Source organism: Gastrolobium bilobum, unplaced genomic scaffold (genome assembly GCF_033153095.1).
Source record: "Gastrolobium bilobum isolate Gb01-03AN ecotype WA unplaced genomic scaffold, APGP_CSIRO_Gbil_v1 utg4377, whole genome shotgun sequence".
Classification (NCBI taxonomy): Eukaryota; Viridiplantae; Streptophyta; class Magnoliopsida; order Fabales; family Fabaceae; genus Gastrolobium; species Gastrolobium bilobum.
The window spans coordinates 1,409,273-1,550,207 of record NW_026895684.1 but is presented as its reverse complement, the minus strand read 5'-3'; the positions used below and the strand labels follow the sequence as shown (position 1 = coordinate 1,550,207).

Below are 140,935 nucleotides of genomic sequence, written 5' to 3'. Positions count from 1 at the left end.
ACATGTCTCCATCATTGGTTATGCCACTGGTCTCCATCTCGTCTCCCTCAGAACCCGTCGAACTCGGGCTCTGATACCACTGTTGGGAAAAATCGGTTCCCTCAAGCTCGGCTAAGCAGCCTTTGTGCGAAAGTCAATCAACAAGATCCTAATCTCGGATCTCGGCAATACCTCGGCCTGAACTTCACCAGGTCAGGCAGCACAGCGAAAAAACAAAACGAAAAATCACAAAACAAGAGAGAGAAGAAGAACACAACTAGATTTAACGTGGGAAAACCTTCTTCAATGAAGAAGTAAAAATCCACAGGACCTAATCCAGATCAAAAATCCACTATGAAAATAATGGTTACAAAGAATCAAATACACCAATGTGGTGGTTAACTCAACATCTTTAACAATGGTGATAATCAAACTACCCTAGAGATGTTTAACTCAAACTCTCTATAGAGATCTCTCAAATGCAAAGCATAAAGTTTTGCTCAAACAATCAAATAATTTTTCTCTCAAATTTGTTCTCTCAATCTGACATAGCCTCCACCCACAACTAATTAGTATATATAGAGGAAGTGGAAATTAGGGTTAGGATTTTTTTTTTTTTTTGATAACATAGGGTTAGGATTTTTAGGAAACCCCTCAAATAAGTTTGGACTTAACATTGAAGGAGGAAGCCTAACACAATGGACACGGAGAAGCAATGGAAATTTGGTGAGCTGGTTGCCATTTTCCAGAGAAAAAGAATCGTCGCTGGGGTTGTTAGAGAAGAAGGAATCTCTAGAATTTTAATTCCTCCTTTTGAGGGTAAAAAGTGGTCGATCCAGATGCTTGGGAAGATTATTTAAAAATCCCTTCATCAATTATCCAAACGGATTATTTCATCAAATAGTATATTAAATGGAAAAAATGTGTGTCATTTTAAAGGAGGTAAAGTTATGTCATTATAAGAAAGAGAAAGAAATAGATAAGAGAGGAGAGAGTTGAAAAAAAAAATAAAGGTGTGGGTCCTACCTCTTTGTGAGAGTAAAAAAATATAAGTTGTGTCATTTAAAAGGATAAATACTTTTCCCATATTAAATAGCCTGAAAAATTAAATTCTCCTTTAAAATGTCTTATCGAAACACAACGGTCATGCGACTCTACATTTTCCAATATATATATCTATAAATGCTTGAAAAGGATGTAGCATATGCCATTATTGTAATATTGCACTTTTCGAAAACGGAATTTTTTTTAATTTTTAATTTTCGGATATTATCGTTAACTAAATGTTTTTATCATATTTATGAAAATCAAGATTTTTGAATAAATTTTTTTTTCCTCTACCAAACGCCTCATAACTCTTTTCAAATCTTATCCCACTTAATGGATCCTGTAATTTAAATCATAACATAAACCAAAACTTTTTGTTTCTATATCTTTTTTGAGATTTGCATTTGTCTTTAATATGACACAACAAATTTTTCTACACACACAACATTTTGTGGGGCCCACACTTTTTGAAGAAAAATAATAATTACGGTACGCAAACGAATCTCTATAACATTACACAATCACTTTTCCTACAACATAACTCTTATAAAACTCATCTTTTTTATAGATTAATGTTATTTTTTATATTATATTTTAAATAAAAAATAAACAAACAAAATATTATCCGACCACCAAATTTTTAAAAACTTTTAAATTCTATCAACTTTTTATTTATTTTAGGGAAAAATGTTTGTCTTTTCAAATGACACAACTTATGTCATTTCACTCTCACAAAGAGGTGAGACCTACACCTTTATATTTTTTTGTCCACGCTCTCTCCTCCTTTATCTATCTCTTTCTCTCACTTAAAATAATATAACTTTAACTTCTTTTAAAATGATACATACTTTACCCTTTATTTTATGCTTGAAATGCATTTATTTTGTAAAATTTATAATATATTATTGACGTGTGATTTCGATCTTCTATTTTTTTTTTGTTGAGTACGTATGAATGAAAACAAACTAGTAGCTTCTAACATACACTACACCCGTAGAGTCAGCAAGAAGAAGTAGACTCACCCCTGGTTGTGCACTCTCCCAAATCTAAAGGTTAATTACACAATTTGGATCCTATTAATTTTAAATTTTTCAAGGGTGTAATACAGTATTTATTTAATGAGTAGGGTTATATTTATAAATTTTTTGTTTACAAAATAATATATATTATCTGGAAATGGATCCTCTCGTGTGAAAAAAAATATGACATGATCATGCGAGAAGATCACAATCATACAAAGGTAAATCAACGGTTATGATTTTGTAACTATCTATTTTAATATTTTTTTCTCTCCTTCTTTATTACCATTGATCTACTTTTGTATGGTTATGATTTTCCACATGACATGATCATGTGATTTTTTACATTAGAGGATCCAGATCCATACTATTCATATTACATAAGCTAGTTCATAAACAAAAATTTTATAAATGGGTTCACTCTTTCTGCAGTTACTGCAGATAAGTTATCTGCAGTAAGTCCAATACGATGTCGTTTTGAGGCAGAAATCATGTTATTTTTATAATTTTAATTTATTTCAGGGTTATAATAGTCTTCATATTTATATTTTTTTAAGATTTCAATACCAAAACGACGTCGTTTTGGGAATAAATACAGATAACTTATCTGCATTAACTGCAGAAATATTTTTCCCTTTATAAATATAATCTATTCCTGTTTAATATCGATTTAAAAATGAAAAGTATTCAGGTTTAGGGTTTTTTATTGTTGCAAACACATGGGCGTTTATATAACAAATGGGACTCATCATGTGGCATGTGGGGATATGCCGCATCAAGATTCAAGATGCTTGACTGCTATATTAGCTAATTATGTAACTTTAGCATTTCCAAATTTCCAAATTAAGGTCTAGGTTAATATTATACCACCTTTGAAAAAGATTACATCTAATAAAAAAAAAATCGTGCAAATGAAATGAGGACCTAGATTACACAATTAAAACAATAAGAGAATTATAATTATAATTAGGCCAAAAGTAAATTAATTATTATTATTTTTTCTAAAATTTCATTTCTCACTTTCTTTTAGTCATCTTAACTCTTAAGTTGTAAATTTCAATTAAAGCACAATTTCTTAACAAATTAAGAACGTAAATGGCCCAAACAAGTTAATGAGATAATGTAATAGGAACATCTGATCTTAATTGTACATAATATGTAATTTGTATCTGGTAATTTTATTTTCCATAACTTACATAACTCACGAATAAAAAGGATAAAAATAATGAGAATAAAGTAATTTTATTAATTGATATAATTTTTTCATGACGGATACTTACAATCTTTTTTTCTTATAATCTTTTACAACCATTTTTATGGTTGATTTGATTTTGATCCAACAATTATAAAAATAATTGCAAGAGATTGTAAGAGAAAATAAGTTGTAAATATAACTTTTTCATATAAGAAAAAAGTGTATATTAAAGTAAAACACTGCTAAAACCATAAATGACCATCATTATCATCTTAATCTTCAAAATCAACCTCAAATCTTAATTTTATAAAAATATAAGATTAATTGGACAAGTCAATCATTGCGAAAAATTTACGGTACTCCAGTCGCATCACTGACTCGATGCGACGGACACAGACCAATCAAAGTAGGATATTTTATGTGATGCGTGTACAAAAAGGAAAATTATTTTAATCCAAGTTTTACTTTTTTAACGAAAGTTGTAGGTACATTAGGAATACCGAAAATGCTCTCCAATGATTGCTCGCAAAATAATTTTACTAAGGATTTATTATTTCTTCTGTCACATATTTTATCTCACGTATGTTTAGGATGAGAAATTTTTATTTGAGTAAATATCCTTTATAGTCCCTGACAAAAAATACGGTCCCACTTTAGTCCCTTACAAAAATAAATTAGTCACTTAGTCTCTAACAAATTCAAAGTGGACTAATTTAATTGAAATCGTGGTCCCTCACAAATTCAAAAAAGACCCCCATATTAGTCCCTCAAAAGAACTAAAATGGGTCCACCTTGAATTTGTTAGGACTAACTGACTAATTTATTTTTATAAGAAACTAAAGTGGGAACCGTGTTTTTTCTAGAGATAAAAAAAGATCTTTACTCTTATTTTTTTTATCATAGTAGAAATTTACTTAACGTTGTAATGCACTTTAACTGTATTTTTTTTAAGGATGAATCATTTTTGTAGTTGAGGCAGAATATTTTTTTTGTTGCCTCAGTCACAAAACTCACTCTGTCTCTCTCTTTCTCTTGTTTTCCTCTCTCTTTAAATTTTATGTCTAAGGCTCAGCTGTAAAAATAATTTACCCTTTTTTTAAAATGAAAATGGAAATAAACAACAATCCACATATAGTAAAGTGAAATGACTTTTTATTTTTTATATATATATTTATATTAAATACATGATTACATCCTCTTTTTTTAAAAAAAATCTTAAATAATTTTTAATTATTTGTATTAAGGTTTTTTTCTTCTCAAATATGGGTTTCTTATATTTTCAAAATTATGATTGTTTTAAATTTGATTTTTTACATTAATTTTTTGTTATTTAAAATTAAAAATTAATGTCTTTTTTCAATTTTTTATATTTAATTTTTTTATTATCTAATCTCAGTTGCTCCACTGTTATATATTAAATTAGAGTATATCATTTTAAGGGTATCGAAGTCTTTTAGTCCATTATCTTTTTAGAAAAGATATTTATCTAAAATTCAAATTTTGAATTAATTATGCATATATTTTTTATTTTTTTATTTTTGTTCTAAATTTTGCAGATTATACTTGAAATAATAATACATACGTCTCTTATAATTTAAAATGTTTGTTAAATATTTTCTCTTTTTTAATTTATGGTTTTAATATTTTTACATTAAATATTGATAAATTATCTACATTCTCTTCCAAAATAACGTCGTTTTGAGTTAAAAAATTAAATAAAAAATACCTTGAAATAATTTATAATCCAAATATAAAATAGTCACTTGTAGTGTAACTTGAAAAATTATTAACGACGCTTAAAAGTTGAAAGCATTAGCAGACAATTAAAACAAAAAACTATTAAAGATAAAGTAAGAAATATAAATATTTAAATTTTTTGAAATTATTATTTTTTTACTTTTTAACCAATAGATTTGAATACTAATAATTAGAACCCTTTTAATTTTAATGGTCGACAAAACTTTTGCCTCGCTATAAAAAAGCATATGATAGTTGAATGTTCAACTTTTTTTTTTTTTTTTTTGGGGTAGCCCTACTCAAATTTATTGAAATTCGTTGAATTGACATGCTTCGAATAAATTTGAAATTTATTTTGATGCTGTAATAATTTTTTGTGGGAAAAAAGAGTTACAGACAGATATAAAAACTTTATTTGTTTATTTATTTAATTTTCTGAATTTTCTTCAAAATTTCCGTCTGCATTCTCGTCTTGCTCCGTTCTCTCTCTTGAACGAAACCCTTGTTTCATTTCACTCCCTGCGATTATATCCATATAAAACAGAAACCATAGAAACTTCACTCTGCAACAAACCCTAACGATCCAAACGGTCATTGAGGATTTCATGGTTCGAGTCACTGAGTTGAATCGGATAGGAATCTGAGTTTTTCGGTGTTCGGTTGACGCGCTCATGGGTGCTGCGGGCTCCAAGCTCGAGAAGGCTCTTGGTGACCAATTCCCTGAAGGAGAACGTTACTTTGGCCTTGAGAATTTCGGCAACACTTGTTACTGTAACAGCGTTTTGCAGGTCTTCAATCGATACTCTAATCTTTTTCTTTTTTTATTTTATTTTCCGCATTCAATCCAATTTTTAGTTAAAGGTGTCCTCTATTAAAATTTAAAATTTATATTGCTATTTAATATTATCTTTGTTGCATACGTCAATTTATAACTAGTTATTTATGGCCCCTTGATAAGAAGATATGGTGCCTAAATCGAAAAAGTTCATATTTCAGTAGGATAATGATTGTATTATATAGTACGAACGCTTACCTTGTCCAAAATATAAATAAATGCAGTAGACATCTTTAGTGATGGTATTTGAAGATGGGTGTGTTTCTTATTTTTTGTGAAGTTTTTTAGGGTTCTTTACTAACAAGTTACTCATTTTGCCACCTTCTGCAGGCACTATACTTTTGCGTTCCATTTCGTGAACAATTACTAGAGTATTATGGAAATAACAAAACCATAGGGGACGTGGAAGAAAATCTTTTAACTTGCTTAGCTGACTTATTTTCGCAGGTAATCAGTCTTTAGTTTGGAAATTTCTTGGCATTATATGATTGATTCCAATTATTAAGTCAAGTCAAATGTCTATTGAATGGCGCTTACATGCCTATTTATTTCTTTCTTGGTTGAGAATGTAACATATATTTGTTTCTTTTGGTGTAGATAAGTTCCCAGAAGAAGAAAACTGGTGTGATTGCTCCCAAACGATTTGTACAGAGGTTGAAAAAACAGAATGAACTCTTCCGTAGCTATATGCACCAGGTATGTGCTTAAACTGTCAAGAATAAGCTTCCTGCACAAAAGGTGATTATTCTAGAAATCTGTAAATAGTATACTAATGGTGACTTGGCTTATTAGTTTTCTTTTCTTTTTGTGAGGAAATAATTGTGCAACTGATGTTTGAGTGTTCATCTAACAGAAATGATTCTAACTGAGTTTGTAAATTGACAATTTGTTGCTTTCAGATGAGGCTGTATTTCTCAATTGTTTACTATAAATGTTATAATACCAAATAAGTGTATTCATTGTCTATCATTGTTTGTTAGTTCTGTCCGTGAAACTCAATGTACCATTGGTTGCATAATGTCTCTTGTTTTGTCTAGGTCTTTCATTATAAACAACATTGTTATTGTGGATCTAATCTTTTTTGGTAGGATGCCCACGAATTCTTGAACTTTTTGCTGAATGAACTTGTTGACATTCTGGAGAAAGAGGCTCAGGCTGCAAAAACTGATCAAGAGACATCACCGCCTTTTGAAAAGGCTGCAAATGGGCCCAATAATGGTCTCGCTAATGGTTTTCACAAAGAGCCTTTAGTTACTTGGGTACATAAAAATTTTCAGGTGACCTTGCTTTGCCAATTAAATGTTTTCATTTTTGGATGTTGCTTGCAACAAAATTTGGAGGGACCATAAACTTTGATTTGTGAACTTTGTTTTAGACCCATTCAATTAGTGTTCTCTTTTTAAGTGTGCATGTCTTGCTACTTACCAGTTTAGGTTTCTGTCATTTTATGGATAATCTTAATATTGGCTTTTACCTGAATTATTATGTATTTTACTTATTTTATTCTTATTAATTTATTACAAATGAACTTTATTATCACACTTGATGAAAATAATAGGTTGGGGGGGGGGGGGGGGGGGGCTGTTGTTACTCTTATTCTCTTGTTGTCACAAAAATAAGATTTACTTCTATCTTGAGGAATCTCATTGTTGTAACTTGCTCCGATCAGGGAATACTGACCAATGAGACAAGGTGCTTGCAATGTGAAACAGTGACAGCTAGGGATGAAACATTTTTAGACTTGAGCCTTGATATTGAGCAAAACAGTTCAATTACGAGCTGTTTGAAAAATTTCAGTTCCACCGAGACGTTGAACGCTGAAGACAAATTTTTTTGTGACAAATGCTGCAGGTATATGGCTTTTAGGCACAAATTTATTTTCTGTAATTACCTGAATACAATTGTAGCATCAGCTGTTACTCGGTTTCTCAAGTGCTTTGGAAAAGGTAATTTTGAATCATGTGCTTAGCTGAACAATTCTGCCACATGTTTTTATAAAACAACAATAATGCCTTATCCAGCTAAGTGGAGCCAGCTACATGGATTAATTGATGTCATTAAACTTATAGGAAACCAAATCTTCAGAAAAGCATTTAGAGCAAGGTTATCTTTAAGAGGTAAGTTATACTTACAACTTTTTTTTTATAAACCATTTTTGTTATTATTAGATCAAAATCAAATCAACTGTTCTCAATTTTGTTACCGTTGATTTAATTTTGATCTAACAATAACAAAAATGGTTGTAAGGAAAAAAGAAGGTTCTAAGTATAACCTCCCTCCATTTTTAATAGTTTCTCTTAGTTTGGGTCTTCTTTTTTTTTCCTACTCCTTTAGGTGGAGTGAAATAAATTGTTTGTGATGAAGCACAGATGTCTAATATAGCTTGAATATCATGGATTAGTTTATTGAAATTTTTATATCTTTTTCATGTAAAAGTAGAATGCTATTGATGTTTATTGACTAATACTGCTATGTTACAAGAGGTAAACCATGATAGATTCAATATTTAATTGATGATTGACATCTTTTCCATCTGTTATTTGAATGGGATTTGATGGCCATGTCAGTTAGTGTGTAAAAATATATATGTACTCCCTTCTCTGTTTTTCATGTCCATTTATTAGTCTGAAACCAAGATGTGAACTTTCTTATGATATTAGTTTGCAAGAAGCTCAGAAGAGAATGAAGATAAAGAAACCACCTTACATCTTAGTCATCCATCTCAAGCGGTTTAAGTACATGGAACAGCTGGGCCGCTACAAGAAGCTGTCTTACCGGGTTGTTTTCCCCCTTGAGCTGAAATTGAGTAACACTGTTGAAGATGCAGATATAGAGTATTCTCTATTTGCAGTAGTTGTGCATGTTGGGAGTGGACCCAACCATGGGCATTATGTCAGCCTTGTGAAAAGCCATAACCACTGGTTGTTTTTTGACGACGAAAATGTTGAGATGATTGATGAGTCTGCTGTGCAGACGTTCTTTGGATCAGCACAGGAATATTCCGGTAATACAGACCACGGGTATATTTTGTTCTATGAGAGCCTTGGCCCCAGTAACAGGAACTAGACGGGAGGAGTTCTAGACTTTAGGTACTTAAATCATTTGGACTTCTCTTTTTCATCTGGTTTCTATATTTATTTCCCTTGCTACCGTTTCCCTTTATTCAATCTGTTGGAGTAGCTGTTAACATCCTTCCGAGGATACAGGTTGTGAAAATGTATACTTAGGTGGTTGGCATGTACAGTGGATGGTGGTAGCACTGTCCTTTTTCCTCCTTTCTCACAATAAGAGCAGTATATATATTGGGTGGAAATTTCACCTACAATGTGTATTCATGGTTGCAAATGTTCAACCAACATTAGAAACACAATGAAATGGAAATTGCTCCTAACTCATGGTTGATTATTTTACAGTTTGAAAAGAGCTCTAAAACTAGGTTTGTTATAGGTGGGCATTCTTTGGTGAACTAACAGCCCTGTCTTCGGGAGAGCAATAAACTCAGATCGTGTATACAAAGCAAAACAACTACCGGAGTCATCTATTTCGATTAGGCTGCTAGGGGGATGTACCGTATAGTACTGAAGACAATAGTACTGAAGCTTTAATCTAATTGTGAACCCAACCTTAGTTGCTCGTGACAGTGAAGTATGCATTGAAAAGTTTGCTTCACAATTTTATAGAAGCGTTTTGTATTGACATGAGATAAATCTGCACCGCCCATATCTGCATCTGACAGGGAAATGGGAAGCGTGTTTATTTTGCATTATAAGAATGGTAAATGATCCCTTAATTGTGACATAAGTATATATATCTGCATCTGACGTAAGTATTTTTCTGTAAGATGTTAGCAAATGATCCCTTAATTTCCTGTTAAACAAGAGAATGAGAATTATGATTACTATAACGATCAATATACGATATCTTTCTGTAAAATGTTAAAAAAGGACCCCTTAATATCCTGTTGTACAAGAGAATGAGAATTAGAGACTACAACCATCAATATGCGACAACTCTTCGCCTGACTACACTGTAAAATGCTTAAGCCGTTCGGTTAACGGAACAGATGGAATCTAACTTCTAAGTGGCTGAAGGCATGAAAGTATCTTCGTCCAATAATGCTTCAAGATCAGTGAGGTTATCGAATTCTCTTGTTTCTTCTAGATTGTCAAAACCCGTATCATGCTTTACCTGCAAAAGGCATATGCAGAAGACTAAGCTCTACTGCCCATCGGAAGAACAAAATGTATGATGTCAACTGCTGGCGTTCTGCCCATAGGCTCAGCAACTGATTCAGATGGTAGTAATTGTTTGAACAAGAGACACCTAAACACTTTGCATTCTTGATACCTTTATTTTTGTCCTATTACTGAGCATAGAAAGAGATCGACCCAAGTCTACATAGCAATGGGTGATTCTATATTCAAGAAAAATAAAATAATTTTCTAACAAGCTTAAAGGTAGGTCATCCAATACACACCGCTTCATTCAATAGAAGCAAATTGTTTTTACTAGACTTAAATACGGGGATCAAGCAGTATGTCAAATAGACTTGGTGCTACTTGGGTTAAGGCTCTTAGGATTTACTAGAAGCCAATTTCATTCAATGTAAATTTATAAGGGAAGCACAACTCTATTCAGAATTTCAGATATATATATATATATATATATATATATATAGGAATATGATCATTTTATATCAGTGTAAGTTACACTCTTAATCTTAATCGTTAATTTTATTTATATTTAATGATTTTGATTTATTAGATAGTTAAACTATTAGATATAAGCAAATCAACAATAAAAATTCGGTATAAAATTGTTCTTATATATATATGGGTTTAATATTTTTGCTTTTGCTTCATAATTCTTTTTTTTGTCACACTTACATAAAAGTGAATAGGTCTTCTCTTTATAATGGGACCTATTCACTTTTATGTGAGTGGCAGAATTTTTTTTTTCGCAGCAAAAATAAAAACAATTTTCCCCTTATATAAGAATAGGTTATATTTACAAACTTTTTTTGTTTACAAACTACACTATCTTCTCCTGTGAGAAGATTAATTACACTACCTTCTCCCAGGAGAAGATAGTATAATTTGTAAAAATTTATCAAAAAAGTTTGTGAACAGATCATTCCCCATATATATATAGGAAAAATACTTGTTGCAGAAAATATTTCTCTGCGAGCTGTATATATTTTTATACAACTTTACAGAATGAAAACTATTGCTCTGATATACTGTCCAGACAAAGAAAACACAATTTAAAGTGTAACAGCCCCAAAACTCTGTAGCATGATATTGTCCGCTTTGCCCCGCGCACAAGCACCGTCGAGCTCACGGTTTTGTTTCTTGGGACACCCCATAAAAGGCCTCACACTAGAAGAGGTATCCACACCCTTATAAGGCATGCTTCGTTCCCCTCTCCAACCGATGTGGGACATTACATCCTCCCCCACTGGGAATACAGCGTCCCCGCTGTACACACCGGTCCAGGGCCAGGCTCTGATACCAAATGTAACAGCCCCAAAACCCTGTAGCATGATATTGTCCGCTTTGCCCCGCGCACAAGCACCGTCGAGCTCACGGTTTTGTTTCTTGGGACACCCCATAAAAGGCCTCACACTAGAAGAGGTATCCACACCCTTATAAGGCATGCTTCGTTCCCCTCTCCAACCGATGTGGGACATTACATCAAGGCCTCACACTAGAAGAGGTATCCACACCCTTATAAGGCATGCTTCGTTCCCCTCTCCAACCGATGTGGGACATTACATCCTCCCCCACTGGGAATACAGCGTACCCGCTGTACACACCGGTCCAGGAGGCTCTTCTAGTGTGAGGCCTTTTGTGGGGTGTCCCAAGAAACAAAACCGTGAGCCCGTGGGCAAAGCGGACAATATCATGCTACAGGGTTTGGGGCTGTTACATTTGGTATCAGAGCCTGGCCCTGGACCGGTGTGTACAGCGGGGACGCTGTATTCCCAGTGGGGGAGGATGTAATGTCCCACATCAGTTGGAGAGGGGAACGAAGCATGCCTTATAAGGGTGTGGATACCTCTTCTAGTGTGAGGCCTTTTATGGGGTGTCCTAAGAAACAAAACCGTGAGCTCGACGGTGCTTGTGCGCGGGGCAAATCGGACAATATCATGCTACAGGGTTTTGGGGCTGTTACATTTGGTATCAGAGCCTGGCCCTGGACCGGTGTGTACAGCGGGGACGCTGTATTCCCAGTGGGGGAGGATGTAATGTCCTACATCGGTTGGAGAGGGGAACGAAGCATGCCTTATAAGGGTGTGGATACCTCTTCTAGTGTGAGGCCTTTTGTGGGGTGTCCCAAGAAACAAAACCGTGAGCTCGACAGTGCTTCTGAACGGGGCAAAGCGGACAATATCATGCTACAGGGTTTTGGGGCTGTTACATAAAGCAGAATAATTGTGAAACTAATTTTTTTAAATAAAACAAAAATGGGAAAATACCTGATTTTCTTGGATCTCAGTCACAACATTCAAGAGCCTATGGTATTGGTCTCTTGCCTCTGGATACTGAACCATTGACTTCACCCTAGCAAGGGCTTTTTGCAACCTTTTCTCAGTTTGCTTCCTTCCTTCTTTTAAGAAATCATAGTCATCCTCCTTGGAAGATACATCTTGTACCATAGTTCCCTCTGATATGGCCTCCGATTTAAATCCACGTAAACCACTACCTTTTCGACGCCAACGTAAAATAACCTTCTCCATAATTCCAACAGACCAAATTATCTTCCCATAGTTTTTCCTAACCTGGTGACCTCTAACGTGAGCCTATTACCATAAAAACTCTCAAGTTAGAATTAGATCAATTAAAAGGAGTCAGAAGTAGAATATGAACAAACATCAAACACAAACAATAATAGTAACCTCATTTGTATATTACGAACGTTAGACATAGATGTACCTGAATTTTTACTATTCGTTGTCTAATCATCAAAAACTCTTTTCTGCCCTTCCAACCTCGGAATTTGTTCTGGATTCGTATTGCAGCAGCATGGACAGGCTCGTCGCGTTGTCTAACCTTGTTTAGTTTTGCATTCACTGTTACAAGTGAAAGGGCATGTTCATCGGATATTCCAAATTTGTCATCTCCATATTTTGTCAGTTGTTTTCTCTGGAATGATCGCACTCTGAAAACTTCATGAATACGTGCAGCAGCTTGGGTGGCATTACACACTGCAGCCAGTGAATCTTTCAGTGACAGTTCATATGATAAGCCCTCATCATCATTAACTTGAGCAGTGTTATGTCCTAGTGCTCTTTGTACTACTACTTTTGCTCCAGAATTTTCTCCCACTTCCAAGTTCAAATCAAGAGATGAGAGGTGTGCACTTAGGAAAGATTCCGCAAGATACCCTGCAATTCCTTTGTGTCCATTGGCAGAAGCTAGATCAGCTGGTGTTCTACCTGAAGGATGTTCCGGGCATGGATCAGTCAGCGCTCCGGGTGCTGCACCCAGAGAGATGAGGGAAGCAACTGTGCGCTCCCTGATAAAGCAATATGCAAGAACTTAATGAAAGATGACAAGAATCTGCAAGAAAAATGAAAAGAAACCAGAAGAACTAAACTAACAATATAGATGCTTTCTAGTCAGTTTATCTTTCATAACAAAAAACACAAGTGCTTCCTACCATTGGCTCTCTTATTATATTTCTTTCTTCTAGTTTCTTCAGTAACGACATTTCATCCTTCAACCCTATAAGCATTTTAACTACTTATAGGCCCGTTTCACATATTTTCTCTTCCCACTATTCAATTATTTCTCACATACTTGCAGCACTCTTGCAAAGTTGCAATTAATATCATTGACCCGTCCTATTAAGTTAATGTAGTATCAGGTATATTATGGTAGATTAATATGATAAACTGTAAATTCAATTTTGATGACATGCATTCCATGCGAAAAGGATTGAAGTGCTCACCTGCCACAAAATGCTGCCCAATGAAGAGCAGTCCATCCATTTACATCACGAAAGTTCACATTCACACCTGCAACTATTGTGGGTTGTAGGGCCCAATCATAGCCAAGAGCAGCCGCAAAATGAAGCACACCTTGGCCACCCTCATCTAATACATTAGGGCCTTTCCCATCTTCAGTTATTTTCTGAAGGAGCCACGCCTCTAACTTATCTTTCAGAAGATTTTGAAGCAGCTGCTCCTGTAAATTTTCTGGAGAAAAATCTTTCTCTAGAGTAAGTTTCAGCAGCTTGTCCCAATCATCCTTTTCCTCCCTCAGCAAAGAACTGATTTTACTTCTCAGTTGAGATTTCTCAGTTACACTATTTGAATCTATATTCTGAGGGAAGGGATGCCCCAGAGACAACAGTTCTCCAAATCGAATATTAAAAGTATCAAAAGTGCTGCCTCCGTTCTCACCTGCAGTGTTGACTTCTTGATTATAGTTGACTTGGAAATCAAATTCTCGCACTTCACTACATGCTAACCTATTGGAACAAGTTACATAGAAAGGAACCCTCCCAGCCTTGTGTGGAGGAGTATGGCAACAAAGAACGCCATTCCCAATGATCTCTGCTGGCACTTCTACCCCGCCAAACATGCATGACCATTTACAGCTTTCTGCTTCATGTTGACTCCTTAAGAATCGTCCTGAAATGAGAACCTGCACATTTTTTTTTTTTGATAAATGAAGAAATAAATAATCGTAATAGAACTGACAGATAAGCAAAAAAGAAACAGTTATGACAACAATTCAGTGAACATATGTTCAAAACTGATAGCAAGTGGAAAATATCAAAGAGAATACCTTAACTTCTGAGCCTTCAAATGTCCAGCTTGGAGAATAGTCAATAATGCTAAAAAGCTGATCATGGGAAATAGATGGATCCAATACATAGGAGTCTAGGTGCACTTGGGAAGGAATTGTTGTGCTGCCAACCTCATTTTCGTTTTCAACTGTATCCCAATAAGTATCAGAAGTGGATTGTATATTTGATTCTTCCACATCTCCTAGTTCTTTACTCATCCATTGGTTGAAACTGTCAAGCTTCTTCAGACCCTCTTCTGCTGGAAATCCATCTAACAGAGTCTTCTTCAATGTGAAATAAGTGTCTTCTATTCCATCCAGGTTTTTATTGGCCTCCAGATCTGATTTTATCTTGTCTTTTGCATTTAAAACTTTTTCTTGAGGGTCATTTCGCATAAGAACCTTGTTTTGTTCGTGTGGATGTAGAAGACAAAGTTCCAAGGATTTTTGAAAATCAACTTTATTAACTTCCTGCTCACAGTTGTTAAAACCAACCTCACACGTTGAGCCTGAATACACACTATCTATGGGCCAACTGGATTTGCTTAAATAATTGAAACCAGAAGCCTGTTAACAAGGAAAATTAAGCTTTAAGCAATTAAATGAATTTGAAGGAAAGAATTAAAAATTAAGTAACGTGTGTAAATATTACTCATGCATAAAGCAAAAGTCCATTCCTTGATTATTCTTTTATTTTTAAAGAAACATGACACGTAATTAAGCAATCAGTAATGTTGACAGCATCAACCCAACATCACTTTGTAGTGACAAATTAGTTTTGACTTTTAACGTAGAGATATAATGCTCCTATGGAACAGACTGCGGAGCCTGGATATCTACTTTTAGAACTAAATATTATGACTATATAACATGAAATATTGCAACAAATAAATATCATATGCAGATGCAGTACCAATTTTAATTGTACACATAGTTGCTGTCTAAAGTAATTAAGCACACCAGTATTGGTATGACACAAATTTCTTTACCATATAACTCTCCCAATACCTGCCAATTTCCTTCAGCTTGTATAAAACTTCCATTCTCATGCTGTTTAGCAATGCTGGTGGTAAAAAGTGGCCGCATTATCTCATCTCCTTGAGAGGGATTGCTATTGATTCCCATGTTATCTCGTGTTTCAGGAAATGAAGGCTGAAAAAACACATGTTGACTTCCAACCTTATTTTCTAATATATCTTCCCCCGATGAAAAGCCGAAGAGTTTTTGGGATTCATATGCTAATCCAACATTATCAAAGTCTTTGATTTTATTGGCTTGACCGAGTGAGATATAATTCACCCCAGGAGTGTCAAACAACACCTCTTGATCATCTGTCACAGTTTCAATATTACAATTAGTACATATTAGATTGTAAGGTAAGAACTTGCCTGATCAAAGGCCAGTATTTATGGAAGATATAAACAAGAATTTAATTTTGATTCACTATTGGTATTAAAGTTTTTTACACTCATTCAATCATACATTGCCATATCATTTTAAAAAGTTTGATTTTTACAACAATTACCTCAGAACTCAAACTCTTTTAATGATATGGCAACACATGATTGAGTGATAGTGTAAACTTTTCCCTGACAATGAATCAAAATTAAAGTCACAAAACAATTTATAATTAAGAAACATACTTATGAGTGGCAGAGGACAATAAATATCAGCCAGTTGAGATTTAATCTTCTCAACAACAGGGCGTTGCAGCTCCAGGAAAGAGTAGAACTCAGAACTTGCATGGTTATCGAATGCTGTAAACATTGCATTAAGTTACAAAATTAGAAGAGACCCAAGAAAAAGTGATACTGAAAATAAAGACAGAAAAAAGATCACTCAAAATCTCTAGACATGAAAGTAAAACATTTTAAATCATTAATACAATGATATACACAAAAGAAATACCAGATTCAGCTTCTTCATAATCTGATGCTTGAGCCTCGTTCATGCTTGTTGTATCTATAGTTTGTGAAGAGACCTGGTAACTATGTGGATGAAAACTAGATGCTAAAGAAGTACCCATCTCTGTGTTGGGCATTATTTCGTCAGTTGGTTGAGCATAAGGAAGAGATTCTTCATTTTCTTTAGCACATCTAAAATTTGCCTTGGTTCCCTGATTATTTTGAGCAAGAGGAAAAAGAGATAGAAGATCAAGATTATAAATAATTAAAAAGTCGAAAAAAAAAGAAAAGAAAGAAAAAACACATGAGAGAAAAAGAGAATAGTGCACTGTTGTAATGTGCTACCAATTTATAGCATCTAACATTGTAGAAATACATTTTGTGGGGAAAAAGAGAGAACAAAAGAATAGTGCACTGTCATAATGTGCTACAAATTTATAGCATCTAACATTGGAGAAAAACATTTGGTGTTGAGACTTATCAGACTAATGGAAGCATGGAAAGTCTAGTTAGATAATTTGGGGGATTGTTCCCTAAATTGTACTGGGAATGTAAAAATAAGCAATTCTTCTTGAGCTTTCATCAAATAACACTAAAACAAAAAACAACTCCCCCTTAAACCCAACTAGCGAGTGTGGGGTGGAGGTAATCCTTGTACGCAGCCTTACTCTTGCATAATTGCAAAGAGGTTGTTTCCTGGATTCGAACCTATGACCTTTCAGTCATGAAAGAACAGCTTTACCACTGCTCCGATTCGCCCCCTTTTTCATCAAATAACACTATGATGACAAAATGAAAAATAAAATTATAACATTTTACCTGCACTTCGCGATAATGGACAAGAACAATGTGTGAGAGTTCCCTGCAACAATGTTGAATAAAAAGAGTGAGAAGAGAAACCCTTCCGCAATTAGGAACCATGAAAAACAAATTAGCAAGTTATTGAAGCAAGTATAATTAATTTTAACCACTAGAATGTGATCAACAGTTACCGGATCTATATCATTAGTAATAGCTTAAAGCATATCATCCTTAAGCAATAACAATCACATTGAAAAAATTAAGGTATAGGTTTCCTTCATTCCCACTGTCTGGAGATTCTCGTATGTGCGTGAGTGAGACAGAGAGTGAGGGAAGGCAGAAAGATAGGAGAAGAAGGAGGGAAGAAATCAAAGAGAAGAATCAGGAAAACGAACATAGAACATTAAAAAGGAGAATTTATATAGAGAGATTTGAAAATATTAAACAGAAAAACTTACTCTTCAAGCATCCAGTAAGTGCGTCTTTGAAAATATTCATTTTCTTGTCCATGGGCATAGTAGCAGTGTAACACGTCCACACTTCCAGCCTGAGAGTATCATCATTCGTTCAATGCAATAGTTTATAAAGAAGAAAGACGCTCTCAAGACATTTTACTTCCTAAACCAGAATTAATTTCAATGACAGTAAATAAAGCTGACAGCACCTATATTTTTCATTTTAGTTCCAAGCTAGGTGTGAGTTTCTAGCTAAGATTATGACCTTAGATGCAATATATTTACCTTAAGTCTCTCATGAGCTTCCCTCACCGTTTTTCCATCTTTTTTCTTCCTCCAGTTATGGCCATCCTTTCTGAAGTATCTCAGCACCTTCCGATCAAATAGGAAAAGGGAACCACCTAATGTCAAGCAAAAATATGATAAAACCTGAGGATGACCATCTTGCAATTAGACATTGGGCACAACAGTGTGAAAATTTCATGCAGGTCCCAATCCCCATAAGACTTAGATCTTGCAAATAGATTAAAAATCCCTTGTCTTTCCTTCACCCTCACCCTTTCAAAATAGAAGAAAAACACTAAAAGATAAAAATAATTTTTTCAAAAATTTTCCACAAATGAAGGAAAAGGAAGGTATTAAGAACTCAAGATAACTACCGTTATCTTTAGCAGAAGAGAATCATACTTGGTGGCATACATGCTGGTTCTGAAGCTATTCGGAACTTCTTATAATTACTGAGAATTTCACAAATTTCAGCTGGACGCAGCCATCGATGCTGTGCTTCTGAAATAATTTGATTAATATCTGTGTCCAACAAAGTATAACAATTAGATATTTAAACAGATAGGTTTAAATGATGCATATCAGACACCCACGAAGACAATTTAAGACAAAGTCAACAAAAATCAATAACAACGATATACATTGCTTCCCTAACCTAGGCTAATGAAGGAGGAGAAAAGAAAGGAAAAAGAAAATGAAAAACTTCAGTCTATATATAGCTATATGTTGAAGGAAATGCGAAACATAAATAGATTGCACTTCTCTCAAGCGAAGCATTACAAATATCTGTGGCCAACTTGAAACATAGCAATGTAAGTTTGTTGTCAATTGTCATCACAAACAAGAATGCTTCTCTATTTTGGTTGTTTATAAACTAAGTTACCCAAGCTTTATGAACAACAAAGGAAATTCCATGTGGGAAGAAACGATTGTTGAAGCTAAGCTCAAACATGCAGTGACCAGTAACTTCAGAACTCAACACAAGCCATACGCTATCTGAATTGTGAAATGAAAAATTAAATATGAAATGATGAAAATATATTATTTTTCAAATGAAAAAGCAAATATTTATAAATTTTTTTGGGATTGCAAAAAAAAAAAAAAAAAGATTCAAAGAGTTTGAATATTCTGAATGTCATATGATGTTATAACTATAAACCAATCATATATTTTTTTAAAAATAAAAAAATAAAAAATAAAAAAGAAAGAAAGAAATTAAGGTGAAGGAAAGCTAACCGAATTGATTGGGGAGAAGGAATTGCCTGGTCTCAGCCATGGAAGGGAACGTCAACTAAGAAACAAGTATTGTGTTTTGTGTTTTGTGTTTTGCGTTTTGTGTTTTGAGGGAAACAAGCATTCGGACAATTCTGTGTTTCTAAATCTAAACAAAAAGAAAAGAGAGGATGCAATGTAACGTAAGAAAGTTCAAGTGTTTGTTTAACGCGGAGAGAGAGTGTTGGCGTCCTTTGAAAGAAGTGGGAAGGAAAAGAGAAAGTTTTCAACGCGGGAAGTCGCCATCGAAACCCAAGTATATGTGTGTGTGTGACTGTGTGTGTGTGTGAGAGAGAGAGAGAGAGAGAGAGAGTATTATTCTATTGACAAAAACACAAACTTGGCATTGTGTGATTTCTACTTTGACTGATAGATTTTTGGCTCATGCTTTTTCGCTGCTGCTTCTCAATAGTATTCCAGCTATATCAGATCACGTCGCTCTCTGTTTCCTTTTTATGCCTTTTCCACTTGAAGTTATCATCAGCCGACATGTTCTCACGAGAAAGAACAAAAAAAAACAAAACTTTAATAATATATGAGAAAAACTTGTCTTATGTTATATGTGATAAATTTCTCTTACACATCTTTCGATAATTGTGCCATATTTTTTGTTCTTTTCATTTTTTAGATGATGAAGCCCACAAATTTATTTCTATTACATGAGATAACTTATCTCTTTTAATATAAGATTAATAAAACTCATAATATATATTATATATTTTCAAAATACATACTATATATTTTCATTTTGAAATAAAAACTGCTGAATTTTCTGTGGGACGGGAGCGCTGAAATTTTACTCTTATCATTCCCATCGATACGGATAAATATTTAGATGCATACCAAGTTAAAATTATAATGTATGATATTAATGTTTTTTTTCCCCATAAATTAGACAAGGCTCTCACAGGGATTAGAATTCAAAATTTTACTTAACCGGAATCAAATATGTACTACTTATTTTTAATTCAATTTAAAATATTCTATAGTCTTATTATAGTAAAACTTAAAAAATATACATTTTATCCACCATAATTTTTTTTTTTTTTTTTTCATTATAGTGTTCAATTCTGTTCGACTCTAATCTTTACGTTTCGCCTACCAAAAATAAATAAAAAATCTTTACGTTTCACTATTAAATAAAGGAAGAATATTTTCATGCTGTACATCAACCAAAAGTTTGAAATATGCTGTTTACAAAAAAAAAAAAAGTTTGAAATATGGTAAACAACAATATTGAAGAACTAGTAATACAAAAAAAATGTCATTGAATTCAAACAGATAATATGTTTGATGAAATTATGGTTAAATTATATTTGATCATGATTTAAGGTATCAAACCATACTTTGAGTGAAAGTTATTTTTATTTATTTATTTTTTTCGTTGGGTCAAACTATGAATTGTGAACATGCTATCAGAAGCTACCAGTTGAACAGGAGAGGGAAACATAATTAATTAACCAAACAATCAAAATATTGATCTTGCTTTTTCTTTCTTCATATTATTATTAAGTAAACCGTATAAAATCAGTAAAAGATCCTATTGTTTGTGCGAGACATCCCTGATTCCCTCCCATACATAACATAACAACATTCCAACTCCAAAATAACAGGGTAGACAAAGAGAAAGGATGAAAGGGGAAAATTCTCATCTTCAAAGATCAAACTCTATGTGGCGTTTAAATTGCTGGCATAATCATCTATGTTGATTCTACTTTGAGAACTACCTTCATGAACTCGTAAACAAGATAACTAATGGCGGCTGAAGGTAACACCTGAAAGTCACAAAATTGAAAACACCATATTAAAACATGAATAAAGGAATGCCAGTGCCTAAATGCTTGTCATAAATGGGATAAGATGAAAACTTATTCTCACAACTTGGTGAAACAAAAAAGAATACAAAAATTGTATACAAATCCATCCTATGGACTTTGGAATGTTTTGAAACAACTAATCCAATCCACACAAAAATGGACTTCTTTGGATGCCATGGATAGCTCTGAGAATTTCATAGGTATTGTTATCCTTCTTTTTAAACAATGAGAAAAACAGTTATTTCCTTAAAAATTGTTAGTAACTATTTTACAGTGCTGTTATTTGCACACCTACAGTTGTAAACCAGCTTCTACACATGACAGTATCAGAGTTTAACTAAAACAATCTCTGAAATTTACAGCTTCAACACATGATAGTTGCACACAGCTTCTTAAGAACTCTACGTTCAAGTTAGAAACTTCATTTTTTGAAAACAAACTATGAAGTGCCTGGCCTTTTTGCTTAACGTGTAGATTAAAAAACAAGATCTCATTGACTGGGGCATTGCTCAAATTTTATGAAATAAAAGTTAACTTTATCGCACACTCGTCATACCTGCAATAAGCTGGGAATTAATCCTGAATAGAGAGCAGGAACACCTCCTTGCTCAACAATTTTGACACAAGTTGCAAGTGCATTCAACCTTGTTGCCCGAACTTGCATTTGAAGCTGTCTCCTTACAACTTCAAAGGGATATGTAGCAGCTTCAGAACAACAACCAGCAATAGCACCATATAATAAAGTTCTGATGGGACCCAATTCCAGTTGTTCCAAAACATTCAACCCTTGAGCCTCTTCTTTCATATGTTGGATTCTTTTCATTCCTTCAGGTGAATGCAGATATGCTGACTTTAAAATATCATAAACACCATAGAAGACAGCACCTGAAGGTGCCATGCTAACAACGGAAGGTACTAAACCCTTGTAAAGAGAAAAGAAGCCCTCAGTTTTAATCATGTGACGGAAGGCACCAATTACACCTCCCAAGGCTTCACCACCAGGTGCTACCATTACCGTCCTGATCTGAAAGAAATTACTCTTAGAATGCAACTACAACAAAATTTAATTAAAAACTGTACTATATTGAAATAATTTGTTTGAGTAGGCAACATGAAATTCTTGAGAAGATCTTTTTGTGCTCCAAATCTTGAAAGACAAGATACAAGTGACATAAACCATGACCAGTGCCTTTGGTATTCAAATAAAATCGTAAGCAGGCACGATTCTTTAATATGATTCGAATTTTCACCGTTATTGTTATTTAACAATGACTACACTACAATCAGGGAGCATCATATGTATAGATCAAGCAAATGTTAGTTAGCAGATTAAGAGTGGGACTAAGCATCCAGTGAACTCATAGATACAGTTGTTTAGAGAGGTGGGTAGATAAAAGGAGCAACAAGTCCTCCTCTTTAGTTTTGCCAACAAAGTGAGCATAAAGTACCCTTGTTAAAAGAGATTGGGATAGAAATGTGGCTAGCAACAACATTTTGTAAATTAAAACTCATTGGGTAGGAACTATATGATTGCAGCAAATCCGTCAAAAAACACCACACTAGACAAGCCTGCCTTGATTCATACCCATCATATCATATTTCTCAGAGCATCACAATCCAATGAAAATGTATCTATACTTGAACATTAGCAATAAAGTTATACCCTTCATATCAGATTGCTCCTCAGAGCATCACAATTCAAAGAAAACTTAAACACACAGCAAAAAAGAAAGTTATCAAAGAGAACAGATACAACTAACAGGATCCTGAATTTCCACTCACAGTGTCCATGGGCAAGCAGAGCAAGGTAGCTGTAATCCCTGCAGCAGCACCGGCAACAAATCTCTCAAAATTTGTGGATTCTTCATTCCCCAACATCCTAGCCAGTTTATTTCTATATGTATCATACGCATAAAAATTTATAGCCTTAAAGGGTGCCGTCCGAAGAATATTTACAAAATTTCCTTTCCAAAAACCTTTAACCCCTTGAGAAACTGCAATTGCCTGAATGAGATCGAAAAGGTTCTTCTGCTCACCACGAACTATGTATTCCAGCTTAAGTCTCTCAAGAGGTGCAACAAAAGTTCTGACACAACAAAGAGAATAATACGCCAGATAATAAACTGTGTATGCTGTATTCAATAAAAGCATAGTGCACAAACAAGAAAACAACATGTTGCATTTTTTTTATTTCACTTGGTGAGAGATTAAGGTTTATGAAGACCTTGAAACCATGGCAGCCACAGCTCCAGCCCAGAGATGCTTGGTCATGTTCATAGCACCCGATCCACTCACCCGAACATTTTCCTTCTTCTCTTGACACATACCCTTTTCCTCATTTTGCCCCAGAATTTCCGTTGATTCGCGTGCATAACTATGATCCGCATCGCTACCGTTTATGGACAAGCTCAACGACAAGAACGCACCACCAACTATGCCAGAATCTCTCCCTTCTACGACCCTTCTTCTGGGACCCCAAGAAAAACACGAAACCGTCCTCAAATTAGAAGAAGATGGAATCAAGGAAATGAAGGACTTAGGAACCGTGTCAGCATGGAGGAACAGGCCACCTGGGAGGAATGAATCAGAGGCCTCGTGTTGTTTGATCAAGAGGGGCATTGTATTTGTTTCGTACGAGGTACGAGGAGTTGTGTGTGAAACAAGGTTTCTTAAGTTTGATGAATAATGAAAAGGATCTGGGTTTCGGTATTCACATTTTGCTTCAGCTTTTTTAAATTGAGGACAATAAATAAATATAATAATAGAGTTGAAAGAGGGGAGGGAATAATGGTATACGATTCAGGTATTTGATCGGTGACGCATAGCTTTTCCGCCGCCGCATCTACATTGCTATTGCTATGCTTCGTCTTCAGTGGGTGCCTTGGAGGTTGGTGGTATCGTGCTTCTTTATTTAAATAATTTAATTTGATCTGATTCTTTTCAAAAACGTTTTTCTTATTAGTTCGGACTTTCCGCTCTGTTTTTATAATTTTGGGAAAAGGGGTTTTCCAACTTTCCTTTTATTATTGTCATAGGCTCACACTTTAGCGCTAGCAATTAACAAATTTAACACGAATATTATACGATATTATAAATACATTCATCTCAACCTTTGACACCAATATAATTTGTTTATTTTTGAATAGATACGATATTATACGACTAATTCATCAATATCAAAATGTATTATTTATTATGCGCATTGGAATAATAAAATAGTAACCTACAAATCTTAAAGTGTATGATTTATTATGGGAGTTGATATAACACAAATAATCTATAAAAAGATTAAGGGGTTTGATTTTCTCATTTTGCATGAGAATTGAATTCTCATGTTGTGACTCACTAATGGTGGACCTCACATTTATTAAAAAGAGAAAAAGAAAAAAATAATTTTACTCGCAAATCGAAGGGTCACAACATGATAATTGAATTCTTATACAACATGAGAAAATATTTTCCCAAATATTAATATGAGTTAGTTTCCTCTTGCAAATTAATTTTTCATATAAATTTTTGCTAATACAAATATGACACAAATTTAAAAATAAATCAATCCAAAAACAAATTTTCATATTATATTTATATCGTGTCAACTTATCGTATAATATTGACAATTTTTTTTATTTTGGTTTAAATCCCAATTCAATTCAAAGCAAGTTGTCTTAAATTTATTTTAGTTTTATTCGAATGACACCCATATCTCTTTGCTTTATATACATAGACACACACATTAACCTTCGTGTCTATGAGACAAATGCCTCTTGTTGAAAAATTATCCCACACTTAAACTATGTACATAATATAGATAAAAAGTTAAAACATAATAGTAGTCCATATAAATTATGAAACAAAAGTTTACCAAAATAAATAAATAAATTATGAAACAAAATTGTTTTATCTTATTATAAACTACTTTAGAGTTCTTTGTAGGAATTTATCTTATTCTATCAAACAAATGTCGTGAATACCTAAGTCGCATGGACGTATATTTTGACAACTGTTATTTTTAGTGGGGTTTAAGCTGTATTATTCAATATTTTAAGTATTCTCGAGTGTTACAAAAAAATGACTACTCCATAAAAAAAAAAAAGGACTACTCGTCCCAAACATTCTCTTAGAAGTGTATTATATTATACAATCCGAAATGAAATACCTCGTATTTTTTCATTAATAAAAAACTTAATCATAGTTGGGTTACTTTAGTTCAGGTTACATGATTTGATTAAAATTTGAAAAATTATTTTTAACAAGGTCTATAAAAATGGCATCGTTTTATGTTATAATTTATTTAAAATAAGCACAATAATATTATATTTATATTAAAATATTTGTCTTAAAAAATTTACAATGATTGAATTATTTCAGGTTTAATCTGAGTTGAGAAAAACAAAATTCAATACCCAAAATGAGGGTAAGTTGGTTCATGTTAAACGACAATCAAACCGTTTACCCAAAAAAAAAAAAGCGACAATCAAACCGACTATCTAACCCAACCCAACCCATTTTGTAAATTGGTTCAGATTGAGTTAGTTAGGTTATTAGGTCAAATTAGATCCATGATCGCACCTACAAAACCTGGAAATTCTTCTTTAGATAACGCAAGGGTGCCCCATATTCCTAGAGAAAGGGGTCGGGTGGAGGGTTATATATTTCAGGCCTTGTACAAACAAATGCATTTCTTCAGAAGAACAACATACATCTAAGACACAATTAAGAGAGCTTGTTTATTACCTGTATTCTTACATGAAGGGACTAATTGTATAACAAATAAAAAAATAACTATCAATCTTTGTGTCGAACAACAAAACCATTACTGCAATCTTGTCCCCCTCATCTAGTAAACTGAAGGATCATTACATGAAAGCACGCTTCTTCCAACTTCATCTTTCCATTTAAGCTGCCATTCCAAAAATTATGCTCAATTAACAGACATCTATTGGCTCTTTTGAGAATAGTCTTCTCTAGCATGAGCAACCTCCTCCTTGCTGCTCTGTCTGGGATGAATTCACCGTGGGTTTTAAATTTACGTCGACCATGTCTTCCTGCTTTGTAGAAGAAAGAGTTTCCATCCCTGGCAAGGCAGCAGCAATCTTACGAAACAAAGGCTGCAATTTTGCATTGACAGAAAACATTAAGGACACAAGAACCAACAAAGGAAGATGATGAACTTGAGAAACAAAGATAGTTCATCATGAATTTGAAGTTTCTAGATGGAATACATAAAGAATCAGGGAAGGATTTTGTATATTGATATGATAGAACGCAGGCATCATAGTTCATAGCATGCTCTAATAATAATAAACCAAAAATTTGGGGTGACTAGGAGAATTCGTTTTCACCTTTATATTGAAGCCTGCTTTTGCACTAGTTTCTATAAACATGATTCCGAACTCACGGGACTTGGCATCTCCTTCCTCTATAGAAACTTGCCTGTTTAAGTATCAAAATGACCTTGTAAAAAAACTTCAGATAGTAACATCACGATACTTGAATAGCAAACACAAAGTGCAAGCTACCTGGTAAATGGATCAACTCTGATTTCTACTATTTGTAACTACTAACACATCCAAATTTCATGACCTAAAACGAATTTTTATTTAGGCTATCCTACAATTATATTTAATCAGCCAAACTTTTGTAGATCTAGGATGAAACTTGGCTAGACATGATAAATTAGTTTTGATATGGCTTTTGATATGATAATAACAATATACGATAATCTTGGTAAGATTCTCTGAATTTTGGCTGTTAGGTATTAAATGGCTAGACATCTTCTCTATCACATTAACCAGAAAAAACATGATAAATTAGCAATTGTTTGTATGCCAAAAATTTGGGCAACTAAACAATATGTATTGAAACATAATATGGAGACCCCATCATGATAATAGGCAAAAAATAAAGCATATGCGTTCAACAAAGATATAACTTTTTAAAAAAAAAGTAAAAGACATGCAGGCCAAATTTAGTAATATCACTCACCTTTTATCGACAAGATCAGTTTTGTTTCCAACCAAGACAATAATAACATCACTGCCACGCTCCTGACGTACCTCCTCAACCCACTTGTTAGTGTTCAGAAATGATTGCCTGTCTGAAATAATTTTAAATTGCTGTTAAATAGGTCGCTAGTTATCTGAAAAATGAACACTAAAGCACTTCCAGATCCAATTGCAAACACAGCTCTGAATCGCATAAAAGAGCGCACAATAGAACAGGCATGTGGTGCTAGCAATCACACACACATCCAGGAAGGGAGAGAGATTCTTTCGTAACAACATACTGTGTTTTAGAAAAAATAAGATCAGAGCAGTCACTCAAACACCTCAGTATTAAAGAATGCATTCATGTGCTACAAAACCTTTTTCTCTGAGTAACATGATCAAACAACTTGAAAAATTTAAGAATCAGCAAAGGTTCAGAAAGAACACTGTTAATTAGATAATAAAAGTCCTATTAAAAAATATGCATAAAACTCACTAGCTACATCATATACAATAACTGCAACAGAAGAATCTCTAATGTAGCTTGGAATGAGACTTCTGAATCTTTCTTGTCCTGCGGTATCCCTGTGAAGTTAAAATATACTAGGCTCAGAAAGAGTAAGAAAAACAGGTGAAATAAAAAATGTGTACACGGCTATACCACTAGTAATATGTACTCTAATATAACTTTTGAAAAATATAAATAGACTGAATTTGCATATATGACTTTAAAAAGAATTCAGCATACCAAAGCTGCAAACGAACTGTTCTATCTTCAAGATACATTGTTTTTGACAAAAAGTCAATACCAATAGTAGCCTGAAATGTAGATAATCAAAAAATTTGTCAGCAACCTAGCAGAAAGAATGAAAAAAAAAAGAAAGTGAAATGTTAAAAAAGAAAAAGAAAAAAGGGAAAAGTTCACCAATACCCTTGTGGTTTGCTTTAAAATCATCTATGTCCCTATGGTTTTTTTTTTATCACATATGCCCCCGTGGTTTGTAAAAAGTAAAAAATCACAAGGGCATATGTGATAAAAAACATATCCTTTTGCAAACCACGGGAGCATATGTGATAAAAAAAAAATCACAGGGATATAAGTGATTCTGGAATAAACCACTGGGGCATTGGTGAACTTTTCCTAAGAAAAAAAAAAAAGGCCCCCATTTAAAGTTATCTTGTAACTAACATAAACAAGAAACATTACAAGATGTCGGGAAATTTCATCAAAACAAGCCCCAGAAAAATCAACACAATTATAAAAAACGAGAACTTGAAAATGATTTCTCAATGACTAATACAAGTTCTTCTTCCCATTCTAGCATTTCACAAACACAAAATGTGCTGAATGGTTAATGTGACATTGAATTTGCAAACAACTGGCTTAATTCCTAGCTGCCACTTTCGCGTCCCCTTAAAACTGTGAGTGAAAAATTGAGGGATGAGTTTTAACCGAAAAGTTACAAGAAAAACTCATAAACCAATTTTTCACCCCCATTTTCAAGGGATATCAAACTCCAAAATTCAGAGCACATTGCAAAATATCAATCTCCTCCCGATCCTCCCAAAATCACATTTAATCACGTGTGATCATTGATCAAAATGTCTTAAAAATTTCAAATCACAGCAAAAATTATCGTGGTGCTATTATCTGAGATTGATCCACGTAAAATCACATACACATATAATAACGAATGTCGTAAATATCGTAAAATCACATACTCAGAGATAAAATAAAGAGATCAAGGGCAAAATCAAAATGAATGAATATATTCAAGTTTGATTTCATCTGATGAGCTGAATAAAACGAAAACGAAATTGAGATTGAGAATGAGTGAATGAAATGTAAAGGAGGATGGGACCTGACCTGATAGGTGGTGTCGAATTTGTCGTACATGAAGCGAGTGATGATACTGGTTTTGCCAACGGATTGATCGCCCAAGAAAACGAGCTTGTATTTGGCGAGAGGGGACACCGTCGCCATTTCTGAGAAATGTTATCTTCTCTCACAAGGAACTCTCAGAAACAAACGTAGATCTGAAGAATATCCCAACGCAACGCAAGAAGAGACGAATAGACCAAATGCAACAAGGATCGTAATTTCGAGTGTAACACGTTTATAAATATATTCGAGCTGAAACCGCCAACCAGGACGACGACCGCGTCCCCCAAACTTAATTTATCTATTTCGTCCCTCTCCTTTCTATAAATTCTCATTTGTATCCCCTCTTCTCTTTCCCAAAATAAGAATAGGACCAAATCACTCCAAAATTGATTAGTAACCTCCTAACCATCTCAATGTATGATATATTTTAAATTTAAATAAAATTTTAATAGTATAAGTTAAAAGAAAAAAAAAAGTATATTTAGAGTTATAATAATATATGCACAATTAATTTAAGTAGAATCTAAAAATATATATTGAAAGAGGAATAATTAAAATTATAAGGAAAATATGTGTTTGATTGACGGGAAATGTTATAATTAAAATTTAAGAATACCGATCATACTTAGTGTAATTTATAAAAAAAATTTGTAAACGGATCGTTTCTCTAAAGATCCCTAACCCTCAGCCAGGAGGAAGATAATTAATTTGTTATTATCAAAGTCATCAAACTGATTTTATTCGATGGCCAATACTTTTTTTTTTCAATAACTAATAAATTAATGTATTGAATTTTTAAGTACTAAATTGAGTGCTTACTGTAATCTCATTCTAAAGGCATAACTACACAAATATTTTAGTAAAATCTTTCCATGAACTACAAAGTATTAGGATTTTTACTTTTTTAGCACGGTTGTGAAAACTTAAGTCCTACAAGCAAATTGCTATAATCCTTACCATATGAAGCAATCCTCATTTTTCTGAAGCTTGTGCTTTCATTCTTAGGAAATAATTTTGCTGCCTATATATCATACGATTAACAAAATAAAATGCAAAAATGATTTATTTCATTTCCCCCCGTATAAGACGAGTATGAATTATTCCCTCTTTAAATATTTTTCCCTCAAAAAAATAAACTTTCCAAAGTATTATGACCCTAAAAATGGGTGAGGGTCACAAGAGAAAAGAAAACGATTTCCAAAAAACTGGACACAAAAAAAAGTATTTGAGAGGTTAATTTTCACTTATATGAAGAGGATGAAAAGGAATTGGGTAGAATAAATTGCCAACCTTTCTAGCCGAGGGTGTGTTTAAAGAAAAAGATTGATAAGAAGGCCATGATAATGAAAAAGGATGGAAAGTTTTTAATGCTATTAACATGAAGAAACAAGTATAAAACTTACAAGTTACAACAATACACATGGTAACAATACAGCGAATTCTAATCATTAAAACACAAAAATGATTAAGATTAAAGTTATTTAAAGGTCAGATGATAATTTTAAAAGGTCATACGACTTTATTTTCTGATGTTGATTATTCAAGATTTAATCTCCTTGCTCTCACAATAAATCATTCTTCTCGGTTGATCATTCCTAAAAGATTTGTTGTCGTTGTTCGTTCATATTTTTCGTGTTAACTTTTTATTTTAAATAATTGGCGTTTATTGAAAAAAGTAAAAAAAAAATGGAATAAATGAATTTTTTTTCTTTTGGTAATCGGAATAAATGCATTTAAATTAATACTACGTTTTCATGTTTCACAAATAATTGAATGTAAATATTGTTTTTTTTTGAGTAAATACCCTTTTGGGTCCCTAACAAAAAACACGGTCCCCAGTTTCTTACAAAAATAAATTAGTCAGTTAGTCCCTAACAAATTCAAAGTGAACCCATTTTAGTCCTTTTGAGGGACTAATATGGGTCTTTTTTGAATTTGTGAGGGACCACGATTTTAACTAAATAGGTCCACTTTGAATTTGTTAGGTACTAACTGAATAATTTATTTTTGTAAGAGACTAAAGTGAGAACCGTATTTTTTTGTTAGAGACAAAAAGGGTATTTATTCATGTTTTTTTTTAAGGTACTAGTTGTTGACTCAGCCGTTAAAATCCTTTGCCGTGAATGTTATGACCTGAAATGAAATTCTAACAATTATCGAAGGAAAAAAAAAGTAGCCTCTTTATTTATTTTTTTCCCATCTATTTTCGATAATCCAGGTATCTCATACTAAAGTTTCTTTTTCACATATCAAGAACAAAAAGGTTTTGGGATTCAAGAAGAATACTTTCGCAACTGTGCACAGAGCTTGCAGTACATATTCCCTTGTTAAAAATAAAAAATATGAGATACGGATGAAAATAATCAAAAAGGTAAAAATAGTATAAAAATATTATTTTTTATTATATTTAATAAAAGAAATATCCAATACTCAATACAATTGGAGCACCGAAAAAATATATACTCATTCAGGAGAAAAATCAAATCAAATAAATAAAGCCACTTAACTCACATAAAACCCATATATATACTTGGCCTCACTTAAACATTTAACAATTATAATTTCTATATAATAATAGAATGTTGTTGACGTTGATGATCTAGAAGGAAAGAAACAACCAACCAACTATCTTAACTATAGCCCTCCACAGACCACAGAAGCGACTCTCAGCATTAATTTAGACAACACCTCAGTGTCTCTTATATCATTTAGTCATCAAAATAGAATGATGTCTATCCTAAGCTTACTGCAGTTAGCTAAAGATTCACCATGAAGTCTCTTCAAGTGGCCCAAGTACAAGACCATGGGAGTCACACTGATAGAATTGATCAAGTTTCAGACAAAAGCATTGTAGTTCCTAACAAACTCGTCATAATAGCTGATAGCTTCAAAGGCGAACATTCATGGTACTTCTAGAACTAGCATCTTTTTTTTATAGATTAGACAGCTAAAAAATCAGTAGTAACAATATCTTGATATGTCTACATGAATTTAATTTTGCATGTCTAACCAAGTATAGTTCTCCCCCACCTCTCTTATTTTCTGTTCTTTTCTGGTTTGGGCTTATGCAGGTTCATTGCTCCTCAAATCCCAACAGATTTTTCAGTTCAAGTTCAGGAAACCACTTATGGTGTTCACAAGGTATAAGATAAAATACTAAGATAAATAAAGCCTAAAAATCATCAGCAGAGTATATAGAGGGTAAGAAAATCATAACATCATAACACTGTCTATTATTAATCTATTATCAGACTTTCATCTCAATGAGTGACACTGACTGGTGTGAAGCACAATTCTATCATAGGGAGCATAAGAACCACTCATTCCTTTTCTTCCTATTGTGTGTATTTGTGTCTGCAGGTGTCATTTTTTCTCTCCCCGTTTTTTAATAGAAAGAAAAAAAAGTTCCTTAGGAGAGAAAGAACAGAAAATAGGGGATAGTAACCGGATGTTTGGTTTGTTTTATTACATTTTCAATTGATATGTTTTTCACTGATAATTACGAAAGCTACCACATTATTTTTATTTTTAACTTTTTGTAAAAAAAAAGTGAAAAATTAAAAAATTATTATTTTCATCATTTTCTTCACAAAATCTAAAAAACAAGAAATAGAATAAGAAATGGTTATATTTTTGTAATGAAAATATAAAAAGACAAATCTCAGTGCATAAGACTTCCTGACTTGCAAGAGAGTAGAGGTGAGTATCGATTGTATGACCCTTATATTTTTTCAAAGAGACAGTTTCCAAAAAACAAACCCATAATCTTCCGGTAATAAGGAGCAACCTTATTGCTGCTCGAATTCGTCCACCTCCTATACTTGTAATCAAACTATATCATCTAAAAAAAATAAACCAAGCACCCCACTGTGAGACTTAATAACTACGTATGTTGGTTATTTTTGCTGTAACATCATTTCGTATGTTGGCTACTTTCTCTGAAACAGTACCCCTTGATATCAAAATGCGGCTACATAGGACGATTGGAAGTTCAATCTTTGATCTCAAATTCTGGCAATGAGCTCAAGCTTGAAAACTTTCCAGGGGGATCTGATACATTTGAAACAATTCTAAAATTCTGTTATGGCCTCCCTATAGACTTCAACCCAGATAATATAGCTGCACTAAGATGTGCATCAGAATTCCTAGAGATGACTGAAGAACTAGAAGATGGAAATCTCATATCCAAGGCAGAAGCTTTCCTCACATTTGTTGTGCTCTCTTCATGGAAAGACACTATCACTGTTCTGAAATCTTGTGAAAATCTATCTCCATGGGCTGAAAACCTCCAAATTGTCAGAAGATGTTGTGATTCCATTGCTTGGAAGGCTTCCAAATATGACCCCACAATTGAGGATGCAGTAGCTAATCAAGAAAGTTGGTGGTTCAATGATGTGGCAAACTTACGCATTGATCATTTTATGCGGATCATTTCAGCAATAAGCGCAAAAGGAACCAAACCAGAGATCATTGGTAAATGTATCATGCAATATGCCAAGAGATGGCTACCAGGAATGGATGTAGAGTTAGAAGGACTAAGAGGATATGGACATGGAAAGAGTAACCTACAATTCAGTATTTTTAGTGGGAAGAAGAAAGAAAGCACTGGACACAGCAATGAGCAAAAGACAATTATTGAAAGCCTAATAAGCATAATTCCTCCTCAACAAGAAGCTGTCTCATGTAAGTTTTTGTTGCAGATGTTAAAGATGGCCATGATGTATTCTGTATCACCAGCTCTTACTTCAGACCTCGAAAAGAGAGTGGGTATGGTATTGGAGGATGCTGAGGTGAATGATCTTTTAATTCCAAGATATCAAAATGGAGATCAAGGAAAAACAATCAAGTGAGTATACTTACCATTCTTTTCATCTTCTTTACTCCCACAGTTGAATTGGCATTAATGCCAAAGGTCAAATCTAACTCTGCAACCATCTAAAAAAAAAAGGGAAAAGTTCAAATAACCTCCTTCAGTTTGCTTTTGAATCACTTACCCCACTACATATATATATATCATTTAACCCATGTGCTTTTTTCCATCCAAGTCCCTCCATAACGGTGTTAGAGTTTCTAACAAATATAACTATTCTACCCTTCTTTATTTGTAGATTGTTTATAATTTATTCCCAATCAGAGTTTGCTTTGTTCCGTAATCCTTCTTCAATATGGACTATGATGTCATTACGTAGTTTAGAAGGGGAACCAGGGTTCAAGAAGAACATGTGTGTTCAATTTGAATTTCCATGTTAGTTTAAAAAAACAAACTTGTGGAAATATAAAGAATGCTTACCAAAGTGAACTTTTCCAAATAAAAAAAGAACCCAAGAGTAATGAAAATGAACAGTGACAATAATTTCTATCTTTTTCTTTTTCTATTATTTTTTGCCTCAGTAGCAGCATGACTAATTCATCTGAAGAATGCACCATGCAAGACATAGAAGTAGTCCAACGGATTGTTGAATATTTCTTAATGCATGAGCAACAGCCGATGCATCAGCAACAAAATTCTGGGAAATTCAATATTAGCAGGCTCTTGGACAATTACATAGCTGAAATTGCAAGAGATCCAAATCTTTCAATCACCAAGTTCCAAGTTTTAGCTGAATTGCTACCAGAAAATACTCGATCATGTGATGATGGTCTCTATAGAGCCATTGACACCTACCTCAAGGTCATCCTTTTGATTCTTATTTTCTTGTGTTTTAGTTTCCAGTTTTAAGTGTTGTAAAATGGATTTCAAAACAAAGTTTTGACATGCTAATATTGACATCTCTTCAGACCCATCCTTCACTGACCGAGCATGACCGTAGAAGACTCTGCAAAATACTGAACTGTGAAAAACTGTCATTTGATGCATGCATGCATGCTGCACAAAACGAGAGATTGCCTCTAAGAACTGTTGTCCAGGTAAAGTTTACTGGATCTCTGGAACCTAATTGTCAACTATTTCAGCTTCATACATGATAAATGAAGAAATGATCATGAACCAGTTTTAAGAATTTCAGATTCCATACAAAAATATGATGAGATGATCATAACGCACAATTCAGATTTTAGCATCATCTGTTAAAGGCCATTGAGAAACACAGTGACCGAATAAAACATTAGAACCAATTTAGGATAATGATTTTATTGAATATATTAAAAACTGTATCTTCGCAAACCTTTTACTTTAACTTTCAAAAGGAAATCCCTTAAATACTAATGGAATCCAGGTGAAAGGCGATTTTTCAATGAAAGAAGGAACTGTATCAGAAGGAAAGAAGGATGATCACATAGAAGCAGGATAACATAAATCCTCCTTACAAAGAGAAAAATAAAAACAAAACAGCAAAACCAATACAGAAGTGCTCCCAAATCCCTCCCTGAAACCATGTGCTCAAAGAGAAGCTATAACAACAATCCCATCACATAGCAAGAGTGAATGCAAAATAGAAACCATAAAAATATTTCCTCAGTACACCAAGGCTTATGCCATTACTTACCTATTGTGACTTAGAAATGAATTTTCTTGACATTGCAGCAAAACAGAATTTTGTTCGGTAGAGCAATTTAAAGACCAGAAATGTTGACAAAAGACATAATCATCGAGTGAGAAGATTCAACAGAAATATCTATATATTTCCAAGTTTATTTTTAATAAGATAATTAATTCCACAATACAGCACTGGAGAACTGGTTCACATAATATAAATGGCATTTAAGATAGTTTGGTAGCATAACAAGTGGATGAATTGATAGTCAAAGTCCCACAGCATTTTTAGAGCTAATATGACCAAATTGGTGGTTCAGCTTAAAAGTTTTCACCTGAACGAAAGAAAACTAGACATGCAGGTTCTATTTTCAGAGCAAGTAAAGATGAGGGCAGCAATGCAAGAGAAGGAGCCAGCACAAAATGGAATCAACTCTGAACATGATGGAAACCAGATATCTGCAGCTCTGGACATTAAATCACTCAAAGCAGAACTTGAGAATGTAAAGTCCAAGATGGTAGAACTGCAGAGTGACTACTTTGAGTTGCAACAGGAGTATGAAAAGTTAAGCAACAAGCCAAAGAATTTATCAGGCTGGAGTTTAAATTGGAGGAAGATTAAAAAGTCCTTTCATACAAAAACAGCAGGGGATGAAACTGAAAATGGTCAGGATATACCCAAGTCATCAAACCCCGTACGACATAAAGGAACCCCTAGAAGAAGGGTCTCAATGTCTTAAAAGTATTTCATTTTCAACATAAAAAATTATGTAGCAAAACACCTATCTAGCCATTTTTATATGAAGCATATAGTCTAAATTTTATATCTAAAGATATTGTTGACTTCAAAGACAGGAAAGTTCTTTATCTGCAGCTTCCATATACAAAGGCTTCCAAATGCTGCAATACAAGCAATACATACATAAGAAGAAAATGGAATTATTTTCTCAAGTGACTAGATTATTTATACAAGCTCATGAACACCAAGAACATTCAGCTGATAGAACATCAACTTACAAGTTTAGCAATGAACCATAAAAGATGCAGATGAAAGGAAAACAAAATACTCTAGTTTGCAGGAAAACGAAGCTTCAGAGGAAATAATCTATAAGAATTCAAAATATAGGAAATGTGATGCTTGATTAAACAATTCGTGATCAGGTTTTCATTTAGAATGCTTGCTTACACTGGTTTAGTAATTAACAAGTTCCTTCTATTGGCTGAGCACTCAGTCATTTCAGAAATACAGATTCTTGCCTCCTTGAGTCATAGACGTACTGTTGTTTACTCTAACATCTAATTACAATGATTTATTTGGACGAAATTCTTGATGTTCATGGTAAACAACAAAACTGCACACAGCCTTCAAACTTCCATACTAAAAAATCCCCAGGTTTTACATCTTTATTATTTCTATTCATACATGGGCAAAAATAAATTATAGCAATTTAAATTATCATTTTTTTAAAATAAATATATTAATCTATCATCTTAAACATCAATGTAAAATTAAACTGAAAAAAGAAAAATACCGCAACCACAACTTTGGACCTGGGATAATAGTTTTGAATGGCTTATAGACACCATATTTGGATGTAAAGAGCTGAAGCAATGCATAGCAAAATATCAAAAGTAAAAATTCTTATTCACTAACGAACAGCATAATCCTCATTAATCAATAAACTCCAACAAACCACTGGACCATCCTATTTTTTCCACATCCAAATGGAACAAAAAAAAAATCCAAAAAAGAAAAAACAGCAGAGCATTCAAACCAACATGTCCCCCATAACTACCTAGCAAGGGTCAACATCTTGTTCTTGTCGGCTTCGACGGTATTGGTAGCGGTAAATAAGGGGTGGTCAGAAAGCGGTTTCTTGAGGGTGACATAGGCCTTCTTGTAATTGGGTTTTGCGTACAAGGTGCCAGCAGCGTGATTCTTCTTTTTGCCCTTCATGTTCAAAGTTCGCACCTTTTGGACCTCTAAGCCATAGAAGGATTCAAGGACACGCTTGATTTCGACCTTGGAAGCTGAAGGGTTTGTCTTAAATGCGATTTCTTTGATGACCGATGAGGCTGTGGTGGGCATGAGCGGTATCATTTTTAGGTCTAAAAGATTTGCCATCATCTTTTGAACCCTCTCTTACAATCTCTCTGATTCCCTCCTTAAACCCTGCCAAATTGCCCAAAAACCCTCTTCCGCTTATCAACGCTGCCCCCTGTTTTTGTCTTTTTGTTTTGTTTTGTTTTTTCCTCCATTTGTTAATTGTGCTTTTTAAGAGTACGGGTTAAAGAATAAAAAACAATATTTGTTATTACATTACTTTAAAAATATTTCATATTTTAACGCACATTTATATGTTAGTTAACATAATTTGTTTACTTTTAGTTAAAATATTCTTTTTGTAATTTTGAATTACTGTTTTCTTGACTATATCTTTTTTGTAATTTTAAATTATTATTTTGTAGATAATAATTTTCTTAAACCAACGCCTTTCTTTTTTTTTTTTTTTTGATATCATAAAGGGGACAAGCCCCAACAGAAACAGAATAACCAATGCAGACTAAGACAGGAAAGGGAAAAACAGAAACAGCAAGGAACCTAACAGCAAACAGAAAACTAACAGAAAAACAGGAAGCGAACATCATCCTATCATTCTGCTATCTATAACCAAGTGCAGCCCCGGATCCAAAATGTCTGCAGCAAGGAGATTTAATAGTTCACTATGTGGGGATGGAATAAGGTTGATACCATGAGAATCCTCCAAAGCCTTCTTTGCAATCCAATCCGCACAAGTGTTGCAACTCCTAGGAATATTGTTCAGTAGGACAGTCCACTCTTTCTGTAAAAGGACTCGAATCTTAGCTACCAACGGCAGCTTTCGAGTATCATTACCATAATTGGTAAGAAGAACAACGTTAAACACCAACCTCTAGTGTCATCTCAAGCGTTCAACAACTCAAGAACGCTTCCGGAGTGAGTGGGAGCAGAAGAAACGGGGATATTATACGAGACTTTGTGAGATTTCTCCTGCTCGCAAGCTAATATTGACAAGTCAAAAATCAGTAAAATATACGGACCCTTTCAACCAAGAATCTAGAGTGAGATATACAAAGAATTTCTCATCATAAATAACGGAAAAGAGCTCCAATTCAAATTCCTTCAAGGGTGAACTTTTTTATCCATTTCTCTGCTTTATATGAACGTCATGACACTGACCTATATATGCTTTTACTATTTAAAGATGGATGAAGCAGTTAAAAAGTATGACTGAAAGTTACGCTAAAAAATAGGACAGAATCGAAGTTCATGGAGGAAGCACTCCCCTATCACTGCATTGAATTATATTTTAACTTTCAGTCAGCCTCTACCCATTGCATTGCAGAACTGTACCAATAGTATTTCAGCTCATTAGAGATAAGGATTAAACTACAATAAATATTTTTCTGCGTAAATTTCATTATCACCAAAGGTTATACCGGCATTGTCTTCTACAACGCGAATTTTAAATTGAACCACATTTATCCACACATTGGAGAGGAGACCAAAATAAATGACTCATTCCAAAGTTCCAGAATATTAATAGAAGGAAAACTCTTAAGACATTGAAAATAATGCTTGCTTTCTATCATTTACTAGATGCTTTATATTCTAGATAAAAAACAAAGGAGTGTGAGTGGGGAACTAATGTAATAACTCCCCCATCCTATATTGGTCAGATTTTATGACTCCTTCTTCTTAACCTGGTAGGGGTATTTCTGGTATATTGAAATGCTACTGACCACTAGTGGAAGAGCCACAAGGCAATACAATGAAGGTGGTTTTCCTTCGAAAATGAACTGCAGCAATGCTGTAACAAGTAGAGCAGAAACAATGACAAACCCCTGCAACCAAATTGAATCAATGCCACCGTAAGTAAAGTTGTATAAAACAGATAAAATATGAAAGAGTTTTTATACCCCAATATTCCCCATAAAATGATTTTGAAATTTCATAGAACTGCCATCATGTCTGGCAATTCATAAGTTCCTCAATAACTTCATGTTGTCTGGTAGTGAATCAGTAATTAGTTGGTTGAGTACCAAAAGCCTGTGCAGTTACTACATCTACTGCTCTACAGATAAAGTGCAATAATAATTTCTCTTGATAAACAGCAACATGTATATTAGAATTTAGATTAGAGCCCTCAAAAGCCATGGTAAAACTTAACAAAATATTAAAAGCATCAAATGCATACAACCTGTTTCCTCCAAATCAACCAGTTGATATATGATGTAGGAACGTGGCAAACTAACAATAAAACCAACTACCATGGGATCACCATTTTTATCCATCATCTATGGCTAGAGCCTCCCAAAACTAATTTAGTTCACAAAGTTAAACTTACCTTTCGAACACCACCAGCATGACTTGTAATTAAACCAACAAGAATTCCACCAAGGGCATTGAAAATTACTGGAATCTGAAATGAATATAAAACAATATGTAACGTTTTTAAGTTGATGTACATCAATATCTATTAAAGGCACAATTACTCTTGCATATTGATAAAAATGCCCAGAACAAGGCACTAAAAAGGTCCATATTATTGATTTGTAAGTTGTAATCATACTAGCACAGTTAACTACAGATTCGTCATCAACTAGTTTAATCAAATTTATAAAACAAAAAAAAATAAAAATTATTGAACCACAGACGTATGGCGTTTCAATTTTGTCAGCTAGTGAGAGAAAGTCAATATGCAGTTGGGGCATAATCTCTGTTTTAAAAACCAGACCGGACTGGCCGTTTCACCAAAAAACCAATGAACCAGTCAGGTCATTGATCTGAACAAACCAGAAAACCGAATGATGAGAGAATCGATGGAGAACTAATCAAACTGGTCCATAGCTGGTGGTGGAAAACAGGTTTTTTTATTATTTAGTATTCAACCAAAAACATCTTTTGAGACAAACAAATGCCCACATGAATTGCTGTAATTTAGCCTTTTATTATTGACTTTCTATCCAGCAGGACATATAATAGGGTCCTATAATACTAATTTAAAATTTTGTTCAACGCGATTTCTTATGATTTTGTGTTTGTTTATTACTTAGTATATTATATAATATTAAAATATATATTTAATTATCATCACTCAGACCAATAAACTGTAAACCAATGCCTGCTGTTACTAAGACAGCCCCCCCTCTCTCTCCCAAAACAAACAAAAAAAAGAGAGAGAAGGAAACTGCTACTGATCCTGCAAAAGTACAAGTCCAAATTTACATGTATATGCATACTGTGCTTGGAGCAGAGGACAGAATACCAAAATTTGAACCTTTCAGTTTTCTAGACCTATGTGATGATTGTATTGGCTTCTTGACATGCATAAGCATGACAACAATCTAATGGCTCCAAGAATCGTATCACAAAAGTCAAATATCAGTAAGAACATTACCAAAGTTAGAGGAGTCCAACCATAAAAAAACCCATGTTGTCTCATAGCTTCTCCATCTGGAGATTTCAAGGTACTGGTAAGCAAACATAGACTTCCAACAATTGACATTTCTATAGTCATCAAGTATGACGAGTGTTTCTTAACCTGTGATAGAAGGAATCAATAGGACAAATATAAATATTAATCAAACAAGGAAACTTAAGTCGGAACAGAAAATTGAAAGTTCTGGTAACCTGAGAGGCCCATTGACACAAGGTAGAGGCCAGTCCAGATAGAACTGAAGCAACTAAAACAGGAATAATTCCATAGAATAAAATTTGATCAGCATTACCACCAACAGAACCTTTGCTAGAGCCTTCACCAATGCTTAGAAGAACTGCTGCAGCTATTAACAAGAACAATGCCCCAATTTGTTGAGTTGATTGTTTTTGCCTGTATGAACTATTATCAGATGCCTTGAAGTGTTCAGTGTTAGAATTATAGGTTTGGGGTAAGGGAAGAAGGAAAACAGATAAGATGGCTATCAGTTTATGAAAATATGATTGATAGATGTAATGTGTTACAATACCCTAACCTAAGACTCCTATTTATTCTAGTAATTAGGTAAAGAACTAGTACTACTAGTACAAGCCTAGGCCCACAAACAAGAAGACTAATATCTTATAACCCTAATTTCTTAACACTCTCCTTGAAGCTAATAACCTTATAACACTAAGCATTAGCTTGCTATGAGTAGCATACCCACAGACAAAACATATAACACAACCCATTTTAACAGGAAGCTATCACCAAGAAGAGAAAAGAAATTTGGCACAATAGCAGATGTTGAACCATCCAAATACGGAAAAGAGAAGAAGAAAAGAAGCAATGTTGAACCATCCAATGTCCAAGCAAAAGCACGAACAAGAAATGCTGAAAGCCATCCAGTAATAGAAGAAGAGAAGAAAAGCCTTTCAGAATAGTCTCACTAGAATCAACCTCAGAAAGTGCTGCAGATCTACCCAAATGACCCAATGAGAAATCAACACCGTCGAAAACACCAAAAAGAGCAAGTGAAATATGCTGAACCCAACAAAATATAATTGAAGGTGCTGAAAAACACCAAACTGCACATCTCTGGCCTTAACCCAAAATCACGGAGTGCAAGAATATCACTGGACTCAAAGAAAACAACCTAAACAACACCAAAGTTACACCTTGGAGAGTCGAAATCACAAGAAATTGGGACAACTCCTGCTCCACAGAACAAATTACTTTCACTTTAATTTTTTTATACTGACACAACAGCTACTGAGTGAAACCATTTACTTGAAGAACATCGATAACAGTTTAGCCTCCCCACTTACACATATTTGAACAAATGGGTTTTGTCATAAATGGCAGAAAAATTAACGATTGTAATTGCAGGAACATACCTCAAAATGAAATAAGTAAAGAATGCAGTGAAAAATATTTTTGTCTGATTCAGCATTGAGAATGTGAGTGAATCAAGATTCTTGTAAGAAATTTGCAACAAACTATTTTGCAGTGCATATATAGCTGCAGGAATTCCTGATGCAGTCAATGCACCAACCAAAGTCCACTCTTTATACACTCTTCTCAGACTACCTTCTTTTGCCATGAAAAACACTGCACATATAACCTAAAAGGCAGATTAAAGAGATGCATGAATTTTTCCAACTAAAAGGAATATTTTAGAGATACATATTTTTTCCCAATAAATAATAAGAGAAGCAAGGTACAGGTTTCCTAATCAAGACAATACAGTTCAAGAACTACCTTCACAATCTCACATGACAAAACAGATGAAGTGACAATAACTTCACGCCTGTGGGAAGAGAGGAAAATAAGTTAATAAGACATGCTTCATATGGTCATTCGCAATTAAGAAGTTAATTAGTGATTTAATGCACAAGCAATTTTTTTAAAAAGGATAATTAAGATATTAATATCCATTAATCACATGGACAAGTTTATTTTTAACCTGAGGTAAGCACATATGATTTATTCTTTTGATTATACTTGATCAACTGGATCTCTTCTATTGTTTAGAGACTTATTAAAGAAAATAGAAAGGTCTGTAGTCTTTTTCTTTTCCTTTCTGTGCATTTGTGTGTGTGTTTTTAGTGGGATTTTATATCCTCCATAGTGACACCATTGCAAAAGCCGACTTTGATATAGTTCAACATTTAGCTTATCTTGTTGAATTATGTTAATCTTGTGATCCTAATCCACCAAGTACCAACCAATTTTACCAACAACCACTGCCATACATAAATTGGAAGATAATTAATTCTGCTAACGATAATTAAAATACTAATTATCTGCTATGCTTAACCGAAAAATGACGACCAAATTCCAGGTCCGGGATTAAAAAAATAAAAATAAAGGTGATAGATGGTTGGCTTTGGCAAGGGTAACTTCAAATACACTTGTATGGTGAATCAAGAAGAAAACGGAAAAGCATGAGAAAAAGGAAAAAATTAAGTTGAATTTATGAACGTAAATCCTTCAAAAGAAAAAAGAAAAAAGAAAACCTGATGAAGCGTTTGGAGATCAAAGGTTGAGCTCCATATTGGAGAGCGAGGAGAAAGGAACAGAAGAGAATCTTTGTGTCCATGCCCTGAGCCTGAGTGGGCCCTCTGGACTTCGGTGGCGCCATTCAACACTTCAATTCTAATTCTTCCGATTTTGTCTCTCCGGCGTCGCAGTGGGGCATTACTGTTTATACAGTGGAGCACACGCACGAAGATTTTTAACAACTTTAAATAAATAATTGTTAATAATTTTATACAATATAAATAAAGCCACACTGAACGAGTCTTATTTTAAAAATTATAGAAAGAAAAAGTTAACTAGACTATGTCAGTCTATAATTGCTTCTGAAATGTGATATATCTAAAGTTCCTAATGTGTGTGTTTAAGTATAGTTAATCTTACAGATTATCGATATATAAACTTTTTCTGTCCCAATTTGTACTCACGTGATATACTCATTTTTTTTTTTGTATTTGTACTTTTTAAAAAGTTTAAATTCAATTTAAATTTTACTCTTAATTAATTTGATTTAATTGAGTGATGAAGTATATTTTTATTTAAATAATATTATATTCATTACTTAAACTTCTAAAATTTTTAATTAATCCAAAAATCAATTGTACTTATTCATATATGATAATGAATAGTACACATTATTCGAATTGTCAATTTTTTTAAATTAAATATTGACTGTACTTATTTTTTTTTATACACGAAGAAAAGCTAAGAATAACATACATTGTTTAAGTATAGCATTACATGAATGTTGACTATACTTATTCCTTCAAAACATACAACTACCTCTTACCAGACTCATAATTCATAAGTCCATTACTGATGTTGTCAACAGGTAGTATTTTATAATAATATTTTTTTACTGTATATAAAATTATCTGAATTTAAAATTGATATATAAATAAATCAATATTCATAATTTTTAATATAGACAAAAAATTTTAATAATAGAATATTTTTCAAGCTATTATTATTTATTTGTTATTGATATACTTCTATTCATCATTACTTTTTTCTGTTACCCTTAATAAATATATTATTTAGTCTAATGTTATAAAAAAATTTCTCGATCTTTCAGCCAAGAGCTTCTTTCTAGGTTTTCTCGGCAGAAAATTTAGTGGTTTAGCCGAAATGTTTTTGTCAATTTTCTTTTTGATGGGCATTACTTTTCTGTGACAAAAAAGTAATGTTTGTCTCATAGACAAAACAAATAGGACCATCAATTTTTTTTATCAAGATCTGACATCGTATTTTGATAATTTTATATATGTGACAGACAAAATTTTTCTACCACAACTGCATAAATATTTTTGCCTTCTTTTATATACAAATAAGGAGAAAATTCTGATGTCTCCTTCTTTTCTCTCCACCCAACCTCTAATCTCGCTGGCACCAATTTTGCAGCTAAAAAAGGAGGTAAATGGATGCATGAGATCATCTGCTTGTTTTAAATTTGCAAGAGGTTCTTATACTTGAATACATTTTCTTGTATAATAATTTTTTAAAAAAGTTATAATTCAATAAATCAAATGACTTGATCATAATTTTTTTAGAAGTTACAATTTAATAAACCAAATGACGATATCATATACTATACATCTAGCAGTTATTTTGAAATTGAAGAGAATCCACATCCTATATAAACAAGACTGTAAATGACTTTTTACTGGCATGTGAAAATAATCTTCTTGACTTTATTTTTTTTAATCACATGAAATTTATCTTATGCTTATCCTCTTTATCTTGCCGGCATATTTGAGAAGTTGTATGTTTTGAAGGAATTCTGAATTATTATTATTATTTTCTGGATGGTGGGGGCTTTTATTTAGGTTGTTTATTCAATGCCGTGGAAGAAAGGCGATCATGATATTTTCAGATGGTGAGGGACAATAGAACATATTGTGAGGTGATGGTGTTGAGTACCGACTTTAAGGACCATGCTAACAAACAAGAAGGCATCATAATCACCAGAAAGCTAGAGCTGTAGCTTATTTAAAGAATCTCATTGAGGGTATACATTGGCTCCTTTTTATTTTGCGTCAATAAATGGCCAGGTCACATAACCTTAGCTTCTTTTCTTTCTTTTTTTCTACCCTCTTTTTTCTTTTGATAATTGGCAAGGATACATGCGGATGCTGATTCATGCTAACTTTGTTTATCCTGAAAACGACCGCTAGGACAATTTTTGAGATTCTCCTTCCAAAGGTGGATTTTCTATTTTAGTTAAAAGAAAATATATATTTTCTTTTATTTTGTCATGCTCTTAAAAGAAAATATATACTTTTTGTGTGTTATTTATAAACTTAAACCCTGCTTAACCTGCCTCTGATCATGTTCAACCATTTGAGCAGAACGATGCTGGTACAACAGTTCCAGGAGATCCTAGTGTTCATGCAGATTGAGAAAACTGTGGAATGGGATTGCAGCATATGGCCAAAAAATCAAGACCTCTCTACACTCTAGTCGTGCCGCCCTTGGTGCTCATGATGCTGCATATGAGGAAGCGGTAGAGATAGAAACAGCCCATCCTATAAAAAGATCCCTTCTGAACATCTTTTGTACAGGCTGTAAAAGACAACAACTTTCTTCTAAAGCATTTCCATTCTAGGCTTTCAGGATAGCTAACTTTAAAAAAACAAAAAAAAATACTTGCCCCATAGGGTTATCCTTAGTTTTCCTTCATCTGCTTTAAGTATGCAAGCACATAAATCTGCACCAATTTTTATTCTGCACAAAAATGGCCATTTTGTAATGTGTATGATCTCTGTACATACAGCCTTGCAAATATTTACATGCATGTCACATAGTATCACATGGGTGGAGACATAAGATTTCTTCATCACATTGTCTATCAACTTTGCATCCCTTACTGGTTGGAAATTGCCAGGCTTACGACTCAGCATGATCATTCCATAAAATTGGTAGGCATTCGACTAACATATGAAACATATTCAGAGATATTTACCAGCGACAGATCCCAGGTGCCCCCGTTCTGCTCAATGCCACTATTTCCTCATACTTTGAGGGAAATACAAAGCCCCACAACTGCATGGATGAAAGAGCATTTGCTGATCAGTTATTTATTTATTTTTGATAAAAAGTTTTTTATTTTTTTACTTTTGCTTTAGGTAAATATCTCTTCAATTAATAGATTTGGTGGCCAACTACTCAGCTGGAACAAATAGATCAAAGGAAGAAAAAAAACAAAGGGTTGGGAAGGTTCAGGTGAATGTGTGAGTGAGGGGTGAGGGTAGATAGGGGAGCTTTACGTGTACCTCTACTTCCTTCACTTCAAAGTCTTGAGAATGTGCAAGGCAAGGATTCCCGTAAGTTTCTGAGACCGAACTTGACCCATTCAATCTTGAGTAGATGTAAAAAAAGAAAAAGAAAAAAAGCTCAAGCAGATGATATAGAAAGCAGCTAATAATTAGTTCGAGAGAGGAAAAAAATAAAGATAGCATACTGAAAGTACAAAGTTCTTACAGATCACCATCCAAATAAAGCGCAAAATGACCTCCCCCACCAATCGCTAGAAAGTTAGTGGTGCAAAGTGTGAAGTAGCGATTTACTCCTGCAATATTGTGGTTAATTCAGCATAGCTAGTCAATAGAAGAGAAGCAGCATTTGGAACTCCAAACCGAGCCAGATATTCACATTCTGCCATCATGGAGATCGAGTGCTAAGGTGGGGGTTACAAGTGTGTAATTTTAACTTATCACATTTCAAAGCTTAAGTAAAGCCTCGTACTGATACTGAATCTCACAAAATTACTCTGCTGAATCTCAAACAAACATACTACATCAACTTTTTGTGGGCCACTAAAATTGAAGTATATCAACCGTTTGAAAATTGAAAACTGGACTTCAATTATTACAATATTCTACTTATGGAAACTGTTAAAGATTCCAGAAATTCATCTACCAAGACATTCAGATGAACTGACACCGACTTAAAATTTAATTGCCTGATAAAAATCATTGCATGTAGCATACAAATTCTGGCGTGAGTGTCTGAAGAAAAGTGAAATCAAGCCTTCCTCAATGGGAATTGGTTCTATATGTTGAAAAGAAACATTTCCTTTAGCGAGATGTCATATGATCTCATGATTATCCATAAATGTAGCCTTCTAAATTTATATATATATATATATATATATATATATATATATATATATATATATATTGCGGGAAGGGGGGGATTCTGCAATATAGCCAAATTCTGAGCTAAAAAAGTATCATTTGTTTTAAAATAAAACGCACTTCATAGCATAATTTGCAAAATATGCACCACAAAACCCATGGGGAACTCATATGTCATTAAAATACCATCATCATTCGTCACAATAAATCAACTTCAAATAAATTCTCTCCTCATTCCACAACCTTTATCCCACTTTGGGGTCAGTATGGCTTTGAGATAGACAAATTAAAATATTCATTTAGTGGTTTAGTCATTCATACAATACAAGTTATTAACAAATAGAACAAATTAATCACTGATTTTATTATCAAGAAAAACACAGTATAATTATAACAGCAAAAGAAAGATAAATAATAGATACCTGTTGGGCGATATATAACAGGACGCCCAGAGGTATTTGTGAAAACAAATGTATTGTTTGTTCCCTGTACAGAATTTAATGTCAACAAGATAAAATAAAAAAGTAACATCATTGCAAAATGAAGCAGATAACAGTATCAGACAGTGGAAAGGATAAAAGGTGACCTGGTATTTCCTCTTGCTGGATGGTATAAGAGGTGCTTCAACCAAGCCACCAAACACTGCTCCTTTACGGTCTCCAACAACCTGGAACAGACAGAATAGCAAACATTGAGAACCAATACAGGACTGAAGAGTGCAGAAATTAGCCTTGCTGATTAAAGGATACAATAATGCATATATCATTGTTAATTCAGAGAAAAGTGAGCCAACCCAAAGTAAAGTATCATAATTCCAAGATGCGACTTTACAATTGAACAGCATAAACTTGTATAACCAGTAAGCTTACAACAGCGGACTTCAACTCAGTCACCTTAAACTAGAGCATGCTACTATTAATGACAATGTCAAAACTTGGTATCTGATATACAAACTACAAACAAGACTATTAGAACTGTTGGGATTAAAGATAAACTCAGCCATTTATCCATACAAAGTTATCAAGGTCACAAATATAAACTGGAAAAAAAAACGTAATAAAATCACCATGAACCAACAAAATAGTTGCTTTCTTTGCTTCTGGCAAATTCGAATTACCAAAAGCTTGTTCATGTTTAAAATATGTACCTCCTGTCTGTTGGTTTGGAAATAAAAATGGAAGTTTAAAGTAAATAATTGGAATTAAATATGATGCAGAACCTATTTTCACTCCATGTGCTACTCAATTTATCAGTCAAATAAAGTCCAAGCAAACATCAATTAGCCTACTCAGAAAGAAAAGGATTGTTTGACTGTTAACTTCTTTGTTTTTAAAAAATTCTCAAAGCAGAACAGACATAGATAAATCATAAATACATGCTTAGATAAACATATGCTCAAGGGCAATGAAACTGTACCAGCAAACTGATTCCGGGCCAAATCATGCTTCTCCGGTAAAGAGTTGAAAGTGATATACCATGCTTCCAAGTGCTGCATAAAACACAAAGAGGTGATAGAACAAATTAATCAACAAGAAGATTTTGGAACTTCAACACAGAATGGCAGAATCTCGTGTCTGCCAACGAATCTACATATTTACATACCTGTATAACAAAATCCATTTCCTCCCATGAATAAGAGCCGGAAGTGAAGCATACACAACACTTCTTATATTGTCTGAAATAAGCATTGAAGGTTCAGAAATCTCTGGCAGATGATCAACCAAAGGTACCACCACAGGCTCTTTAACAGGCTGAAGCTGCCTCATCTCAACACCATGCCCATCATCAAACTTGGTTTCATAACTATCTCTCCGGTCTTGGTTGCGAAATCCACCCATTCTGACAGCTTGGTGGATGGCTCTACCAAGTGATTGCTTACTCCTAGAAAACAAACTTTTCTTCACAACAAGATTTTCTTTCATGGAAGAGTCTGATAAAGGATCATCACCAGCTGCTGATGCTGATGCTGCAGTTATATCATCATTCTGTCCATCATTGTTATCTCCAGAATCCGAAGAAGACAACAAAGAAAAGAGGAATGCAGTGAAGGATGAAGTATCAGGCCCATCAACTAAATCATTTTTTTCCTCTGATTCACTTCCCTTTGACTCATCACCCACTTCTTCTTCCTAAACAATAATCATATAGATCTTCCATTTTAGCAGAGGATAATGGATACCCTTAAATAAAAAAAAAGGCCTTTAAAAAAAAACTAAAACATTGCCATTAATTCAATTCAATTCAATAATTATAAGACACAATGTAATTTAATTTTTTTTGAGAGAGAGAGAATGAATCAGAGAACTTACGGAAGGAGGAGGAGGGGGTTTGGAGGGTTTGTTGTTGTTGTTGTTGTTGTTGTTGTTGTTGTCAGAGATAGGGTTGAGAAGAACAGTGGTGAGATCAGAAACGAAGTATGCTGCTTTGCTCCGCAAGGATTGCTTTTTACCCATTTTGTATTACTATTTATGGAATTGAAGGAATCAAGATTCAATTTCCACCGCAAAGAAAGAAAAAAACATGGGATTCCTATATTCCCAACCTTGAGTGATGCTCTGAACCATACGTAATAAACCCAATCCCTTTTTTGTCTCCGGCAAACTCGATTATTATGATCTAACTTTATAAAATATTAAAAGACGCAATAAGGCGGCGCATAGTTTTGTCCTTGTTATTGTTGTTGTGATTAGTTAGTTGTGATGGTGCAGAATCGCTTTCCATTTTTGTTGAGTCACCAAACTTCTTCTTTGGGTCCACCACTTTCAGCGCGGCTCCCGAGCCTAGGTCCTTGGTTCGGATACTAGCGGCAAATGTCCAAAGCTGCAGCTTAACCGCGAAAATGTCAATTTTAGTATTGCTAGCTTCAAAGGCTACGTAAATTATTAATGAAATCCCATTATCAGTGAGACTTCATGGCCCAATGGATAAGGCGCTGGTCTACGGAACCAGAGATTCTGGGTTCGATCCCCAGTGAAGTCGTCTTCATTGAAGATTTGAATTTTGTTTTACTTTTTTTTTTTTTTTTATCTTTTTAGTACAATTTTGTTTTATTTTAGGCTTGATGTTTAAGTTTGTTCTCATAAATTAAAGGGGAAAACTAGTATTCTGTAAAAAATGTTACCAGCTCACCCATTGATTTCTGCACCAGCCCTTTTTGTTTTTTATTTTAATTACATGAATGGGACCCACACGAATTGTTCTTTCAGCAGGAAAAATTGGTTTAGTTCCAGTTACATGATGGTCACTTTTCCCTAAATTAAATCCATTTTTTCATTATAAGGAGGGGATGTGGGCATAAAATAGTAAAAATAATAATAATAATTTTTATATATTGTTAAAAAATAATAAGATTAGTATTATTATTTCTTTTTCCAAAAACTACGGGAGCTCCTTCGAAAGTCTTTGATATTGAAAAAACTTATAAATGTTCATAAAAAATGATAAAATAAGATTTAGATATTTATACGATAATTCCTCAATTTCCATTGTTTAATCCTTCAATTGAAATCGCAAACAAAAGATTGTGTTTTCTTAAAGCTTATTTTTCTTCTCAATCTTTCTATCTTCGTCCATTTAGTATAATTGATCTAGATAAAATATGATAGGCTCATCAGAGGCCGAAATACATAGAACTAGGTTCAAACTCACAAGATTCAGAGTGGGACGCGATGGCTTCCACCGCGCAACACAGGGCGTGATGCCACCATTGCGCATGAAACCACCCTTTAACATAACTTCAGAGATAAGGAATCAATCTCAGGAACTAATAAAGGTCCACCGCCAGTGGCGGAGCCACATGTTGGCTTGAGGTAGCCTCGACCCGGACTAAATTTTAACAAATTGTACTTGTCATGTATAATTATAATTTAGCCCGGTTTAAAATTGTAATTTGGCCCGGGCTAAGATTTATAATTTGGCCCTATCAAAAAAATAAAATATATTTGGTGAGAGATTTGGGTAAGTTGTATTAAGTTATGTGTTCCATTTTCACTTATATAAAAAAAATTAAATATATTTAATAAAATTATAACTCTATTTGATACTGTCTGCTCAGGTGTTTTGTATTTAATATAATTTAAATATATTATAATATGAACTAACTAAAATTAAAAAAAAAAAAATTACATATAATTTTTTGGCCCGGGCTCCAAGTGGACCCTGGCTCCGCCACTGTCGACCGCGCCTTTGTACAAGTAAACAGAAGACAACACCAGCTTGCCACCACTTTATCAAGTTAGCCTGACATCAAGAGATAAAGTTATAGAAGCACCAGCAGAACCTGTAGCCCTTGAACAGTCAATCAGAGGCCATACCGCCTTCCTAAGGTGCATCAGAATCACTATATAAACAGAGGGTACATGCCCAGTTATGATCATCTAGTTCAATAAGAATACACATAAACCTGACATTGATACTGACTTGAACGTCAGAGTGTCATTGCAAGTACCCCGGTCAGGCTCACCGCTCCGAAGAAGAACCAAAGTCCTATCATCATCATCAATAACAACCAGCCCAAAAGACAGATTACCTAAAAGTCTTCTTACTTTAACTGTGTATGATTTGGCCCAATACACTTTGATCAGCCCATATTGTATTTGGTTTGATGGTACCAGAACATTATAGCCACGAATGGCTTCCTAAAAAATTTAAAGACTACACAAAACTACTGTAATCAACTTGTACAATGCGTCAAACGATAATCAATTTAGTTTATTAATTATAAACATAAATGGATTAATATTTCTTAGGAAATAATTTTATTTTTTATATACACATAAAAATGTATGAGATCTATGTGGAGTCATATTAAATGAAGAGAAAAAAAAAAGAAAAAAAAGTCTCACACACTTTTATGTGTATATAAAAGATAATTTTATATCTTATAAGATTAGAAACACTAATTCCAAACATAAAACACTATTATTTTACCTTTTAAGTCAAGTTCGTTTAGCTTGTAAATTAAATGGCTCAGGTTAATATATTTAATTTAAAGGGGAAAGCTCTTGAAGTTTGTATCACTCACACGTAATGTAATCCACGAAATACATAGACAAATTATTTTAAACGAACTCTCTTGCATGAGATCCACAGTGACAGATAAACTTTTTTTTTCAGCAAATACAAAAAAGTTAAACCATTAATTTAAAGGGGTAGGATATTGTAACAACCAACTAGTGTTACTATTAATGTTATTACTAATAAATTTCACCGTTAGATTGATTATGTTGATCCAACGATTATATTCATTTCCATTTTTGTATGATTATGATTCCCTTTCACATTAAATATAAAAAATCATAACCATACAAAGGTAAAAATAAATATAAAGTATTAAATATGGAAAATCATAACCATACAAAGATAAAAATAAATATAATCGTTAGATCGATTATGTTGTTACAATATCCTCCCCTAATTTAATTGCGTCGATACTTTATCGATCCAACCGACCGTATAAGAAAAATTGGGCTATTTATATTTTTTAAAATTTTTGAAACGATTTTTTTAATGTTATAGTCAACATGCTTGCAACTTCAATTGAGATACTCAATTATTCATAGAACCTCCTCTGGGTTGTCGCACTCATGTTTTGAGGGATTTGGCCGGGGTTGGCCTTCAAAGGGCCTGCATTATGTAGTGCGTTTTTTTTCAGTTTTTTCTTTGATTTAAAAAAAAAATCAACATATTCTCTTATAAAATTCAAAAAATCACAGAATCGAGATAAAACAAAATTCATTTAAAAATAAAAGTAAATTGTAAATTCGAAACATATCAAATATATAAAATTAAACTAAATTTATACATTGGTAACTAAAAGAAAAATTAATGTTCCAATAAACTAGCCAATAGAATAAATTTACTTAAAAGCCTATTCCCCAACCCCCCCCCCCCCCCCCTAATCTTTCAATGTTCTATTTCAATCAAAACATTTTAAAAATAAATGAAACGACTTAGTGTTGTATTGGAACATTATAGATACGAGACAACTTCCTAAAAAATACAAAGATTACACAAGAGTAAGGATGAAAGTGGGCAGGGCTGGGCCAAGCTTTGTCCCGAAAAATTCAATTCTCTACTAAAAAATTCAATTTGGTCTGGCTCAAATCTAGTACGAGTCTAACTGTTAGCCTGACTTTACCTGTTTATAAAAAAATAAATGGTCTGCCCTAACCCGTTAGTCTGTTAATTTTTAACTTCAAAGCAGAATCATGAATCAACTTTACAAAATACTCAAATTCTGTTGTTAAACCAAAAACCATAATATCAACATCCAAACAGAATCATGAATCACAACAAAACTCATACAATCTGCAATTAAGTCACTTTCAAAAGTAAAATGCTCAAATTAAATAACATGTATTTCATCATATTCAACAAACAAATTCATATTATGTAAATTAAAATAACTACATGAATCCAACAAACACATCATGATGCTTGTAGTAAATATAACATCTTCCAAAAACCTTTTAATATATTCACATACACAATCTAATATGCTGAGATATTGGTTCCTTCTATATAAGAAATAAAGTTAGATTTCTATTAAAATATAATCGAATATAATTAAGTTATAAATAATTGCAATTGATTAAATTTATATCTATTATTTTTTTCTTCAAGGCATACTTATTCTATTTTATTTTATTTAAAATAAATAGTACAATATAAGCTGGCTCGTAGGCTTATAGGCCAGGCCTTGTGAAAGTAGATCTACAACTTTTTTATTAAATAAGTTTTTTCAAGGCCCAAGTTAAGCTTATTTTATGAAATATATTATGTTAGTTCTGATCTGACGTAGGCCGAGCCATAGGCTCGTGTAGGCCAGCCCGGCCCAGCCCAATTTCACCCTTACACAGGACTACTATAATCAACTTGTACAATGTTCAAACAACATTGAATTTAGTTTATGGCAAATGTAACTCTCACGTTATATAGAAAATAATTTCCTGCACACACATTAAATTTTGAATTATTATTATTTTTTATAAAAATAACGAGCCCGGCAAAATATGTGTATGTAGGAATCAAAATTTTTTTCTTACAATATGATAATAGTGTTATAGTAAGTGCTTACAGGTTTATTGTTTTTCATGCATGCTTTAGAAGATAAATTTATTTTTTACACACATAAAATTATACGAGGCTCGTATTTTTTCTTTTTCTTTCTTCTTCTCACATAGGCCCACATAGATACCACATACTTTTACTTTTACGTGTATATGAAAAAAATTATCTCCTAAACATTAATTTGTTTGGATAGGCTTTTTTCTTTCCAAAAACTACATTTAAAAAAAAAAGCACTTTTATAAAAATTCCATTTAGATGAATGTTTTTAGAAAAAGTAGGAATCATACAAAAAAGACAAAAAAAAAAAAAATTGAAACTAAAAAATTTTAGCTTCTAAAAAATAAAAAATAAAAGTCAAATATTTTTTAAAAAATTTAAATTACTTTAACTTTTGTAAAAAATATTTCTAAAATAAATAAAGTATAAAAAAAATTGGAAGTGCATTGAAGCGGGCCGGTTAGCTTATTTTAAATGATATAAGTTATGTTATTTTAGGATAAAAATAAATACAAAAAATAAAAATTATGAAATAAAAAAATTATTTTGTGTCAGTCTTTCTGTTACCATGAACGTAATTTTAAGTGATTTAAAATCTCGTAACTTTTCGCTTTCACGAAAAACCCGTTCTTACCTTTTTAACATTTTTTCTTGTATAAATGGTTAAGCTAGCATAACTGCTTACATTGCTTTCAATTTTCCACGGTACATTCTGGACAGAGATCGTGAAACACGCAGTGACAATGGCGACATTGAAGGTTCCTGCTCAAGTTCCTTCTCCGTCGGAAGACAGTGAGCAATTGCGAAAAGCTTTTCAAGGTTACCCTCACCGATTCATTTCTTTGATTTCACTGATTTTGATTTTGTTGTTAGATCATCGATCCATTCACATTTTCTCGATCTTTCTCGTTTGGATTTTCGTTTTTTTTTTTCGTGTCTCTCCGTGATCTCATTGCGCGGGTCTTATTATATATCATCGCGCTGATGGCTCTCAACTTTTACTTAGATCGTGGAGTAATTTGTTGTTGTGCTTCTGATCAAATTTTGCACATGCATTACAGTAATGTGATATGTGTTTGGTTAATGCAGTCGCTGATTATTATCTCCGGTTGATGAATGATGATGATCATTGAGATTTGGTTTCCTCTGTGTGTGTGTGTGTTTTTAATTTTAATTTCCTTCTTAGTGATTTTGATTTGCTCTTTTTGCCTATGCTATCAACTCAACTAAACCGAACGGTTCCACGCACACGTAATTGAACGCAGTAATAAGCTACCTGTGTAACAACAGATAGGATTTTTATTTTTTATTTTTTTTAATACTTTTTGTGTGCGTGTGTTCAATCTCTATGAAATGAAGTGCAAATTACTATTTCAATCTCTATGTTTGTCATGGCATGAGGCCCTTTTTATTCTTTCATTGCACGAGTTGTTGTCACAGTGACATATCTTTTCAGGGTGGGGAACGAATGAAGGATTGATAGTATCAATCCTATCTCATAGAAATGCAGCTCAGCGTAACTTGATTCGCAAAACCTATGCTGAAACCTATGGAGAAGATCTTCTTAAAGATTTAGACAAAGAGCTTTCAAGTGACTTTGAGGTCAGTTTAAATCTCTTGATATCTGGCTTCCTTATGTGAATCCCAATTTGAAGCCCTTTTCATTTTCAGAATTTTCAATTTCACTAACAGTTAAAAAATAAATAAAAAATTCACTATCAGTTATCGACTTTTAAATTTCATACTAAATAATTTTAGTGTTCTGTGTGGATAACATTGACTAAAGGAAACGGATAGGTGCAATTATGTATCTTCGTGTCTAATGTTTTGAATATAACAGCGGGCTATGGTAGTGTGGACGTTGGATCCTGCTGAGCGTGATGCCTTTTTAGCTAATGAAGCCACTAAGAGGTTGACTTCAAACAATTGGATCATTATGGAAATTGCTTCCACTAGATCTTCACTTGAACTCTTTAAGGCAAAGCAAGCATATCAAGCCCGTTTCAAAAGGTCCATCGAAGAAGACGTTGCCTATCATACTTCTGGGGACATCCGCAAGGTAAAACCTTAAACATCGAATGTACTAATTAATTTCTTGATAGAGAAAAGTTGCACGTTCTTACATAATTTTCAGAGGTTGATGCCTCTGTTTGATGTCATTTCTTCATCAATCAGAATCTTCCAAATTTATGTAACTTTTTGACTTAAAGGAGAGTTTAGGAGAAGTGTGCCTCAGATTTATGTCAAATAACACATGTTCCAGATTTTTTTTTTTAATCTCCTCTTATTTATCATTGGGTTCATCTACCACCGACTCCAATTAGCTTAGGTTAAAGGTGCTGGTGCTGTTGATGTTGAACACATGTTCCAGGATTATGTGCACCTTTAGAGACTGGTTAAATCCATTCAATCGAATTGCTAGATTAGGTAGCTAACCAACATGCTATTTTTTAATTTTGCATTATTATGCTATGTCTAGCTCTAACAATCTTTTTCAACATTTTTTCCCTATGACCTGATGAAACTTTATTTCTGATACTTTAATAACAGCTTTTGGTTCCTCTTGTGGGAACATTCCGTTATGAGGGGGATGAGGTGAACATGACATTGGCAAAATCTGAGGCTAAATTGCTTCATGAGAAGGTTGCAGAGAAGGCCTACAATCATGAGGACCTGATCAGGATTTTGACAACAAGGAGTAAAGCTCAGTTGAATGCAACACTGAATCACTACAACAATGAGTTTGGAAATGCCATAAACAAGGTATAAATGTTTTGGCCGTTTATGACTTCTGTTTCTCTGTTTTCAACTTAACGTTTGGCAACTACCCCAGTAAATAGGCAGATCTAATATAATGCCAAACTTGTGTTGTCAACGATGATCACTGATCACTTCAAGAAACATGATTTCCAGTTATAATCATGTTGTAGATTTATCAATTACTACTATTTAAGGGCTTATATTCTGGTTTGTTACTTAAAAAATAAAAAGAAGAAGACAAGATAGAGTTTGTTATTAAGCGATTATAGGATTAATCAGTGACTTGTAGTCGAACTGACAATTGGCTTCTGGTTCTGGCTGCAGGATCTGAAAACTAATCCGGAAGATGAATATCTGAAATTATTGAGGGCAACAATTAAGTGCTTGACCTACCCTGAGAAATATTTTCAGAAAGTCTTAAGGCTGGCTATAAACAAGCTAGGAACTGATGAATGGGCCCTTACAAGAGTGGTGACAACTAGAGCTGAGCTTGATTTGCAGCGAATTGCTGAGGAATACCAAAGAAGAAATAGTGTTCCCCTGGACACTGCAATAGCCAACGACACTTCCGGGGACTATAAGAACATTCTCCTTTCGTTGTTTGGACACGATAATTAAAGAGTCTTACTGTGTTCAGTTGTCATGGAATTGCTGATTACGCTATCTGCTTTTCCTTTAATCATCAATGTGATTTTGCTGTGGATCTCCGCACGTAAACACTATTAGAATAATGGTGCTGGTAGTAATGCTTTTCCTTTTATCATTCGGTTGCCTGGCGGTAATGATGCTTGTGAGATGCATCAATTATCCTGGTGGTTTTTTTTTTTTTTTTTTACTTAAAAAAAATGTTTTGAGTATGGTCGGAAATTCAAGACATATAGCTTTACCTCTTTAATTAAATATGTGTCTTTTTTTACCGTTATTTAGGATCAATTATTCCTACAGCCGACCTACTACAATTCACAAAAGTCCGGCCTATAGGCTACCAACTAGGCAACTATAGCAACAATATCAATCTCATACAAAGCAAAAACCATACATAGTAAATAAATTCTTATTACAAGAAAAAAAAAAAAAAACCTTAACAACTTTATTAGTCCAATATACGATTATGTATATCAAAATAAATAACCATTTACATCCATTATGGTATCACAAATTCATTATACTGCATCGAGGGTTATGCCATAAATATACAATGCTGATAACCCAACACACTGATCCTTCCAGTCAAAACATGGGAGTTCAGAGGAGTTTATAGAAGAACGCATACAGTAAATGGACGAATTTAAATATCAAGTTTAAACCAGGGAAATGCTGCTTCCTCCACCAGGGGGTCTGCGGGAACCAAGTATGTTGTCTCTGTTTTCTGCCTTTCCATCAGCAAATATGTCACTCCCAGCCATTTCTCTAATGCGGCCACCTAGTATATTATCTCTGTTTTCTGCCTTTCCATCAGCAAATATGTTACTCCCAGCCATTTCTCTAATGCGGCCACCTAGTATATTGTCTCTGTTTTCTGCCTTTCCATCAGCAAATATGTCACTTCCAGCCATTTCTCTAAGTTTAGCCATGCTCCGAAGCTTTTCCGTTCCCTTGAAAATATTATTGTCCGTCAGTTCTGCAAACTTCTGGTCATGTGTTTTCTTTGATGTCTTCTTAACTGCTTCTTCATCAAATAAGATATTCCTTTGGCCACCAGCAGGCTACAAAAATTTTAAAAACTAAGGTCAAAATGTGATCGAAAGGAGGAGGATAAAGCACATGAGCTAAGGATGGGGAAACACATGAAAAAGAAATGGAAGAATATACAGTTATTTCAAAAAAAAGATTGTGCCAACATTGTAAAACTAAGAGAAACACATCTCTTCCTTTAACAAAAAAATCCTAAAAGGAGAAAAAAATATATGAAATGTAAAAAAGAATATGGAAACTTTAAAAGCACGTAGACAAATTGATGGACTTCTTCAATACAATGCATGTGGTGTTTGGTTCTAAACTCAAGATAACAGGCTCCTGTTTTGGGGAGGGAACAAACATTATTATAGAAAATTTTAATATCCCCAAATAAATGGTATTCCTCTAGAGCTGCAACTGTATTTCTATTACAGCCCTTGGGTTATATCTTCATAAAATTAGTAAAATTGATCTGCATTTGAATTTCGCATTTCAGGAAAGCATAAGGTGACATTGGTGGACCATCAAGGGTCAAAATTCATCATTATGAATAGCCATGAAGATGTTATAAGAAGGAATTAGAACAGTAAAAATTTCTATGGCCATTCATCAAATATAAAATGATAGATAAGATTGACATGATTGGCTTTCATGCCCAGAAGACACTTACATTAGAAACTTTCACTGATCTGCGCACATTTCGTGGATCAGATTCTCCCATGTCTTTACTTTCTTTTGATTCCAAAGTGCGTGGAGCAGCCAATGAACGAGGCACAATTTCCTGAGGAGGGCCAAATATATCATTTCCGCTGAGCTCCTTTGTCTTGGCACTTGAAAATTGCTTCTTACTATTTGTGTCTGGCTCGCTTTGCAATGTTCCACTCAGCTCACGCTGCTTTGCTGCCTCAGGTAGAGAGGCTGGTTTCTTAAGAGAAATGCTTTCTTCAGTGCTGAATGATATCTGACTAATTCCATTTACTGCTTGCTGAGATGCAATTTGCAGCAAATAAAACAAGAATATGTGAGAAACACTCATATTCATATGGTCAAATCTCAAATTGCCCTCCGAAACAAGGAAACCATCTAGTATACCTGATATACGCGTATTCCTGTTCTGTTTTTTGAATTTGCAGAACTGGCTTCTGATGCAGTATCTTCAGCATTGGCCGAAAATATACGACTTCCAGTTGTCTCTTTCATTTGATTCCGTGAGCATGGTTTCCTGAGTAACACACATGGAAGGATATGTTTGACAACAAGATTAGATAACCTGAACCTTTGAGCTTAACTACTAGCCAACAACCTGTAGTTTGGATTCATCATTTCCACAAAAAAACAAAGAGTAATAAATACATTTCAGGGCCTGATATACATGCTGCAGCATACATGCACATGAAAAACACTTTAGTAATAGTTACGACACCGAATTATGTCAGAAAGATAGGTTAACAAATAACAATAGAGGTTCCTTTAACTAATCAATCATGAATATTCACACCAAGTCATGCTTAAGTATACAAAAAGAAATTCCAGTTTACAAGGAATTTCATGTCAATTGTTCCTCATAACACAATTCTCCGAAGTTCAACAACAAGTGAATGCAGGAGACCAGTGATTGGCTTCTTCTCAACATGTTCGGGAAAAAATTGAAATGAATGATTAATTAGAAAAATGCATAGTGTTTCCAATATTCCAAAATAGAACGGTACGGTGAAAAAGGAAAAAGTAAAGCCAAGCCACATAGCAGCAAAAGAAACACCGAATCGAATCACAGGACGAAGCAATCAAAAAGAGATATTCATAAAAAGTTACAACGAAACATTGTAGATCTGAACGCACTCAATATTGAAAAAAAAATTGAAAAAAAGGAAAGAAAAAGACGTTACCTCTTGGCTAGACTCTGTGCTTCTTCCTCGGAGAGCTGGCCTCCACGGAGAACATCACCGATTTTATCAGAAGGCTGTGAATCCGATTAACGATTTGAAGAACAAACAAACAAACAAACAAACTCATTATATATATATCTTCATGAGATATTGAATTGAACTAAAGAGAATCTCAAATTTTCCGCAGAAAATAAAAAGAAGTTAGTAATTAATAGTAGTAACCTGGCGAGAGCGGTGGCCGGAGCGGGAGACGGCGGGAGCGGAGTCCTGCGGAGGGAGTTCCGGCCACGTTAGAAGATCGGAGGTGGAGGCGTGCGGGTTTCTGAGAGGCGTGCTTCTCTGCATTATTATTCTCTTTGTTGGTGTTCGATGATTGAGGGTTGATTCAGTGAGAAATGGTAGAGAGTGTGAGGTGTGCACGGGTGAGAGGGTGATTTTATATTCACCAGATTCGAAAATGCGTTTCAACGATAACGAACAATCAAAATTATCTTCTTCTTTTCTTTCTTTTTTCTTTTTTTTATTTCCTCCCCTCTTTCAATTTTCCAATTGAAACTGTTACTTTAAAATTTAAATTTATAAATAACAAACTCCGGAGAGATACTCGCTACATGCGCTGGACATGTGTCATTCCACTCCTTTATATGACTATTTAGAGTACTTTCCTTCGCCCAATGGGTGCAGCTCAGTTGGTTCCTTGGCGCTGAGTTAGTGGGGTTGAACATGTGTTCGATTCCCGCTGAATGCATTCTTGGGGAGGGGGCTGAACCTTTAGCCATCACTGAACCCCGCACTCCGGATTAGTCTCATAGCCGGCTCAAAGAGTTGAAGCTTGTGGGGACACCGGAGGGAGCCAACTCGCCTCAAAGAGGTAATTAGGATTGGGTAACTCCAAAAAAAAAAAAAAAGAGTACTTTCCTTGACTCTTGATGAATTAAACGAGAAGATGTATTAAAAAAAAAAAGGGGAAAATGTTTGTATTTTTAAATGATATAATTTTGTGTCATTTTAAATTCTAATCATTGATTTTTGTTAATCAATGATTACGATTTATTGAATTTTATTATGAATCACTAATTAATTAATAAGTTTAACCCAATAAATTTTAACTGATGAAAATCAATAATTAAAATCTAAAATGACAGAGAATTATCTCCTTTAACATATAACCGTTAATCAATGATTAGGATAAACGTTTTTCCTATTAAAAAATCAATTTAGATGTAAATCAATGATTTATGATATCCAATGTTATTAAATCCGGCCCGATTATTGACTCGGTCGAGGTATTGGGTCACTAGGTCACTGATTCAACTGCATGACCTGGTAACTGGTTAGTATATGTAAATTTATAATTTATATTAAAATAATTATAAATATACTTAAATACTTGTAAAAAAATATATCAATTTTAAATATTTTAATATGAAAATAATAAATTACACATCATTGTCCAACAAAAGATCAATCAAACATATAATATTTGTGATACTAGTATTTCAGGTTCAGTAAACGACATCTCTAACCATAAATCAAATTAAAATTTCCTGCATATTGCATAACCAAGATAATATTAGTGTTGTAGCCTTGTAGGTACATATCTATGTAAGTTAATAAGCTACAAATCACTCAAATATTTCAAAAGAAAACAAATTATTTGTGTTTGAGAGTAAAAAAAAAGAAGGCATTAATTTATGAAAATAAATCAGTTTTTTTTTTTTTTTTATAAACCCGGTCGGGTCACCGGTTGAACCAACCGGATCACCGATTTTTACGAAAACCGACCGGGTTATTAGAGTAACATTAATTTGTTAGGATCCTGATTGTAACTATCACGGTTTGTTACCTTGTATATTAAAATAGATTAGCTTGATTTATGCTTTCTGTTCCTTAGTTTTAGCTGATTTCCTGATGTAAATAGATTAGCTTGATTTATGCCTTCTGTTCCTTAAGTTTAGCTGATTTCCTGATGTAAATAGATTAGCTTGATTTATGCTTTCTGTTCCTTAAGTTTAGCTGATTTCCTGATGTAACCAATTGTAAATCTTGGTCTATATAATAGACCCAATTTTAATATATCATCAAGCTGCGAATGACAGCAACTTCTGTTATGGTATCAAGAGCTTGACGATCAACAAGCCTTCATTTTTTTTTTTTTTTTTTTCATCATGACTTCCGCACCTAAAACCTTCAAGGTTTCTGATTCTAAGTCACCCTTTTACCTGCACCCATCCGACAATCATGGTACTGTCTCCAAAGAACTAGGAGATTCTTCCAAACCTAAAGTCACATGCACTTACTGTGGCAAACCTTATCATGACATAACAAGATGTTATCAGCTGATTGGTTACCCAGATCGCCCCACTCCTGGACGCAGCCCTCCTCCTGGACGAAGCCGTGGTCGTGGTCGTTCATCCACTGCACGATCTCACCCACAATCTGCTCGGGCTACTCATACTTCTCTACCTTCGGTTCCTTCTGAGCCGTCATCAGCATCCATCTCCATGGCAGATTTTACACCAGAAGTTCTACAACATCTCATGTCCTTGGCTGTCTCTTCTGCCCCTCCAGTTGATAAACTTACGAGTAAGATTTTACACCCATCTTGGATCATCGACAGTGGTGCATCCCAACACATGACGGGCACACTCTCCTATCTATCCAATGTGCATTCTATTTCTCCTTGTTCTGTGGGACTGCCGAATGGAGTTCATGATATTGCTACGCAATGTGGCAGCATTACTTTGGGCTCTTCTCTTCATCTCTCCAATGTTCTTTATGTCCCTTCGTTGGCTTGTAATTTGATTTCTGTATCTCAGCTTCTGCGCCAGTCTTGCTTGGCATTGTTTGTTAATTCTGTTTGTTTGATACAGGACCTAAAGCAGAAGAGGACGATTGGAACGGGTGTTGAACGAGAAGGGGTGTATATATTGTGTGCATCATCAGCTTCTGCTCATGTTGCCAGTACGTCAGATTCTGCAGCACTATGGCATCGTCGTCTAGGACATCCATCTTCCCGTTATTTATCTTTGTTACCTTTTATTTCCAATGCAAATAATTTGGCTCCTTGTGACGTTTGTTGTAAAGCCAAACAACCACGAAGTCCTTTTCCTATTAATAATAAACGTTGTTTACATCCTTTTGATTTACTTCACTGTGATATATGGGGGCCATATCATATGGCATCTACAACTGGTGCCCGCTATTTTTTAACTGTAGTCGATGATTTTAGTAGACATGTTTGGATTTTTTTGATGCGCAATAAAACTGAAACTTCCACATGTTTACTTCGGTTTCTCCACTTGGTTCGCACCCAATATGATGCATCTGTTAAGCGAATTCAGAGTGATAATGGGACTGAATTTTTGTCATCTGTAGTCCAAGAGGCTCTCTCATCCTACGGTATTCATCATCAATTATCATGCACTTACACCCCACAGCAAAATGGACGCGTTGAACGTCGTCATCGTCACATCCTCAACGTGGCTCGTGCTTTGCGTTTTGATGGTCACTTACCTATATCTCTTTGGGGAGAATGCATCTTGACCGCTGCTCACCTCATCAACAGGACACCGACTCCACTCCTTGGTGGTCAGTGTCCCTATGAATTTTTGCATGGCACTCCACCAAAGTATGATCACTTACGGGTCTTTGGGAGTTTATGTTACACTACTGTTTTACCCAAACCACATGACAAGTTCGCTCCTCGCTCCCGTAAGTGTGTGTTTGTTGGCTACCCTTTCAACAAAAAAGGATGGAAGGTCATGGATATCTCCACTCATGAAATATTTGTTTCTCGTGATGTTTTATTTCATGAAACTATTTTTCCATTGGCTGCAACTTCATCTGCACCTTCTGTCCATGTACCGTCACCACAAGCTGTCTTCACCGATTATGATGTGGCACCTGTTACTGCTATTGATACTCCCACAGCGGAGCTTGATGACAGGGGGAGTTCGTCCTCCCCAGTTCCGGGTTCTATTACTTCATCCACGGATGTCCCTGGTTCACCGTTTCCGTTGACAGAACCCAACACTGCATCTGTGGCAGATATTCGTGAACAGCGTGCCAGACGTCCCCCATCTCATTTAAAGGATTATGTATGCAACACAATGACTACACCCTTTCCTCGTCTCTCCACTTCTCCAATCGACTCAGGTATTCAATATTCCATTGATCATTATGTTTCTAATGCATTATTTTCTTCGCACCATCAGATTTTTCTTGCCGCCGTGGATAGTAACCTGGAACCCAAATCATTTAAAGAGGCTATGCAATATCCTCATTGGCAGAAAGCCATGCAAGCCGAAATTGATGCATTGGAAGCCAATCATACTTGGCAAATTCAACCTCTCCCTTCTGGTAAGAAAGCTATTCCATGTAAGTGGGTGTACCGCATCAAGTACAATTCTGATGGAACCATTGAACGCTATAAAGCGCGTCTGGTTATTGCTGGGAACAATCAGATCGAAGGAGAAGATTACACTGAGACTTTTGCACCGGTGGCTAAAATGACAAGTGTGCGTACATTTTTATCTGTAGCTGTAGCTCGAAAATGGAGCATTTTTCAGCTGGATGTTCAAAATGCCTTTCTCCATGGCGATTTGGATGAAGAAGTCTTTATGCGTTTTCCTCCCGGTTTCTCCCAAACCAAGTCTGGTCACGCCTGTAAGCTTCAACGTTCACTTTATGGTCTCAAGCAATCCCCACGAAATTGGTTTGCTAAGCTTCGTAGTTCTCTCCTCAGTTTCGGCTTTGTTCAGTCTCGTGCTGATTATACGTTGTTCACTTACTCGACTGGTTCCCATTATGTTGCTATACTTGTCTATGTAGATGATATTTTGTTGGCAGGTAGTGATCCTTCTCTCTGTGACCGTGTCAAAGCTCATTTACAAACCTGGTTTAAAATCAAAGATCTTGGTCCCCTCAAGTATTTTCTTGGCATTGAATTTGCTCGAAGCAAGACCGGTTTGTTTCTTACTCAACGCAAATTTGCTTTGGATATTCTTAAGGAATGTGGACTTCAAAGTTGTAAACCGGTTGCTTATCCTATGGATCCCAATCACAAGCTTGCTCTTGCTGAAGGACCTCCGTTTGATGATCCTAAACGTTATAGACGTATTGTTGGCCGTCTTGTATATCTCACGATTACACGACCAGAACTTAGTTATGCAGTTCACACACTTTCTCAGTTTTTGCAGCATCCTATGCAGATACATTACGATGCGGCTATTCGTGTTCTTCGGTACATTAAGTCCAATCCTGGCCAAGGACTCCTTCTTCGATCTGACAGTGATCTTCTTCTTCGTGCCTATTGTGATTCGGATTGGGCTAGTTGTCCCTTGACTCGAAAATCAGTCACTGGTTATTTTGTTACTCTTGGACATTCTCCTATTTCTTGGAAAACCAAGAAGCAAAACACAATATCCCGCTCCTCTGCTGAAGCTGAATACCGTGCCATGGCAGCTGCGACTTCTGAGCTTATTTGGTTAAAGTCTTTTCTCAGCTCTCTTGATATTCCTCATGCAGCCCCTATGCAACTGTTTTGTGACAGTCAGTCTGCTATTCATATTGCTTCTAATCCAGTGTTCCATGAGCGTACCAAGCATATCGAGTTAGATTGCCATTTTGTTCGGGACTATCTTCTCAGCAAGACTATTTCTACTCAACATATCCCCACTAGGTCTCAACCCGCAGATATTATGACCAAAGCACTTGGATCCAAACAATTCGATTTTTTGACTTCCAAGTTGGGCATCTCCTCCCTCCATGCTCCACCTTGAGGGGGAGTATTAGAGTAACATTAATTTGTTAGGATCCTGATTGTAACTATCACGGTTTGTTACCTTGTATATTAAAATAGATTAGCTTGATTTATGCTTTCTGTTCCTTAGTTTTAGCTGATTTCCTGATGTAAATAGATTAGCTTGATTTATGCCTTCTGTTCCTTAAGTTTAGCTGATTTCCTGATGTAAATAGATTAGCTTGATTTATGCTTTCTGTTCCTTAAGTTTAGCTGATTTCCTGATGTAACCAATTGTAAATCTTGGTCTATATAATAGACCCAATTTTAATATATCATCAAGCTGCGAATGACAGCAACTTCTGTTACGGGTCACACCGATTCTGTAACATAGCCGGTCTAATATGAAAATCAGACCGATTACATGACCGGTTCACCGGTTTCCGGAGCCGGGTCAATCCAATTTTTATAACATTGATGATATCCGCTATAGGGAAAAAATAAATTAATTTTAGTTGATGAGTAAAATAGTTATATTTTTTTATGCTTGATTTAGTTATGAAATTTTGCTACAATCGTTCTGTCTCGAAAAACAAAAATTGACCAAACAAATGACACTATATATTGAGGACTAACCCAAACAAAAATTGACCAACAATTACCTTGAGGACTAACCAGATTACAAATTGATATAATATTTAATTTAAATTTAAAGGTAAGTATTGAATAAATAAGTGCTAAGAATAGCACGTATTCTAATATCACTATCAACTCATTTTGTTTGTCAATTAAACTCCAGCTATCCAGAATTTTCTTTTTATATTTTATAATATATCGATAATATACAGATATGAAAATGAAGTTTAGTAATTCGCAAAAAGAAAAAAAAAATTGACGTTTCGTATTGAAATATGTCGTCATATATATTTTGTATATTCCGAAAAATGTGATAACTTAACGATTTCAAATTATAATTATACTATTATAGATCATTATCAGGAGTATGCTTCTTTAAGATAAAACATATACTTATATGGGGAAGGATATTGTAATAACTAAGTTGTGTTACTATTATGTTATTACCAATCAATCTCACCGTTAGATCGATTATGTGAATCCAACGGTTATATTTATTTTCATGTTATGATTTTCTATATATAAAGTGAAAGCATTAAATATGAAAAATCGTGACCATACAAAAATAGAAATAAATATAACCGTTAGATCAACATAATCGATCTAACGGTGAGATTGATTGGTAGTAACTTGATAATAACACAATTTAATTGTTATAATATCCTTCCCTCTAGAAAAATTAGTGAGCCTACCGAAAAAACAAAGAAAGAGAGAAACTAACTAGTGATCTGATGTTAATTATGATATTTGACCTCTGCATCAACAATTAATAATTGGTGGGTATATGTCTAAATAAGTTGCTTAGACGTTCCCTCTTAGAGTTGTAGAGCTTGATACAAGTCAATTTCTCTTTCCAAATTGCCGAAAGTTTTGTTAGTTTATTAGCGTAGCTAACAATTAATTGTTCCGTGTTTCTTAATTATCTCCTTCTAGCAATTTATATGATCTATTTTCGGGTAAGTAATTAAACCCATTACTCTTAACTCTTTCCGTCACAGCAGCAAAAAAAATCTTATAATGGCATTTTACTTCTATTTTTAGTTGCTTTTTATTTCATCTTAAGGAAAGTTATACTCAAGAAACTTCTTAATGCTTATATTTGACTGTATAGAAAAACAATTCATCTTGTGTAAAAATAGAAGTTGGCTTTAAGAGTACTTTAATCCGTGTTTGGTGATCGTCTTTTTCTTACACCTATACTCAAATTATATTTTTGCATTCCATGTACCACAAAACTGATATACTTACGCACTCTTCTTAGGTATTTTTACAAGTCCAACTATTTAGATAACAACATCGTGATTCAAAGATATATAAGATTTAAACTTTAATTCTCTTAATTAAAATATGACCTTTGTGTCAAGGAGAGGAAATTCTATAATGAACCAAGTTTATTTAAAATTATAGTTCTGACCATACTAATACAAATTTTAAAATTTTTTACTGGATTAATATATTTGTAAAATGATTTATCAAAATAATACAGTGAGACGTGCGTTCAAATCATATATGAGATGAGTGCACATTTGTACATGGATTCAATCTAATATTTGCCATGTGGCACACTTGTTAAGACACGCGTAATTTTAATATTCAAGCAATTATGGAGTATACTATCACTTACACAATTTAAATGATATCAAATATTTAACAAAAAATTAATAAAAGAAAAAAAAATCAATCATCATGATAATAATTTAATGTTTTTGAATTTGTAAGAATTTAAAAAAAAAAAAATTGCTGTAGTATCAAGCGATCTTTCAAAAAAAAAAACTCAGTTTTTCATAGTCTTTTTAAATTTCAAAAATTATCAAATTTATTGTTAATTATTATATTTCAATTATTGAGTTTAAAACGTTGCATACTCATTTTTAGTGATTATATCTTGATTATTGAGAAAAAAGTGGTATGCCCAGACGTGAAGAAATCAGTTGAAAAATTACTGGCGCAGTATTGTTAATCTAAATCGCAAGATATCTCACTTTGCAAATGGTTTCATAGTCAACGTATACATCCCTAATATATTATTGAGAGATGCCACTTTAATTCTCCACAAAGTAATGAGCTTATAATATCAATTCTTTTACATCTAATTGCTTACATAAGAGGAGCTATGGGTTAGGCGCGTAATCTCACGCGCGTGAAAACTTTCTCTCTGCTAGGTTTCTTTCAACCAATTTTTCATTGAGGTTTTCAACGGGGGACACGATAGTTAACAACTCTGAACTACTGTCCATGTCGAGAAGAAGCACTAAGCGTACAAAGAATGGAGAAGAAATTCCAATGGAAGTAAGGATGCGAGAAGTTCTGAAGGAGTATCAAGCTGGATCTCCGGGGATCGAAAAACAGAGATCGTTTGCAGATGTAACGGGGGTGGAGAATGGTGTTTCTGGAGATGCTATACCCTGTATACATGAGGAGGAAGAACCAGATCTGGACCCTCTGGACCCAAGATTGGGAGAGATCACAGAATGGGGATTCCAAACAGTTGTAAGGGAGGACAGATCTGTGGAAATAAGGAGCAACAAAGAAGCTCGAGCAAGAATGCGGCAGCGATAGAAGAATGCACTGATTGTAAAGCTGTTGGGGAAGAAGATTGGGGTCGGATTCATGAAGAAAAGACTCGAGTCTATGTGGGCTAAGGCTGGAAGCATAACAGTGGCGGACTTGGGGAATGAGTTTTTTTGAGTGAGGTTCAGCAGCTTGGAAGACCTAAACCTAGCCATTACAGATGGTCCCTGGGTCATTCTTGGCCATTACCTTGCAACCAGGAAATGGGAGCCATGCTTTGATCCGGAAAAAGCTAATATCCACAAGGTAGCCGCATGGATCCGTTTACCAGGTATTCCACAAGAATATTGTGAATTTCCGTTTCTTAATCATCTGGGAACAGTGATAGGAAAAGTTCTAAAAGTGGATAAAACCACTTCTACTGGGGACAGAGCTCGTTTTGCACGAGTTTGCATAGAAATTGATCTTTCACAGCCATTGAGAGGAGAGTATATCCTTGATGGATGCAGAAAGAGAGTCGAATATGAGGGGCTATTTTTAATTTGTCTCAAGTGTGGAAGATATGGCCATAATTCGGACTCTTGTCCGGATTTTGTTAAGACAACTACGACATCTAGAGCTGAAGAGGTGCAGGTACAACCAGTGGTGAATGCTGGACCTCAAGGGGTAGGAGCTTGGATGGTGGTTCAAAGAAGAAAGAAAGGTCCCCAAAATTTCCAGAAATCGAATATGAGCAGCAACAGATCATTTGGAGAGGATATCTCTAACAGGAAAAATTCAGCTGACCCAAAGATAGTTTTGAAAAATGAAAAAGCTAGCCTGAAGAATAGTTCTGGAAAAAATTCTGGTGCTGGTACCTCTAATGCCAAGGTGAATAAGGAGAATGATTTGGTGACTAACAAAAGCCAGACCCCTGCTAGGGGGATAGAGTTCACAGCAGTAGCTTCTAACACTGCAAAGAAAGCTTCAGGTGGGAAATCTGCCATGCTAATCTCAAAGAAAGTGTATGCTAAGGCTAATAATTCCAAAGGAAAGGGTGTCATTCATGTGGACCAGGCAAAATATGATGTAAGCAACAATTTTTTTCTACAAAAGCCTAATTTGAATATGCCTCAGCCTTCTCTTGAGCAGCAGAATGGTAACATGTGGGGGGATTTGATGATGACAGTAGAAGCTACTTCTGGAAATGGTAACACTGATCAACCTTCAATTAATCACTCTGATGAGAAGTTGAATGATGATAAGGCCATGCAAGACCCGGATCCCCCTAATCATGATATGGGAGAAGCAATAAAGATGGTGGAAGCTAAGACAGGTATGGAGTTTGATTTATCTTCATGTACAAATCTGAGCACTGCTATGATTGTTAGTGAATCTGTTTGTGGTGAGGGAGAGGCTAGTCTTCAGGAATCTTTTGTGGAAAGCCTAGATCTAAGTAGCAAGAACTTTGTAATCTTGTAACACCCCCATAAATCCCAATGAATGTCCTAACTTGGAACTGTAGAGGTGCTACAAAAAAACAATTTAAGAGTACCATTAACAGATTTCGAAAAAAAACACAATGTTGGTGTAGCTGCTATCTTGGAGCCTAGAGTAAGTGGGAATAAAGCTATTAGCATTATCCGTAGCTTGGGATTCTCCAACTACATAATAGCTGATGCTAAAGGTTTTGCTGGAGGGATTTGGTTAGTTTGGAATCCCATTGATTTGAAGATTTCTCTTATTGAGAAAGATGATCAATTTATTCATAGCTGGGTAGAGTTTCCTGATAAGGCAAGCTTCTGTTGGACTGTTGTATATGCAAATCCTCATGAAGATATTACAAAAAAAAAAAAAAATCCTCATGAAGATAAACGCTTAAAGCTTTGGGAAGATTTGAAGCAAATTGGAAGAACTATGAATGGTCCCTGGATGTTATCTGGTGACTTTAATGAAATAGCCAATGCTGTTGAAAAAAGAGGAGGAGGGCCAGTGGATGTTAACAGATGTAATAGGTTTAACAATGTTTTGGAATCTTGTGGGGTTTTGGACTTGGGGGTGGAGGCAATAGGTTCACATGGAAATGACCTAAATTCCTCCATCTAGATAGAGTATACAAAAGACTTGACAGAGCTGTTGCAAATGAAGAATGGAGAGCAAGTTTTGAGGAGGCTGATGTCTTGGTTCTTCCTAAGCTATTCTCGGATCATTGCCTAATCCTCATTAGAATGGAGAAAGAGGATTCTGTTTGGAGGGAAAGACCTTTTAGGTTTTTGGCAACTTGGCAAAATGATCCTAGATTTAGCCAGTTCCTAAAATCTAATTGGAATTCTTCAACTAGCCTACTGGAAAGTGTGGAGAAATTCATCCATTTGCTAAAAGAGTGGAACAAGAATACTTTTGGTTTCACTTTTCACAGGAAAAATAGAGTAATAGCTCGTATGGAAGGCATCCAAAGACAACTAAGTTTCAAAAACAGTGTCCAATTTGAAGAGCTGGAAACTAAGTTGAGGAAGGAGCTATATGAAATCCTAGACCAAGAGGAGCAAATTTGGTATCAGAAATCTAGAGGGGAGTGGATTAGAGATGGTGACAGAAACACTCGTTTCTATCACACTAGCACTCTGATTCGCAGAAAAAGAAATAAAATTCTTAAACTCCAGAATGAAAAGGGTGGATGGGTGTCTGGAGAAGAGGAAGTAGTTTCACTTGCTAGAGGTTATTTCTTGAACCTGTTTAAGAAAGATGTTGCAGTTCTTGTATGGAGTCAAACTCAAAACAGCTGGCCAGCAATAAAGGAGGACCACCTTGATATGTTGTCTCTGAATATATCCTTTGAGGAAGTCAAGAATGCATTTTTTCAAATGCCTCCCCTAAAAGCCCCTGGACCAGATGGACTTCCAGCACTATTCTATCAAAGGAACTGGGGTCTAATTAAAGCTCAAATCTTTTCTAGTATGCAGTATTATCTTCAGCATCCAGATCAGATTCGAGAAATCAACAAGACTTTGATTGTTCTAATCCCTAAAACTGACAGACCTTGCTTGATGAGGCAGTTTAGGCCTATAGCACTCTGCAACTCTTTGTATAAGGGGCTCAGTAAGATTCTAGCCAATAAAATTAAACCTCTCTTGGGGACTATTATATCTCCAAACTAGACCAGCTTTGTTCCAAAGAGACATATACAAGACAACATAATAAATGCACAGGAGCTTATTCACTCAATGCATAGGATTAAGGGTAGGAAAAGTTTTTTCTCAATCAAAATAGATTTAGAAAAAGCTTATGACAAGCTCAACGGAAATTCATAAGATCAGTCCTGGAAGAGCTAGATCTGCCAGCAGCTATGATTGATGTTATAATGGGATGTGTAACAAGCCCTTTTCTTGAGGTGCTGTGGAATGGGACCCGTACTCCTGGATTTCGTCTCAAAGGGGAATAAGACAAGGGGATCCCCTATCCCCTTATCTTTTTGTGCTTTGTGTGGAGAAACTAACTCACCTAATCATGGATGAAGTGGAGATGAAGAATTGGCTTCCTATTAAAGCTGGTAAATCTGGACCACTTGTATCCCATTTAATGTTTGCTGATGACATCTTATTATTTGCTGAGTCCTCTATTAACTAGTTAAATAGTATCATCAACTGTTTACAGAAATTCTCTAGTATGTCTAGACAGTGTGTGAGTATAGAGAATCTTGTATTTTTTTCTCTAAAAATACTCCTCAAGATATCGTGGATGCCATATCTACTATAAGTGGTTTTAAAAAGGTTGGGAACCTTGGTAGACATTTGGGAGTTTTGATGAGGCATGGGAGAACCAAGAGAGATCACTATGCTGATGTGATTTCCAGAGTGCAAAGCAGACTGCAAGGATGGAAATTTAAATGTTTATCTTTGGCAGGCAGAATTACTTTGGCTAAGAGTGTCATATCTGCCATTCCCTGTTTCCATATGCAAAACCATATCCTTCCTGCCTATGTCTACCAGGATATTGAGAAGTTACAACGGAATTTAATTTGGGGAGACTCTGAGTCCAAAAGGAGAGCTCATTATGTTGCATGGGATCACTTGTGCTACCCTAAGGATTGTGGAGGTGTTGGTATCATCAATTTGAGGATCCAGAATGAAGCATTTATGCAGAAAATTGCTTGGCAAATTGCCAATGATCAAAAAAGCCTTTGGGTCCAGGTCTTGCTTGGTAAATATGGCAGAAAGCAGAACCCCAAACGAAGCATGATTGCAAAAAAGAGTGACTCAACTCTTTGGAAGAACATCTGCACAGCTAGAGAGAAGATGGCTCAGCATACAAAATGGGTGATAGGCAATGGTAAAGACACCTTATTCTGGCAGGATGAATGGGGAGGTTGGCAGCAAAGTCTTTTTGAGCTGGCTTTAATTAAACCTCTTATCACTGATCTGGATCTAAAAGTATTTGAAGTTGTAGATCAGAATACAGGAGAGTGGAGCTGGTGTTATTTGAGGAAGTTTCTTGATGAAAATGCTCTAAAGAAAATGAACAACATACCCCCTCCTAATCTGAGTGAACCAGATGACTGATTGAATTGGAAAAAAAGAATTTCAGGAAACTCTTTTGTGAAGAATGCCTACTGTCATTTAATGGAGACAGATGCCAGAAAAGATAGAATCTGGAGTGCTGTTTGGAAATGGAGAGGACCGTACAGGATAGCAGTTTTTTTATGGCTGGCTTGTCTCAACAAACTCCCTATTAGAAACATTACATGCCACTGGAGTGGAGGGGAATCTCAATGCCCCATTTGTTACAAAGGTCCAGAGACTATTCTTCACACTCTGAGAGATTGTAAGGCTGCAAGAAGTGTATGGGAAAAATGGTTTTATGGAAATATCCCTAGTACTTTCATGACTGAAGAAGGACTATAATGGTTTAGATTGAATCTGGATAAACCTTTCTCAACCAGTCTCTGGCATTCTTGGAAAGAAGTTTTCTTTGTAACATGCTGGTTTTTATGGCAATGGGGAAATGCCTCTATTCATGAGGTTTTATTTTCTTGGCCTCCAGATCCAATTTGCAGAATTCTAAATTACTTGGCTGATATGAAGAAGAACAGCTCCAATGATCCTTTTTTGCTAAGGCCATCTGCAAATTTAAACTCGACAGAAAGTGGACAATACATAGCACATGATGTAATCAGAATCTAGGTTGATGGCGCTGTTCACTTACATTCCAATATTGGAGTGTGGGGGGGCTTTATGGTCTCACCATATGGAGAATGGTTGGGAGGTTTTACTTTGAAGATAGGGATTTGTTCCTCTCTAGAAGCTGAATTATGGAGAATTTTGCAAGGTCTACTGATAACTGGAGATAGAAAATACTCAAAGATTTAGCTAGGATGTGACAACAAATAAGCTCTCTTTTGTGTGGAGAATCAAGATGATAGTTGCGGCTTAACTTCCTTAGTTGACAGACTCAGAAGAGCTGCTCAGGGTTTTGATCAAATCCTTTGAATTTTTTTACCTAGAGAAGTAAATGAATGTGCAGATAGATTAGAAAAATTAGGATTCAATCAACAGGGAGAAAAATTATTGTTTTTTCCTTCTCCTCCTGTTAGCATTTTAACTGTTTGGGATACTTTCTGTACAAATTTGCTGACTAAGCATGTCACTTTAAACATGCACCAGCTTTTAATATAGTTTCTTTGGGGGCCCTCCCTTTTTATCAAAAAAAAGAAAAGAAAAAGTAATGAGCTTATTATAGTTTAGTAAAAGAGGTTTACAAGTTCCCAGCATCAGACTCTAGCAAATTGAAAACATTAATATAATCCAAAGGTCAATGCAAGTTTACATAGGCATGTCCATGTATTCAAATAACTTTTGGCAGACAAATTTGGTCGGAAGTCAACTAATCCAATAAAAGACATGAGAAGGACTACATAAAATTTATCGCACCCAAATTAAGTATACTAAACCAATCACATCATTAATTAATAGAAAATTGCTATAATTAATTAATAAATAGTTACCATAATTTATTAGAGGGACAATTATATTTACTATCATTTTAACTTTACTACTTTTATTATCGAATTGGTAGCAATTAAATCAATTTGAAATCAACAGTTGAAAGAGTAGTAAGAGTAGTAAGGCTAAAATAATAATAAATAATTTACAAAAAAAAAATAATAATAATAAATATAACATTCCCCATTTATTATAATTAATTATACAATTGACTATTTACAAAAAAAAAAAATTATACAATTGACTGCTTACCCCCAAAAAAAAAAAAAAAATTTATACAATTGACTTAAAATACTTAACTTGGGTACATTAAATCTACGCAAAAAATTATACAATCACCCAGGGACTAGTTGAATAACCTCCCCGGACTTAGTTGAATAGCAAAGCCGGAGACCATCCTCTGAGTAAATATCTACTTCCCCATCAAAATCTTATGCATGTTGTTGGTGCCATAACCAATATCCTTGAAGTAATTTATACTTGCTCTCATTATTAATTACCAAACAGAAAAAGGAATAAAAAAAGGGTTAGGCCTCGTGGTTTAAAAGTTAGCAAGATTGGCAAAAAATTAAAATTGGCCAAAAGATAACGCTTGTGGGGTTAAGGATCATATAGTCGTGCTTATGAACATTGAACGATCAGATGTCTACGGTTGATGCTGATATATACCACTTCTGTTAACCAACGAACTAAAGTAGAGATACAAATTTCGCATACTAAAATATCCAACTCAAGACCAGGATTCTAAGGTTCTATTCTAGCTATGTCTCCAAAAGTTTACCAAGAATTAGATTATCAGTTTCATATCACAAGGGAGATTTCTCGAGTCCCCCAAGTAATACAATTATATACAACATTGCCACATCGGAGCATTGAAGCTAACACCGAGGGATGGGATGAAAGGAGCTCAGATTGCATAGAGTAAAGAAGATAAGAAAAGGAAACTCAATCTTACACAACTGCATGGGATTTTTTGAAGGCAACAAAATATCTCTGTAAGAGCTTCTCTTCTTTCCTGCTGTTTTATTGATAAAAAAATATATAAATATTAATCATTACATCCAATGGCTACAACATATGAATCAATATCAACTACCTAAGAAAGGGAAAAAAACCTGTACATGATTGATCACTATATACTGCAGAGATCATGCAACGGCTCCTTGCTCGAACTTATTATCAACAATTTTGACTGTTTGAGTTTGTTCGCCCCCACAAGTCCATGGAGTAAACATTGAAGCTTGGAGAATATGGTAAACACAAAATAAAAGTAAATAGGATTGACCTTTATTGGAAAACCTATTTTATGCTTGCAAATAGCCAGCAAGTGCTAGACTCGACAACATATCAAATAGTATACGGAGTCCAGGCAGCAACACTACTTTAGTAAACTCACTGCTTGATCAATCGAAGCTCCCAATTACCCTCACCATCAATCAGCCGCAATTCCATGGAATGAAATGGTATTAAAGCAGGACGCTGGGACCACGAACAAAGATATTTAGTTGATCAGATTACTATTGCTAATATGCGTGTTTAAGGTTAGAGAAATTAATAACTAGTTTATCTAAAACTAAAGAAATCAAATAGGTGCGCACAATGAAGGAAAGGAAGCAAACTCAAAATATTCACCAAATAATGATTGTAGTGAAAGAACTATCTATTGAACTGTTTTTTATTCTCTAAATTTACGATGACAGAAGTTCATTTATTTTTTAAACAATATACTTATATATTCAATCTTACTTGTGAGGAAGTAACAACCGTGATTCCCATATCCTTCGCAAGCCCATATAGGTGTTCTTCGACATCAACACTAGTTGCACTGCCAACATTAATTTTTCAGGAAGAATATGGAAACAAGGTTAATAATGAGTAAGAAGCAACAGTTTCTGTGGAGAGAAAAAGGTATAGGCAAATGGTACATACTTGGTGCACTCGTCAAGGATACCAAATTTGGGCTGATGAAAGAACAAGCGTGCCTTACAGAACAGAAGGTGTAATGTTAAAAAACCAAAATAAAGAGCATCATAAATAGATAATAAGTGTTGTCCTTTAAGGAATTGAGGTCTTTAACGCCTGTACTATATGAAAAAAAAAATTATTCAAGAAATTTAATATATTCTCTCTAAAATTACGAGTGATTAAATTCACATACCATCCCTAATCTCTGCTGTTCTCCAAGAGAAAGAATGTCTTCCCAGTTTAAATTGGCATCCCAATTGCTTTTCTCCCTTTCTAGAAGATAATTCAATCGAACCTTCTCTAGGATAAGTCTCAAGCGTGTGTCCAACAATTTTTTGGTGTCAGCATTTTTTTCACCTGAATTAGCAAGATTACAATTATCAGAGCTGAAATGGAAAAGCAAAATAAATATAAAATGCACCCCATGCACGCTTTTAAACAGATAGAGAAGAGAACAAGAAATTATTATTCATCCGAAAAAGCAAACTGACCAGACTAATTTTCCCCAAATAAAATGTAAGCAAAGGAGAAATTTTCAACAATATCAACATGACTAATGCTTACATCATTCCATTGGATTACAACAACTGTAGAACAGCTCAGAAGTGAACTTATTCTCAGCTAGTGGTGATGAATGAAAAGTAGAACAGTGGCATCATTTTAAACTTTAGTCAAGTCAAATCAAATAAATGTTGCTAATGTATAGTCAGAAGTTTTAACCCACACAGGCATTTCTAAGGCCTGCCCTATTTCTTCCACCGAAGATATTTACCTTTTCCATACATATTCAATGCTTTAACCTCAGCTTCCTCACGGGACAGGGGGTATATAATTTGATCCCTCAGAGTTCCCAAGCATGTGTACGGCCGTTGAGGAACATAGAAGATGCTACAACCTGGTCCAGCCTCTTGATCCACATCTTCAGATGGTCTAGAGAGTCTTCCACTGGCAATTGGCCAGAGTCCTCTAAGAACTCTGAAAATGGAACTTTTTCCACTTCCATTTGGACCTTTTAAAATATGATACATGTAAGATTGATATTTAAATCACATTAGAATTTTATCTACTAAAGGGACAAAACAAATAAAATAACAATACCAACCAGTAACAAGTAGGCTTTCCCCACGCTCAATATCACATATTAATTCCCTGGCCAACATCTTTTGAGCAGGGGTTATGATATCAACTTTTGAAAAGGAAATGACATCTGTGGAATGAACATCCCTCACTGGAGGTATAGCACTAGCACTAATGAAATTCTCTGTATGATAAAAGGTCTTATTAGCATGTGATGACAATTAAAAAGAGTTACTGCCATAGAAACAGCAAGATATTGTTTGATATGATTGATTAAAAAACTAAGGATAATGAAATACCAGACTGCGCTGCATCCAGAAGTTCTTCAAGCTCAAAAATCCGATTAATTCCACCAGAGAGCTCTACAAACTTTCTATGCAATTCAAGAATATCACCGAAAGCTAAAAAGCTTTGAGAAACAACAGATGCCAAAAACCTCAATGCATGTGCCAGCTCACCTGTATGAATAATATAGTATTGTCTGCATGAGAGGAGAAAAATAATAGAAAGATAAAGAGAGTAAATGACACAATCCAAAAAATCTTACCCTGAGTACTTATTGATGCTCGGTCTCCCTTGTGTTCCATAGCATACAACAAGCTCAAGCCCCAAGTCACATTATGTGGAAGTTGCTTTGTTATAAAATCATCCAGTATACCAAACAGCCACTTCTTTTTTAAGAGATACTTGGAGTGGTTAAGAAGCTCTCTGAATCGAGATTCAACCATCTGCTCAACGTTAAGATAGTAAAATTTATAGATTGACAATAACCAAAGATTTAATCTGCTCCTGATTAAAAGTAATGTGGTCCAGCCATTATAATAATGTATAAAGGATAAAAACCACTCCCCACTGAACACTAAATTGCGAGGTAAGGGATGAGGGAAATCTTTATACACAGTTTCACACTTTAATTTTTTTTTGCAAAGAAATTGTTTCCTGACTTCGAATCCAGAACCTTGTGGTCACAAAGGAGCAGTTTTTCACTACTCAAGGCTCACCCTCTTTCATAATGTATAAAGGATAAGCTAAAGAAAAATAAATATGATGAACTTTTCCTGTCAAACTAAAAACTAATTACGTTTCCCCATATTAGAGCCTAACATCAAAGAAAATTTGATAAAACACATAAACATGGCCCCAATTTAGGGTATGCTTAATCAAGGAGGTGGAAAATGAAAAAGTGAAAAGTTAAGAGGGGATTGAACACAGGAGATGGGGAAGTTTTAAATTCACTATTCATTGCCTGGTAAAAGGTGAACGTGAGCCTCAGTGAAATGGTATGATTAATGCTTTGTGACCTGGGAATCTAATTGCGAAAACAATCTGATAGGACCAAAGAATTTTATTATAACAAAATAGGGATAAATTCCAAGTACAATGGATCTAGTCACTCAAAATAAGATAAAATAAGGGCTGAATACTGCAGAACTTCAAGGGTCTGCAACCTTCCTGCCCAAGGCTTTTGATAGGCATCTGGTCTCTCCCAACTCCCAATTTCTATCACTCAATAGTTTGCCTAATGACCTCTTTTTCCTATTTATAACAAATTCCCCATAAATAAAAGATCAATCACCCATAACTACAGAATCAATCGCTCATAATTACATAATTAATTACCATAAATCGACCCCCTAAATACAGAATCACCAATGATTAATGCCTCGTAATTAATACCGAATCCACCCATAATAAAATTCCTCCATTTATTATGGACACTCAGCATGATGAAGGTTGGTGTGTCCTATCACAATCTCTCCACTCACAGTGGTTACTCAACCACCCTTTATTAATTGGTACAGAGTGAAAATACTTTCAACTCACTTTCATGCAATGGGAGTGTCTAAAATTTGAGGAGTGGATTGTTAATGAGCTGTACTCTTTTCAACCCTCCCACATTTTTGTTGTACCAAGCATGAAGTTTCATCACAACTTTTCTAAGCCCTCAAAAAAGCACAAACTCAAAAAAAATAAAAAATAAAGACATTAAATTTGTTAGAAGTTAGGATGCTCACAGCTTTTTCTCGAGCACCACCTCCAAAAAAAGCAACAGATTCAGCATGAGTACAAAGTCTTTCATGCATGAACCTAGAAAAGCATCAAGTAGAAACAGGTAAGAATAATTTCCGCACCACTACTTGTTTAGCTCCAAGATAGAGTCAGCAGACACTAGAATGAGTTTACCTAAATGCTCCTTCAAGAAGTTGTTCTTGACTAATCAAATTACCAAAATCTGGAGTAACAGTTCTTAGAAATCCCAGACCAAGTAACATGTAAGCATAGAGTATAGCAACTCCCCTCCGACCAGTTAACAGCTTCATTCTCCAAGTGAACCTTAAGAATAACAAAAGTACTTAGTAAGTTAAGTAAATAAAAGCAAAGAACATGCATCAGATATGTTAATTTATGTGCTAGTTAAAAAATCATAGTAATGTAGTAACTCAATTTTGCAAGTGAAATACTTACCACAAAATATCGACAGATGGCTTTACCATTCCAGTGACCAGTCCTGACAAGTCTGTTGTTAACTTTTCCAAGTCATGAGTTATCCTCTGATCTGCATCAATATTTTTGCTTGCCATGTGGAAGACCTACAAAGATATGCATGGAACATGAATTTGAAACCAAGCCCCAGCCATATGCCTAAAGAGCTTAAAAGCAAAGTGAATAGATTTTATTATTCATAACATAACGAGAAGAATAATACATCATATATTTTGTTTGTAAAATTTAAACCTATTCAATGTTTTCAAACCATTGATAAGGGGCTATTTAGTCTGCGGCATCAGTTAAGATTCCCAGGAAATAGGAATTGACCCTTTGAGAATGTCAAATTCCTGCGTCAAACAAATTTTATTTTCCCAAATTTTATGAGTATATGATTCCAGCCTAAATCTAATTATTCAGTCCTCAACAAAATCTACCAACTCCAATCCAATCCCTAATTCTCTATGCCTTTACCCCTTAAAATTGCCAGTTTTTCATCTAGTGTATTACGAACTCAACAGTTGAGGACACAGTGGAACTATGAACAGGTCAAGGAAAAAGTTGAAAACAGAGTTAGATTTGAAGGGGAAATAGTATAATATAAAGATAACAATAAGACTAACTGAGATACAAAATGATTTATAAGAAAAGGTTCCACATACAATGTAACAATAATAAAAACAATACTTCCTTGTGATTTATTAGTAACAACTAATTATTCAAGCACAAACACAAAACATGCTTACGGTGTTAAGAAAAAAAGGAAGTGAAGGTAAGGAATTTATGAATAGTTACCTTGTAGAATGCATTGTTTCTCAAGTAGTTCTTGAGTAGATGTTGCGTCAAACGAATCCGCCCCTCTAGGGCCAGCCTGGCAGTCAAGTGTCTGAAGAACAAGACATAATTTTCTCAAATTTACTCTTTGAAAGACTCTTGGTAGGTAAACCAATTCAATTTTTTTTTTCTTTTTCAGTTCAATGCATTAAATTATCTGTTTAACTTTCTTATCTTTTTCATATTTTAAGTACTATCAATAATATGGGAATAATACAATACAGAAATCAGTGGGATGTGAACTCAACACAAGAGGACAGTTGAGCTGCATCGTAACCAAGCATTACGTCAAAGGAAAGAAATTAAAATGTAAAATATTAACGAGTGAACAATTTTAAGCAGATTACTAAAATTTAGGCATAATAATAGAGAAACATTTCACAAGCATCTAAGACCAATTTCTTGAAGAAATTCATGTATTCATTACAGAATCATGACTTGATTCTTTGACTAATGAATTGAAGGATAACATGTAAATAAGATGGTATTGAGATATCCATTTATCCAGTCATAAACTCATTATCAAATACCTAATCTCAACGAGAAAAAAAAAAAAATTAATTCATGGAAGCAACAATTTAGACATATGTCCATATAGGATTTGGTTTTAATGAAGCTATTTCTTGTGTTTTTTGTGAATGCCAAATTACCTTATGGAAGGTGCAATGAAAGAAGATGCAGCACTTTGGAGAACACTTAAACCGATTAATCGAATAAAGGAAGCTTTATCCTGCTCCAAAACAAACTTCACAGTAGTACCTGAGAACATAATCAGGAACATTATACACATGGTCTCTTAGAATAATGAAAAGTCAAAGACGGGAAAATACCGTTCAGTGATGCAATACGATCTGAGATCCATGTTCTTGAAACAACAAGCAAAGCAACAGCAAGTAGTTGAGCTCCTTGTTTATCACGTAGGGTGGGCACCTGAAAGCATGCAGTACCCATAAAAAAGATGCACCTGATATAATGTATTTATGGATTAACTAATGTGCATAGCACATCCTCTCGTAAGGCAGTCGGCTCATAGTAAGTCATCAAGGAGACAGTGCACAAATGGCCACGTTTCATTCATTTCACTACATTAGATACACTTGACTGCAGATGTTTCACCGAGATATATGCTTTAAGAGTAAAGAAATCTTAAAGATATCAACTAGTAGATAGGCCTATGCATTATTCAAACTTCAAGTCCATAGACACTTGCATGATGGGGTATTTTGGAGTTTCAAGATACAAACCACTCGTGGACCTCCACCTAGCAGCTTTAAAAGCTTTTGGAAGAGTTAATAACTTCTTGAAATTCAATTCCCCCACGCTGTTGGTATCGAAGCCACTTGTTAATAACAACTTGCCCAGATCTGTTCTATTATCCAGAGATTTTAGATATTTACATTTCTGTTTCAAAGCCCTAACTGATTCCTGCTTAAATCTTTCTAGCCTAAAACCTCACTATAGTAGTCCTCAAATAACATCCAAATTTAGCAAGCCACCCTGATCTTAAGATAAACTCAGTTAGATTCAATAAAATCACATTACCACCATTAATACAACCTAAGACCTAAACCATTGCCAAAATCAAACATCCTGATTTCAAGTAGCTTCACTATCCCAGCAATATAGCTTGAGAGTATTATAATTGTATCATGTAAAGAACCAATTCAACCCAAGAGCTTAAGCTGCTAGGTGAGGCTATATTAATGGTTTTATATATCTTTAACATGCTCCCTCACATGAGTTGAACAGCTACCTGTGCTAAGAATCTGTGACACCGAACTCTGATACCATGTAAAGAACCAATTCAACCCAAGAGCTTAAGCTGTTAGGTAAGGCTACATTAATGGTTTTATATATCTCTAATATATCCATTTTGCAACCAATGAAAGCCTAAAAACAAAACTTCATGTAGGCCAACCTACCCAACAATGCCACTATCAATTTGTAGATACTAGAACTGTAGGTTGCAAGGATCGTAGAAAATTAAATCGATTAAAAAGAGTAGGGATGAATATTTAGGCTTATAAATTTATAATTACCACAGCAAAATACCAATACCTAAGATTTTCAACAATAACAAGCTCAAAAGCATAGAGAATTAATCAACGTGATGGAAATTGTCCACCAACACAAATAAAAAGTAAATCTCGTAAGAGTATATCTACCGAAATACTTACCAATACTTTGCACATGGCAGCTGCTCTCATTGGCAATGCTCTTGTATTACCACGGAGTTGGGGAACAACGGATGGTAAAGTACTACGATAATTAGATGGAGATGATGCTATCACTTCTGTAATATACGATTGTGCCTTCGAATTTGAGAATGCAGAATCCTAGTAAAAAAGTAGGGAATTCTTCATAATCAATGTAAGATAATGAACAATGAAGATATCACAAGAATAAAAAAAATAAAAATAAAAATAAGAATAAAAAATATATATAAACCTCTTTATTCATGGCAAATGCTCGTTGAACTGCCTTTGCATCACTCTGTCGATTTGTCTCTGATTCCTTCATTGTATCAATCCCCAATTCAGTAGAAGAGTCCACCCTGGAGTTTAAATATGAATCTTATATTTAACAACAGCATCGAAGTAGAACAATGATAAGCAGCATAGTAAAGTTCCAACCTTCTATGATGAACACTCCAGCCTCCCTCACCATCTAAGGACAAAACCACATCATGGAATGCAACTAATGCTGGACGATGTGATATGGTAATGCACGATGTTCCCATGTCTCGAACTTTAGCGCAAAATCGTTCTTCCATATCAGTTGTTACAGCACTTGTGCACTCATCAAGAATTGCAAATTTAGGCTTATGGTAGAAAAGTCTAGCCATGCCCAATCTTTGTTGCTCACCCAACGAAAGTTCATCACCCCAGTTTACCTCTTTTTCAGGCGGGTAACGGTCCAACAAATACTCAAGATCAACCTTGAATACATGTACAAACAATTCAGACTAATAACAGTGTCAATGAAAAATGACATTAAATCAACATATGCTAAACATTTATATGCATTGAGAAGTCGGATTAGATGTGAGTTTTACATTTTTCAATAGCTCCACCATTCCGCTATCTGTAAGTGATTCAACCTCTTGATCTGCAGTAAGAGGGTAAATTAACTGATCACGTAGTGTACCTACAGCAGTGTATGGTCTTTGTGGCACATAAAAGATTTCCTTATTAAGATCAGATCCAACTCCAGGTTTCACAATATGTCCAGATACCAAAGGCCAAAGACCTCCCAAAACCCGGAAGAGCGAGCTCTTTCCACTGCCATTTGGACCTTCACCAAAAGAATTGTGAATGACATGTCAAAACATTTGACCATCAGAAATCTTATTTTAAAATCCAATTATACAAGTGAAACATCATGCTTTCAGACTGTCAAATAAAAGCCAAACAGATAAGTATCATGACAGCTCTGGTTTAGTCATTCAATTTCCCAAATATCTAATTATCCATCCCCTTCAAATCCATGTGTTCTTCAGAGTAAAATGACCAACGAGGAAAGTGAAACTATTTACCAGGCGGGTGTAAGTTTTTATTTTTTTTGACACGTTAGGATTTGTGCTAGTCCACACGGAGAAAAACTTTTGCATCACGTGAACTACCACAACCAGTCCGGTCAAGCCTATAAAACTGGTAAGCAAAAAATTGGTAACATATGATGCAAAAGGTGAGTCCATGGATTTGAAGGTTGTGCTAGTCCATGGTCGGATTAGGATATCACTTTTCATCCATATAATTCAGTCTCTGTAGTGTAGTTCAATACACGGATCACTAAATGTCTCTCGTTTCCTCTTTTCTTAACACAACATAATGGTGGCTGATGTGGAGAATGCATTAGGGTAAAAGTTGGTAATAGATTATTTAGAGTAACAACAGTGCTCAAGTTATTTTGGACAGATTTACAACTAGTACAATAACAACAACCACCAAGGCTTATCCCACTGGATGGGAATATGATACGAGACGTGCAACTTCAAGCAGCCCAACAGATGCAGGCCCATGTATAGAGGAAAAGGAGCAGCCCATGAATGTAGAGGAACAACAGCCCAAGCAAAGGAGAAATGGACCAATGCTGGTTTATCACAGAAAGAATAGGAATAGGGAAATTGTGTGACGCGTAATGAGTTGTAATAAACGGTTTTTGGAGAGAGAGTGAGTGGAGGGGTTTGTTAGGGGTTTGTTATTGTTGTTATTGCTTTCATCGTTGCTGGAGGGGTTTATATGGGATGGATAGTAGGAGTGAGGGGGTATCGATTAACTTGTTAATTTCCTACTGGTGTAGAGGGGGCTAGTGGAGTTATCTCCTTAGCAGGGAGCCTTGGCTCTTCCATTTTTTTCTGTTGCAAACCTTATTGTAATCGTTCCTTTTATTAATATACAAAGTGTCTCCCTCTTAATTGATAGAAGGGATTAAATTCCTATCAAATTGGTGCTTTCATTGAGAGTTGATTGTGATTGTGTGAGGGAGTGTAACGTTGAGTAGTGTATGCTCACCAGAATGACTTCACAACGCGTAGACACCCTTGAAAATAGAATGACAGCAGTGGAAAATTCGCTTCGCACTCAGGAGACCATCCTCCGTTCACAAGAGATTACGTCAAAGGGCCATTCCACTCAGCTTTCGGATCACTCCGTTAAGCTTGGCACCTTGGTAACCAGCGTCGCCGATATCGCGAAGAGTTTACACGTATTACACATGGAGATGAAAGATGGGTTCCAGAATCATAGTTCATCGACAGGAATTCCGGTTATCACTGTAGCAGGAAGCAGTGGAAATTCGAAACAAAAGGGGATAGAAAACAATGGTGAGAACGAAACACCCGTCAAGATTTCTCATACTGAGAATCAGAGTGACGATTATCGAATTAAGGCCAAACGAATCGAGCTTCCAGTCTTCTCCGGGACAGATCCGGTAGGTTGGGCTGCGAGGGCTGAGGCTTACTTTTCTGTATAGGGCACTCCTCCTACCATGCGCATCTCGTATGCCCAGATCTGCATGGAAGGTTCCACCTGGCACTGGTTCAAGGTGCTCAAGGAATCTGATGCACAGCTGGATTGGGAACGATTCAAGCACGCCTTGTTTGATCGTTATGGTGACGGTCATTTTGGCAATCCTTTTGCTCAATTAAAAGAATTGATACAAGGAGGTACGGTGGATGAATACGTTGAATCTTTCGAAATGTTATCAGCTCAGATCTCCCTTATGCCTGATGACCAGTACATGGGTCTCTTCGTCGGTGGACTCAAGGAAGAAATTAAATTGGAGGTGCTGTCCCTAGAACCTCCCAACCGCTACAAAATGATTTCCATCGCCAGGACGGTAGAGCGTAAATTGTCAGGAGGGAAGTGGAAACCACCACCGTGCGATCCAAGTCATTTTCGTCGAGGAGTGGTGACTGTAACAGGCGGTGACCGTTTTGTTAATACTTGAATATAAAATAATAGAAGAATAATATGTTGTGTATTGATCTGTGTCAGAGAGTTACAATATATAGAGACCCTAATGGGCTTAAGTGAAAGGCCCAAACCTAATCCTAATACAGTCAGAATACAGTCAGAATATTTACGGATAAGACGGAATCCAATCATATCTAATCATATCATATCTAATATTCTAACACTCCCCCTCAAGCTGGTGCATATATATTATGAGCACCAAGCTTGTTACAAATGTATTCAACCCGAGGACTTCTAAGAGCTTTAGTGAAAACATCCGCTAGTTGATCAGAGGAGTTGACGAAAGCAGTCTTGATTTCTCCTGACTGAGTCTTTTCTCGAATGAAGTGACAATCAATCTCTATATGTTTGGTCCTCTCATGAAAGACAGGATTAGAGGATATATGTAGCGCAGCTTGATTATCACAGATGAGTGTCATGGGTTGTTTCTGTTCACAAAGATGAAGCTCCTGAATCAACTGCTTTAACCAGACTAACTCACAGGTAGCATTTGCCATTGCACGATACTCAGCTTCTGCACTAGATCGAGCAACAACAGGTTGTTTCTTGCTCTTCCACGAAATTAAGTTTCCTCCAAAGAAGACACAATAGCCAGAAGTAGAGCGCCTATCCGAGGGTGATCCTGCCCAATCAGCATCTGAATAACCACAAATTTCTGTATTTCCCTGATCTGAATACAACAAACCTTTTCCTGGTGCTCCTTTGATGTATCGGAGGATCCTCACAGCAGCATCCCAATGTGAATCACAAGGGGAATCAAGAAACTGACTAGCCGTACTAACAGCGAAAGAAATATCTGGCCTAGTCACAGTAAGATAGTTGAGCTTCCCAATTAGCCTCCGATAACGTCCAGGATCAGATAACGGCTCCCCCTGTCCGGGCAATAACTTGACATTAGGATCCATAGGTGTATCAACTGGTTCACTCCCCAACATACCAGTTTCTTCTAGGATATCCAGGGCATATTTCCTTTGACAGATAGAAATGCCCTGTCTAGATTGCGCCACCTCAATTCCCAAGAAGTAACGCAGCTTCCCAAGGTCCTTTGTTTGAAATGTACTAAACAAATGTTGTTTTAACTGACGAATTCCGTCTTGATCACTTCCGGTGAGAATAATGTCGTCAACATAGACTAACAAATAGATACACTTATCAGGAGATGTAATCCTATAAAACACAGAATGGTCAACTTTACTGCGGATTAAGCCAAATGGGCTTAAGTGAAAGGCCCAAACCTAATCCTAATACAGTCAGAATATTTACGGATAAGACGGAATCCAATCATATCTAATCATATCATATCTAATATTCTAACATTAATAAAACTGATCGTACGGTAGGAGGTCCAGCCCAAGCAACTAAACCAGAGGAGAGGCCCAACAGGCCAGGTGACAGGAGAAGTGGGCCCAATTTTAAAGGATACAGAAACCTACCCCATAATGAGATGATGGAGAGGAGGGCCAAGGGCCTTTGCTTTAAGTGTGGGCAAAATTACAGCCCAACCCATCAATGTCCAGACAAACACTTGCGTTTGCTGGTATGGGAAGAGGACGACGTCGTAGGGGAACCAAATGACCCTACCAGTACAGAAGAGAAAGAGGGAACCGAGGGTTGGGAGATGGAATGCAACCATGTCACTTACGAGACGGAGAACGACGGCGGACAACAGCCTGACGCGATGGTCCAAACGAAGACGATGAAGATCGAAGGTGAGTTGGAAGGATTCCCGATCTTGGTGTTACTCGATAGTGGGGCGAGCCACAACTTCATTGCTCCAGAGCTCGTCGATTCGTTAAACCTATCGGTCAAAGACACCAAGGAGTTCAGCGTTTGTCTTGGAGACGGTAGTCGGCGTTTCTCTAAAGGACGGTGCACAGAACTCAGACTTCAATTAGGACGACATCGTATGACGATAGGGGCCTATCTTTTAGATTTGGGTGGTGTCGATCTCATCTTAGGCATGGAGTGGCTGGAGACTCTAGGCGAAGTGTGTCAAGACTGGAAGAAGAAGACGATGCAGTTTTCTCACCAAGGGAAGACGGTCCTGCTTCGAGGGTACCAGATTCGTGCTGGGGTTCAACCTGTAGCCCTTCGAGGACTGTTGCATGATGCAGAAACTAAGGACAAAGGAGTGGAAATTGGGGCTGAGAAGTCAAAACTTACGTTTTTGACCGAGGAGCAGCAAAGGAACCTGACACAGGTCCTTGATCAGTTCCAGAGTGTTTTCGACAAGAGACAGGGGCTACCACCGTTTCGAGAGCATGACCATGCCATCAACCTGATGCCAGGCACGGGTCCAGTCAGTGTTCGACCATACAGATATGCTCATCACCACAAGGATGAGATTGAAAGGCAAGTGAAGGAGTTATTACAAGAGGGGGAAATTCGACACAATGTCAGCCCTTTTTCCAGTCCAGTCATCCTAGTCAAGAAGAAAGATGGAACTTGGAGGATGTGTGTGGACTATCGGGCATTGAACAAAGTCACCATCCCAGATAAGTATCCAATTCCTACCATTACTGAGTTGCTGGATGAGCTTTACGGTGCTAGATACTTTTCAAAAATTGACTTGAAATCGGGATTTCACCAGATCAGGGTTAGAACGGAGGATACTCCCAAAACTGCGTTCCGTACGCATGATGGACACTACGAGTATCTTGTTATGCCTTTTGGCCTAAAAAATGCATCGTCCACCTTCCAATCTACCATGAACTCAGTGTTTAGGAAGCAACTTCGCCACACTGTTTTGGTTTTTTTTGATGATATCCTTGTGTATAGTCCCACTTGGGAAACTCACCTATGCCATTTGGCAGAAGTTATGTCATTGCTGCAGGAACATCACCTGGTAGTTCACAGGAAGAAGTGCAGCTTCGGAGAGGTGTCTGTAGAGTATTTGGGTCACGTGATTTCCTTTCAAGGAGTAGCCATGGATCCTTCAAAAATTCAGGCTGTAATTGATTGGCCACAACCACGTAATGTGAAGGGAGTTCGTGGTTTCTTGGGTCTGACTGGCTACTACCGACGTTTCATTAAAAACTATGGCAAGATTGCTCAACCGTTGACTGAACTCACTAAGAAGGGTGGCTTCCTTTGGAATGATATGGCCAAGGCAGCTTTTGATCAACTTAAGGAGCTACTGACTTCTGCTCCGGTCCTCACCTTGCCTGACTTCTCTAAAGAATTTGTGATTGAGTGTGATGCCTCTGGTACGGGTCTAGGTGCTGTGTTAATGCAAGAGAAGCAACCTATAGCTTATTATAGCAAAGCACTCGCTCCCAGAAATCTTGCAAAGTCAGTATATGAGAAGGAGATTATGGCCTTAGCCCTTGCCATACAACACTGGCGTCCATATCTTTTGGGGCGTTCCTTTACTGTGTATACAGACCACAAGAGCTTAAAGCACTTATTGTCTCAACGTATCACCACCTCTGATCAACATTGTTGGCTATCTAAGCTAATGGGGTACCAATTTGAGGTTGTATACAAGCCTGGGCCTGAAAATAAAGTTGCGGACGCCCTCTCTAGAATGATGGAACCAGGGAACCTTGAGCTTTCGAGTTTGGTATCCAGTCCCTACTGGTTGGATCTGCATGTCGTTAAGGCTGAGTACAAGTCTGATCTGTTTTTGCAGGGTATACTCACAGCCCTCCAATCTGGACAAGCTGCTCCTGGTGACTATGTTTTACATGGAGAGTTGCTGTTTTATAAAAACCGCATGGTGTTGTCTTCCAACTCCTCTCTCATTCCTGAGTTGTTAAGGGAATTCCATTCATCACCAACCGGTGGCCATTCGGGTTTTACCCATACATTTAAAAGGCTTGCTAGTGGTATTTTTTGGAAGGGAATGCAAAAACGTATTATGGCTTTTGTGAAATCCTGTGACGTTTGTCAAAGACACAAGCATCAGACTTTGGCTCCTGCTGGGCTCCTTCAACCATTGCCTGTGCCTCAGCTGATTTGGGAGGATATCTCCATGGACTTCATCTCTGGGCTCCCTAAGTCCCAAGGTTATGAGGTGATTTTCGTAATAGTAGATCGTTTATCCAAATACGCTCACTTTATTTTGATTAAGCATCCTTTTACTGCTAAGCACGTTGCTGACCTATTTGTCAAAGAAATTGTTCGCCTTCATGGCGTGCCCAGGTCCATCATAAGTGACCGTGATCCTCTTTTCCTTAGCAATTTTTGGAAAGAATTGTTCCGTCTGCAAGGGACTGTTTTAAAAATGAGTACTTCCTATCATCCTCAAACGGATGGCCAAACCGAGGTGGTAAACCGTTGCCTTGAAACGTATTTACGTTGTTTTGCTTCGGAGCAACCCAAGTTGTGGTCACTTTGGATTTCCTGGGCTGAGTTCTGGTATAATTCATCTTACCATAGCTCCATTGGCACTACTCCTTTTGCTGCTGTCTATGGTCGTCCTCCTCCTAATATTACACATTATTTGGTGGGAGAGACCCAAGTGGATGCTGTATCCAGAGTCTTATATGATAGAGATGAAGCTCTACGTCAGCTGAAATACCATTTGATTCGTGCCCAATCTTCTATGAAAAAACAGGCTGACATTCACCGTCGGGACATAGCATTTGCCATCGGAGATTGGGTTTATGTCAAGCTGAGACCACATAGGCAGATGTCCGTCTCTAGGCGAATCAACCCCAAGTTGGCTGCACGATTTTACGGTCCTTTCCAGGTTGTGCAGAAGGTTGGGGCAGTGGCCTATAAGCTGTTGCTTCCGGAAGGTTCTCGCATCCATCTCGTGTTTCATGTGTCCCAGTTGAGGAAGGCCATTGGATCTGTTTTAGCTGAAGGTGAATTACCAGCAGGTATGGCGGTGGAGGAAAATAATATTCATGCTCCAGAATCTGTCTTGGCTGTGCGACATGTCAAGGATGGGAGCAGCACTGTGGAAGAATGGTTGGTTCTCTGGAAATCCAAACCTGTTGAAGAAGCTACCTGGATGCAAGCTAATGATGTTAGAGGGCAATTTCCTATGTTCTGTCTTGAGGACAAGACAGTATCTAAAGAGGGTGGTATTGATACGAGACGTGCAACTTCAAGCAGCCCAACAGATGCAGGCCCATGTATAGAGGAAAAGGAGCAGCCCATGAATGTAGAGGAACAACAGCCCAAGCAAAGGAGAAATGGACCAATGCTGGTTTATCACAGAAAGAATAGGAATAGGGAAATTGTGTGACGCGTAATGAGTTGTAATAAACGGTTTTTGGAGAGAGAGTGAGTGGAGGGGTTTGTTAGGGGTTTGTTATTGTTGTTATTGCTTTCATCGTTGCTGGAGGGGTTTATATGGGATGGATAGTAGGAGTGAGGGGGTATCGATTAACTTGTTAATTTCCTACTGGTGTAGAGGGGGCTAGTGGAATTATCTCCTTAGCAGGGAGCCTTGGCTCTTCCATTTTTTTCTGTTGCAAACCTTATTGTAATCGTTCCTTTTATTAATATACAAAGTGTCTCCCTCTTAATTGATAGAAGGGATTAAATTCCTATCAGAATACTCTTTTTCTTCCCAACATATCAACAATTAATAATTTACGATGGCACCCACAGAAATTGCAGAAAATGTGCCTCAGATGAAGAGCCTGATTGGATCCATCAACTAAGGCACTTAAGTAGCCAATAAAAATGAGATAAAGGAAACAAGATAAAATTACAGTCTACATTATCAAACTTGAAGCCAATGGTGAACAACTCTTACCATATTTCCAGCCATGTAGATGCAAGCATAAAAGCATACATAAAAAAGTTATGCAGAACCTTTCTAGACACTGACTAGGCACAATAAAAATAAAGCCCCAAAATACATTAAAATAAAATATTATAACCCCCCCCCCCCCCCCCTTAATTAGATAAGGAAGAAAATGAATCTGACAACAAAAGAAATGAAATGGATAATAAGTAACATCAATTTCAAGGCTGCCTCAACCCTTGGAAACAAAGTAAAATTAGAAAGGACCACCAAGCAGAGAGTTCAGATGATCACCTGTAATCAAAAGATTTGATCCTGATTCAACCGTAAGAGTCAGATTATCCACTAAGACATTACCAGTGGGGGTCACAACCTACATTTAGGGAGCAACATCACAATTAAAATATGAAAAGTCAAAGTGCATAGATAGTTCAGCAGAATTCACTTGCCTTGACACCAGAAAATTTAATGTAGTTAGCTTCACGTATGCAAACTCGACTTCCTTGTCTTTGCAGTGTAGGTTTCTCATTCTCTAGGCTTAGCTCCCTGGATATGGCCATTAACTCATGAATCCGATCAGCATAACCACTGTCAAACATAGAGATAACTTAGAACATGTATACACACAACAACAAAAAAAGAACCTTATGAAGGAATAGTATATGACATATGCATGCCTACTGACAAATAAAATCCTCTAATATCAACTTCTAAAAAGTTAAATGGCAGATCAAATATACCTGAGTTGATTGAGCCTTCTTGCACTGATAGAAAGAGTTCCTAGAGACTGAAATAGTGAAACAATGACACTAGTATGATATCTTAGATTGCTTAGCATCTCTGCACGCCCTAAAGTTGAGCTGTCAGGCCTTAGATGGCCAGAGAAGAAAGGTTCAATGATCAATATAACAGCAACAGTAGCACCAAGGTACTTCAATAAAAAGTCCTGAATCATGCCAAACCACCAATTGTCATGTAGCACACTTTTCACATGCCTAACCAAGGTCTTAAACTTCTGCTGAATATGAGCTTCTTCTCTCCTCTCTCCAACATAAAATGCTATACTTTCCGAGTGAGTCCTTAATCTAGAGTGAAGCTGTCGATACTCTCCTTCCAATTGCTGCTTTCTGGACATAAGTTTACCAAATGAGGGAGAGAAGTTTCTGATTGTTGCCCCAGCTCCGAGTACATAGGCCTGAAAAGGAAACATCAGTTATTGAGAAGACAAGCACTGATTTTAACATCAGATTGAACAGGCTCCAGCCATCAGCAACAATTCAAAAAAAAATAAGAACAGCACAGTTCAATCACAGTTACCAATATCCAGAAGACATATTTTGGGCTTGCATATGAACACAACCGCCAAGTGTATAGCAGTCCATCAGTCACTGCTGATAGATCATCCTGTACAATCTCACTCAATTCGGAACAGAACCTTGGCACATCACTGGCAATTCTTTGCTCTGGGTTAGTTATCCGACCATCAACATGTGATATTTTGTAATAAACCATGTTCTGAAAGAAAAATAAATGATAAACAGAAAGCTGTAACAAAAACTAAATAAAACATTACAACACATTCGTTAAGAGACTCAGACTAGTCTTCCCATAACCGCCAAAAATATGTGCATGGAAAGGCAATTGGCATGCATGCAATTTTAAAAAGTCTACTGGATTCTGGATACTTATTCTTCTTTTGGGAAAAGGTAGAATAGTAATTCAAAAGCACCTGTAGGGATACTTTGATACTTTTTCTGTCACACCTTCTGAATTAACTTCCACATAATGCAAGAAGAGTTGGGAAAGAATCTGGAATGGTCCTAGTCAGGACCAGCACAAGATCCCAAAGCTATGCCCAAAAAAAGAACTTAACCGCAAACCTCTTTTACCCTTTTTTTATTATTTGTTAGAATATCTAGATAATATTGTGTAATATCTTGATTATATCTCAAATAGTTTAGAGTATCCTAGATACTCTTTTAGGAATAGTTTCCCTATTTTCTTACATTTCATGATTTGTTTCATTATTTTAGGAGTCCCGTATATAGTATAAATAGGGCTTATTACTTTGTTTTATATGAAGTGATCATATAATGTTATTAAGTCTTTATTCCTTTTTTTCCTGCCCTATACCTAAATCCCTATAAGTTCAAAGTCATGTATCCAGCAGATTAAGAGTCTGTAACATCAACTACTGTCCATATTCTTTAAGCAGCATAAGGAAGCAACAGACCTCAAGGCCAATAGGCAAATTCAGGAAACATTGCAAGTGAACTGTCATGCATTGCGAATATAGAAGAAAACAGACTTGACTTGTACACAGGTAAAAACAATAAACATGAGAAGGATTAAAGTTGAAAACTAAATATGGATACTTCATATGAAAGGAGGAAAGCATAAATGGATCACAAGCTCAATACAGACAATTAAATAGAGATACAAGCTTTCACATATAATTCAGCAATCTCTACCTCAAAATAGTGAGTATGAATAAGTTTAGTCAATATATTTCGGAAGTGCAGACTCAAACTCCCAGTAATGTACTTTGATGTTGACTGCATGGTTGATAAGAGGAAACACAAAAGAATATTTTCTGAAATGAGCCGAAAAAACAATGGCACACGTCGAAGAAAAGCAGCACGAAATAGGAAGCCTTGCACTTTTGCTAGCCTGTTGCTCAAAGTGGTTCGCAGCACCTGCAAATAAGTGAAATTTTAAATCTTATTCTTTTAATATCGTTATTATTTATTTCTGGAAATCCACCACACATCTGCTTGTCTAATATTCATATCCTTAGAGTTGATAATTGTGGGTAACTATGTAAATAGCATCTTGATGATCAGTAATTAGAATAGTAGTGATATCTGTATTTATTATTTTAGGTTAAACAGACCCCGTTATGTCATTGAGACACGGATTCCGCTAAAAGTCTCTCCTTTCTTCTTCCCTTAACACTTTGTTTCCGTACAAACTTGGATAGTGTATTGTGGTTTTGATATTCCATGTTAGAACGATTGGGCTTAACTCAACCCCAAAAGCTAACTCAAGGGGGGAGGATTGGTCAAGCATTATAAAAGGTACTTTGCCCATGTATTTAGCGGATGTGGGATCTCTTAACACCCTCTCTCATGTACAGGACAATTTATTTGGAGGATGATCATTAACACCTCCCTCATGCCTGGGAAAGTTTATATGGAGCATGAAGTTCATAGGATGCTTTGGACATCTACGGATGGCCCGGGACAGGTTATTTGGGTAAGCTTTGATACCATGTTAGAATGATAGGGCCTAACTCAACGCCAAAAGCTAGCTTAAAGGGGAGGATTGCTCAAGCATTATGAAGGATACTTTGCCTATATATTTAGCAGATATAGGATCTCTTAACATTCAAATATAAATGTTTCAGCTTTTTTGACTCAATTTAATTTACCTGTACAACTATATGTGTTCACATTCCTTTAGCCATGCAAGTACAAGATGCATTCCTATGCAACTTTTGTACCTACATGTCTTAGCAAACTTTTATAAGCATATACAAAAATAAAGCAAAACCATATTTAAGATCACAGTACGGAGAATAATCCATCTCTCTTGATTTAATTCAAACTAGTTTGTATAATATATATAGGCAAGCAGAAAACTAAAAGAAACAAAAATATTGGGCAATCCCTAAAAACAAGGAAAAAAGTTAACTACAATCCATATAATTTTTGGATGTGTATATCCTATAATTTCAGGGATTGCATTCCAGCAGTATATCCCATAATTTCAGGGATAGCTTTCAGCAGTATATCTCATAACTTCAGGTATTGATTTCCATCCATATGTCCTATAATGTCTAGGATTGCTTCCAACACTTTCCCTCAAACTGGGGAATAGATGTCAGCCCTTCCTAGCTTGCCGACATTCACCTTACACTATATTCCAACTAAGATGTAGGAAGCAGATATTCTTAAAAAGGCTTTGTTGAATTCAGACTTCAATTCCGATGTCAGCAAATTGGGAATGACTGACATCTATTTCCAAACTTGAGGGGGAGTGTTGGAAAGTAATACCTTAAATTATGGGATTTATGGCTGGAAAGCAATCCCATAAATTTTGGGATATACAGCTGCAAAGAAACCCCCGAATTTATGAGATATACAGCATCTAAAAATTATAGGAATTGCAGTAAATTTTTTCCCCTGTTTTTATTAGTTCTTGGTCTGTGAAGATACATTGTTAGGTGCTCCCTTTTTCTTTTTTTTCCATTGAGGCCGAACCTATACCTGTGCTCGAGAAAAAGCTATCCATATACTGATAAGGGATGTATGAATTCTCGAGAAGAGAGGAGCCGCGATGGTCCCCCCCATCTATCCTCCTGAGGAGAAGTTTGTTTCTTGTAGTTTTCTGTTTGCCTCATACCAGTTTGAATTAAAGTAAGAGAGATGGATTATTCTCCATATTCAGATTATAGTCTAGTTATAGAAACATTCAAAAAGACCTTACTTTAAATGTATAAATTGCAAATTTGGTCTTAGCCCAATGACATCGTTTAATACATTTATCAAACACCATCTAGAGGCATAAGGCTTGTTTGTTGTATTCTTTATATACCTCCTCGTAATAAGGGCTATTCAGATATTTCAAAAATTATAACTGTATCCATTCCACTCAATCATTTTTCAACATCCAAAAAATATACTAGAGAGCACTTTCCTATCTGCCCTTTTATGGATTACAGCTCCAAAACATAGCTTTGGTAGTTTCTTTGAACCTCTCTAAGGCTGTCTTTGTCAATTTCTGAACTTATTGCTTATTGTCTTTGACATTTCCATAGCAATGTCCTTACTCCTGTTTATGTTCACATAAATTCTTTGTCAAAGATTTTAGTGATACACTTAAAATGTGACTATTCTTTCTAATTACAAACTAGTCCTTTCAAGCTTTTTAAATTTCTCTCAGGGAAGCAAACCACACTATTAAAAGAAAAAACCCCTCACATCCAATCATATAATGAAAAGGTGACACGGATTTTCAACTACAGCCACAGTTCCTAGTCCAACTTGCCTCCAGTATGCACAAAACACCAAAGAGAGTCAAGTCCCTCCTGATGTTGCATACCAGCAGGAGAATCATATCTGCTCCCTAAAGATATGCATTACAGGAGACTCCACATTCATCCAAAAAATGAATGACTGGTCTGACAAAAGTTTTTTCTTTATTTTGATTAATATCTTTCATCTGCATAGTGAGTATACATGAATGTTTGCAGATGATGATTTACAAAGTCAGGCATTGGCTCCTTAATCTCAAAGACAAACTGACAGAGTCAAATATCACAATGAATATATAAAACATAATAAATTATGCCTCATTCTGCATTGAAATATTGAAGATAAGCATAAAGCATAATCATCCATAATAAAATAGGCTTACCACTATGGAAACCAAAGCTAAAAGGTCCCTTGCACCAAATTGGCCCATCTCAGATAGAAGAATTGCAGCAAGGACTTGAAGTGACTTCAACCCTCCTTTCTTCTGTTTATTTTGTGGTGCAGAAGTTCCTTTCACAACCTCCTCCTTTGTGAGTTCTTTATCATTATTGTGCTCATTTGGATGGCCAAAGAAATCATGTTTATTAACTCTAAACCTTGATTGAACATATGCAGCCGTTCCACCAGCAACTAATATACCAGTGGCAAGTAGCAAAGTTTTTCTGTCGTAGACCACAAGGACAATGAATTAACGAGATAAAAATATACAGGAAAAATTATTTCAGCATTCTATTGATTTTATTAATACCAATCAGAAAACTAAATAATAAGGCGTATAATGAGAAACAAGATACTACTACCAATATCAGGAGACAAGGCTATAATCAAAGTGGAAAAAAGTTTATCAGATAAACTCAAGAAGAATAAATGAATATTTCATGTAAAAACAATCCACCACAACATACATTGTCCTTAAAGAAGCAAAACCTTTGAGAAAGAAATTTTAAGATCAATAAGGAAATTTCTTTCTGATGGTCCTAACAAGACAAGCTTTGTTACTTTTCTGATTCCTGTTTACTCTGATGATAAGCTTTTAACTTTAAGTATATGTTTCATGTGGAAAATCATACCCAGGGAAATGCAAGTTTAAGGGTCAACCATTTTACTTATAACCAGAATTCTTGATAATTACCAGTTTCTAAGAGTTTAAACACCAGTAGAATTAGAAGTCTTGAGATTACAAAACCGGGATTTTGATGTAGCATAAGCATCATCTTATCCCATATATTTAGTATTGAGCACTCCAGCAATTCTTTTATAGGTCACACAGTTTTGTGCTTTGAGAATTATAGATTCCACTTCTGATTATGAGAATGTGATCAAATATTTTCCTACTGGGTGTCAACCATGCACTTTTCCGACCATACTTAGGCATAAACTTGATATAGTAGGTCAATAGACAAACGAATTTTGTTAAACGGAAAGTCAAAGTCAATGACAGAAATGAACTTAATCATTACCAAAAACATATAGAGAAAGTTAATATACCTCCTTGAAGCCAGAAAATTCCGGCCATGCTGAGTTAGCTGGATCAGTTGAAGGGAAGACATAGCAGAAGATCAACCTCTCTTTTACCGAAAAATAAAAGTGCTGTTATTGCTCCTCATACATTCAGGAGCAATAAAATCTGGCAGACATTAAAATCCACAGCAAAATGATAGATCAGCAGCCAGAACTGCAAGAATTAGAAATCTCAAGGCAAAGTGTCATGCTTTAGGTGCACCATGCTCCTCTATTCACATCAATGAGATTCCCACAACCACAATGTTTGTATTTATGAGCATGGTGCTTCAGTTCAGGGTACCAAATAATGACCTCATCAGATCAAAAACATAATTATAGGTCTTACCTTACATTTTGCAAGAGACTCAAGTACATGGACCTAACCTATGGTGACAACACTCATCGTTGTGGTAAGTCTACCCTTCATTTAGAGATCACTCATTACTAAGTTTAATTAAACTTAACACATATGCAAACAACTTTCCAGAAAGCCAAAATATTATGTGGATTATATTAAAATCCTCCATTTGTCCATTGTAGATCCCAATGTATAAAGCATTGACTGACACGTTATATGCTAGTATGAACGCTATTGACAATTTGACATAGTGGCTAACCTTCAAGGTCGATAATGTTAACCATGCTCCTCCTCCTCCTCCAACGCGTCTAAAGCTTTGTGAGAGAGCATATTCGCTACAAAATAGAATATTCTAGCTCAATACCATCAAACATCTTCATTTTTCGTGAAAATGAGTCCTTAGCAGCGATCAGAATAACAAATCAGAGTCTGCAATGATATTTCATTGATCAACCGCAAAAACTCAATAAGCGCATCGGAAATGGTAGCATAACAGAAATATAAAATAGAGAAATTAGTTTTTTTTTTTATTCACATCAAATCCAAACTGAATAAACCTGATATATAATTGATAGCTCTCATTCGGTGCCTGAAGCTCGGAACAAAGAAACACAAAAATTAAGCACACGGAGCTTGGCACAGAGTTCCTGTTATTTAAATAGAAAAAGGAGCTTTAAGAGGTTAGGTGTTATGTTCGGCTGTGTGCGAATTTCATATACCTACTTAACTACCACGCCTGAGAGAAAAAAGACGAACCAAGTTAGAATCGAACGGAGGAACTTCGAGAAATAATTGGTGAAGATATGTGAGAATTGAGATGGATGCAAGAGATTAGAGTGAGGAGTGCAATAAAAGAACGTGTTTCACAGGGTTAGTCTAGTTTGCCACAGCCGGTCAGGGATCGGGTCGGGTTGTATAGAATCTATGAATACATGTAAAATATTAGTAATTGACGTCTCTGATTAACATATTCAGATCTCTAATTAATGCATGGTCATATATAATTTAACTTAAAAAAGAGGGAGTTATAACATTTTTTTATAATTATTTTTATTGTTATTGGATCAAATTAAATCAATAGTTACAGAATAATATAGAGTGAAAATCATTAATTTCATTTTAATCGAATGATGATAATAATAAAATAAGGAAAATATTATAGTTACTACTTTTTCTTATTACTTCTTATTATTAAATTTTAACCGTTGATTTTCGTCAATCTAACGGTGGTAATTTATGGTGTCATACTTATTAATTAATTATTAATTTCTAATAAATTATAATAGTTAGATTGACAGAAATTAACAGTTAAGATTTGGTAGTAAGAAATAATAAGAAAAATAGATAATAAGTATAACATTTTCTATAAAATAATTATAAAAAGTTATAACAAAAAAACAACGGAAAAAAATATCTAATGTTACTTTAAACAACATTGTCTAATGTTCATCGAAACAACGTCGTTTTGGGTTAAAAAATTAAAAAATTAGAATGATAAAGACTATTATAACCCTGAAATAAATTAAAATTACAAAAATATCATAATTTTCATTCCAAAATGACGTCGTTTTGATAAACATTAGATAAAGTTATCTAAAATAACTTTACAAAAAACAAATCAAAAAATTATAAATACAGTTTATGTGTCAATTATAATAACTATGGGTTCGATAATTCTCCGCAGTGGGAGAATAGAAAGCTGTCCTACATACCCAACAAAATACGGGACCCACTAGTAGATAAAAAAAAAAAAAAAAAAAAAAAAAACACAACAACACGAATTACAATTTATCGGGAAAAAAATTTGTTGTCCTGAGTTATATTACCCAATAAGTACTTACCCAAGAATTTATGGACCGGAAGAAACACACATCAAACTACTGGCCAACCCGTTTCCAACATTTTAAGGAATAAGTAGGAATTGGATTGAGAGAAACCACCCAACGCATTCAATTCAATGCGGATAGCGGTTGCATTGCACTTACACATTTCATAATAGTGGTTATAATAATAAATGAAAATTATAGTTTAATGCATTAGTAATACAAGGTATGTATAAAAACATAATAAATAAATCAAATGATAATGTATGTATAAAAACAATCACTTCATATGGCGTGTCTGTTGATTGGTTCAGAATTCATAAACTAGTTTTCTTTTTCTTGGGACAAACAATTGATGACTTATTCCTGGGTTTGGTAAAACGGACTCAGCTGGGCGGGATTGGTTGGGTTTTACAGCCTACTCTCAAACGTAAAACAGAATGGACTGATTTGTTTTTTGACAAGTTGATGACGAGAAAGAGCGAACTGAAATGGATTAGTGTAAAAAAATATTTTGACTGACGGGACAGATTCAGTTTTTCAATCCATTTTCAAAAGCAGAATAGGAGGAGCTTGACTTAGTTTTTTGATGGATTAATAGCGCGAACGTAAACTTTGCCAGCTCTACCCATTACCATGTTGAATAAGATGAAGAAAAGGGGACGGCATTACGCACTTAATGTAATGGTCGGTTATAGTTATAAATTATAATTGGCTCAAAGTTAAGTTAATGTACTTAATTGTCTTTCTGAATAATAAATAAAATTAGTACCCAAAAAAAAAAATTACCGTCACTTTCTGTGTTGCAAGTTGCATTCTTACATGGTTTAATAGTTTCTTACCAACCGCTAGTTTCTGTCCTTGTGGAATCCCACCCCTCCTTATTTACTAGCTTAAAATTTAAATAGTTTCTTAATTTTTCTTAGGAATTTGCATTTGTCGTTTAACATGACACAACAAATTTTCCTACACACACAACATTTTGTGGGGTCCACACTTTTTGAAAAAAAAAATTACGACACGCAAAACAAATCTCTATAATATCACACAATCATTTTTCCTACAACATAACTATTATAAAACCCTTTTTCTTAAACAATCTCATTTTGAGATTTGTCAATCTGACCTTTGGATGAACTTTTAATAAAAAAAAATTATGACTTATTTTTTTGAATGAATTTTTTAATTATTAAAGCTATTTTATATTTGGATAAAATGAATAAAAAAAACTTTTTTAAAAAAAATATTTTTTAGAAGAAAACCATTCAAACGTCCTTTAAAGTTCCCGTTTTGACCACATGGGTTCTAAAATTCAAAAAAAAAAAAAAAAAAAAAGGGGGGGGCTGGGTACGGCAAGAATGAGATGAAGCTATAAAACAAATCGTTCATTAAGTCATATTGATCAGTATTCAGTAAATTATTAGTTATTTAGAAACCACCTGCAGGCTGCAGCACGTGGAAGGCTGAAATGACCAAAATAAACGGCCAAAAAATGATAATTAATCAGGCAAACAGCAATCGAAATAATAATGAAGTCAGAAAACTTAAGCACAAAAGGTTTATATACACAAACCTCCATTAAAAAAAAAAGGAAAAAAAAACTTCACATCCTCCAAATGTAGTTCTCCAAACTTGAAATCTTCAATTTTTACACTTGACAAGAAGAAAAAAAAAAAAAGGAGAACAAATATGGAATATGGAAAACTTTACGTAAATGAAATCTCAACCTCAAATCGGAAGAACAAAAACTGTCGTCACTTCCATCCCGCATCTTGCAATGAGCGACTTAGAAATTTCACTTTAAAGTCCACAAAACAAGTATATCACAACAGTCATAGGAGCCAACCCTGTTTCATTCATGCTGGAGAACAATTGCACCAAATGCAAGGATTACCATGTGGAATCATGGTTCTTCTTCCGCAAGTTGCACATTGTATCCATGCTTTATGTCTGGAGGAAACCAAAGTTTGAAAACCAAGGCATTACACCATTAACAAAATAAAATGATATATTTAATATTGCAATTTGCATCTTAATGGATATATAAATATTTTTTTAATTTTTTTGTGTTGATATATATAGGAGAAAAGAATTGTCATTTAGTAATATCATGATATAATTTAGTAAGGTTATGAGTGCATTAACTTCTCCCATCAAATTTACTAGGCTTGCAGAGGAGTATAAATCAGCTTGTCTGACATCATAAAGGGCAATGAGCTGAGGTATTTCATGGTTTTATCAGACTAGTAACAAAGCAAGTACGGGGAGCGTGGCTTGTATCACAAACTTTTGGCTGATGATCAGGGTTAAGAATGGTGGCTGACTGATGCTACTTCTCTTAATATCGTAGGTACCTCTGGCTAACAAGGAAAGGCTGGCAACTGGCATGTAAAACAAAAAAAGATATTCCAGATAAAAGTGGGGTTGGAATAATAAATAGAATGCAGACAGCGACTTCTTTTTTTCTTTTGAGGACTTGTTTATATCAATTTAGGACCATTTCTTTCCGAGAAATCCAGAGTAATATAGGACCTATTCTTTCCGAGAAATCTAAACTAAAGCCAGAGATACAGACTAAGGTATCCACGAACCTGACATAAATCTCCACCATTTATATATCTTAGCAAACTGTAAGAATTGTTCACCATTGCTATTTAATCAAATACACAATTGGTGTTCCTTTAGGTTGGGACAATGTCATCCACAAAAAATTAGATAACAACATTTCAGGTTGATAGGAAATATTTCATTTAATATGGCACAAGAAAACTCGTCACTTTAAACAGGAAGAAAGGAACAGGTTGATTTCATACAATAATCCAGTTAGATTCATGTTGATCTACAATGTTGCAGGCGGATAATGTCATATGGTGACACCTTATACTTTACTCTCCAAATATGTCATTATCTTGCTTTTCAAAGATGCAAACTCTTTGGCATATTAGCCAATCCCCGCCAACCAAATCAAATATTCATAAATGCATAATCACATGCACGAAGTGGGAACAGATAATGACAGGAAATTATTGATAAAAGCATATTAGTGGGAAATTATATAGTGAAAATACCTTTTAGTGAAGGTTTGTTATAATCTTTCCCCTCATCATCATTATTCCAATCACCATCGTCATCATCGCCCATATCATCCCTTCCATCATTTCCTATATCACTTTCACTAGCTGTCTCCCATTCAGAATCATCAGTCTCTGGGCCATATAAATCACCACCATCTCCCTGACTATGGACACCACCATGCTTAATAGCTGCCTCTCGAAATAACCAAGCAGCACGCATCTGCTTCTTAACTAATCGCTCGGCGTAATCTGGAACCTTATTTTGCCTCAGTGAGAGATCAGGATCATTTGACTGGGAGCACTCATTTATAAACAGAATAGCATCCAATAAACTTTCTTTTGCTAATCCAAGCATGTCATAAGCTTGTGCTCGTCTCCAGAGACTTTTGGCATGACGATTGACAGGTTTATGGAGACACAATGCATGAGTAGCATCACTTATGGCAGCCAAAGGTTGTTGAAGCAAAAGATGGCATTGAGCACGATTACTATACAGTACAACTCTCTCCTTCTTGGATCTCATAGGACACAATGCCAATGCTTCTGAGTATTTTGATGCAGCTCCAGAAATATTTCCAGATGAGAACAAGGAATTTCCTTCAAGCTTGACCACCAATGCTGCAGCCTGCTTAATATGTAGATCTTCCTTGGGCATATTCTTTTCCCATTTTAATCTCTGCTTTGAATTTAATAGATCCTCAATCTGTTCTTTCGCACAACTACTGATTGAGCTTCTTCCTGACCCTTGTGACTGGATGCAATCTTGAAGAACATTAACAATGGAATCACCAAGCTTTTTGTGATCACCCAGAGTTGTAATCTCCGCAAGGTCAACTAATGCAGGTACCACTTTATCAATCACCTGTATAATATATGCCAAGGCCATAAATTCAAGAAAGAAATGATATGCAATGCCGCAATGATGCATACTCTACTCATAATCTCTAGCAATTGGTGCTCATATAAATGAAAGCATCAGGCAAGTAATCCTGTAGACACAAGGCGTTGTTATTACATCAAGTTTACAAATTCATTGGTGTCTTGACAAGGGCCAGGCAACTTCCTTTGAAGACACTGATGAAGGGAAGTGGTAACTAGGTTTAAGCAGCCTACATATGTCCACAAGCATGAAAGATCATTGCCCTACGGCAATGTCTTTAGATGTTCAATTGAAATTACTGCACGAAACAGAATACTTAGCTAAGGCCTTTCTTTATTTCCTTCTCATCAGCACTACCATTTTAGTATTAAGAAAACATTTTAATCAGTAGATTTCCCTCCTCAGACCCCAACTCTCAACGTAATTCGTAGGTGAAATTTGAGAAATTGAAAAGCTTATTCAATACAGAAGAAACACAAATACGGAGCAGGCATTGTGATAGATCTTAACGAAAGTCCTTGAGATTAAGCATAATGGCTCTTACTTTTATTCTTGTTTTCTTTAATTAAATTAAATAAAGAGTTTTAAGGCATAAGAATAAACTTTAATTCACATGCTAATCAAAGTATTCTTTCCCAGACAATAAGTAGTATTCCTTAGTGTTCATCAGTGCAAACAAGCTCAAAGGATGTGACTAAGTGAAGTAAAGGAACCAGGTACAAATGCAAAGTTGTGAAAGGTTTTACCTTGTGACATGTATTGGAATCTTGAAGCAACCATAGAAGACAGTCAATAGCCATATATTGCCAATCATCTGAAGACCGGGCAATATTACACAGTGCTTCAATAATACCAGGGCAACTGGCAACAGGTCCCCTACCAAGCTTTTGATGACAAATCGTTCTTAATAAACCAATACCAGCTGGTGAATTTTCATTAACAAGTCCACCCCACATGCCAGGTAATTTAACCAGAAACTCAGGTTTGCATATGGTAGGAAGAAATTCAGGTTTAAAAGCAAAGCAATTAATAAGCTGAAGGGACCAACATTGCAACTGACTGGCCCACTCCTCAGCCTTCCTGGACTCCATTTCAACACCACCCATGCCACGTGTAAGCAGATCACGGTGATAACTTAGCCTTCTATCAACATATTGGTAGAAGTGTGAATAAACTATTTCCAGGGAACTCATTGCTAATTGGATGGAGAGCTCAAGAATTTCACCATGATTTGCTACAGCAGGAAAAGTGCTGGCATATGTAGCTAAATGTCCCAAAGCTCTAACAGCTACCCTCTGCTCAACCCAAGTTAATCTACCTCTTAAAAGCTCAACCAAAGGAGGAATGACCCCAGCATGCACGGCACTATCTGCAAATTCTTCCATATTCATTGTGTAGGAACCAATGATATGAGCCGCATAATAAGGAATGTATATATTTTGGTCATGAGAAAGCCAACGCCGGTTCTTCAGTCCCTTCCATATCAGAGCAGACATGCATTCAAATATTCCTAGCTCTATGAATTCAGGGTCATTTGGATGTGCCATTGCCGTGTTCCAAAGGCCACTGATAGGGAGAACCTGATCATCGTCATCTTGACATGGAAGTTCTCTAAAGAATTTCAACACACTTGCTCTGCGCTTGCTTGGATTCCCTTCCTTCATGACACAAAAGAAGCATCCAGGGTATGGACAGTCTGATGAAACTTTATCCATGCTTGATAAATTAGAACAATAATCTCATAGATGCGTAAGTCAATTTCTCATCAGGTAGCTGAAGCAAGGAAACAACTTCAAAACTGCACATAAATGACATATCGGATCAGTACTTGGCAGAACATCAAACACAAACCAACCAAACTCTAGCTTTTACCCATGTCCTAAAATACCAAAAAAACTGGTAATGACTCCTCTGTAGTTCATATCAGGAAGAAAAAGTAAAAACAATGCAAGGCATTCTTTTTACAATCAGTTTCTATACTATAAAAAAATGCCCAACATATAGGAAAACTTTCAAAACGAGTTCAAGTAAAATCAAAAGACAACAACGTATCATATAAATTTAAGTCAAAATATTTCATAGAAGCGAAAGTGCATATCCTGTCCTGCACCGGTTTAAAATAGACAAACATCCTAATCATCAAATGTTTTAATTAATAACAACACTTTGACTTTGCATTATTTTTTCAGCTAAAATAGTTAGGGTAAAGAAACAGTAGTTGCTGAAACTCAAAATCGCATAAATATTCTCGCACGAAAAGTCAAACCAAGAGTAAATCACGGAGAGAGATAGAGGAACAAAGGGAAATTCTCAAACTAAGTCAATTCATCGCAATCAGATTTCGAAACGAAAAAAGAAAAAGAAAAAAACACACAACACACCCACACTTCTTCTTTTTTTCTTTTTGTCTTTGGAGGTCTTGTAGAAGCAACCAAGCAACTGCTTTTCCAGTGGCCACAATCGATTCTATCATGCATTACCACAAACAATGAAATAAATAAATAAAAGTGAATACAAGATTGCCCTCATTGCTTAACGGTCTTCTCACCGTGTGAAGAAATGAGAGAGAGTCTTATTGTGTTCGGTGAAGGAAGAGTGAATGGAGTGATTAATGAAGGTCGCGTGTGGTCATCTCATGGAGGCAACGATTTTGGCGGAGATCGGCGATGAATGCAGAAGACAGATCAAAATTCGTCACCATCGTTTACAATCTTCAACCATTCCACATCGGATTTCAAATGTTCCTCGATTTTTTTCTCTCAAGCTTTTCTTAAATCACCGTCACCTTTGATCTAGGTTTAAAATCCAGAGAGAGAGAGAGAGAAAGGAGTGGCCAATGGGGAAGACAAAGGAATTATGGAGAGTGGAAACAGTGGTTTACTACAAAGTACAAACTGCACTTTACAGCTCCAGTAAAACTTCTAAATAATTAATTTTTGTATTTGTGGTGGGAAAACTAATTTTTTTTATAGGAAAATTTAAAATAACATTTAAAATATTTTTATTATGACAAGACTCCGGTGTTCACTGCTCATATGTGAAAGGAAGTATTTCTTATAACCGCTTATTCAATTTTAAAAATAAATAAATTTCAAAAAAAAATTATATTAACCCTAATTATTCTTTTAAGTCGAAAAATTCTCAAATGTTTTCATAAATTTTGATTTTTTAAACTAATTATGGGACTAATCTCAAGTGTCCTTCCCAAAAATAATATTGATGAAATCAAACGAGCTCTTTCCACTACCTAATTTTCAAGTTTGTTTTAAGTTTATTACAATGAGCTATTTCTTACATCAATAGATATATTGTTTTATTTAATAGATACACCTTTATGTAAGAATAAATTAAAGAAAATTATTTAAACAATCTAATAAATTAATATTTCAAATATTGATATTTAATTTTTAAAATAAATTAGTTAATAATAAAAATTGAGTGTTAGAGAAAAGCATTTGTGATTGACTTAAAATGATTTTTTAATTATACTAAAAGTAAAAAATCAGAATTTCTTTTATATATTTGAAAACAAACACTCATTTTAGTTCCGACATATATAAGTGACTTTGTTTTGATTCTGTTGCCGATATTGATATCAAGTTAATCTTATGATCATGAAAAGCAGTGATTTGGTCTTTAATCATAACAAATAATATTAAATTATCTCATCGATCATAAAAAAAATTAACACTAGTTTAGTCATTTAATTGTAATACAATTTTGTTGGTCCAATGTCAATTAATGGAGTTAATTAAGTTATATTAAAAAAAAATTAAATCAAAATAAATTTTAAAATAATAATCTTGAATAAATAAGGACAAATTATGTCAAATAATTCTACCAATTTTTAAATCTTCATATTTTAAAAAGGTTTCGGACTTATGATGTAATAAAATTGAACAATTAGGATTTGATTCTGATATATTGTTGTTAACAAAAAAAAATACATTTAATTTAATTATAATATGTTATCATAATATTTTGTGAATTTTTATATTTTATTTAATATTAACTTATGAAAATCTATTGAATAACATGTTAATAAAAAATAAAAATAACTGTGTGAAATAATTCTATACTGAAAGTGAAAAGTGATAATACATTATAAATTAAGCTCGTAATTTTAAAGTTTGTACAGTTTTCTTTTTTGCTTGAATTATTGCAGAAACAGCGGATAATGGGTATGAATCATATCTGCTTCGCCTTTTTCCTATGATGGTTAGTGCTTGATCCTATGCTACGCCTCTGTCGGCCTTGGTGTAGGATAAAATAATCCGCTGAAAAAATAAAAAGGACAATAACAAACTAGAGTACCCTACAACTACAGTCTACAAGTGCTCTGGAAATAATTTGATAAATACAAAACTGGTTTCTATCTCAAAAGAAACAGTAGTTAGTGATGATACTGTACCTGATGATTTTGAAATAATTTTAAAATAATTATTGAATTGAAATAAGAGGAATGTTATATTTATAATTTATTTTCGTTTACAACTTCTTAAAGTCATATCTTAACCGTTGATTTCTGTCAATCAACAGTTATCATTTATTGTGAATTAATAATTAATTAATAAATTTGATTTGCGGAAATAATAATCCTTGATTAGCGTAAATCAATGGTTAAGATATGATTGTAAAAAGTTGTAAACGAAAATAAGTTGTAAATATAAACTTTATCTTGAAGTAATTTTAGACATGTACGTGCTTTATGCATATAATATGTTAGTTCTTAGGGGGTGTTTGATTGGGGCGTTTGATAAAGGAGATTTTTTTTTATCAGAAAAATATAATTACTATGAATATGGTTGAAAAGTAAGTTTGGTAGGAAAATTTAAAAAAATTATTTGGTAGGCCAAAATATTACCGAAAAAATTGGATAAAATTTTATGAGTGTATGTATGTTTGTCACCATTTTCTTGCTCTTTTTTCTATTTACCCGGTCAACATCAAATACCACATCCCAAGTGGTATTTTTGCACAATGTATTTGGTCTCATTTTACAAGCAACTATCGAACGCTGGACAAATAACTTTGCTGGTAAAATATTCTAATGTCTTGTATCAAACATGGTATAAGTGGAATACCAATCTCAAATGTCTATCTATCTTCAAACATAACTCCTACCAAACACTGCTTTAACATGTTTGGTACAAAGTTTGAAAAAAATTAATCTAGTAAAATAAGATGCCTAAGATTTGTCATTTGTGTGCATTTTGTGAAGAAAATTATTGTTTCAAAATACCACTCCAAATGTGGTATTTTGGTATTATCGGCTAAGTGAAGAAATTTAACTCGTTTTTCTATCAATATTTTATCTTCAATCAAACATAGACTCAGAAAATTTAACCTAATTTTTCTGTAATATTTCGATCTACGAAACAATTTTTTTTAACCTTTTAACCAAAAAAATTTCTCACCATATTCCTAATAATTATATTTTTCTGGTAACTTTTTTTTTCTCATCTACCAAATATCTCTTAATGTTTTACAATATATCACGTGAATTAGTATTTAAAAAATTAAATTGAAAAAAAAAAACTTAACAATTACTGCTACGTGTAGAGTTATCAATATGGATCAGGTCGAATAAAGTCCATAAAATCTTACGGATTAGGAACAAATACCACCACTTAAAAATAAAAAATAAAATTTACAAAAAAATAAAAATAAAAAAATAAAAAACCTTCCCTTAATTGAACTGGCACAACCTATACCGTTGATCAACTTTAACCTACAAATAAAGCTAAACAAGCAAAGAGTCATGGCATACTTACCAATTACGGTGTAATGGAACTAAATGAATCTTAATGTTCAACGGTTCACCCTATTCTGCAAATAATAATTTAATTCTGAAGCTGTCACCAACCCACAATATAATTTTAAGTTTCCTATTGCATTAGGGAGTACATTAAAATATCGTTAACTGTTAATTATCGCACTAGTCACTTTCACGATAGGACTGGCATAGTGGCATCTAATCAATTGGCAAAGTCTCTATTAAAAATACAGGAATAACAAAGTCGTAATTTTTTTTTAGGGCTGAGTTATACACATACTGACATATATATTAATTTATATATATTTTTTATTATTTGATTACAATTAAATTTATCTCATTCTTTTTAATAAAAATTATCTCACTTTTCATACTATTACTTTATAATTTTAATACTTAATACAAATTTGAGAGATATCTGAAAAGAATTACAATAATCACCGGTTTTTAAATTTTTATAACATATTACGTTACATAACAAATTGGTTTTTCTTACACAAAAGCTTTTATGGGTATAAATTGATGAAATTATTTTTCTCATGTAATAAGAAATAAATTATCTTATGTTGAGAGATAAATAGTTTATCAAACAAAAAGAGAGAGGTAAATAAAGTGAAGTCCATAAATTTTTAAAAATAAAAAAGAGACATATTTTTTATGTAAGAACAACATAAGAGAGAATATAACTTTTCGTAAATTAAGTTGGATTATCATATCTGTACTGACTGTACGTCAATAAAATTTATGGTTTTATAAATTATTTTATTTTATAAAATAATAAAACATATTAAAATTTGTTGTAAATATTTATTAAAAAATCCATTTACTTAGTCCTCTAAAAATCAGATTTTTATTATATTAATATTATACAAAATTCTGTCTTCATGACTCAAATTAGTCCTTAAAAATTTAAGAATATTATATAAATTTTTGAAAAACGTTTATGAAAAAATTAATCCTTAAAAAATATAAAATAATTATTAAATTGTATTTTGTGTCACACTTTTAAATTTTTTAACCAATTTTATATTTTTGAAAGACTAAGTTAACAATACTTTTTGAAAAACTAACGCGATGAGATGACACGTTAAATTTTTAAAAAATTAATTTGCGCAGATTTTGTTTTTATGCTTACTATAATGAATGACACTCTAATTTGAAAAGACCAAATAAAAACTTTCATAAAAAATTATAAATAAGTGTCAATGTATCATTATCAAGCTAAATTCCTATACAGCAGTAGTATTCCAAAAAAAATCCTATATACAGTAACTAGAGGCCAAGTTGGAAGATATTTTCTTTACGAAAAGGGACAGCAAAATGAAGCTGGGTTCCGGTAGGCTGCCATACGGCCCATACCACAAAAGGCCAAGGGTACTTTTTCTTCTAATTGCATTACCCAGCACCCACGTGGCAATACTCCAATACGGCATCAGAAATACAGAAACTGTCGGTGGTCAATTCAAATTATTAGCCTTTCCATAAAATTAAAATATTAAATTATATATATATATGGCTTTGATGTTTCTAAAGTGAACGTAGATAAGTTACTTACATTCGCTCCTAAAACGACGTCGTTTTGGGTTAAAAAATTAAAAAATTATAACGAAAAAAACTATTACAACTCTGAAATAAATTATAATTATAAAAACACCTTGATTTCCTCCACAAAACGACGTCGTTTTTTGCTCAATGTAGATAAGTTATCTATGTAGATAAAATATCTACATTCACAATAGAAAAAGCGAACTCTATATATATATATATATATATATATATATATATATATATATATATATATTAGCAATATACCTTAATTACTTCTTTGATGCGAATAGGCTCCCTCTAATATCCCGCAAACTTTGAATTTTGGAGCCAACTAGGGGGTGTTTGGTAGGTGGTTTGTTGTGGAAAATATGGGTATACGAGAGTGGGTATTTAATTACACCACCATGTTTGGTAGAAGTTTAGAAAAAAAAATACCATGCAACCATTTTCCCTGTGCAAATAAGATTTGTGTGTAAAGTGATGCAAAAATTACTATTTCAAAATACTACCTTGGAGGTGGTATTTGTAGATAACAAGGCAAGTGGAAAAATATTGACGATGGGTTAGACGAAAACGCCCATTATCCTCGTGTAAAAATTTAGCACATAATCAAGATTTATAAATCATATATCATTTGAATTTGGGCTACCCATAGATGTAACTTTGGTTTTCCTTTTTCAAAACGTAAAATTTGTCGGTGTGCATAACAACAATTTATATCGGTGAGTATGATTCATATATCTTTACCCCCAAAAGAAAGAAAAAGTCAAATATGAGCATTACCGTGTGTGGAGTTGGATAAAGATTAAAAAAAAGGTTATTTTCGTATTTTCAACCCATTTTCCCACCAAAATTTTATTTTCAACCAAACATAGACTCAGTAAAATTAACTCAATTTTCCGATAAATATTTTGGCCTACCAAATAATTTTTTTTTAACTTTCATACGGAACTCATTTTTCTTCCACATTCTTAATAATTGTATTTTTCTAGTAAATTTTTTTTTCTCCTTTACCAAACACTCCATAAAGACTAATCCGGAGAGCGGGTCTGGTCAGAGATAAAGATTTTAAACTCTTTTCAAAGATGACATGTGAAAATCAAACTGAAACCCTTTCATGTATATCTATCTTATCAAAAATTCTTCAATGGAGCGGATATATGGTACATCCTTCCCAAAAAGGAATTTTTGATGGGATTTAATAAGAAATTCTTAAAAAGATATGGGTTAGAATAGGAGAAAAATTTATTCTTTCGAAAAAAATATGTATCCAAGTATGTACATATGATGTACATAATAAATGCTTTTTACTTATATTTTTTCATGCCTATCATTGGGGGTGAAAGTGAGCTAGGTTGAGTCAAGTTTTTCTCCGAAAAGTTCAACCCTATGCCAAAAAAAATCAAATTCGCATGGCCCAAGCCTAGTACGTGTCTAACTATTAGCCTGACTTGGACCGTTTATAAAATAAAAATGGTCTGGCCTAGCCCGTTAGTCTGTTAATTTTTAATTTTCAAGGAGAGACATGAATCAACTTCACAAAATATTCAAAATTCACAATTTCAACATCCAAACAAAATCATGAATCACAACAAAACTCATCACAATCTGCATTTAAGTCACTTTCAAAAATAAATTATTCAATTTAAATAATATATATTTCATCAAATCCAACAAACAAATCCATATTATGTAAATTAAAATATCTACATGAATCCAACTAACACATCATGGTGCTTGTAGTAAGTATAACATCTCCCAAAAACCTTTTAATATATTCATATACACAATCTAACATGTTGAGATGTTGGTTCCTCCTACATAAGAAATAAAGTCAGATTTCTATTAAAATATAATCGAATGTAATTAAGTTTTAAATAATTGCAATTGATTAAATTTATATCTTTTGTTTTTTCTTCAAAGCATACTTATTCTACTTTATTTTATTTAAAATAAATAGTACAATATAGGCCGGCCTGTAGGCTTATAGGTCAGGCCTTGCGAGAGTGGGTCTACAACCTATTTATTAAACAAGTTTTTTCAAGGTCCAAGCTCAGCCTATTTTACGAAAAATATGTTAGGTCTGGTCTGACGTAAGCCGAGCCGGCTCAATTTCACCCCTACCTATATCATGCATATCACTCTCCAATACCATCATATTAAAATCTCAATTAACATTTATCATTTTTTTCTCTTTTTGAGATTCTGATCTAACAATATTAAATATTGATAAATAAGGTAAATATGTTAAAAAAAGACAGGTAATATAACTTATCCCCTGAAAATATATATGGTCCTTTTTTATTTTTTACTTCTTAGATCAAAATTTTACCTTTCTAAATTTTGTTTATAAGATTAATACTTTTACTTTTAGATTTAAATATTTTGCAACATTTTGTTCACTTACCAGTATTATCATTAATAGAGATGCCATCATGTCTATTTTTTATTGGAAAAAGTGTGTATCATTTTAAATGATGTAAAGTTGTGTCATTTTAAGTGAGAGAAAGAAATAGATAAAGGAGGAGAGAGAGTGGACAAAAAATATAAAGATGTGAATCTCACCTCTTTGTGAGAATTAAAAGATATAAGATGTGTCATTTAAAAACACAAATATTTTTTCCTTTTTTATTACTTACAATAACGTGTTTTGCTTTTTATCAACCTAACGATGATAGGTCGCTTCTTTAAAATTTAAAAAAACTCATATGTACATATGATTATATGAAGTAAAAAATGATTTTATTTTTTTAATAAATGAACTATGTATTTATTTAAAAAAACTCATTTTTGTTCTCTCTCCCTTGTGTTAATAAGAATTAGAGTTTAAATTATCTTATATTAGTAAAGAGAATTCTCTTATGTGAGTGAAATATTAAAAGTCATGCCATTTTTTTTTTAAAAACATAATAATGAAATCCACATAATTTATTTCTATAGCATGAGATAAGCCATCTCAGCTATATAAGACTAATAAACCCCTAAGAATTATACGAGAAATGTGCACATTTTAACGGAAACAACATTGGAAATCAGAAAGATAGCATCCAAAAACACCATTTAAGAAAGAAGAAACCACAACCCAAAAAAAAAAACAAGTAGCAGAAATTGATTCCATACTTTTTTAGTTACTACATTTCACTACTACTAAATTCACCGAAAAACATTTATTTTTAAATTCAGCCCCAACTTTAGCATGACAATTTCAAAAACAAGTCTTACAAATTATTATTTGACAGAGTCATTCATGAAACGTGTATAAAATAAAACCCATTTTTATTTGTAGAACGAATCTGAATTTCTACTTGAGGCATTACATGAACATGAACAAGTTTACTTTGTTGCTTGTGGATAATTTTAATTTCTAAATTGAATCAAATGAAAATAAAAATAATATAGGTAGCCTAATTCTGCTTGCCTTCTCCTCCATCATCTTCCACGTAAGCCTTTTTCCTTCTATCAGCCCTAGCAAGTACACAAATGACGAGAAAACACGTGGCATAAATCCCGTGGACCTTCCAGTTCGTCTTGGGAGGTTGCCGCAGCACTACCCTGTGAAATACCGTGACATAGTAATGGAGCCCAACAGCAAAGCCCACGAAGGTCTGGGCCAGGCCCAGAAACTTCGAGCCCAGCCCACATTCTGTTGAGAAGACAAGGAGAAGGTACATCAAGAGGAGGAGCAGATAGAAGACATAAGCCAGAGTTTGAAGCACCTGCAGGCACAGATAGGTGGACTGCGAAGTAGAGTATAGAAAATTGAGAGGTTCAAGGCCAGTGGCCAACGAGGAGATGCAGAGAATGGTGAAGTAGATTGAGAGGTAGACTTGGATGACGATTAAGATCTTCTGGATGGAGAAGTAGGCTTTGATTCTTGTGCAAAGGAGAGAGACTAAGAGCAAAGGGATCAATATGAAAGCACAAGAAACTATGGTGGCAATGGTGGGTGCGTATTTTTTGCCAACGTAAGGTTTGAAACCTTTTGTCATCTCATTATTGGCTTTGGTTATGTAAGCTCTTGAGGTTGTTGAGATTCGTTCGAGGTCTGGGATCAGTGTACGGTGAAACTTGTTGGGTAGATCTTTGAACTCTGAAACAAAATCATCGTTCTCTTCTTCTTCTTCAATAATCCAACTCGGTGGTGCTTGTTTCGTAGGTTTCTTGCTCTGTTGTTGGTTCGGGCTAGCTGTCTTCTGTTTCTTGTCTGCCTCGTGAGTTTGATCTACCTTGGTTGTTTTGTTTTTTTGCTTGTCCTTGTTGGTGGAAGCGGTGGCTTTTGTAGTTTTGTTACTTGCTTTAACGAGATCCAGTGATTTCTTGTTTGAAATGGAAACTGAACTCGGTTTTGAGGAGTTGGTTTGGGGTTTTGATGTGACGATCAGCTTCTTGATCTTGGGGGTGGAAGTGATGGAGTTGAGCTTCTTGAGCCGAGTGTCGGCGGGTGTGGTTGTTGAAGATGAATTGGATTTGGAGCTAAACTTGACTAGCTTGGTTTGGTTTTTGGAGGAAAGGTTATTGGATTTGATGGTTTTGGTGGAAATGTTAGTGGATTTCATGGTTTTGGTTTGGTTTTTGGTGGAAATAATATTGGGTTTGATGGTTTTGGATTGGTTTTTGGAGGAGATGTTATCGGATTTGATGGTTTTGGTTTGGTTTTTTGAAGAAAGACTATTGGGCTTGATTAGCTTGGTCTGGTTTTTGATAGATTGGCTGGTGGTTTTCTTTTTCAAGGGCTTCACTTGCTCTTCTTTTTCGGTCTCCAACATTTTTCTTCCACTACCTCTACTACTAGACAACCGTGTGCTCTCAAGTTGAGGTTCCGACCAGGCACTGAAGCAAACAGAAACAAAAAGGAATATAAGAAGAGAGAGAAAGAGTACCTTTTTGCAACAGAAGTACATGAACTGAGCCATTGTCTAAGCCAAGCTACACTGGCTTCCTTCAAGATCTACGGGGCAGAGGCTCCCTAACCTAAGATCTAACTATACAGTAATATATAGTGTTTGGGAAGAGAAAGAAAAGGTGGGGAGAGAAAGGGTGTGTGGTAAAATAGTAAAGGATTTTTATGCTTTGTAGTTTGCACTTGCTTTATGGGCTAAAGAGAACTGAAACAAACGAGTGGAAGTGTGTGCTGCCAAAGTGGTAAAGGGATTGGGATCTATCACATATTCACATGGCACTTCGAGACTGTAGAATTCGCTGCCTCCGCTGTTTTAGCGGACCCGCAGCTATTACTGCGTCACTTCCTCTCTTTTTTCTTCTAGGGGGCCTTATAAATGCATAAGCATATCAACGAGCAAACTTTTGTCGTGTACCGAACTTGAGACATTTGTTTATTAAAATGGATAATTTTTTTTCATTTTAACTATTCTTTTTTATATTCCTTTAAATTTTTCCAATTTATTAAATGGATGTACTCAATTATTAAATATATTTCCCCCATGTTACAGGCAGTATTCATCTGAGTTCTGACAGATCTCACAGGTCAATAACTTACTAATTTCAGTGACTTTGTTGACCAAGAGGCTACAAAATAATAAGAGTTTTGTTTATAGAAAATTTCTAAACTTTCCTACCAATCGTATAAATAATTTTTAATTATTAAGTAAGAAAATTTAAATACTTTTAATATTATTAGTATTAAATATATATTTTTTCATTTAATACGTTTTATTAAGTATTAAGAAAATTATTAAGATGTGTTAGGACGTTACAGTGGAACTCTTCGCTATATGCTCCAAAAGCTTTCTATTAATAACAAATAATTTTCCTAATACTTACTTCATCTATTTTAATTTTTTTTAAATGATAAATTTGTTTATTTTTTTGCTAACTTTATTCTTATGAAGTTTATCTATTACTGAAATTACATAAAGTATTATTCGAAGTATAATATGTTTAATATTTAAATAGAAATAATTTAGTTAAACAAACTAAGTTAGTTATTTGATGTTATTTTTTTTTGCATTACATGGGAATTGAACACACAACACTACACTACAAACACCTAACACACATTCCACGCCACTAGGCTAATCCTAGTGGATTAAGTTGATGTTACTGTACATTCGAGCGCCTATGTACTGCCAACCTATGGACATTGACCATGTTGCCACCTCTTTAATAAAAATTATCAGATTGTCACGCCAGGAATTTTTTCTGCCAAAATGCCATGTCACAATCACGCTGGTCTGACAAGCAGAAATGGTCTGGACACGTGTCAGCGTCTGAATGATCAACCATTCTCGCTGAGCTGCCCAGCTAGAATTATAGAATGCTGACACGTAGCAAAAGTACAAACGTTTTCTGGATGTCTGTACTTTTGTCACGTGTCAGCGTTCTCTCATTCTAGCTGGGCAGTCCAGCGAGAATGGTTGACCATTCAGACGCTGACACGTGTCCAGACCATTCCTGCTTGTTAGACCAGCGTGATTGTGACGTGGCATTTTGGCAAATTTTTTCCTGGCGTGGCAATCTGATAATTTTTATTAAAGGGGTGGGAACATAGTCAATGTCCATAGGTTGGCGGTACATAGGCGCTCGAATGTACAGTAACACTAATTTTTTTCATTTAAAAATAAGTATTAAAAAGATAGGATAAATAAGAATCATGTTGCATGTAAAAAATTGGTGTCATGCAACTACTAAAGACAAAGTAAAGTCATTGAATAATGTGTCTTTTCAACTTTTTTTATTATTATTTAACTTGTCTTTTCTTTGTAAGAAAAAAAATGTAGTCATGTTGCATGATGAATCTAAAGCCCTAAAAAGATTGATAATGAAGATATAGATTTCATCAAATAACAATAATTTGTGTAAGGAAATACCCGAAATTAGTTTCACAAAGTGGGTTTGAAATCAGGTGATGCACCTTGTGAGTCTCATTTAGTGACTCGTATACGAAAACGGCTTTTAAAAAATTGGTCGGTTCATTTGTTACATACTTATAGGGAAGGTAATATTTGTGCGTACTGATTAATTAATCTTTCGCTGGAGAATTCAGATCAAGAAAACTTTATTTTATTTCAATTTTTCCTCTTAAGATTATATGGTTGTATTTTTTTGATTTTAGCTCTGTTCACAAGGCTAAATATTTATTGATGTAATTTTTATTTTTGTATTTTGTTTTGGGACATAGCCACTCAGCAAAAAATAATAAAATAATAATAATAAAATAGTGCGGTGAATATTAATGTCGAGATTGTTAGCAGTGGAACACAATGCGTTTTATTTAATATCCAAAAAAAATATATATCCAAAAAAAACAATGCGTTTTATTTTTCTTTCGGTAAACGAACACAATGCGCTTTAATAGATGCTTCAAACATGCATGAATGTGGAAAGGAAACATGTACGCATCCTTATAAAAAGTGTACACAGTATATTAAATTAATTATAGAGGTAGAATATTCTTTCTATTAATTTTTTCTTTTATTATTTTAATTATCATTGAATCAGATAAAAAGTTGAATGAAAAGAGTGAAAAAAATTAACTTTTGAATTCAATGCTAATTAAAGTGACAGTGGAGTAGTAGTAAATAAAATTGGTAGTAAAAATATCTTACCTCTTAATTATAATGATATTACATTTGAAAATGTTATTTTTGTATTATTTTTATTACATTGTTTTTACATTTAATTTTTCGGAATAAAAAAATAAAAAATATTTTTCATACACTTTCTAAACTAAAGTATAAAAAATTATATTACTAGTAAGTATTCTGTGCATTACGCAAATATTTTCAATTTAGATAAAATATAAATTAAAAGAAAAAAATTAATAAAAAAATTAAAATTAAAAACTAAAAAATATATTTAATTTATTAATAATCATAAATGATATGTACAAACAATTTAAATAAACAGAAAAAATATAAATTAAAGAATACTAAAATTGTAAAAAAAAGATATATAGTTATTTTTAAAGGAATTTAAATTTAAAATAAATAATAATTTCCCAAGCAAAAATAAAGAGAAATTTAATTAATTTTATGAAATTGAACTCTAATTTAATATGTATGAACAAAATTTATCGTATAGATAATGTTAAGGATTGCATTTATTCAACGGCGAAATTAAGCACTGGAACTACCTTACCGACAATGTACGAAATCCTCTCCCGGTCTCACTAGTGTGTTCACATTGCTGTTGGCATAAATGAGAAAGTGTCGTACTCAGGAAATAAGTTATCTTGCTTCTGAGGAATATAAATGAACTGGTTTAGGATAGGTAATTTAGGTCTTACTATCTTAAGTTTATATAAAATATTGAAGGGATCTATTAATCTCATTTGTAGCAGAGATAAAATTGTGGAATCCACTATTTTTCAAAAAGAGAAAAAGTAGTGGATCCCACTATTTTGTTTCCGTTGCATGAGATATTATCTCATGCAATATGATATAATTATTTCTCAATATTGAAAGCTTATAATGATCTATTAATCTATTAAAGGTTTGATCTATTTTATTGTAAAAAAGAAAAACTTAACATGACCTCTAAGGCCTTTTAGGCTTATAAAATTGCCAACCAAACTAAGATAAAAAAGATGAAAATTTTAATTCATTAAACAATATTTGCCACAAGAGTATATAAATTATAAAATTTCTTAAATAATTTTTCTAACAAGATCACAAAGAACCTTAAATAATATTTATAGAGTTCATTTTTTCTGCAGTCACTGCATATAAGTTATCTGCAGTAAGACCAATACGACGTCGTTTTGGGACGAAAATCATGGTATTTTTATAATTTTAATTTATTTCAGGGTTATAATAGTATTTATATTTATAATTTTTTTAAGATTTCAATATCAAAACGACGTCGTTTTGGAAATAAATGCAGATAACTTATCTGCAGTAACTGCAGAAATATTTTCCCCATATTTATAATAACATATGAAATAGTTATTTTTAGAAAAAAAATTTACTCTTGCAACCTTCATAAATATATTATTTTATTAAAAAAAATAAAAAAATCAACCTATAAACTTTTAGACTAGAGTTCTTAGAATGGACCTATAGCCTAATTTTTAAATAGATTTTTTTTCTAAAAACATAAGCATAATTTATAGAAAATTGGAGAGAGAAAATATGATATGTGTATAAAGGAAAGAAAAAAAAAATTAAGCTAGATGCCATCTTTTTAAATGAAGGAATGGAATTTTTTAATATACTTCTGGACCACAATCATATTTGGTAGGAAATATTTTTTTTTTCATTTATATTCTTATCTTTTTTCTAAATTTTCTGTCAATCCTTTTTTCTCTCCTATTTTTGAAAGGGGAATACAAGCTCTCGGACTACTAAAAACGAGCTTGGAAGGAACATGTGCTCCTAGAATATCCCAGAGTACTGAAAGTTCTCCCACCAAAAAGGAGGAAGAAAAAAAGAAGTGGAACCACAACGAGTATCCAAGGCGGATATAAATGTGCGAAGCTGGAAATTATTACAAGGTTGAAGAAATAACAACGGACCAAATAATAATAAAATGAATTAGTGATGGGTAAAAGTTAAAAAAATTAACAAAGAAATAACAATGGACACAAAATCATCAATAGAAGGTTTCGTGTACTAGAAACAACAAGTAGAATAAAATTACAGAATTTGCTGATTTATCTGTGTGCATAAGTATTACATTTAACCAATTTATGGAGGATAATTTTAAATATAAAAATAGATATAGTAATATAGTAAAAGCTAGTAAAAGCAAAGTACATAATCTAATGATTACCAAAAAAAAAAAAGTACATAATCTAATGAAATTAGTCTTACCGTTATTAAATTTCTGGGTGAAATGTCATCAGGATCATTGTCATTTTCTTTGAATTTTGTAAGGGGCGTTTGGTTCAGGTGAAATTTTTTTTGATCAGGAAAATGTAATTACCAGGGATCTGTAGAAAAAGTGAGTTAGATGGAAAAGTTAAAAAAAAATTGTTTGGTTGGGCCAAATATTACTAAGCAAATTGATTAAAGTTTTTAAAATCTATGTTTGGTTGAAAATAAAATATTGATAGGTAAATGATATAAAATTTCAAAAGTAACTCCATAATAATTTTTTAATATTAAAACAAGTGGTCATGCACGTGACAACACAACACAAAAGTAACCCCATAATAATTTTGGTCTATTTTTGGTTGTCCATGTTTTCATTTAGCCAGCTAAATGCACAATACCATGCCCAACTTGTCTTTCTCAACATTAAATAATTTTTTAATATTTTCTTATTATATTAATACATACTTTAAAAATACATAATTTCGTATGAGTTTTTTCTATGAGATAGATAAATACAAAAAAATTAAATGAATTATTTTTTCACCAATATATATTAGCCTTTAAATAGAAAATTTTCAGTTTGACATATAGGAAATTTTTTCAGTTTAATAGGAAAATCTTGACTTTTCATATTAACTGATTTATTTGTTTAGTTTATTTTATTATATCAATCCTAATTACTTATTTGAAACGAGTAGGATCCTTGATATCTTCACAAGTTTCAGCTCTTCGAGTCGGCTATGAGACTAATCCCGAGTTTGGGGTGGATCAGAGATTAAAATTTTATACTTCTTCCAAAGGTGATATTAATGGGAATCGAATCTAGATCCTTCCACCACCTCTTTAACTCTCTTGCACCAACTGAGTGTGATATTTATTTGTTTATCTATTAAATCACGCGCACATATCATGAGTCTGAGTCATCAAATAACTGAATTAGGTGTAGGGTTTCAAGTCGACACCCACGACACGATATAAATTCGAAACTAATACAAATATACTCAATATGAATATTACACAAATTTTATATCATGTTAAATTTTTTGATACAAACACGATCCGCTTATTTTACGGGTTGAAATGACATAATATAAGTAATTCATAAACTCAAAGTGACTTATCATACGAGTTGACATAACACGACACGAATACCTTGCAAATCCAAAATCCAATTATTATTGTGAGTTGAACTTGAACCAATAAAACCAATTATTGTTTTAACAAGTCAAACTTATTATTGTGGTCGTGAGCTTTAATTGTGCCAGTTTAAATCACTTCCACCCAATCAGTGTTTAAAGAATCTCTGCAATAGTAATGTCCGAGAGCTCATAAAATAAATATCATTCAAAAGAAACACTACCTCAAATAAGAATGAGGTTCACCTATATCCTCAAAGGTTATCAGAAAACCTTGCAAAACATTACAAACGGAGCCGGGCGCGGGCCAAAAATTATATGTGTATTTATTTTTTTAATTTTAATCTGTACATATTATAATATATTTAAATTATATTAAATACAAAGCATCTGAGCAGATAGCACTAAGAAAAGTTATAATTTTATTAAATATTTTTTAATTTCTTTTTATATAAGTGAGAATTGAACACATAACCTAATACAACTTACTCAAATCTCTTACCAAATATATTTTAATTTTTTGATAGAGCCAAATACAAATTTTAGTCCGAACCAAATTACAATTTTAACCCGAGCCAAATTATAATTAATTATATAATTATACGTAACAAATACAATTTATTAAAATTTAGCCTGGCCGAGACCACCTAAGTGGCCCAGCCAGTGATTACAAATAAAGAATATTTCTTATTATTAGCGATCACTAATGCCATTATTTTGAGTTTTATTAAAAAAAAAAAAAACTGGTCAGTAATTTGTCTCTTGTAGTCTGATCAAAGGCAGGGCCTCGCGAGCTGAAGTTAAAAGATTCACAATGGTACTATGTCAGGTAATTGACATAAGTAGGTTTAGATTATACGCTTGATCTATCATAGCCAAACATTACTGGATTTGCTTTGCCGGGAATATGCATGAGAAGCTAATAATGAAGCAATGAAAGAAGGGAATGATGATAGATCTAGAGGGACAACAAAGCTAATCATTGTGAGACCACGTAGTCAGGGAATGATAAAAATCGTGTGGTGGCCCAACCCCTTTCGGATTATCGGAGCCAATATATTTGTAAGGTTTAGAAAATTAGTCTCATCTGCTAAAAAAACAGCAACTTTAAATGAAGAAATGAAATAAAAAATGAAAAAAACAAAACAAAATAACGACCTACTTGGTTTATTGTGTTTTATCATTATTTTTTATCTTCACTAAAAAAAAGTATTTGATCGGTGACAATAGTGTATAAATAAGGGGAAAATATATGTCCTTTTAAAAAATATAAACTTAGATCCTTTTAAAAAACATAAACTTAAATCCTTTTAAAAAAGAGATAGACACAAAGAGATAGAGATTCCATTGAAAAAAGTAAAGACAAAAAAATAAAATAAAGATGTAGATACTATTTCTTTGCATCTATCTCTTTTTTAAAAAGACTTAAATTTGCGTGAATACATATTTTTTCCCCTATCATAGAAAGTTACTTTTGCCACTTTCTTCTTAATTTTTTATAAATAAAATCACAAATTGAAAATGTGAAGATGTAGCGGATGCTTACCGGAACTTAAGAGTGATAGACGAGTATAGATTGAGGAATAGGGAGAAAAGGGAGAGAATAAATTCAACGAAGAGAGAGAATTTCACAAACTTTTCTCATAATTTTCATTAGTTTTGTCCGGTGATATATATGGAAAAAATGTTTATCCTTTTAAATGACACAACTTATATCCTTTCACTCTCCTTTATTTTTTTTGGTCAACTCTCTCTCTTTCTTTATCTATCTTTTTCTCTCTTTTAAAATGGCACAACTTTACATCCTTTAGAATGACAGATATTTTTCTCTCTATATATATATATATATATATATTACAGATGATGTACCTTGGACATCTTAAATACATAAAACTCATCATAAGCATAATAAGAGACAAAATACAGGATGTGAAATACCAATTCAATGAGTGTATAGCTCAATTACAGGCGTAGATGGAAGGAGAACTGAGTTTGATTTTCACCAAATACATCTTTGGGAAGGGACAACGAGCTTTAATAAATCCCGACTCGCTTTAAAGAACTAATTAAGATCGGAATAAAATAAAATAAAATTTGAAACACCATATCTTATATAACGTGAAATTACTATGCCTGGAGATTGTGTCGTCAAGAATGATTGAACATGCATTCTGTCAAAAATTAAGGAATGAACATGATATGAATGTTTTTTGGGAGTCGCCTATTACGGGGACAGCAAAACTTTCTCATCATTATCATCCAGGTCTATACTGTCTTTATCATTCAGCCCATTTGATTCTAAAACGTGAATTTCACAATATTCTTCTTTTGTGCAGTCATCAACCTCTAGTTGCTCCAATTCTGATTCCACTAATGCAACCATTCTTGCTCGATCCCTGTCCCTCGGGTATGTGCAGTAAAGGAATGAGTAGATGGAGACGCAGATTGCCATAGGAATTAAAATTGCACTAAAAAGTGCCTTGGCGAGTGATGCAGCATTTTCCCTATCTGTTTCAATCTCAACAGAATTCGAGGATCCGCTTGGGATTGGTCTATAACCATAAACATGCTGAGCCAAAACTCCAACAATGGGAGGAGCAAATGACGCCAATATAGACTCAAAAGAACTATCTAAAGCATATATAGCTGTTCGGGACTTCTCAGGTACTATCTCTGCAAATATTGGACTGTCCACACAATAAGAATATCAAATTGTATTTTAAATCATTAATCGTACAACTAATTTCTAACTTTAAATTTGAACCGATAAGTGTTTGTGTAGAGCCATTGATGTTTTCCTCAAAGGGTGTAGTATGTTGATACAAGAGTACTTTTAGTAGCAATGGTATGAATCAAAGCACCGTTGAGTTTCCCATTGCAGTGTGTAAAGGGGGAAGCGTGTGTAAATGGCTACGGTGACTCTACATTTGTGCAGAATAACAGCTCATAAAATGAATAGATAATGATCCTCTCTTCCATGGGAGAAAGGGGTAGTTAGGGAGGAGATGTCTTCAATAAACTATTCCACCTAGCCAACTCTTGTCACTGAGACAAGACATACTGCCTTACGATCAGTGCAGTGCACAATGGGCAGTAGTGCGAGAAAAAAGGGAATCCCTTATCAATGAGGTGCCCTTTAGAAAATTCTAGATGTGGGCTCTTAAGATTATGCCTCACTTTTCTGGGCCTAAAGGAATTGGTCAGAACAAAATTTATTCTATATATAATGATGAACGTGAATATCTAATTTTGTCTCAATTATTTAAAAATTAATTAAATTGTGATTACTTAATCGAATTGACCTAGTGGTGAGGGATTTAGATAGTTTACATGAGGTTATAGGTTCAAACATCAATCGTATTAAAAAAAAATGGTAATAAAGGAAATAAAGCTATACTATTGATAAAGCCCAAAATCGCATGTCATTCTAAAAGACAATAAAAAATTGGTGTCATGGATGCATACTTGTTAGTTGCTGGAGCATTCCAGGCTGTGGTGAATCCCATGATGACTAAAAGCAGACCATGCATGAAGGCTGTAGATGGATCATATGGCAAAGCCAACAGCAAAATTGCTGCTAAAGGAATGACTGAACCAGCGCTAATTTGTGACAGCATTATTCTCCCAGTGTTGGGTAATCGTTGGGATAAAGTATCCCCCATCCATCCTCCAAATAGAGACCCGAATGAAGAAGCAACTATAAATAGGGTCCAAAGAAATGCTGTTTTCACATGGGAGAAACCTATTAGCTCTAACCAAAGAGGGGCAAATGACAAGCCTGTCCAAGGGAATGATCCAAACACTCCCTGAGCCACAATTATCTGAAATGATGGAATTCTCATAACTGACTTTGCTTCTTTCATTAAATCTTTCATTTCAGAATAAAAGGTAGTGTCTGGAGCTTGACATGATGCTCTACCAGCACTCTCTATAAAGTGTGGATCATTAGCAAAGAGGCGTACTAATATACCGACTATAACACTAATCAATGCAACCAGATGAAAAGCTATTCTCCAACCAGGTATACCCACAAATGATGTTGAGGCTATAAGTACTGAGAAGAGCCCACCAATGATGCTTCCAAAGTTTCCTGTTAGTTGCAGCCACCCAAAAGCCATGCCACGGTTGCTATCAACGGTGGAGTCAGCAACCAGGGACTGAATTGCTGGAATAACAATGGCTAGTCCTATCCCATTTAAACCTCTTGAAATTGCCACCTAATGATCCATATTATGCAACACGGTCAAATCGTAATTATACAAAATTATAACCATTTGTTATGCAGATAATCCTAAGTGTAATTCTTTGTGACAATTACAATTCAGGGGTCATTCTACAATGTATTGATAAAGGATATTATAATATGCTCTAAACAACAATTTTAATATTTTGTGAACAATGTCGTTTATTCTTACATTTAGTTTTCTGCAAGTAAAATAAAAAATAGAGAGAAACTTATGATCTTTCCTTTATTATTTATAATTATTTTTATATTTTTTAATAAGTAACATTTCTGTGTCCTAATACACTTTCTTTTTTAAAAAGATAAAAAATTAATAACAAAAATAATGTTTAAGGATAATTTTCCATAAAAAAGGAAAATACTTTTGACTTGTCTTGGTAACCAAAATTCCATGCGGTCAAAGGCCTAAAGGAATCAAAGAGAAGGGATAACACGACCCATTTGGCTTTCTATAAACAAAATAATCATAAGCAAATAAGGGTAACCTGAAACCTGTAAGAAGGTGGAGGAGATGGCAACGAGGAATGTGGCAGCAGCCCAAAGAAAAGCGCCGAGAGCTATAACATGGGCACGATTATGACGCATAGCGAGGTAAGCAGCTAGTGGGTAGCATAAAGATTGAACAAGAGATCGAAAGAGAGTGAGTGAACCTAACGCAGTTGGGTCAGCGTTCAGAGCAGCACCAACCTCTTTGTACACTCCTGGCATCAAAGATTCATCAGCTCTCTGCATAATACTCGCAAGATTGACCAGCACTAACGTCACTGTCTCTGATTTCATTTTCAATGAATAACTGTTCTGACTTTATGTGTTCTGTGTTCACAATCCAAGAACACAGGAATGAATTTGCTGTGTCTTTGGAGAGACACATGGAAACGGTAGGGGCAACATGGAGATGTGGTTTCCTCAGAGAAAGTTTTTATGTGAATTTTTCGCTAAATGATATAGACAAAAGACTTCTACATCGTCCTATATAATATTGGAGGATGGATCATGGCACGGTTGGATAAATCTTCACAAAATGTTATTATATTTGCTCGTTTTTGTCTTCTCGGAAATCTTGTAGCCATGTGCTGATGCATATAATATATGGTTATAAAAATGAACAAGTTGAGGATTAAAAAAAATATTAACAAGTTGGTGGGTTTTTTTTTTTAATAAAAAGAGAAAAACTTGGCGGTAATAATTAAAATGTAACCACTGTTCGTGCTTACCAGCATTAAAATAAAAATAACTTTATCTGCGATTTGCATTATTTAAACAGACCTGCAGCAAATAATAAATGATTTCACTAATTTTTTAAAGGGTAAATAAATTGTTATGTTACATCATGTAACAAAATATTTCTACTCTCACAATTATACGTGGACCCTATCCCTTAACTTTTCTCTCTCCACTCTTCTCTTTTCTCTCTCATCTGTATTGTGAGAGTAGGAATTGTAATGCTACCTTATGTAACATAATAGTTCATTTACCCTTTTTTAAAACAATTTGACTGAACCATGTCTAGAATCTATATAAAATAATGAAAGCATGTGCATACATATAAAAACAAAGTTAATTATATTCCCTGTAGTCAGATTTTATTTTCAAAATTTTCAGTTCCTTAAGAGAACCAAACATATTTTTAAGTTTTGTTTTTTAGAAACAGGATTTAACTATGCAAAGTAAACATGTATGGTTTTAAAATTTAAAAATATGAAGAAAAAAAGAAGTAGAATACACTTTTTTAAAATCAAACACACTGAATTCAAGAATGAAGGGTCAAAGTAGAAGTAAATTGTAGCTGTAGAACAAATTTATTTGTAATCACAAAAAAAGAATAAATAGAATCTAATGAATTTATATTTCTTGTATAATATATGTTTTGATTTTAAAAGTAGAAATTAAATAACAATAGAAATTTATATGAATGGATTTTCGTAGTCTGTGTAACAGATAAACTACACTCGTATTCGTGTAATTGCATCAGAACAAAAAAAGCTGTAACAATTTCCAAAAATTGTAGCACTTGATCAAATGACCAAGTGAACTACTGGGACAGCAAAACTTTCTCATCATTATCATCCAAGTCTATGCTCTCTTCCCTTGTATAATGTATGTCAATCTTGCTACTTTCTTCACCTTTCATCCCATAGCCTTCCACGTCTAGCTGCTGCATTTCTGATTCCACTAACGCAACCATTCGTGCTCTCTCCCTGTCCCTCGGGTATGTGCAGTAAAGGAATGAGTAGATTAAGCAGCAGATAGCTATGGGAATACCAATTGCAGTATAAAGTGCCTTGGCAAGTGATGCAGCATTTCCCCTATCTGTTTCAATCTCAACAGAACCCGAGGATCCTTTTGGAACTGGTTTATAACCATAAACATGTTGAGCCAAAACTCCAACAATAGGTGGAGCAAAGGACGCCAATACAGACTCAAAAGATCGATCCAAAGCATATATAGCCGTCCGGGACTTCTCAGGGACTATCTCTGCAAATATTGGACTGTCCATACTGTTAAATTTAAAATTAAACCAAACACAGTGCACATGATCAATAGTTGTTAGCTTCAATGACTTTATTGTATTTTATAGTAATCATTACTCCTAGAAGCCATGTGCACATACATTAGCAGCAGGCTAGCAGCATTAAAAGCTCTAGAATGATAGAAGAAGACCATTGATATCCTCTCTTAAGAGAAAAACTTAGAACAAAAAAAGGAAGAGAACCTCATTCATTACAACTTTATGGAATACAATAGATTGAATAATGGCAGGAAATTCTTTTATTTGATAAAGAGTTAGCTATGAAAGAAATTTAAGAGCTGAAGAATTCCCAATGTTTTTGACGCATTTCTACTGCTCAAAGAATGCAAAGCAAACAATTAAAACAATTTCAAAGAATGATGTTTGGGTGCTTGCGCACCTTGTACACCTAGCTTGCGCACACCTTGCACAATACTTGCTCAAATACTTAGAACATGCCTACAACACTCCTAACCACGCATCATATGTTATCTCTACAACAAGGCTAAACCCCTGAGGGTTAACACAACATTATGCATATAGACATAGTGATAAAGGTAGGAGCAAAACACAATATTAAGCAAACTTTCCTTTATACAGCAACGTAATATATATATATATATTTATATATGTTTGTTTTATTTAGTTAGTGTCCCTCTCTTAGAATTCATGGACTTGACATCCAACTAGATGCCTGTAATGAGCGCATGCCCTTAATGCTTGATGTGGTTATAAGAATCTATAAGGAAATAAATTGCATCCTTAGTATAAGCGATCCAAGATAATCCATCATTTAACTTCGTTAGTTAAATATTCTTCCTAACATCATAATAATGGAGAATATTTGGAGGAATGCAATGAGTTTTTATGCTGCTTGCTAAATCCCCATAAATCTTGTGAATTCTAAATAGAAATAAAATAAACAATGACAGTCATCAATACGTACTTGTTAGTTGCTGCACCATTCCAGGATATGCACAATCCCATGATAAATAAAACCAGACCATGCATGAAGGCCGTGGATGGATCATCAGGCAATGCCAACAGCAAAATGGCTGCTAGAGGAACTGCTGAACCTGAGCTTATTTGTGACAACATTATTCTCCCAGAGTTGGGTAAGCGTTGGGATAAAATATCCCCCATCCATCCTCCAAACAGGGCCCCAAATGAAGTAGCAAGCACAAATAGGGTCCAAAGCAGTGCTGTTTTCACGTGGGAGAAGCCTATAAGTTCTAACCAAAGAGTGGTAAATGACAAGGCTGACCAGGGAAATGATCCAGAGACTCCCTGAGCCACAATTATCTGAAACGATGGAATTCTCATAACTGACTTTGCTTCCTTCATTAGATCTTTCATTTCAGAATAAAAGGACTTGTTTGGATTTTGATATGAAGCTCTTTCATCACTCTTTGAAAAGTGTGGATCATTAGCGAAGAGGCGTACCAATATACCAACTATGACACTAATCAATGCAACCAGATGAAAAGCTATTCTCCAACCAGGTATACCCGCAAATGATGTTGAGGCTATAAGTACAGAGAAAAGCCCACCAATGATGCTCCCAAATTGTCCTGTTAGTGCCAGCCACCCAAAAGCCATTCCACGGTTGCTATCAATTGTGGAGTCAGCAACTAGGGACAGAATTGCTGGAGTAACCATTGCGAGTCCAATCCCATTTAAACCTCTTGAAATTGCCACCTAATAATCCATTTTATGGAACAAGTAGGAGTTAGAAAACATGGGCGAATAAAAAATATACAAAATTATAACTATTTGTTATGCAAATAATCTTGGTGCAATTCTTTGTAAGAATTACTATTTGTCATTCTATTCTATGATGTGTTGATATATAATATTTATAATAAGAGATTAGTATTTCTCATATCTTACACACATGAAAGTATGTGAGACTTATGTTTTTTTTCTCTCTCTTCTCTTTGCATGGGCCCCACATACTTTTATATATGTAAGAGATAAAATTATCTTCTACAAAATGAGAAACATTAATCCCTTACAATATTCACTAAAGAACCTACAAATTTTAGTATTTTGTGAAAAAAAAACTTATATTTTTCTGTTTAAACTGCCTAATTTTCGCATTTTTTATTTAAAAAAATAACTTAACAATTTTTATAGAGTTATAAACATTTACACTAACATTCAGAATTATCTACTTATATCAATTTTTTTTTAAAGTATTATAAATAACCAATTGTACAGTGAAAGAGTCGTAATTTTGTTATTTAGTTATGAATACGTTAGTTAAAGGTCATGGACTCATGGCTGCTTCTCTTCTTCAACCCCATTGGTGGTCTGAGTATCCAATTACAAGAGTACTGGAATAAATAATAAGCTCTATATTTTAGCAGTTAGTTCACGGGGTTTGTATTTATCATTTAACATAACACAACAAACTTTCCTACACGGGACCCACACTTTTTGAAGAAAAAAAGAAAATGAAAAAATTATAGTGCGCAAAACGAATCTCTATAACATTACACAATCAATTTTCCTAAAACATAACTCTTATAAAACCCTTAGTTTATACCCAAAAAAAAAGAAAAAAAGAAATGACAATAGTTCTGGAAGATTCTACATAGACTATATGGCAATCGCAATTGTCCAAAGTCCAAACAAATAAACACATTCGTTTTTTCTTTAGTTTGTTTTTATATTTTGAACTTGTTGTGAGTTGTAACATTCCACATAATCATAGAATTTTATGGTTAACTGAATATTTTCTGCTTAATTAGAAATAAATTGGTTAACTGATCACAGACAACAAACTGTTATGCAAATTTGTAACCTATCCCATGCTGGCGTTTCTGCACCCTTTATGAACCAAACATCTAAGAAAGTAATTCTTAACTTTCAATTAAATTGATTAATTATGTTTACAAAAAAAAATTGATTAATTATATTTTCACAACTGCTAAAAAATAAAAAATAAAAAATTGGCAACAAAAAAAGATCATAAGGAAAACAATGGTAAAATTGAAAGGAAAAGGTAATGAGGACCTGTAAGAAGGTGGAGGAGATGGCAACAAGGAATGTGGCAGCAGCCCAAAGAAAAGCACCAAGAGCTATGACATGGGTACGATCGTGACGCGTGGCGAGGTAAGCAGCAAGTGGGTAACATAAGGATTGAACAAGGGATCGGAACAGAGTGAGTGAACCTAACGCAGTGGGGTCAGCGTTCAGAGCTTCGCCAACCTCTTTGTATACTCCTGGCAGCAATGACTCATCGGCTCTCTCCATGATAGCCGCCAAATTGACCAGCACTAATGTCACTGTCTCTGGTTTCATTTTTATCTTCATTGAAAATATGGAGAACTGTTGTGACACTGTGTGATAAGTGTTTACGATCCAAGAACAGAGGAATTCGCTGTGTCTGTGTGTAGACACATGGAAACGTTGGGAGCAACAGAGACTAACTGCTGCCTAATGGAGACGGGTTTGACGAGAAAGTCTTTGGGAGAGACCGTCAGACCGTGCTTGTTATCCGGTCTCATTTAACATTCTGAGAGGTTTAGGTGAGATTGTCTCGTCAGTGCATAAAAAAAATATAACCGTTGATTTGTGTGAGGATTGATCAGCATGTAAAAAAGGAAAATAATAAGTGAAAAATATGAAACTGATTGCGTTTAATCCCTAAAATTAAGTGATTTGATATCTCTTGTAAAAAGATTTGATTGCCACTGAATCCTTTTTTTTTTTTTTTTTGGAAATAATTGCCACTGAATCCTTAAAAATCAGAATTCTGCACACAAGAATGATATAATAAAGGAAATAGATCCTTCGTGTTAAAAAAATAATAATATGATAATATGGGGAAATGTTAGAATTAATTTTGAAGGAATTATGTTTATGAATAAAAAATTTAATTTAGAAAAAAAAAAATTCGTTTAGCATAAACTAGTATATTACCCATGCGATGCACAGGGAAAAAAGATCAAAAAATTTATCGTTCGCCGGAATTGGTTAATCGCACTGCAAATCTTATATTTACAGAAAAACTGTGTCGTTATTTTGTTCTATATTTCAGGTGAAGAAAATTACAGCATTGATACAGAGCTTTGTAAATATCAATCACAAACAAAAATCTGTTATTCAGAGGGATAATTAATTTTGCATACAACTACATCATAATACACCATAATACGTTATAATACACCATATTAACATGAGAAAGTGATATAAAAAGAAAAATGCGTACAAACCATTGCTAACTATAACATTCAACAAAATCAAGGTAACAATAACACCAAACAAATATGAATTTAAAATATCAGCTTTTACCTATAATATGAAAACGTTATTCATTCAGTGTCATTTCTTAGCAATCATTGGAGGGATGAATTCAACACTTACTAAATATGTCATTTCTTGTGTGATTTTTGTTCCTTGTGCCTACGGTACAGAAGGCAAAAACTAATTAAATAAGTAACACTAATATATGTTAACATCCAAAAGTCATAGTATTAGCACACAAAAAAAGATTGGATTAAATTTTTTTAAGGACCAAACAAAATGTTGTCTGAACGGGATTTGAATGCAACTTAATCAAATAAGTATGTATAAGTCATATTTTTTGCTTACATTGCAATAAATGCATATGAACAGAATCAAAGCAATTACACTAATCTTTGAGATGGACTTTCATTTATTGCAATCACATTTAAAAAATAATAATAAATAATTATTATTTGCAAGGATTTGTGTCGTTAACATTTGAAATTTTACAAATTTGTATTTAAAAAAATTAAAATCAGATTTAGGAATTTAATTATAAAAGAAGAAGGATGAAATTTTAATTTAATTATAAAAATATGTTTGTAGGTCGGCCCTCCGGGCCGAGTCCAGTTTGCCACCTCTAACTATTAGCATGTAAAAGGTTTTTACATTTATCCACAAAAAAACATTTTTATAGTTGCGTCTAGGTTTTTATATTTTACCTCAGAGATGAACTTTCATTTACTACAATCAGATTTATAAAATAATAATAAATAATTATTTTTTTTGAAAGGATTTGTGTGGTTAGTCTTTGGAATCTCACAAATTTATATTTACAAAAATTGAAATCAAATTTAGTAATTTAATTATAAAAGAAGAAGGATAAAATTATTAACCAAAAAAAAAGGATAAAATTTCAGTTGAATTATAAAAATATATTAGCGGGCCGAGCCCAGTTTTCCACCTCTAACTTTCAGCATTTTATATAAATAATTTTTTTTTTGCAAGGATTAGTGTCGTTTGTCTTTGGAATTTCATAAATTTGTATTTATAAAAATTAAAATCAGATTTAGTAATTTAATTATAAAAGAAGAAGGATAAAATTTCAGTTGAATTATAAAAATATATTCGCGGGCCAGCTCTCCGGGCCGATCCGAGTTTTCCACCTCTAACTGTCAGCATTTTATATAAATAATTTTTTTTGCAAGGATTGGTGTTGTCAGTCTTTGGAATTTCACAAATTTGTATTTACAAAAATTGAAATCAGATTTAGTAATTTAATTATACAAGAAGAAATATAAAATTTCAATTGAATTACAAAAATTGAAGCTCGTGGGGATACCGGAGGGAGCCAACTCGTCTCAAAGAGATAATTAGGGTTGGGTAACTCAAAAAAAAAAAATTGGCGTGCCGGCCCTCCAGGCCGAGCCCAGTTTTCAACCTCTAACTGTCAGCATTTTACATAAATAATTATTTTTTGCAAGTATTTGTGTTAATTACACTATTGCAATAAAAAAATAAAAGTTTAATTTCTTTCTTACGTACTAAATTAAAATTTTAATTTTTATAGTTCTTAAATTTAACATTTTTTTTTTATAGAAGGAGAGACGTCATTTTTTATCTAAATTTAAAGTTTAAAACTTTTTATATTAATACATACATTTTATATAATGTTTTGCTATTTTAATTTATGATTTTTATATATTTTTTTAATTGGTTATGCATGTATATTTAAAAACTTTATGTTAAATATTTTTTTAAAAAATACATGTATATTATTTTAATTATAAAAGAAGAAGGATAAAATTTCAGTTGAATTATAAAAATATATTAGCGGGCCAGCCCGCAGTTTTTCACCTCTAACTTTCAGCATTTTATATAAAAAAATTTTTTGCAAGTATTTGTGTTATTTACACTATTGCAATAAAAAAATGAAAGTTTAATTTCTTTCTTATGTACTAAATTAAAATTTTAATTTTTATAGTTCTTAAATTTAATAAAAAAAATTTACAGAATGAAAGACGTCATTTTTTTATTTAAATTTAAAATTTAAAACTTTTTATATTAATTATACATATTTTTTGTATAATTTATTTCTATTTGAATTTATTTTTTTATATATTTTTTAATTGATTATGAATATATATTTAAAATTTTTATGATAAATAATTCTTTTAAAATACATGTATATTATTTTAATTGGTCATACATGTATATTTAAAAATCGATTCTACGAGAATTTTGATGAAAGCCTTTCATTTGCTTCTCTTCGATGGAAGTTTGATTTTCCCATAATGTATCCTCATTTTTGGCCTAATTCTTCTTCTGATGATCGATTCAACCTCTGATAAAAAAGAGATATCTTGGTTCTATTTTATCTCTTCAACAAGTTTAGTAATGAGCATAACGGCCCTATTGTTCCGATGGAGAGAAGAACCTATGATTAGCTTTTCAGGAAATTTCCAAACGAACAATTTCAACGAAATCTTTCAATTTCTTATTTGACTATGTTCAACTCTATGACATAAAATTTTAATTTATTTTTTGTAAAGTATAAATTATGCCATTTCTTATTTTTTTCTTTTAAATTTGAAATTTTAAATAATTTTTATCTACTATAAATGTATTTTTATAATTTTAAATATTTTATTGTTTAATTTATAATAGTATACTAAATTCAAATTTATTATATATATCTTTTTTCACTGCATAAATATTAAATGCTGAACTCTTTTCCCTCATATCAAGTTCACATAGTTTTTCATTTAATTTATTTCCAAATATTGAATTTATTTTACAATATAAATAATTTTGTTATTTTACAATTTTTTAATGTTTTTGTTTTTTTATGCAGCATTAATAGGGCTAACAATTATTCATGCAAAAAATAGTGAGATATACAACAAAAGATAAGTAGAGATCTTTTTACTCATAATATACAACAGAAGAAAAGTAGTGGGACATTAAATGAGTTGTCTGCCACAAAAAATTTTCTAAATTTTTTTCCATCATTACAAAGTTAAAAATTCAAATCCAAAATTCAAATTTAAACATAAATTCAAAATTTAGAATAGTTGAAATACAAAATTTGAAATCAATTCAGAATTCGAATTTCAAAAGAGTGAGCAATTTCAATGCAGAAAGCATTTAAAAGAGCTAAGTAATTCCAATGTACATTATTGGGACATTGAATGAGTTGTTTGTCACCATAAATGATTAACTTAATTTTGCATTGATTTTTTATTTCAATTTTTAAAAGAAATTATTATTTATTTAATTTTTTATTTCCAAATCCTTCCCACCATTACAATTTGAAATTTAAAATTGAAATCCAAAATTTGAAATCAATTCAGAATTCGAATTTCAAAAGAGTGAGCAATTCCAATGCAGAAAGCATTTAAAAGAGCTGAGTAATTCTAATGTACAAATCAGTGGGATATTGAATGAGTTGTCTGATACCATAAATGATTAATTTTAATTTTCCATTGATTTAAAAAAAAAAAATTATTTATTTAATTTTTTATTTCCAAATCCTTTCCTACCATTACAATTTGAAATTTAAAATTGAAATACAAAATTTGAAATCAATTCAGAATTCGAATTTTAAAAGAGTGAGTAATTTCAATGTAGAAAACATTTAAAAGAGCTAAGGAATTCCAATGTACAAATCAGTGGGACATTGAATGACAAATTTCTTTTTGCGATGCAGGAGCTGGATGCTAATTCATTTTCATAGTGATTAAATTTTAATAATTTATTTTTTACAGAATCATAGATGTAATTTTTTAATTTTTTATTAAAATTTAAAATTTAAATTCTTTTATATTAATTATACATATTTTTTTTAAAGTAAATTTGTTCTCTTTTAATTTAAAATTTTATATTTTTATAATTGGTTATAGATATAAATTACAAACGTTTATATTAATTTTTTTAAAAAAATACTCATATGAAATTTTTTCTTTTTTTGAATTATTTTTTAAGTTAAAATTTTAATTTATTTTCTTTTAAAGTATAAAAATGTCATTTCTTATTTTTTTCATTTATTTTCCAAATTTAAATTATTTTGTATCATCTATATTTAAATTTTTATAATTTTAAACATTTTTTTGTTTAATCTATAATTGCCTCTTTTAAATTTTAATTGTGTTTTGGCGAGAAATTGATTGATTAATAAATGACAGTTAATGGTGTGTTGTTATGTCTGATTCTTTAATCAGTCTTTTAAAATTCCTTTCACGGTATGATTTATGACATTTACAGAGAATTTTAAGTTATCATTCCTTTTTTTTTTGGTAACATAAGTTATCATTCCTTTTATTATTACTTAAAGTTGGTGATTGTCAAATTTTTTTCGATTCTTTAATCAGTCTTTTAATATTCTTATGGATGTTGATGTTGGGCTTTTATAAAAATTAAATGATATTTATTAGGCTTGACGTTTTCAATACAAAAAGTTGTGATTTTGTTCATGCAACACAATCCCAAGATTCGTAATAATTGTATTTTAATAAAAATCATTTTTGTTTTCAGTTTCATCAAAAATCGAAAAAACTTGAAAACTCTTAAGTTCTTCTAATATTGAAATCACGAATAAACTGAAACGCGGAGCGTTATATACTGGACAACGATTGAATTTTTTTCTTATCTTACATCGTTTAAGTGCAGCCTTTATATTTATATTAATTAAACCTCAACGAAAATGCTTAATACATGATTTTAAGCATAAAAAGATGTTCCCCCCAATGTTTAATTATAACACAACCATCGTCAATAAAAATCATGCAATTAAAACATGAGTCATTCCATTTCAAAATTCGAATTTTTAGATCAATGAGCAATTAAAACAGCTGAGTCATTCCATTTCAAAATTCGAATTTTAGATCAGATGAGTCATTCCAATTAAATGTGCAATCAAAATTCGAATTTCAAAATTCCAATGTAAAAAGCAATTAAATCAGCTGATCAATTCCAATGTGAACATCAGTGGGACATTTAATGCCTTGTCTGCCACCGCAAATGGTCATTTATTTTTTGATTTAAAAAAAAAATCGATTTTTAAAAGAAATTCTTTTTCCAATTTACCCAAAAAAGAAAGTTTGTATATGTCATGTAGTGTGAATACAATTTGTAGAATTAACCAGGGAGTGACACTTGGCAAAACTTCCAACATTGAACTCTTCTTTATATTTATATATATATATATATATGTGTGTGTGTTGTTTCGTCGTCAAATGAATATCATTTCAATCGTGATCTTATATTTTTTATAAATAAACAAGGAATCAAAACTTTGAGACATTAATTTTTTCCCCTTTATACGTTCTTTTTCTAGTCCAGAGGAGAACATAGATAACTTATTCTATTTTAGTAGACAATTATTCATGAATCTTGGGCACCATAAAAATGACAAATTATTTGTCTAACACTAGGCTCTAATTTTTTGTTGCTATCATATGTTTCTATACGGTACACTTTAACTTCATTTTATTTCATTTTCTGGTTTTCTTTGTGTTACATGAAACTTCATATATTCTTGTGAGTATTCTAATTATATAACTCGATATGTTCACTTTAATATGTTCTTAATTAGACAAACACTGAACCAGACTCAATCGTGTA

At 34.0% G+C, this 140,935-nt stretch overlaps 15 protein-coding genes and 1 non-coding gene across 35 annotated transcripts; 4 read left to right on the top strand and 12 right to left on the bottom strand.

Moving 5' to 3' along the window:
• Positions 1-5,386: 5,386 nt before the first annotated feature.
• On the top strand, positions 5,387-9,613 carry LOC133290159 (ubiquitin carboxyl-terminal hydrolase 4). Its single transcript, XM_061488218.1, has 7 exons — positions 5,387-5,765; positions 6,143-6,259; positions 6,410-6,508; positions 6,901-7,089; positions 7,482-7,663; positions 8,473-8,901; positions 9,260-9,613. Exons 1-6 carry the CDS (start codon positions 5,649-5,651, stop codon positions 8,876-8,878), a joined length of 1,110 nt encoding a protein of 369 aa, XP_061344202.1. The 5' UTR covers positions 5,387-5,648; the 3' UTR covers positions 8,879-8,901; positions 9,260-9,613.
• Positions 9,614-9,803: 190 nt separating this feature from the next.
• LOC133290073 (calmodulin-binding transcription activator 3-like) lies at positions 9,804-19,328 on the bottom strand. Its single transcript, XM_061488134.1, has 13 exons — positions 19,289-19,328; positions 18,455-18,574; positions 18,053-18,168; positions 17,771-17,859; positions 17,331-17,373; positions 16,516-16,723; positions 16,251-16,364; positions 15,616-15,938; positions 14,608-15,174; positions 13,766-14,463; positions 12,748-13,330; positions 12,291-12,614; positions 9,804-10,000 (listed from the first exon to the last, which is right to left on the bottom strand). Exons 1-13 carry the CDS (start codon positions 19,326-19,328, stop codon positions 9,890-9,892), a joined length of 3,336 nt encoding a protein of 1,111 aa, XP_061344118.1. The 3' UTR covers positions 9,804-9,889.
• Positions 19,329-20,943: 1,615 nt separating this feature from the next.
• Positions 20,944-23,799, bottom strand: LOC133291058 (probable mitochondrial adenine nucleotide transporter BTL3). The gene is made up of 4 exons (XM_061489243.1): positions 23,366-23,799; positions 22,924-23,227; positions 21,698-22,165; positions 20,944-21,099 (listed from the first exon to the last, which is right to left on the bottom strand). Exons 1-4 carry the CDS (start codon positions 23,758-23,760, stop codon positions 21,025-21,027), a joined length of 1,242 nt encoding a protein of 413 aa, XP_061345227.1. The 5' UTR covers positions 23,761-23,799; the 3' UTR covers positions 20,944-21,024.
• Positions 23,800-25,779: 1,980 nt separating this feature from the next.
• Positions 25,780-29,204, bottom strand: LOC133289724 (ras-related protein RABH1e). Of its 3 annotated transcripts, none has more exons than XM_061487730.1 (6): positions 28,996-29,204; positions 27,856-27,947; positions 27,621-27,713; positions 27,127-27,234; positions 26,484-26,574; positions 25,780-26,249 (listed from the first exon to the last, which is right to left on the bottom strand). In XM_061487730.1, the coding sequence occupies exons 1-6, from the start codon at positions 29,110-29,112 to the stop codon at positions 26,106-26,108; spliced, it is 645 nt and encodes a 214-aa protein (XP_061343714.1). In that variant the 5' UTR covers positions 29,113-29,204; the 3' UTR covers positions 25,780-26,105. The 3 variants fall into 3 exon arrangements, with proteins under 3 accessions (XP_061343714.1, XP_061343723.1, XP_061343708.1); XM_061487739.1 differs by having other exon boundaries at positions 27,877-27,947; XM_061487724.1 differs by having other exon boundaries at positions 27,127-27,238; positions 27,625-27,713; positions 27,877-27,947.
• A 2,490-nt stretch (positions 29,205-31,694) lies between these two features.
• LOC133289684 (BTB/POZ domain-containing protein DOT3) lies at positions 31,695-36,334 on the top strand. Of its 7 annotated transcripts, none has more exons than XM_061487707.1 (6): positions 31,695-31,919; positions 32,085-32,154; positions 32,961-33,856; positions 34,462-34,684; positions 34,792-34,925; positions 35,832-36,334. In XM_061487707.1, the coding sequence occupies exons 1-6, from the start codon at positions 31,783-31,785 to the stop codon at positions 36,223-36,225; spliced, it is 1,854 nt and encodes a 617-aa protein (XP_061343691.1). In that variant the 5' UTR covers positions 31,695-31,782; the 3' UTR covers positions 36,226-36,334. The 7 variants fall into 7 exon arrangements, with proteins under 7 accessions (XP_061343691.1, XP_061343687.1, XP_061343682.1 ...); XM_061487703.1 differs by having other exon boundaries at positions 32,961-33,859; positions 34,411-34,684; XM_061487698.1 differs by having other exon boundaries at positions 32,961-33,859; positions 34,408-34,684; positions 34,792-34,920; positions 35,848-36,334.
• LOC133289742 (uncharacterized) lies at positions 36,234-37,674 on the bottom strand. Its single transcript, XM_061487745.1, has 2 exons — positions 37,282-37,674; positions 36,234-36,385 (listed from the first exon to the last, which is right to left on the bottom strand). Exons 1-2 carry the CDS (start codon positions 37,611-37,613, stop codon positions 36,331-36,333), a joined length of 387 nt encoding a protein of 128 aa, XP_061343729.1. The 5' UTR covers positions 37,614-37,674; the 3' UTR covers positions 36,234-36,330.
• Positions 37,675-38,940: 1,266 nt separating this feature from the next.
• Positions 38,941-43,652, bottom strand: LOC133290627 (UDP-N-acetylglucosamine transporter ROCK1). Of its 2 annotated transcripts, none has more exons than XM_061488741.1 (7): positions 43,464-43,652; positions 42,706-42,754; positions 42,342-42,568; positions 41,160-41,358; positions 40,927-41,070; positions 39,874-39,948; positions 38,941-39,370 (listed from the first exon to the last, which is right to left on the bottom strand). In XM_061488741.1, exons 1-7 carry the CDS (start codon positions 43,586-43,588, stop codon positions 39,209-39,211), a joined length of 981 nt encoding a protein of 326 aa, XP_061344725.1. In that variant the 5' UTR covers positions 43,589-43,652; the 3' UTR covers positions 38,941-39,208. The 2 variants fall into 2 exon arrangements, with proteins under 2 accessions (XP_061344725.1, XP_061344729.1); XM_061488745.1 differs by having other exon boundaries at positions 42,342-42,555; positions 43,464-43,486.
• A 1,842-nt stretch (positions 43,653-45,494) lies between these two features.
• On the bottom strand, positions 45,495-50,234 carry LOC133290610 (uncharacterized). 2 transcript variants are annotated; one of them, XM_061488725.1, is made up of 9 exons: positions 49,928-50,234; positions 49,221-49,747; positions 49,035-49,107; positions 48,205-48,285; positions 48,041-48,104; positions 46,963-47,050; positions 46,755-46,839; positions 46,445-46,524; positions 45,495-46,206 (listed from the first exon to the last, which is right to left on the bottom strand). In XM_061488725.1, coding segments are annotated over exons 1-9 (1,143 nt in total). In that variant the 5' UTR covers positions 50,072-50,234; the 3' UTR covers positions 45,495-46,205. The 2 variants fall into 2 exon arrangements, with proteins under 2 accessions (XP_061344709.1, XP_061344706.1); XM_061488722.1 differs by having other exon boundaries at positions 45,495-46,524.
• A 290-nt stretch (positions 50,235-50,524) lies between these two features.
• TRNAR-ACG (transfer RNA arginine (anticodon ACG)) lies at positions 50,525-50,597 on the top strand. The gene has a single exon. It is a non-coding gene; the product is annotated as a tRNA-Arg (tRNA).
• Positions 50,598-55,387: 4,790 nt separating this feature from the next.
• LOC133290395 (annexin D2) lies at positions 55,388-58,328 on the top strand. Its single transcript, XM_061488469.1, has 5 exons — positions 55,388-55,505; positions 56,143-56,288; positions 56,527-56,745; positions 57,237-57,449; positions 57,771-58,328. The coding sequence occupies exons 1-5, from the start codon at positions 55,430-55,432 to the stop codon at positions 58,062-58,064; spliced, it is 948 nt and encodes a 315-aa protein (XP_061344453.1). The 5' UTR covers positions 55,388-55,429; the 3' UTR covers positions 58,065-58,328.
• Positions 58,329-58,531: 203 nt separating this feature from the next.
• On the bottom strand, positions 58,532-61,533 carry LOC133290638 (uncharacterized). 2 transcript variants are annotated; one of them, XM_061488761.1, is made up of 6 exons: positions 61,232-61,533; positions 61,010-61,083; positions 60,216-60,345; positions 59,803-60,108; positions 58,970-59,101; positions 58,532-58,819 (listed from the first exon to the last, which is right to left on the bottom strand). In XM_061488761.1, exons 1-6 carry the CDS (start codon positions 61,352-61,354, stop codon positions 58,748-58,750), a joined length of 837 nt encoding a protein of 278 aa, XP_061344745.1. In that variant the 5' UTR covers positions 61,355-61,533; the 3' UTR covers positions 58,532-58,747. The 2 variants fall into 2 exon arrangements, with proteins under 2 accessions (XP_061344745.1, XP_061344738.1); XM_061488754.1 differs by having other exon boundaries at positions 58,532-59,152; positions 59,794-60,108; positions 61,232-61,529.
• A 15,334-nt stretch (positions 61,534-76,867) lies between these two features.
• LOC133290196 (ABC transporter D family member 1-like) lies at positions 76,868-101,124 on the bottom strand. Of its 6 annotated transcripts, none has more exons than XR_009748618.1 (29): positions 100,876-101,109; positions 100,578-100,747; positions 99,946-100,084; positions 98,840-99,119; positions 95,893-96,117; positions 94,739-94,936; positions 94,162-94,616; positions 93,871-94,009; positions 93,716-93,794; positions 85,296-85,534; positions 84,874-85,178; positions 84,689-84,794; positions 84,418-84,576; positions 83,071-83,170; positions 82,891-82,999; positions 82,202-82,292; positions 81,386-81,510; positions 81,104-81,253; positions 80,935-81,007; positions 79,467-79,647; positions 79,219-79,377; positions 78,945-79,103; positions 78,615-78,851; positions 78,036-78,199; positions 77,807-77,859; positions 77,624-77,702; positions 77,274-77,356; positions 76,993-77,117; positions 76,868-76,895 (listed from the first exon to the last, which is right to left on the bottom strand). XR_009748618.1 is itself a non-coding variant. In XM_061488258.1 (29 exons), the coding sequence occupies exons 4-29, from the start codon at positions 100,005-100,007 to the stop codon at positions 77,057-77,059; spliced, it is 4,071 nt and encodes a 1,356-aa protein (XP_061344242.1). In that variant the 5' UTR covers positions 100,008-100,084; positions 100,578-100,747; positions 100,876-100,965; positions 101,075-101,124; the 3' UTR covers positions 76,868-77,056. The 6 variants fall into 6 exon arrangements, 4 of the variants coding, with proteins under 4 accessions (XP_061344242.1, XP_061344248.1, XP_061344271.1 ...); XR_009748617.1 differs by having other exon boundaries at positions 76,999-77,117; XM_061488258.1 differs by having other exon boundaries at positions 76,868-77,117; positions 100,876-100,965; positions 101,075-101,124.
• A 2,595-nt stretch (positions 101,125-103,719) lies between these two features.
• LOC133290793 (uncharacterized) lies at positions 103,720-108,885 on the bottom strand. The gene is made up of 4 exons (XM_061488909.1): positions 108,644-108,885; positions 106,842-107,893; positions 105,210-106,077; positions 103,720-104,091 (listed from the first exon to the last, which is right to left on the bottom strand). The coding sequence occupies exons 2-4, from the start codon at positions 107,808-107,810 to the stop codon at positions 104,045-104,047; spliced, it is 1,884 nt and encodes a 627-aa protein (XP_061344893.1). The 5' UTR covers positions 107,811-107,893; positions 108,644-108,885; the 3' UTR covers positions 103,720-104,044.
• Positions 108,886-116,774: 7,889 nt separating this feature from the next.
• LOC133290884 (uncharacterized) lies at positions 116,775-118,710 on the bottom strand. Its single transcript, XM_061489032.1, has one exon. The coding sequence runs from the start codon at positions 118,330-118,332 to the stop codon at positions 116,824-116,826; it is 1,509 nt and encodes a 502-aa protein (XP_061345016.1). The 5' UTR covers positions 118,333-118,710; the 3' UTR covers positions 116,775-116,823.
• Positions 118,711-126,362: 7,652 nt separating this feature from the next.
• Positions 126,363-129,479, bottom strand: LOC133291008 (uncharacterized). 2 transcript variants are annotated; one of them, XM_061489187.1, is made up of 4 exons: positions 129,064-129,479; positions 127,794-128,545; positions 126,947-127,015; positions 126,363-126,730 (listed from the first exon to the last, which is right to left on the bottom strand). In XM_061489187.1, the coding sequence occupies exons 1-4, from the start codon at positions 129,349-129,351 to the stop codon at positions 126,553-126,555; spliced, it is 1,287 nt and encodes a 428-aa protein (XP_061345171.1). In that variant the 5' UTR covers positions 129,352-129,479; the 3' UTR covers positions 126,363-126,552. The 2 variants fall into 2 exon arrangements, with proteins under 2 accessions (XP_061345171.1, XP_061345163.1); XM_061489179.1 differs by having other exon boundaries at positions 126,363-127,015.
• Positions 129,480-130,492: 1,013 nt separating this feature from the next.
• LOC133290931 (uncharacterized) lies at positions 130,493-134,453 on the bottom strand. 3 transcript variants are annotated; one of them, XM_061489097.1, is made up of 4 exons: positions 134,099-134,453; positions 132,027-132,778; positions 130,992-131,060; positions 130,493-130,769 (listed from the first exon to the last, which is right to left on the bottom strand). In XM_061489097.1, exons 1-4 carry the CDS (start codon positions 134,396-134,398, stop codon positions 130,604-130,606), a joined length of 1,287 nt encoding a protein of 428 aa, XP_061345081.1. In that variant the 5' UTR covers positions 134,399-134,453; the 3' UTR covers positions 130,493-130,603. The 3 variants fall into 3 exon arrangements, with proteins under 3 accessions (XP_061345081.1, XP_061345077.1, XP_061345089.1); XM_061489093.1 differs by having other exon boundaries at positions 130,493-131,060; XM_061489105.1 differs by lacking the exon at positions 130,493-130,769 and having other exon boundaries at positions 131,024-131,046.
• Positions 134,454-140,935: the final 6,482 nt, after the last annotated feature.

Excerpts from the sequence above, each read along its gene's own strand:
- LOC133290159 (XM_061488218.1), top strand. The coding sequence starts at position 5,649 with ATGGGTGCTGCGGGCTCCAAGCTCGAGAAGGCTCTTGGTGACCAATTC. Across the intron at positions 5,766-6,142 it reads ACTGTAACAGCGTTTTGCAG|GCACTATACTTTTGCGTTCC; the intron begins GTCTTCAATCGA and ends CACCTTCTGCAG. Across the intron at positions 6,260-6,409 it reads TAGCTGACTTATTTTCGCAG|ATAAGTTCCCAGAAGAAGAA; the intron begins GTAATCAGTCTT and ends CTTTTGGTGTAG.
- LOC133290395 (XM_061488469.1), top strand. The coding sequence starts at position 55,430 with ATGGCGACATTGAAGGTTCCTGCTCAAGTTCCTTCTCCGTCGGAAGAC. Across the intron at positions 55,506-56,142 it reads ATTGCGAAAAGCTTTTCAAG|GGTGGGGAACGAATGAAGGA; the intron begins GTTACCCTCACC and ends ATATCTTTTCAG. Across the intron at positions 56,289-56,526 it reads AGCTTTCAAGTGACTTTGAG|CGGGCTATGGTAGTGTGGAC; the intron begins GTCAGTTTAAAT and ends TGAATATAACAG.
- LOC133290638 (XM_061488754.1), bottom strand. The coding sequence starts at position 61,354 with ATGCAGAGAAGCACGCCTCTCAGAAACCCGCACGCCTCCACCTCCGAT. Across the intron at positions 60,346-61,009 it reads GCACAGAGTCTAGCCAAGAG|GAAACCATGCTCACGGAATC; the intron begins GTAACGTCTTTT and ends TGTGTTACTCAG. Across the intron at positions 60,109-60,215 it reads CAGGAATACGCGTATATCAG|CAAGCAGTAAATGGAATTAG; the intron begins GTATACTAGATG and ends ATTGCATCTCAG.
- LOC133290627 (XM_061488741.1), bottom strand. The coding sequence starts at position 43,588 with ATGGCGCCACCGAAGTCCAGAGGGCCCACTCAGGCTCAGGGCATGGAC. Across the intron at positions 41,071-41,159 it reads TGTGTCAATGGGCCTCTCAG|GTTAAGAAACACTCGTCATA; the intron begins GTTACCAGAACT and ends CTTCTATCACAG. Across the intron at positions 39,371-39,873 it reads ATGCTGGTGGTGTTCGAAAG|GGGTTTGTCATTGTTTCTGC; the intron begins GTAAGTTTAACT and ends ATTTGGTTGCAG.
- LOC133290884 (XM_061489032.1), bottom strand. The coding sequence starts at position 118,332 with ATGGCTCAGTTCATGTACTTCTGTTGCAAAAAGGTACTCTTTCTCTCT.
- LOC133290610 (XM_061488722.1), bottom strand. The coding sequence starts at position 50,071 with ATGGGTAAAAAGCAATCCTTGCGGAGCAAAGCAGCATACTTCGTTTCT. Across the intron at positions 49,108-49,220 it reads AAATGGATTTTGTTATACAG|CACTTGGAAGCATGGTATAT; the intron begins GTATGTAAATAT and ends TGTTTTATGCAG. Across the intron at positions 46,525-46,754 it reads TTGAAGTGAAGGAAGTAGAG|TTGTGGGGCTTTGTATTTCC; the intron begins GTACACGTAAAG and ends TCATCCATGCAG.
- LOC133290931 (XM_061489093.1), bottom strand. The coding sequence starts at position 134,398 with ATGAAGATAAAAATGAAACCAGAGACAGTGACATTAGTGCTGGTCAAT. Across the intron at positions 132,779-134,098 it reads TCTCCTCCACCTTCTTACAG|GTGGCAATTTCAAGAGGTTT; the intron begins GTCCTCATTACC and ends ATGGATTATTAG. Across the intron at positions 131,061-132,026 it reads AATGGTGCAGCAACTAACAA|TCCAATATTTGCAGAGATAG; the intron begins GTACGTATTGAT and ends CAGTATGGACAG.
- LOC133289742 (XM_061487745.1), bottom strand. The coding sequence starts at position 37,613 with ATGATGGCAAATCTTTTAGACCTAAAAATGATACCGCTCATGCCCACC. Across the intron at positions 36,386-37,281 it reads AAGATGTTGACCCTTGCTAG|CATTTGGAAGCCTTTGTATA; the intron begins GTAGTTATGGGG and ends CTTGTATTGCAG.
- LOC133290196 (XM_061488258.1), bottom strand. The coding sequence starts at position 100,007 with ATGTCTTCCCTTCAACTGATCCAGCTAACTCAGCATGGCCGGAATTTT. Across the intron at positions 79,648-80,934 it reads GTGGTGCTCGAGAAAAAGCT|ATGGTTGAATCTCGATTCAG; the intron begins GTGAGCATCCTA and ends AACGTTGAGCAG. Across the intron at positions 79,378-79,466 it reads AGCATCAATAAGTACTCAGG|GTGAGCTGGCACATGCATTG; the intron begins GTAAGATTTTTT and ends TTATTCATACAG.
- LOC133291058 (XM_061489243.1), bottom strand. The coding sequence starts at position 23,760 with ATGCCCCTCTTGATCAAACAACACGAGGCCTCTGATTCATTCCTCCCA. Across the intron at positions 22,166-22,923 it reads TCTGCTTGCCCATGGACACT|ATCAGGACGGTAATGGTAGC; the intron begins GTGAGTGGAAAT and ends AATTTCTTTCAG. Across the intron at positions 21,100-21,697 it reads TAATTCCCAGCTTATTGCAG|GTGTTACCTTCAGCCGCCAT; the intron begins GTATGACGAGTG and ends TGTGACTTTCAG.
- LOC133291008 (XM_061489179.1), bottom strand. The coding sequence starts at position 129,351 with ATGAAATCAGAGACAGTGACGTTAGTGCTGGTCAATCTTGCGAGTATT. Across the intron at positions 128,546-129,063 it reads TCTCCTCCACCTTCTTACAG|GTGGCAATTTCAAGAGGTTT; the intron begins GTTTCAGGTTAC and ends ATGGATCATTAG. Across the intron at positions 127,016-127,793 it reads AATGCTCCAGCAACTAACAA|TCCAATATTTGCAGAGATAG; the intron begins GTATGCATCCAT and ends TTGTGTGGACAG.
- LOC133290073 (XM_061488134.1), bottom strand. The coding sequence starts at position 19,328 with ATGGCTGAGACCAGGCAATTCCTTCTCCCCAATCAATTCG. Across the intron at positions 13,331-13,765 it reads TGGGCAGCATTTTGTGGCAG|GGAGCGCACAGTTGCTTCCC; the intron begins GTGAGCACTTCA and ends TTGCTTTATCAG. Across the intron at positions 10,001-12,290 it reads CTGAGATCCAAGAAAATCAG|GTAAAGCATGATACGGGTTT; the intron begins GTATTTTCCCAT and ends TGCCTTTTGCAG.
- LOC133289684 (XM_061487680.1), top strand. The coding sequence starts at position 31,783 with ATGAAGTCTCTTCAAGTGGCCCAAGTACAAGACCATGGGAGTCACACT. Across the intron at positions 33,860-34,404 it reads GATCAAGGAAAAACAATCAA|TAGCAGCATGACTAATTCAT; the intron begins GTGAGTATACTT and ends TTTTTGCCTCAG. Across the intron at positions 34,685-34,791 it reads CCATTGACACCTACCTCAAG|ACCCATCCTTCACTGACCGA; the intron begins GTCATCCTTTTG and ends ACATCTCTTCAG.
- LOC133290793 (XM_061488909.1), bottom strand. The coding sequence starts at position 107,810 with ATGGATAAAGTTTCATCAGACTGTCCATACCCTGGATGCTTCTTTTGT. Across the intron at positions 106,078-106,841 it reads ATTCCAATACATGTCACAAG|GTGATTGATAAAGTGGTACC; the intron begins GTAAAACCTTTC and ends TATATTATACAG. Across the intron at positions 104,092-105,209 it reads TAACAAACCTTCACTAAAAG|ACATAAAGCATGGATACAAT; the intron begins GTATTTTCACTA and ends GGTTTCCTCCAG.
- LOC133289724 (XM_061487730.1), bottom strand. The coding sequence starts at position 29,112 with ATGGCGACGGTGTCCCCTCTCGCCAAATACAAGCTCGTTTTCTTGGGC. Across the intron at positions 27,948-28,995 it reads AATTCGACACCACCTATCAG|GCTACTATTGGTATTGACTT; the intron begins GTCAGGTCCCAT and ends TCTACATTTCAG. Across the intron at positions 26,250-26,483 it reads AAGCAGGCTTCAATATAAAG|CCTTTGTTTCGTAAGATTGC; the intron begins GTGAAAACGAAT and ends GCAAAATTGCAG.